The 121,896-nt window shown below is 38.9% G+C and overlaps 2 protein-coding genes and 1 pseudogene across 3 annotated transcripts; 1 reads left to right on the top strand and 2 right to left on the bottom strand.

Annotated features, from left to right (window-relative positions):
- Positions 1–6,995: 6,995 nt before the first annotated feature.
- Positions 6,996–106,328, top strand: WWC2 (WW and C2 domain containing 2; the record flags this gene model as incomplete). The annotated part of the gene is made up of 23 exons (XM_080629873.1): positions 6,996–7,126; positions 42,281–42,390; positions 54,739–54,942; positions 55,927–56,003; positions 60,688–60,767; positions 65,269–65,398; positions 65,826–65,972; positions 66,904–66,977; positions 71,088–71,330; positions 76,773–76,862; positions 78,964–79,577; positions 83,060–83,183; positions 85,720–85,800; positions 85,885–85,971; positions 89,690–89,882; positions 91,552–91,716; positions 92,007–92,125; positions 93,108–93,300; positions 95,250–95,414; positions 97,897–97,989; positions 99,027–99,269; positions 104,185–104,312; positions 106,262–106,328. 23 exons carry the CDS (start codon positions 6,996–6,998, stop codon positions 106,326–106,328), a joined length of 3,558 nt encoding a protein of 1,185 aa, XP_080485999.1.
- A 3,451-nt stretch (positions 106,329–109,779) lies between these two features.
- On the bottom strand, positions 109,780–110,946 carry LOC308229203 (claudin-22 pseudogene; annotated as a pseudogene). The gene is made up of 2 exons: positions 110,892–110,946; positions 109,780–110,407 (listed from the first exon to the last, which is right to left on the bottom strand). The product of its transcript is annotated as a claudin-22 pseudogene (transcript).
- Positions 110,947–111,626: 680 nt separating this feature from the next.
- LOC308227673 (claudin-22-like) lies at positions 111,627–112,280 on the bottom strand (the record flags this gene model as incomplete). The annotated part of the gene is made up of 1 exon (XM_080630453.1): positions 111,627–112,280. One exon carries the CDS (start codon positions 112,278–112,280, stop codon positions 111,627–111,629), a length of 654 nt encoding a protein of 217 aa, XP_080486579.1.
- Positions 112,281–121,896: the final 9,616 nt, after the last annotated feature.

Genomic DNA, 121,896 nt, shown 5'->3' with positions numbered 1-121,896 from the left:
GCCCAGGGAGGTTGTGGAGTCTCCTTCTCTGGAGACATGCAAAACCCGCCTGGACACCTTCCTGTGTAACCTCATCTAGGTGTTCCTGCTCCAGCAGGGGGATTGGACTAGATGATCTTTTGAGGTCCCTTCCAATCTCTAGCATACTGTGATACTGTGATTCCTCTGGTATAAGCACCAACGTATATCCTTTGGCTTTACATTTACACCATTACAGAATAGCTGATTATCAGCAATGATTCTGACATTTCATTGTCTGAGGGTTATGTTTAACACTTAAATTTTGCAGACTTTGCCTAGCTTTGAATTATTTTCTTTGAATTATTGTTCAGTGTCATCTGTTTATGTTGTTACAGGTTGTTTATTAGTGTATCTCAGTTATGAATGGAGAAGTACAGCTAACTACAATTTATACTTTTGTTATGTTTCTCTATCAAGAAATTCAAAGGAGCAAGCTATTGAAATATTGTCATGTGCCTCATATGTGGACACAAGCATTTCATAACATATGCTTGACCATATGGAATTGATAACTTTTATACACATTTTACCTGGGAAGGAGACACTGAATAAAAGGAATTTTTTGTATGAATTATAATCTTTTCCTTGTGATAAGACAGCTTACCCCAAGTATTTCTGAGACCACATCTTGAAATAATAAAAATGATAGAATGCAGTTCAACAGATTCAGCTCAGGAGCTGAAAGCATCCTATGTTCTAAACCCTATCCTTTTTCACGTAGGTATTTTTTACTCCATCAAGTCACTTAATACATTTTTTTTATGTCCACTGCAAAGTGGACATAATAATATCATCCCCTAAAAAGTGCAAACATTGTGATTCTGGGTTTCAGATAACCAGACTAGAACAAAAGTTGCCATAGGATGACTCATACAATTCAGTAACATCTCTAGCATTCTAGAAGTGCTAATCTTGGTATGATGCATCAGCCCCATTTTTGCTATAAAGTTGCATAAATTCAGATGTTATGTTTGCAGCATAGTTTTTAGCCTCGGTTAGCAATAAGACAAGACTGAGGTTCCTTTGTGGTTGGTCAGGATAGATGTCAAAATACTTTGCATTCATGTGAAGAAACTGTACTTTTTTGAGTGGAAGGAAGAAGTGAAAAGTTGGCAAAAGAGAAAAGCAGCCTATTTTACACATATAGTTCGGCAGGTTTGTACTTGTTTTGTGTTTCAAATAAGATTTTTCATTTGTTAGAAGGTTCTCTAAGCCTCTCCCATGAGGCAGAGGATCTTTCTATTTTTTTGTCATGCAGGTGTTAAATACTCAGTCTCAGTCTACTTCATTTACCGCACTGTTTCTGAAAGTATGTGGATGCTACAGAGAAGAATCATACTTCAGGATGTCATTGCCAAAATGCTTGTATTTCATTCCATTGCTCTCCTTGGTTACAACACAGCAGACATACATTAAATGCTTTCTTCTGACTGTGGTGGGAGCACTTACTCCTTGCACCAGTAGAGAGGGACAGTTAAAACCATTAGCTCTATAAACCTGTGCACTTGCATAGCACATAACAAAGAATCTCTAATACTTAAAGAAATTAATTGCTGTTCCCCATAAATGAACTGTTATTGAGAAACTTCTCAATTCTTCCCTCCCTTGCAATGAGCAGAAACCTTCTCTTGCTGGCCTACTTTTGTCTTACTCATGGCCAAAAGAGCCTGTGCTCTTGGGAATCTTTTGGCTGACCAGGCAAGCTTTTGTGGTTCCCCAAAGCCATTAGACAGCAGTGAATAGATATCACAATTCCACAGATATGACGAAACATTGGCAACTTAAATCTATGTGTACAATTACCAGAGATATATTAAAAACAATATAGCAAGACTGCTTCTATGGAAGATGTAACACCAAGAAAACATGCAATTTTAAGACTGCCTCAAGAAATCCCATGGGGATATGCCTCAGAGGCTAATTTGGACCTCATTAATACTAGGGTTTTGGAACCACCAAAATTCTCCATCTTCTTTTCCATTTTTCCACAGAAATACCAGCACTATGAATCAGAGTTAACAGAACTGAATGCTAAGTTAGTTTATTGAGTGGTTTGGGGTGAGTCTGAGAAGATTTTACCATGAAAACATTACTCACATTTCCATAGTTATGTTTGAGGCAAAACTCTTACCACATCATTTCCATTCTACCTACCCTAAACTTTTAATCAGATTAACAATCAGTTAAAACTATTCTGTATGCTTATTTTTAGATTTATAGAATTAGAATTATGTCCGCAACAATTTGAAATGTGTAATTGCTCATTACTTTCTCCTGTACATGCCTAAATGCAAAAATAAGGCCAAAATACTGAAAAAGAGATAGTATATATTCATTTGAAGCAGAACCTGATAAGGTCTTTTCCACTCATACTCTGGGAAGTCTTTGTAGGACATCCTATTTTAGCAGCAAACTGTCCAGTTGAATGCAAGTGGAAAGAGCAGGCTTTGGAGCAACAAGAAAAGCTGAATGAGCATAAACATTATCTGGCTTCATCACTTCTGTAGAACTATATCATAAATTCAACCAGAAACAATACCATTGCAGATCTTCTAGGCTCAGATGTATACATGCATTAGAAGCTGACGTTAGTAGAAGCAGCATTCCTCCTTTTCCATGCATGTACACTGTTACTCTTTACAGAACTTTTAAAATCCTTTTTAAAACTAACAATCTCACCACATAAAGGAGTCCTGGGTTTGGTACCTTTCATTTCTTGGAAAGCATAGCTGTCAGATAAAATTCAGTGTGATTAAATAAATAAATAAAATGCTGAAAATATTGTTTTTAGAGTTCTACAGTAGCTATATGTGAGGGAAGTCAGACTTGTTGCCAGTATTTGGTGGTTTCAGAGCTTAAAAAAACCCCTTCAATGTAATCAATATATATTTTCAAACATTTTTGTCAGGTGTTTTTAGGAATTAATTCTGTCACTGTACTTCGTAACTCATTCTGCACTCAAATTCTGTTTGAAAGCAGTGGAGACTGAACTATGTAGATTTTCAAGGAGACAGCTGTGGCTCTTGATTCAGAGCCATCTGTAGATAGTACAAGTTAGAGCTGTAACAGCTGTAAATTTCTACAGGGACACCACTCTAGTGGATCAAGTTAAGGGAATCTCTTGTTATGGAAGGACAGGGTACAAACATGCCTTTTTTGATCACAAGTTTACTATAAAAGAAGATGAAAGCAGAGAGTATCGGGAGATGAACTAGAGTAAGTACAGACTCTTACGAGTATGGTTCTCATTATGCAACAGGGCACAATCATTTGCCTTTGCAGCCCCTCTTTCTGGATTCAGCCACTTCCACACTTGCATTCTGAATTTTTGCACAGACATTTTTTTCTTCTTCTAGCTGACAGCAGTAATTAGAAGGGACATAAAATAGTCACAATTTTAATTCCCTTTAACTCAATTCTTTAACTATGTATTACTTGCAACATGAACTTCTCCAAACTGGTTAAACATGCATATACAAAGCAAGAGGAACAATTAGCTCCCTTTCATGGAGCATATCTTGTTATTTATCATACTTATTGATAAATACTTAAGTCATGCAACAGCTACATTGTTCCATGCTTTTGGACACCTTCATATGCACCCTTCTGTGTTTTGAATAAAGCATGCTTGCATATTCTGAACTATGCTGTCTTATGTAATTAAGCCAAACAATCCGTGGTATGCTGTCAGCTGACAATGTCAGCACAACATGCTAGGCAGGTTACCAGTTGAGATGTGGGAGGTATACTTGAAAAACTACTTTTAGTTAGAATTTGTAGCATATTTTAAGCTAAAAAGAGTCATCATGAACATCTGTTTTCCTATATTACACATATGAAAACACTTTAAAGGATAATGGAAGAAACTATCTTCTACCAAATAGGCTCTTTTCCAAGTTGCAAAAGAGCAAAAAGTGATAGGATAATTGGATTCTCTTTTATACAACAGCAGTCCTTCAAAAACCTAAATATTCTCATATTCTCACTGGTGATACTAAAGGTCTGTCATTTATTTACACAAATATTACCTACTTTTTGTCTGTCTGACTTTCAGTATTGCCATTTCTAAGCAATCCTAAATTGGCATTCCAGACTGTAGACCCTGACTATAAATACAAACACAGTGAAGCACTTGAACAATGGAAAAGGGAGGGAGAGCCTAATGCTTACCATGCAACAGCTAATATTTAAGTATAAACACATCTGTATATGCACACACAAGCAGATACATAGAAATTAGACAATTATACAATGATCTTAGTATACTTATTTTCAAAATTAAGAACTGCAATTTCCATTTATTTATGCAACTGATAACACTGATGTTTTCTGATGCGTTTTACCTTGGTAAAGATGGTTATAGATCAGATCCACATCCCCATCCATGCGGATCTCATCTGACCAATAATCAAAGATGTGATTCTTTGGTGCCTTGGTGGTGACACAGAACAGGAATTAGGTATCAGCTTCAGGGTAAGCATTGACATAAATGAGTTTTCAGTTTTGTCTTGGTATTACAGATTTTCTAACCTCATGCTTCCTTTTCTGTGGATTATTTATAGAGAATAGGAGTATAGGAGTGCTGCTGTATCACACGCCTGCTTTTTCAGGATGAAAAAGGCTGTATTATTTATAAAAGCTCCTTGTTAATGCCAAAGAGAAGTAACTATATCCTCTACAGGTTTTTTTATCAACTTATATAACAAAATGTCTTACTGATAATGCAAACTGAGCTTTAAAAGGGAAAAGGAAATCCAGTTTATCCTGTCCCACAACTGCCACATGTACTTTTGCACTGTAAGATGTCACCTATAAACCAGTTTATAAAACTCAGAAGACTATTTAAAAGGACAAAAATATAAATGCACAGTGAAAGTGCTTTTATTACACAGATGGAAAGTAAGACTGGACTTTATAAACCAATCACCTCATTGAAACTTAATATTCTCAGTGAAAATAAATGAGTCTCTCACTTTAATAGGTAATGACTCTGTTGCTTTCCCTAAGCAGCTGAACTCTTACAGATACCCAGAAGTTAGGACAATTCAGGTTTTTGTCCACTGTTAACTACTAAAGCCTTACTTCACAAATGTAGTTTCCCTGCACACTCCCTCAAAACAACAGATGTGAAAATAAAATCTTCAAGATTGTCTGGAGCTCAACATACAGGTATTTTGGGGAGGTATATGAGCTATTTGTAGAGACAATGTTACGGAATAACTAAAATGACAAAAATAATAAAGGTCTTAGTTCTACCGGACTGTGAAAATAACTAAATTAAAATCATATCTTGCTGGTAATCTTTTCTATTTAGGAGCAGATCCAACAGAGGAACTTAGACACCTGTAAATTACTTACTACAATGCCTGTCAAATATGTGCAATCCAAAAACTTGTTATGCATTAAACAAGTCTAGTAATAAGTGTAAATTGTCTAAGACGAGTCACTGAGAGATGAATGCTAAAGACAGCTAGAACGGAGTAGATACACAGATTACAATAAATAAATAAATAAATAAATAAATAAGAAAAATAACAACTCTGGGTCCCAGGCTTCCTCTCCCAGGAAGATTTTGTTACTTTAAAGCAGTAACTTTAAGTGAAAAGTAATAATCAGGGACTAAAATTTGGGTTACCTCAGATTCCTAGCTGCTAAAACAAAGTCATATTCCCCCACAGGTGCTCTACTTTTGGTGTCAAATCTTGGAAATCAGATACACATGCAAATTAATAGAACTCCTTAAATTACCTTCTATCAGCTAAACCATGGTAACCAACCTGGAGTAGCTTCTCTTGTAGCAAAGATGAGATAAACGCCCAGTAATTCACACCTCGTTCCTATATCTCATGCGACTTAGCTAACTGCTTTTTAGGCCAGAACAGTTCAGGCCACGAATGGTGTATGCACATTCACCTCTGGTGCGTCTGTTAAAACGTAAATAATTAAATAAAATCAGTAAGTTTTCTTACTTCCAGAGTTTAAAAAAAATTGTCTTTTTATTTACATTTTGAACTCTGGTATCTCAAATGTCAAGGTCCTTTTAGGACCTTTCGAGCCTTACTGGACAGTTGATGAGGATGTGAAGCGAGTTGAGGGGGACCTGAAAGGAAAGGAAAAGGACACTCGACCCCTCCTTGACTGAGGGCAGGCAGACAGTGGCAAACTGCCCTTTCCCAGGGCACCTTCCCCGTGCCCGCAGAGCAGGGACATCCCCGCGCCCAAGCCGCCTGCACCACCTGGTGCGGGTCCAGCAGCAGGTCTGCAGACAAAGGGCCGGGCCGGGGGGCCGGTCGGCAGCGCTCACGCCGGGTCGCCCCTTCCCTCACCTCACCCCAGCCCTTCCGCGCCGCTTTCCCCCCAGGGTGCTTAAGCTGAGGGCGCGGACCGTCGGAGGCTGCCCCCCTCAGGTATTTGCCTCCTATCCCCAAGCCGCACCAGCCCCTGCGCGCCGCGGGCACAGCTTGTTTCGAAGCAGAAGGGCACCCCTCGCCACCTCTCCCCAATTCCCCTGCCCATTGTCTTCCGGTCTCCCCTACGCGCTCGCCCGCGGGACGCTTTTCGTCCCGGATCCACGGCTGGGGCCTGTCCAGCCCAGCGGCGGGCAGCGCCGGCAGGGTTAACCCTGAGGAATGCGGCGGGAGGAATGTGCATGCAGATGAGATGGATGCTAATCTCATGCTAATGAGCGGCGGCCGCAGCTGCCTGGGGCTCAGCCGGGCTCCCCGCGCCCAGACGGCAGCTGTGCTCCGCCGGCAACCCTGACCTGGGCTGCCGCGGAGCGGGCAAGGCGGCAGCCCCGGCATGGTGGACTGAGACCCGGCCGCGGAGGAGGGCTTTCCTGGGCTTCCGCGAGCGGTCCGCTGCGTGCTCCGCAGACTCGGTCCCTTCCCCGTCTACCCGGCTCGGGTGGGGGCTTTTCCCGCTTCCCGTCTTTCTTTCTGTCCCTATGGAGCAGCTACCCCCGCCGCCCGACCATGCCTAGGAAAGCTGGGAATGGGCAGCTCCCCTTACCCGATGGCTGGGAGGAGGCAAGGGATTACGACGGCAAAGTCTTCTACATCGACCACAACACCAAGCAGACCAGCTGGATCGACCCCCGGGACAGGTGGGTGCGCGGGCAGGGAAGTGACGAGGCCCGGAGCGGGCTCAGCGCAGCGCTGCCGGGGCCCTCGCCGCTGAGGCAGCTCCGCCGCGGCGGGACGGGGTGGAGAGTGTGGGGTGCGCCGGAGGGTTCCCCTGTCGGGACGGGGGGGCGAGCAGAAGTCCCTGCGTGCAGCCGTGGCCCCCTTCCCGTCGGCATCGGTACAGCCTGTTAAGACCGCTGAGTGAGTTGTTTGTGGGGGGACGGACGCCTGTAGAGCTCTTCCCGGAGGCGACGGGGGTCGCTGAGTTTGTGGTGTTCCCGACAGGTACTGAAGTTTGCGAGTCCCTCCCAAACCCGAGGCGCTGGCTCTTCGCCACCCCTCTCCCCTGCGCGCCGGGGAGCGGGGCCGCCTCTCTCCTGGCTGGCGGAGCATCCCGGACGCCTGCCCCCCCCCCCGGTGGGGCCCCCCCCCCGGTCCCGAGGCCCGCCTGCGCTGTGGCCGTGCTGTCCCGGCCGTCCGGAGAGGTGTGTGCTGCTGGCGGAGAAGGAGCTGGTGCTGCGGGAGGCCTCGTGTGCTCGCTAGGCCTCAGCAAGCGCAAACCCTCTCAGCACCCCGCCAGCCGCAGCCCGGTGTGTTTGCTGCCCTTTGCAGGTCTGAGCGCTGTAAATCGGCAAGCCTCCTTTGAAAAGTGCTTCGCTGAGGGAGGTGTGGTACCGGCTCAAAGGCTGCTCGCCCGGGAGTCACCAGGGCAGGTCTTACCGCTGGGCAGGGATCCTGGCTATTAGGGTAGGCTTCAGTGGCTGTTTTAAAAGCTGAATGTTAGATGGCAAACATACCTACCGTGAGACGTCTGTTTTGCCCAAAGTGGTCCTGAAAAGTAATTACACCCCAAAACTTTGTGTGTGTTATGGAATGCAGCGTTGCTATTCAAAACAGTGCAGTCTAATTATCAAAAGCTTTTAAAAGGCATTATAAATTTATGGAACAAGCTGCACTGAATTATAAATGAAGGCCTTGGTTTATATTTCTCTGGTGAAATTAGAAAAGGTAGCTGCAATGAAGCTTGCTGGCTGTAAGTGCATAAGGAAAGTTTTGACAATTATCATACACTGTGTTGGGCCTACTTCTTTGTCCTAGTTGCTGTAACAGCAAATTCCAGTAATGACAAACTTAATAGGTAAATTCTTTCATACTTGAAAACATGTTAAACACCTTGTAAATATTAGTGAGGTGGTAAAGTGTACAGGCCACTTACTTCTTATGCCCGGCTTTCTCAAGTGGTTGAGTTTTGTTGGGTTTTTTAACTGTAAACAGTATTTTCTGTGTTTACTGTCTCTAGAAATAGCAGATTTGAAGTTTTGTTTAGTTTTAGACATTTAATGTGTTTGCAAAGCAGAATACAAGATGGCATAATATTCATTATAATATCACCTCAAAATTTCACTAATTTAAGATCTTGTTTCTACACATTTTGTAGTCTTCAAAAAGTTCAACACTATTCACATTTGGTGGTAAAATTTGAGTTTTCACTAATTAACAGAATAGACAGCTGAGTAACACTTGCATGTTTGCCATCCTATGGGATAAATATTGTTTCATTAATATCTTGATTAAAGGTGAAAGAGAAATCAAGCCCCCAAACTTTAAGTAATGTTTAAGAGAACTAAGGAAGTAAAGACCTTTTTCAGAAAGAGTCGTGTTTGAAATAATTGTTAACCTGTGTCAGTCATGCAAAACAAACAGAGGGATTTTGCCCTAGGTGCCTAGTAGAATCCATGCTTTAGTGTACATGGCTCAACTGTGAAGCTGAGTTACCTGCACAGAAGAGAGGCTGACAGGCCCATTTTATGTGCAGCTTACAGTATTTGTATTTACAATATCCATATTTATAGTGTATTTATTTCAGTGATCTGGTTTGGAAAAGTGAGTAAGAAATGCATGAAAGTCCTGGGATGACTTTGCTCTAGATTCCATTGTATCTTCTAGGAATTTAGAGAATGTATGTTCAGAAACCATACAGTATGCAATTAGGGCTTGCTGTCAGGAAAACTGAAAAGTGATTTTCCAAGTTGGTCAATACAATAAAATTTGGGTTCATGAGGTTTTTAAAATTTACTTAAATCATCAAAATGAAGATAATGAATTCTACAGAAATACTGAAAGCACATTCTTTTGCTGGATAATAACTTCAGGACTTTGTTTTTTTCAACTATTTTCATTGATGGATGTCATAAATTTTTCCTAATGTACTTGTGGATTATTAGAGTACATGGGCTTCCAAAATCTGTCATTGGTAAAGCAGGTGTAGAATAGGTAAGTTTGTATGGGCAGTATTCCTTATGCTGTTGTTACGCTGCAAACCCTAGCTGATTATGTACAAATACTGAAGAGTAGTGCTGTGAGACATCAGCCATATGTCTGTGGGTTGCCAGCTGTATTTGAGCACAATTAGGAACTTCTTTGTTACTGGTTTAAAATATTCATGTCTAGAAATAAGCTGGCAGTTGAAAATGCTGTATTTCAAAGCTTCTTGGAAAATTTTGTGGTGCTTTTGTTTGGTTTGGTTGGTTTTTTAAATATAGTGATGCTTTTTCTCTTGCTTTTCTACACTGTTCTCATAGTACATGTATGTGTTACTGCTTATTTGGTGAAGGTCTGTAATATAATGATAGCCTTGGGTACAGCTCTCAAAAAACCTCACATCAGCTTCAAGCCTGGGGCTCAGTTTTCAGATTTACCCACTTCATTTATCTGAGTAATCACATTGACAGTAGAGAATCTCACAGTTGTAAGGGCAAGAGTGACGTGGCTTGTTGTGTTTTAGGAGTGTTGTGGAAGCACAGGAATTTTTAATGTTTTGCACTATTCAATAATGATTTTTCTCTCCTAACACTTAGGGTACTGTGTTGACTTGTTTTGAAGACTGGTGGCACAAAAGAGAGGGTGCTTTAAGATACCAAGTGTGAGAAAGAGAAACATAAAGGCAAGATATGTGGGGGTGGTTGTAGCATTTTCACTTGCTATATATATATATAGGTGTTATTTCTTTGTTTATGACTCCTCCATGATATGGCAAACTGAGAACTTGCTGATCTTGACAGTACTTCTGAAACTGATTTATTGTAAGAAGGGTAATAGCCCAAAATATAAATTGTATCCTGCTACTACTTAACAAAGTTATGGAGAGACTGAAGAGGATGAGCCAGATGAAAAGGTGAGAAAGGGTTAGGGGAATTCATACGTCTTTGAAGTCCCCTTGAAACTCTCTCGAGTTCCTGCAATACTGAGTTACAGTAGGGTGTTGATGTGTTTTGGGTTTTTTTCTTGATAGACATTTAAGAGGGGCTTGGGGTAGAGACAGAAATGTGAAAAGGAAGACTGGTGGTGGTTTTTTTGTTTTGGGGTGTGGTGTTTTTTTTTTTCCAGTTAATTCAACACATTCTAAGTAGGCCTCTGTTCATTTTATTTCTTGGTATGGAGCACCAAGGAGAAATGGAATAGGAGACAGAAACGTCAGTATCCTCAAATCTTCAGCAGCTGGATGACATTTAGGCTTTGACACCAGGAATGCAGGGCTTCTCATATCTTGCTTTCTAAATAGTAAATTGTCCATACTCCAGTGTTAATCACCACTGACTCAAACCAGGTATCTTTTGTTTCTATAGCTTGCCTAAAATGAGTTCCACATCTCAAATTCTGAAGCTGCAAGTGATCTTTAATGTTTCTCAGCACTCCTGTAGGAGTGGTAAGGAGTGAGCTGCTATGAAAACAAAACTATCCTTCTGCCCCTTTTCACTTCTCATGAGGAGAAAAATCTGTTCAAAATATATTCGTACATTTGAAATAGTTTGTAGTATACTTTTACTAGAATGTTTCTAGAGTACTTGCTAACTATATAGCTGAGAAGGTGCTTGAGAAACATCAGATGTGCAGAAACTAGAGAGCTTCACAAGAGGTTGTGAGTCTTCTTTGTGGCAGTGTGGAGAGGGAATGCAGTTTCCATTGCTGTTTTCATTTGTTGGGAGAAGTGAAAACGCTACAATTTTTATCATGGAATTATGTAACATGCAAGATTTCTCTGAATTAGAGTGTTTATTAGGTTTCAGCAATTAAACCTTGCATTGTACTTTTCCCTTAGAAAAGAAGGGCACTTTGTTCCTTCCTTTTTTGCTGGAACTTGCTTTCTCTTGTCCTGTGAACAGCAGAGGCTGTGAAGAGGGAAGATACTGAGGTTGAAGTTACTTGAGCAGGGGGACTTTCATCATGCCTTTTTCCTGGGCATTACGCTAGCTCAGGGGTGCGTGGTAGAACCTCCAGTCACAATGGAGACTCGAACAAACAAGAGGCACATAAGATACTGTTCTGTTAAAAGTTAAAGGTAGTAAATAAGAGGCAAGCAGAAAAGGAAATAGCATGCTGGGAGGTCATCAGAGACTGGAAAACACATTTGGAGCTCTTTCTTTTTTGTTTTTTCTTTTTTTTTTCTTTGTGAAAGTAAGCTGTGTTGTGATAGATGAGTACAATAACTTTTACTATCTGAAGTGTCTGGTGTCTGAGGAAAGTACAGTTCTGTGTGAAAGTGGTGATTGCAGCTAAAATAGGAAAAAATTCTGAAATGTTTAAACTTCTGGTGGGTGGAGGGAACAAAATTCAGGCAAGACATAGGAGTATGGTTAGTCTGTCCTTTGAAGAAGAATGATAATAAATTGAAGTGTTAGTCCTTATATTTTGAAAAGGATGGATCTTAATTTTGTTTTAAGTGCAAATCTTACCATAGTCGATTTAAGGTACAACTAGAGCAACTACCTGATAAATCCCTTCTTTAGGCTGCTGCTTGCTAATAATTAATTTAATGGCAAACCGTCAGTGAAAGGTTCCTTTTCTCATACCTCTCCATACCTCTTCTGTTGTCCCTTGCATCTCCCTTGTTTGCTGATAGCTGAGGAGGGGGTGGGGTTTTTATATTTTTGGTGGCTTGAATCCGCTAACTGATTGCCTCAACATACCTTGTGAAATTCTAACCCTAATAAGGAATAGTCACATAACTATTTTGGAAAATCAGAGGAGGATCACTTGATGACACTCCAAGGTGTGTAACTTTGAATAATCCTGTAGCGAGATAGGACAGTGATTTCCCCCTCCCCCACTCCCTCCAAATATCTTTTTCTGCCTTGTTTCATCCTGTAGTATCATTTGCTGTTTTTTATCCAAATTCCACATGATTTGTTCCTGTCTCCTTGTCTGCTCAGGAATGTGCATATTCCCTGTGAAACTGTCTGGTATCTCATTCTGGCTTCAGTGACAGGTTGGGAACTGCTTTTACTTAATTGATGTATATTTATTCAAAATAAAACCCGTGATGCAAGTGCTGAACTTGCAATGAGAAACTAGCTGTGTCTGAACTTCTGACACCATTTGTTTATCCAGTGTAAAGTAGAATTCTAATATTACAGTGCTAATATAGCTGATAGCATCAGACAGTGTTAAAATACATAGTGATTGTGTAAAATAGATTGATGTTAAAATGCATAGTGATTGTTAAAATACATAGTGATGGGGTTTTTAACCAGTCTGTCATTGGCTTAAGGCTATGTGTTGTTGATTTTAGCATTAGTGAAAATGGCTATGATAACTGAGATAACACTTCTATTCTTTATTTTTCTGGGAGTGATAGGCCTGCACTGTGTCTTTCATCTCAGACCATGTGAAGTTAAGTCAGGAAATGCTAGAGAGGATTTGCTTATGTGTGCAAAGCATGTACAACTGGTTAAAGCCAAGGGCTGTGACCTGGTATGTAAAGTGGGGCGAGTGATCTAGACTGTGGTTTATTCAGGCTTATGTCTGTAGCTCTCGTCTACTGGAGCTACTTTGGTTAAAACCTATCTTGACTTACAAGGTAGTATTATCGTAGTTGTCATGCACAACATAAGCCTTCATAAGAAGTTTTACACATGAAAGAAAATAGACCTTTTCTCAAATGAAGCTAAGCTGTTTGCTAGAAATGTTGTCCTACCATAGTATGGTTAAATAAAGGAATACTTCAGAACTATCTTATATTTTTGGAGAAGGGGAACTTTCTTTACTTTGAAGCAATGGCTATGAACAAAGTTATAATTTTTACAGGTAAGGGTCAATGTATAGATGAAATAGGACAAGCTATTTATAACTTCAGAGATCTGTACAGATTACATTAGTAATTCTTGGTTTTCTCCAGTTAAATAACTGTGTTCATTTCTTCTTAAAATGCTGTGCTTTGAATGTTATTAGTGTTATTAGAATAAGAGAATTTCTCTACTTCCACTTAACTAATATTTGTAACATCTAGAGACAAGTTGAATTTTGTGAAGTAGGTTTTGGTTTGGTTTTCTTGCTGCTTTTTTTCTTTTTAGCCTAGAAAAATGTTACAAGTATTTGAGATTTCACATTTTTATATCACACAGATGACTATAAAGTAGAAGAATGCTCATGGAAGTAATTGAAAAGATTGAAAATGGACAAAGATAACAGTAATATTTCCATGGTGACACCTTTTCAGAAAAGCACAAATAGAAACAATGTGAAGATCCCACAACTGTTATTCTCAGAAGTGTGAATTCAGCACCTATGGCAACTTGCAAGAAAGTGGAAAAGGATTGCAGAGGGATACTGGGTCTTGACTGTCATGGTTCTGTTTACCTGTGCCTCTCTGCCACCAAATAGTAAACTGAACCCAGGAGGTGATTTGGCTAAGTTGTTTTTAGGGTTGTTCTCCATCAGAATCTGCTTGTCTCACTGAATGGATGCTAATGCTGGTGTAAGGCAGGAGGCAAGTCCAGAGGTGAAAGCAAAAGGGAGAGTGATGGTGGAGAAATCAAGATGCAGCTCAATCCTAGCTGCCATGGAACTGTCATGTTAGGTGTTAATTTCTTTTGTTGGCTTTCTCCATTATTTTCTTGTGTGTGTCTTTTTGTTCACCTTTGCATTGCAGTGAACCAGTGGTACAGCTGTTCCAGCCGTCCTGATGCTAAACATGTTTTCTGTCAGCAGGAAACCTTTATGGTGTTACAGACTTTTTACTGACTTTTAAAATGTTTGTTACTGTGAAGCTCTTGTTCCAGAGAAATTTTATCATTGCACAGTTGCAGAATTAGGTCCTGTTTTCCAGTAATGTGCTGCTGTTGACAATATGCTTATGAGTAGCTAATGTCTGCCATCTATGAAAGTAGATCAGAAATCCTTTGACTTCAGTGCAGCTTTTTTCCTTAACTATTAATAAAACACAGTTTAGACTCTGCTGCAAAGTATCTCACCAGAATGATGGTATAATTCAATACTTTGAGTATTTTATTGTGTGAAGCAAGCTGGAACCATTTGTCTTCATGTATTTGAGGGAGTCATCTGTATGGACAAATAGACTTGTCCTTCATTTGAAGGAAGCTGTTAGTAGCTGAAAGAGGGAGTGATACAGTAGTTATATTTTCCCTTTTGTGTTGATTTAGTATTTAGTAGAGTTTTGCTTTGTGGATGTAGGGTTTGGGTCTTTTTAAGTAGCACATTTTGAGTGTTGCTGAATACTACTGCTGTTCACAGTGACTTTATTTGCAAAACCGTTAGTGATGGTGAAGTTCCTACACTATTAAGTCAATCTCTGGCCCTCATTTTTAAAAGATTAATGAAAGGGCTTCTTAGGGGAGAGAGATTGCTTGGTTTCCCCTTCACTCCCCCCCTTGTTTGTACTTCTATTTAAGACTAATTTGTTTGGGGTTTTTGGGGTTTTTTTGTTTTGGTGTTTTTTTTTTTTTTTTGTTGGTTAGGACTTCTGGGATACATACAGTCTGTCAGTGTATGAATATATTCTGTCAACTGAAACAATCATTTGCATCTCATAGAACAAGATCAGATGCTATCCTTTGAACTTGGATACTGTTAGTACTTGAAGAAAAGCAACTTTATCTCATCAACCCTGATACATACTGTATTTGAAGTACTTGTTTGGGTATGTAAAGATGTATTGTTTTAGAACAGCAAACTCAAATTTCTGCATACTCTTGCTTTGTGCTATACAATACCGTGTGTTGAACCAGCTTTGGTATGTTTGTACTTTTTTCTCAGTTCATTAACTCAAACTTCAATCTTTATTTGAAAAACGAAAAAGACAACCACACTGGGATGCCTTCCATAATATCCTGTTTGTTCTGACAGTCAGGCTTTAAGTGTCTAGAAATACCAAACTTTTTTACTTTCAGAGGAAAAGATCTAGAAGAGTCTGTATTTTAACTAAATTGTGCTAGGACACTCTCTGTTGGTGGCTTTCTTATGTTGTTAATGAAGGAACAGTACTTTACAAGCCTGTTGTTTCTTTTTAAAGTACATTTAAGTGCTAAACTGGAGTCTTGTCCAGATAAGCATACCTTACTGCCTACAGATCTGACCTGTGAAGAATTCTTACTTTGATTCAATGCCTGCCCTGTTGCCCTTAAGAGCTTACCTCCCCCATAGAGCTGGGAATGTCTGACAAAGGTGCAGGTATTTTTATCATGAGGCAGATGAATTTTTGATATTCTGCAGATTGTGTATGAGCACATCATGCCATATGGCAGTAAGTATGCCCAACACATGATCTTAGCGTGGCATATGTCTTAGTAACATCTTGTCAAGTAACAGGATTTGACCAAAGCGCAGGTGTCCTCTGTCATATAGCTGCATGGCAGCGTTTTTATTGGGATCACACTGTGGAGAAACAATTCTGGTTGCTTCTGTTTGTCAATCTCTTGGACACTTCTGGTCATTGGAGGATAGGGTGATTTGCTATCTGTTTTTTTTAATACTTCTAGAAGAGAAGGTATGGCCCCCTTCAGCTGAAAAAGTGGGCATTTTAACCTTGCTCATTGTCTGTGATGAATTGCAGAAAACTGTCAGGGAAAGGCATTTATTTGTTCTTGATGAGGAAACAGTAGGGTGGGTTTTTCCTTTGTTTAATACTGTCAATTGTTAAACTGTAGTCTAGTCCAGAAATGCCTGTCTCATGGCCTGATGATCTGATTGAGAAAGAATACTTTTATTCAAAGCCTAGTCCCTTCATTCTTAATTCAGATTTCCTTGATTATGCTAAAAATATTTGTGTAGACTTACAAGTTTCTGCCTCTTCACTGGTGTTAACAAAATGTCTCTATGAAAATTCTTAATTCCTCTTAGAAATAACCCCCCTGCGGAATTTGTTGGTTGATAAACAGTTACTGTGCATCAGAGAAAAAGATGTAATTCAGATTTATGAACTAGATTTTTTAAATGCTGTTATTAGCAAATGATTACAGTCCCACCTTGTGATTCGATTCATGTTCATGAGCCATTCTGGTTATTGTAGGACATCGAGGTGCATGCTGCTGTCCTCATTGTAGCCTGACCAATGCAAAGCCCAACCAGGGGATGCTGGTTGGCTTCCATTCCACAAGGATTCAGTGGAGAGCAGCTCTCATGGAGAAAGCTTTATAGTTCAGGAAGGCTGAAGTAGCTGGGAGCTGGACTAGGCAGGAAACATTTGAATGTTGTTTTTATCTTGCTTTTGGGAGGGCTGTGGGGAAAGTGGGACATGTAATGGACTTTGTGAAATAGTCTGTGGCTACTGTAGCTTATAAAGGTACTTTAATCTATATTTAATCTTTGGTATTTTTGCCTAAAGTGAATGTGATACAAAATTTCCTTGTGAGCTAAGTGACATTTCTGTTCCACATATCATCCAACACTCAAGTGTACTTCTCTAGTCGAATGTGTGTTGTTAATTGGGGTTTGGTTTAAATCTTGAAACGTTTTGGCTGTCTTGAGTTACACTGCGAATACCCATCGTGAGGTATCTTTGTATACATAGTTTCATGGTGCAGCACCAAATAATATAATTTAAATTGCTTATTATTTTTAAAGAGGCACAGAAAGCATCCTGTGAGAAACTCACGAGCTTTCAGAAGTTTGGAAGCTCAGTAGCTTATTTTCTTCAGAAGTGATATCTGGGTAGAAACATACAAACATATTACTTCTTAGTTTCTTAAAACTTCGATGGAATTTAGATTGTGGTTCTGCCATAAGGACTGTATGGGATTTAATTGTGCTTTTTGTGTGTGCTTGACATGGATATATTCCCAGTTGTACCTAAGCCTACTTTCCTTCTGACTCCCATATTCCCAAGACCTATACAATGTATATTCAGTATATTCACATCTTGCCAAAAAAAAATAAAGTTCTTTTCAGCTCATTCTGTCAATGCTGTCTTAACACATTATGCCATCTTGTAATTTGTGATAAATTTTGAAGTATGACCTTGCAATATATAATAATTACCTTTATGTGTAGTTGTACTTTTTCTGAGGCATTGCCTTGATTTTAATCACATTGCCAGTATTCTTGTCTGCAGGATTGGACCTAAATGGTATGTTGCTTTTGTATTGCTTGAGGCTTTTAATGTGAAGTGCAAAGACTTGCACTTATCCCTTCTTTTTAGTATTGGTGGAATTGAACAGTGGTGAGCAATTCTAATTTGGAGTGCTATGGACTTCTCTTGGAGAGATTTGGAAAATAAGCCACAGTATGAGTTTAAGGCACAAAACTCTTCAGTACTAAATTCCAGAGTGAACAGTGACAAACTGCCAGAACCAAAACTGAGATGCCCATGGAGCTGGAGCATAATAGAGAAAACAAGATACTGCTCAAAGTGATGTAATCTCTGAGGATCTGACTTGAATTTCACCCTTCTGAAGTAAATAAGAGTGTTCCCTTTGATTTACTGGATTAGAATGTAGACCTGTAGAGAAGCCCCAGAAATCGAGGTCTTTTCTTCTTCATTTCTGTATCTTAATGTTCCTGGACAGTAGGAGATTTGCCAAAGTTTTTCATATTTCACACATCCTTTTGCAGTTGCTAGCTTTGTTTTGCACAGAAATGACAGGCTGAGGTGCTGCTTTAGTTGAGTTACTGTATGGAAAAGGATCATTTGTAATGGAAATATTAAATATTTAAAATATATTTTGCTGAAGCATTGAATGGTAAATGATTGTATGTAAGAGGAAGCAACTCAAGACAGCAATCTGATAAGAAGTAAAGACCTCTTTTGGTCATGTTGTGAGTATTGCAATGCCTGAAATGAACTGTTAAAACATTTACAATCATTCTGGTGAATAGTAGAATGCTATGGATGTGAATAACCATCTGAGACCTTTACTGAACATTCCTGAAATAGTGTTCAAATGACTAGAGAAATTATGGGATGCAGCAAAGCACACAAACACCATAAGCCTTTTAGTCAGGCTGGCATGGTCAGTGCTTTACTACTGGAGTAAGGCTTTATACACAGGAACTTACACTGTAAACAGATTGTTTAAGTTTCTGAACTTGCATGCTCTTTTCTGGTTTTCCTCTGTTATTTGTAATCCCTAGGCTCTCCTTTTATATCTACTCTTTGAGAGAAGGGCCTTAGTGAAGTAAAGCTTGAGGTTTGCTATGGAGTTGTTAATTGGTTACACTGCTGTTTTAGCTGAATTAATGAGACTGCAGTCTAGTGGGGTTATGGCTTATAGCAAAACAAATTATTAGGGTGATATGGATTAGGCTTTTTGGTTCTTGCTTATTTTCTTGTTTGCTTGTCTGGTTGTTCTGCCTCACTTGCTAGCATGGTGTACAATGATCTAAATGAGCCATGAACTTCCATGCTGTGGCAGGTTGCTGGTGTTTGCAGTCAGGACCTGGCTGTCCCCATTTGCTCAGCATACATGGAAGCAATCAAAACTTTATTTTTCCAGGCAAGATTTTGGCAAGAAAATAAGCTTTGAGGACAAATGTAGGACAGTTAAGGGTTTTATATTTAAAAATCTTTAGAATCTCCGATACTTGATATTTCATGACCTTTTTCTGTCAGCCAGGTTTTGCTAAAAAATTGTACAGTATCTTCTTTCTGGTCATAGGTGTAGTGCCTAATGTGGCTAGTATTTTAAAAATGCATGAAGAGTATAGATTCTCAATTTGGCAGAGGTACTATATAGTTAAACAGCTTCAGCCAGCTGTCTGAAGGTCTTGTGAAACACTCACTGCAGTTGTCTGGTGTTGAGGAGTGACAGTACTTATCAGAGGGCCCTCCTCGTGGGAGTACTGTCATACTTATTGAGGTAGTAGGTTTCTAGCAGATCTTTTGGGAATAAGCTGTCATAAATAGCTATTTTGTAATACATTATTTGAAAGGGTTATTAAAATGGCCAGTATTAGAACTTTATCGGAATGCCATCTTTTTCCTGAAGTGTGGCTAGTACACATCTGTTTAAGATGTGTTGTGATGTTTAAAGATGATGTTGCACTGATGATGAACACAGTTAACATTCAGATATCATGAAAGATTTCTTATAACCTTGATGATGGTGATGTTCTGGTGGGATATTTTGATTACAGCCTTTGGTTGAACTACACAGCTGTTTGTACAACTGAGCCGCGAACCAGAGTGAAAAGGCTTAAAAGAAGCAAGAGTAAAGATGAAAAAAAATCCCGGTAAGGATCATACCAAAATATCAAAAGCTTGTAGTACTGCTGCCTGGGTGAAAAGTGAATGTACCTCTCTTCTTTTAAATTTTATCGTTATTTATTTTGAAAAGATGGATCATCTTTATTAAACTAGCTTTGGTACTGAAGACCTCATCTTGTGAAAGCACAGTCTCTGGGTGGTGTGGAGAGTAAGGATGAATTAGGTACAGAATGCATACTGAATGAAGACTGACTTTGGTCTTCTGTGCAGATGTTGAAGTATATGAAAGTGACAGTAGGCAACTGATTTTTTTTTTTTTTTTTTTTTAAATAGAAACTACAATTTAACATGGAGGTAGAATTTATACTGTTCATTGTGTTGAAGCTGAGGGGCCAATATAAATATACAACCTGTATCCGAAAATGGAATTGCAGTGATTTCCAGAACCAAAAATAAAAAAATGGCGGCATAGACTGGGGATTTGTGGGCAAGCACTAGAGCAGGTTTCCCTGGGTGGTTGTGGGCATGACTTGGAATAACCTGGTTTGATTTCAGAGCTGTCCTGCATTGGGCGGGATGTTGGACTAGACAGCCTGCAGAGGTTCCTTCTCACGTACATTATTATGTGCATCTTATTTATTTAAGGGAAAAAATGTTTTCTGTGGAAGACTGGCCTGCTATTACTAAATGCAAATATTTCAAGATTTTATAGCTGGCCTTTCCTTCATTATTTACCAGGCATATGTGAGTAAATGTGGCTTCATCAGGGTTAAATCACCAAATTAACTAAGCATTATATTTTGGAAAAAGACTAGTTTCAGAGAAGTAATGTGTTGATGTAATCTGTTTAAATATAAGGAAAGAACTCCGTTACTACACCCTGACATGAAGTCCTTAATTCCAAACACCTGTGCCTTTAATGGAAAAATTGGATTATGATCAATTAGCTGCAGGACAAGGAGACTAAAATGTGCTGTATTGGAATAGGAATCATGAGGGTAGTGGGAGGTTACTCATGGTGTTTTGCAGTATATTGATAGTAACTCAGCCACTGTCCAGTCCAGTAGTGTCTATAAAATGATCTAAAGCTAGAAGCATCTAGTGATGATTTTTTTTTTCTGTTCCATCGGATGTGACTTTGGAAGGGACAACATTTAAAGTTTGTTCCAGAAGGCACTTTCAGAGATGGATGATCGAAAACAACTCTCCTGAATGGCACCTTGCTGTACTTCATAACAGCTGTTATTCGCCACTGTGATTGTTTTTTAAATTACTACCTGCGGATGAATACTTGAAAGAATTGGCCTGCTGGCTGCATATTTGGTTTGATTGGGGGCTATCTTGAAGTTGCCTTTAAATTACATGGGGTTCTTGATGATCCTAGCATTTTCTAATCTTCTTTGTACTGCATGGTTTGTTTTGTTTCTTAGTTTCTCGCAATTTTGGGAAGAATAGTAATTCAATCTTTTTTTTTTTTCCTTGTTTAAAAAACAAGTGTGCCATTTCAAGCTAAGATATACAGAGATGCTTCTAAAAATTATGTAGTTGTTTATTTTGTATTATTCTTCCACTAGAAGCTGTAAATTATGTAATGAATAATTATTATACTAATAGTTGTTGATGGACTCAACTGTTTAATTTACAAGAGATACATTTGTTATTAGGAAGGCTCCAAGTGACATCCATAAGAGTGGTGTACAAAAGTAATACAGCTTTAATACTTTATTGAAAATATCAGTATAGTAGTAGTGTGCTCCATGTTTTTCCACAGGTGAGTGTTTCATTGAAATGTCACTAACAAGATGGGCAGAAGAAAAAAGAGAAAATGAATATCATAAGACAAAGTGACAGTTGAAGTTGGTTGAAATATTTGAATAAACAGAAGTTTATTTTATCCAGAAGTTGCAGTGTTGGTAAATTTGTATAAAGTGTTCCATTCTTCTGCTTTGTTGAAAAATTTTTGGCAGAGGCCCTTTTGCGAGTGTAAAAGACCAGGAAGATTTTATTGCTTGTTAGTTGGTGTACTGGTCTGGAATGTGAAAGAATCAGATTCCAGCCCCTTTCCTGGCTCAGAATGACTCGGTGCTATTGAAAAGCTGTCTTCCCTGAGTGAATGAGGCAGAAGAGGTACCTAACATCCCAGGCCTGTTTCCTGAGCTGCTGTAACCCGAGGCAAGAGGAAAATCTAAGTTTCAGTTTTGAAAATGCACATTTTGAAAAATCTATAGGGGGGAAAAAAGCAGACAGATGAATGGAAAGAACCAATGCTGTAGAAATTCCTGTGAAATGTAGTTGTTGTCCTCTAGATAGCCTTGAGAGGTGTGCTGATCCCTAGAAATATTTAACCGATCAAGGACTACCTGTAATCTTCATAAATTCCTCTCAGATTTTTACCTGAGCTGAGGGAACTTCTCAGCCGGGAACTGAGAAGTTCCCAGCTTCGTTTGCCATGTCCTGTGTGCCCTCTGTTCCTAGCATTCGATCTTTTCTCTTTTCATTCAGAAAATAGTTCGAGTGAATAAGCAGAAGATGGAAAGAGTGGGTCTTAGCCTATTCAAGTGTATCACTCCATCTGTATGAATAGCATGGAATAAGTAACAGGTAGGTAAGGGTGATGACAGCAGGAGAATGCAACATTTTTCACTGCCCTAAAGTCCACAATATGTTTTAGCTTGTTGGTAGCTAAACAACACAACTAGTATTGTTAGCAACTGGCAGGAAGAGCGTGACTTGCTCTGTATAGTTTGTGTTCGTTCTGCTTTTGGTCCACAGACATGCTTAGCCAGACCTTTTGGAGATCCCAAAAAGTCTGAGTTCGGAAGGTCCTAAGTGGTGTTTCGGGCTACCTCTGCCTTTGGAAATTGCTTTCCCCCTTCAGGACTTTTTTTTTTTTTTTTTTCCCTGAGGCATATAGCAGCTGGAGGAAGCCAAGACAGAAGGAAACAGATACGAAGGTTAGGGTTGGGGTGTTTCAGTACCTCAGCTAAGGGTTCCTCTGACCCCTATCTTATTCTGCACTAGTGACTGGAAAGCTATACTCTGTTATGCTTTGCTCTTCTGACAAAGAGTTAGCTAAGTCTTTTTGCCTAATGTAAGTATCACAGGAGCATCGCTCCACATGGACTATTTTGCCTGTGTCCCTACTGTCTGAAGCAGTTATCCATACTGCAGCACATTCTTGGTTACAGCCCGTTCACAAGTATTCAGGCCACCAATAAAGGACTTTCGTTATAGCCTAAGCATAGTGAGTGTCAGTACAGTAAAGGCCCTTTGGACATCAATTAAGCTTCCTCGTCAGGTTTGTGAAAGGAAGAGATTTTGTCTTCCTGAAGTCCAGTGAAAGGATCAAAAAAAATACTCTAGCCTGTTTTTTTTTCAGCTGGCACAGTGGATTGCCATGCTCCATCAACCAGACTAATTCTTTGGCTGCCAGTGAGGGTCACCAAGCACTGCTGCTTCCTTGCATATTTCTCAGCAGCTGGCTTTAGAGAGACAACAGGAAGAACAATCCAGGCATGGAAACACAAGAAGATAACAGTGGTAGTTACTTTGCAAACTCTATTAGTCTCTTCCACAAGATGATGCATTTTTTCTGCTGGCTCTGGTCAAATGAAGCCACATGTCATTATCAAAACCTAAATGTGGCAGCATTTGTGGGTTTTTTTTTTCTTTGGTCGTTTATTGTGTTTTGTTTGGGTTTTTTTTTGTTTTGTTTATTGGGATTCTAAAGAAAAGATGTCTGCTGTTACGATTAGATTTCTGAAGGCAGAAATGACTTCTAGACAGAAGTATGTGTTGAAGCAGAAATGCTAATCATAGAATCTTAAAATGGTTTGGGTTGAAAGGGACCTTAAAGTTCATCCAGTTTCAACACCTCTGCCCTGGGCAACTTTCCACTAAACCAGGTTGCTCAAAGCCCCATCCAGCCCTGTCTTGAATGCTGCCAGGGATGGGGGCATTCACAGCTTCTGTGGGAAACCTGTTCCAGTGTCTCAGCACTCTCACAGTGAAGAACTTTTGCTTAAATCTAATCTAAATATACCCTCTTTCAGCTTAAAGCCACTACCTCTTGTCCTGTCACTACATGCCCTTGTAAAATGTCCCTCTTCAGATCTTTAAGGAGCTGGAATATTGAAAGTATTAAAGTAATACTTGAAGTATTGAAAGGCTGCAGTAATGGTTGAAATACTGTAATGTTAAGAAATGTTAAGTACTGTTGCTCCACTGGTACTCAAGGACTGCTCTGATACCATTTGACGGATGTTGCTAGTTCTTTAAAGTTCCCAGGGACCTTGTTACCTGTTTATTGTAAATACAGGTGATAGAAATACAGTTACTTTAGTGCAAAGAAAGCAGTAAGTGAAGGAGAGAAAATGTGATGGGCAAAATTAAAAAGTAAACAGTAAAGAATTTCTCTCACAGTAAAGAATTTCTTCCTTATATCTAACCTGAACTTCCCGTGTTTAAGTTTAAACCCATCACCCCTTGTCCTGTCACTACCGTCCCTGATGAGGAGTCCTTCAGCAGCAGCAATAAAGACAGAACTCGGGCCCTTTCTCCCAGACTTCCAATAAAGAGAAGAGTTTTTCCATTATTTGTTCAGTGTAGAAACTGATGAAACACAGGCATTGGGAGAGGATAAAATTACCATATATTGGAAAAGTCAGTGAAGAGCTATGCAGATCACTTTTAGGAAGAAAAGAAAGTGCTTTATTTTATTGCAAAACCCTACCTGTCTTCCTTAATGTTTTTGCCTGTAAAAATTCAGTACTTCATAACATGGCACAAAAAAAAAAAAAAAATGATATCTGAAAGCATGAAATGATCAGCCCACAAGTGTGTTAAAAATGTTTAGAACTAAATGTAAAAGAATAGATTTTTCATTGAACAAGCACATGGTGCTGATGATTTCTGTTAACTTATACCATTTCAAAGACTTGACAGAAGATCAAATCTCTCTTTTTATGGCTGATTTAAATCAATCATTGTTCTGTCTGGCAAAAATCCAAGCCTATATTTGAAAGCTCTTTTGAGAATTATCCTTCCCCCACCCTAGGTCATATTTGCCAGATCAGGAAATTCCAGCTTCTTCTCTTAAATTTACTATGGAATCCCCAGAGTCTAAAATGCATAAAACAGATTTTTGCTGGGCTGTGAATAATCATGATCCTCTCTTTCTTCCCTAAGCTTTTCACGTAGTTTCTAAAACAGAATTTTAGCCATGTGAAGTGTCTGCAATCAGCCAAAAAAGAATTGCATGGACTGTCATATGCTGAGAAATGTGTCCTCATTAGGTCAAACTCCATGCTCCTATACTTTCTGACTGAATGTTAGCTGTGCTTGCATTTGTATCCATTGCTTTGCTTTATATACTGTAGAACACTGAAGTGCATGCAGTCCAATGGCATTTTCAACATATTAGAAATTTAACTCCTATTTAATTACAGTGGGCCTACTTTTAAGCTTTCCAATACTTCTGGAAATTGTTTTAGATGACCGATGTTTATAGGATGAGAGTCAGAAGCCTAGATTCCAAGTAGATAGGTTTTGTTTTAAAAGCTTGAATGATACATGAAGTAATTTCCCAAAGGAACCTAAGGATATCATGTAGAATTGGAGGAAAAATAGTATCTGAGAGTATTAATATTTATGTTAAAGATTTTTCACGAAAGCAACTGATGTAGATTGATTTATGAGGAATAGTAAGAGACTTCCTTGAAAAGTTTAAAGAGATTACATAAGTAATTGGATAGTAGAGATTTGTATCTGGACTATCTCTTAAGAGCAATCTTCTCTATTCAGTTTAAACGAATAATAAATGGCAAATGGAGATGTAATGCTTATCTTGGCAAGGAATGACTGACTATTTCCACTGTGTGAGCTAATGTTGAGGTTTTTCATTACATAAGCTGTATAAAAATTTTACATATAAGAAAATACTTAGTGATTTTTATGAAGTAATCATTTAAAAATACTGCATCTAAGAAATTCCAGAAGTCTGTGAAATTGCAGCTTTCTAGTCAGCTGAATTTACTGAAACATTGCTTATAGGGCAGCTTGCCTCTTCCAGTACTAAAGAGATATACAGTGTGGGAGATTACTGTTTAATCAATTGTTTATGCTTAGTTGTTATTTTTCTATAGAAGTGCCTCTGCTCAGTATTTGAGGCAGTACTGTAATTTTCACTGTCATTAGCTGTTTTTAAACTCTTTCCTTACTAGAGACTCGTTAAGGAGCTGGTTTTGGCTAAAAATGTCAAAATGGTGATAGCAAAGCCTCTCACAAATGGACACAATATTTTAGGTTTTATTTTGGCAACCATGACAAAAGTTAGGTAATTAAAATATTAATCATATGCAAAGTTTGCTTCTAACTTTGATGAAGGCAATGGCAAGGCTGCCTTTGACTTTGGTGTGGAAGGAAACCTCATGTGGAAGTTTCCTTGGTGCCTTGTCCTGTGAAGTTGTGTATCCTTTGCAGGATTGGGCACTTCACTGATTTACACTGTTCTACTTTGAAACTCAAGTAGCCAGTAGGTATTAAAATAAATGGCAATTTTCCTAATTGCCCAAGCATTTCCATTTCATAATACAACAGGAATTAAACACTGTTCTCTGTAATTTCTTCCCTTTTCTCTGAAATAGGGCTTTGTAACTAGTTGAGGTTCATTGTTAGTCCAAAAAAACCTCAACCTACCAAAATAAGCCTCCTAGCTTTCACCACATAAAACTTGCACAAGATAGTTAAGCACTCTCCAATTGTGCATGCTTAGTCTTACAGCTTAATCATAAGGAGTAGTAGTAGTAATTATGTATATTACAGTACTGCCTACAATTTCCGTCAAGAACCAGGATTTCAGTGTCTGTTAAGAACTCTGTTGTTTCATGAGTAGTTCATACCAATCTGAATTGGGACTGCAAGTGGTTCCATGCTTTCTCTTGCATTGGCTTTTGTACCAGTAGTGAACTGGTTAGGCAGCTAAACTGGTTAAAAAAAAAAAAAAATTAAAGATTTCAGTATCTCCTACTAGTTTATTTCTTTGAACTGACTTGAAGTCATATGATTGCCAGCATAAGTAAATGAGAAGGGGCATGAACATTTAGCATGAAGAAAGAGCAGAACTGTGATAGCCGGGTCTGCTTAAATTATTATGGGACCTCGGTATTTGGTGTGATACAGGCAAGTAAAGAAGATTATTTTTCCATAGTCAAGACATATGATAATGGAGTTCTAAGCTCCAAGAAAGGAAGGCAAGGCAGGGGTGAGTATGCATGTATGTGTATGTGTGCATGTGGCTTGTAAGGGTGGTGATCACAAAGATTTAAAATTATGTGAAAAAAGTATGATCAGCTCTGAGATCAGTTACTCAGGTACGACTTTGCAGGTTAGCTTGTCCCACGTGTGCCTATCCTCATGGTGAAAATGCTTTTTTCTTATATTCAGTCTGAACTTGTTTTAACTTATGCCTGGTTTTTCTCATCCTCCCACCATACCCAACCCTGCAGAGAGCCTGATGCAGTTGTCTTGAAGACTTTCTTGTGTAGGTAAAGGCAGGCTGATGTTGCATCCCTGTGAAGCTGCCTCTTCTCCAGGCTGAACAAACCCCAGTCCCTCAGCCTCTCCTCACAGAGCAAGTGCTCCAGCTCCCAGCCATCCTGGTGGTCTGCCCCTGGTCTTGCTCTAGTTTGTTTTTCTTAGAACAAGAAAAGGCCAGAACTGGATGCAGTATTTGAGATGCAGTCTAACGTGTGCAAAGTAGTGGGGGTAACTGCTTTCCTTGATTTACTGGCCATACTCCTGCCGATAAAGGAGGCTGATCAGGCCCAGGCTGTATCACTGTAAGGGACATTTGCATCTGTTGTTGCTGAATCTCTGAAGGTTCCTCTTGGCCCATTCCTGTAGCCTGAGTCCTTCTGAATGATGGTCATGTTCTTGACAGTGTTGGTTGTTCCCCCTCAGTTTGCTGTCATCTGCAAGTCAGGTAAGAGTGTACTCTGATGCCTTCTCCAAATCATCAATACAGGTGTTAAACAGAACCGGTCCCTTCAATGGTCCACTTCTTGCTGACTTCCAGGTAGAATATAACCTGTTGACCACCAGCCCAAATGAAGGCAAGCCTGAACTGCAGGCTGTTGTTACAAGACTAGGACGGATGAAAAGAATTGGTACCATGTTTTTAGTCAAAAGTGGAGACTATCTATGACTACTTTCTTTCAACTCAAGATGGAACCTGTTGCTGTGAGCTTTGTGGGAGCTGTACTGCTGAAGTAACTTATTATTCTCCTGACTAGGTTAGTTTTCCATTTTTGCTAAAATTCAGTGCTGACAGTATATTATTTGCAATAATTAGGATTAATGTAAATCTAAGAAATGTCAACTTTAAGTAATATTTAAAAAAACCCTAAACAAACCCAAACATCCTTTGTGACTCTAACTCAAGAGAGGAAAAAAAACCAAAAGGGTAGGAAAACCTCTAGTGACTCATTATAAAACGTTAAAATAACTAAATGTTTGTCAAATGAGAATATATTAAAGGGACGTCAAAGATATCTTTGCTTATGAGTTGCAGTAGCTCCATGATGTTCTCTGTAGTGAGGCAGTTTTAAGAATACTTTCTAACAAGAGCCTTGTTTGAAGTGTGTGCACAAGGCCAAAGGCTTTTTTTCTTTTCCTTTTTTCCTCCCACTGGGAAACATTCTCTGCACTTTCATCATTGTAAATGAACACTTAGGATTTGTCTATTGTGTGTTCCTTTCTGTTGCCAAAGAATAAAGATGGTGGCATAGTGCTTAGCTATGCTGCTGGTTTAGTAGCTATCTTGAAAAGTATCACCTCTCTTCTTTCTTTTTGTTTGTTTGTTCATTTTGGTGTTTTTTATTTATTAATGTAAAGGCCATCAGCTTCTAAGTAGCTAGAGTCTTTAAGACAAGATACTGTGTCTGACATGGTTTCTGTCTTCAGAGTTCTGATTTCAAGTCATAACAGCCTTGTGAAAGGAAGGAGTGCCAGATTCATTTTGTCTTTCTGCATGTGGTAGAAGAAAAGTGAATTTAGAATAGAAACTCCAGTAGGAAAATGATTGCATCTGGAATATTATGTTTACTGTTACTGTGGATCTATTCTCCGTAGGTTTTGTCTTTTGTGTGTTCTGTTTTTGAAAGCAGTTACAGTTTTGACTTGATGAAATAGTGTGACAGTGAGGTCCACATGCAGTTGTGTGTGGTAGAGAACTTTTTGAGCATACTCTTCTGCATACGCCTCCTTGTAGTGTGAGAAATAGAGTACGTGCTGCCTGTGCCTTTCCTTGTATGTAATATTTCCACTCTAAGCAACTCCTAACATGGATAATCTTAGTCTGTTCAGTTACATTACATTCTATATGTTGCCTGTTTTTCTCTGTATCTTACTCTATGGTTTTACTTGTGAGATGTTGTGGTGTGGAAGTACAAGGCTATCAGAGCTGAACACAGTATTAAAATGTAATCACACAGTGGCTTTATAGAAATCGTATGGTGATGTTTCCTGGTTTGTTTTAAATTTCTTTCCTTGTAACTTGTAAATAAGCTGCCTGTAATTTTAGCTTCTGCTGAATGGTGACCTTATTCAAAGAGTCATTGACAGTGAGTTTTGAATGACTTCTTCAGTGGTGTTGGCAAAAATACTTAACATCTCTTGCTCCAATTAAAAGCAATTCAGTGGTACAAAACCTTTTCAGAGATTTTTGTGCATAACCTCTTTCCTTTTTTAATTTTGAGTTTCTAAGTGTTAGCTTAAGCAATTGAATTTGAAAATGTGCAAAATAACCTTGTCCTGGTATTCTTATCATCTTTTGCCTTCTCACATATGCTTTCACCTTGAAAGACAGGACTGGTAAAACATTGCAGTTACTTACGGGAGTATTGTGAATACTGTTTTGATGTTTGTACACTTATTTAAAGAAATAATGATGATTTACTCTGCATTATTAGTGACCATGGCTAGGGACTAGGTTTTAATATGTACTACATTCTCTGAAGTAATTCTTTAACCTGGATTAGAATAATATTTTTAGATCAGTTTATTAGCAGATTGCTAATAAACCTGAAAGGAGTGCTTTTCCACATGTGGGAAAGGTAGACAGCTCTACTCTAGTCTGGTAAGTACATCGTTAGCTTTTGCAGTATCTTGCAGAATTCCTCAGCAGTCTTTTCAAATTGCTGCCTTGGAAGTATTTCCCCTGCCCTGAACAGCCGTTTGTGCCAGACATACTCAGTAAAGAGTGATGTGTGATAAACTGTGAATTTGCTGCATTGGGGTGTTTTGTTTTTTTGTTTTCAGGTCTTTTCTGGGAGTGGGTGTGTGGGAAGGAAGTCACAGCAGAACACTTAGGTGTTTCCTGATGGATAATTGTTGTGTGTTTCCTATTCCCCAAAACCTTACTGACACTGGGAAGAAATGTAATCTAAAACTTGAATTAAATTAATATTGTGAATATAGAAATGTAAAAACAGTAGAGGCTCCAAAGGAGCTCTTCATTCATTTTGTTTAATATAATACTATTTTGGGAGTGTCTTGGAATATACAAAGAAAAGCAGTTTAATTTTAATAAAAGCATTGCAAACGAGAGGTTTGCATATTAAAATAATTGGTGGGAGGGATTAAATGTAGGCCAGAACATATGTCTGAAATCCTAGAATTGTAATTTTACAATACCATAATTTTCCAGTACCGTGATACTTCAGCATCTTGCACTTTCAAGTTCAGTGTTAGTTTGAATGAAGCAAACATATTTGCTACAGCCGTATTTGTTATTTCAGTTTTATGCAGTTTTATTAATATGTATGTAACTCACACTGGGGCTTCCAACACTGCTCTCAAGAATGTAAAGATTTTTCTAGGGGCTGTCTTCTATGGAACCATAACTGAAGTGATTTGAGGGAACTTTCTGAACTGTTTGCACCAAGGGTTGTTCAACTTTTTTGTTTCTTAATATAAATATATTTCCCCCTTTTTTTTTAATATTATACTGCTTGCAGATATATAAAATCCGTGGTGTTTGTTCATTTTCCATGTAAAAAATTAGTACATTTAGAAGATTTCTCCTTTAGCATCTGGAAATAGTTTACCGGTGCCCAGAGGTTGGGCAAGTGGTTGTGTAGGATTTGAGCTCTGATCTAACAGTCTTTTTGCAACAGGAGCTGCGGTGTACTGCAGAACACACAATGATTTAATGAAGTATGCATTAAAAATTGTTACCAAACAAGTGGTTAGATGAGAAGCTAGAAATCAGGACATGAAGAACTAAGTATTTAATAATAGTAAGAGTGGGGTGCTGTCTCCCCTTGGGTGCAGTTCCTAGGTCTGTAACTGAATTGCGGTGACCTTGGGCAGTTAACTCGAGTTCACTTTTCCTTGCTTCTGGAATGATTGGTGTACTTGGCTGGAGTGCTTCACAGCACTGAAGTTGAATGTTTGTGAGGTTATTTGAAATGTTCAGAGGGATGGTACTTCTCAAAAGTGCTTGTCACAGATTTAAGTTTCCTGCTACTTAAATTGGTAGCAGGAAATTGGTAACACTCCTGCTGACTTCAGTGGGAGCAGTTAGGCGAGGAGAGTCTTTAAATATCCACTCTGTAAACTCAAAGGTCCCTTGCAAGGCAAGTGTGTGTTTGCAGGAGGAGTGAAGGGGAATTCACAGGAAAAAAAATTCCAAATCATTTTCTGTAGCTGATGAGGTGAGTAGTGGGGTGATTTGCTCTAGCATGTGTATGAAATTACAGAAAGGAGGAATGAGGAAAGGTTAGGGATAGGTCAGATCTTTAATGCTGACATTGACTATCATGATCGTTTTCTGGTTTTGACTGTGTTCTTTCTTTGAAATGCGTTTCTCTTTCCCAGATTTAGTTTTGACTCTACAGAAATGTCCTATATTTAACCCTTCAGTAGTTAACTATCTGCCATGAAGTTTGCTTTTGATACTTTGTGCCTGACAGCTATTTGGACAAATCATCCAAAATAACAGAATAAATGTTTTAATCCTTTATTATAAGTGTATCAGTTTTGATTTATTCTAATAAAGTATCCCGATCTATGGATATTTCCCTCTCATTGTTTGTTGTACCATGCTTCAATTAAAGGTAAGCTTTGGAGACAGATGTTGCTCCTGTTTGCATATTTGCATATGGAACTTATTGCAGTTTGTGACTTTTTTGAGTTTCACAAATCAATGCTTGACTGGGTTGGTTGGTTGGTTTGTGGAGTTTTTCCTTTTTTTTTTTTGCTTTTGTTTTGTTTTGTTTTAACCTCTGTATTTCTAAAGGTACATCTTCCTATTGTAGAGGAATAGTTTGATGTATGATATAAGAAGCAGGGTGGTACAAGACACATAAAGGAAGCATTTCCAGGGCAAGTTTGCCGGTAGAGATTGTAGGATTGGGAACACTTAAAATTACTGGAAAAATATCATGGTGTTTATGGACTTACATTAAAACTAACAGCAGAGTTTCTTAACAGTGTTCTTAATTGATGACAACATGGTTTCCTTCTATCAACAGTGTACAGTTGTGTATATACAAATAACCTATAGCAACACTGCACATAATAGCCTTTTCATAATGTCACTGCATTTGAGCTTTCCGGGGGAAGGCTCAAAGGTCGTATCATTGGTTTATGGCTGTGGAATTATCCCTGTGCTAGGGTATGGTTATCAGACATTCCTCACATTCCAGGTGTCTAATATTATAGTGCTTACAGGCCAGCGCAGGACCAACTGCTGTGTCAAAGAAAAACGCAGGAGAAAACATTCATAGCATTACCCCTTTCCACTCCTCTGTCCCGTCCCCCCCCCCCAACCTTTCAAAATGTCATCTTTGCATTGAATTTGGCAATGTTAAAGGGATAAACAAATTACTTGTAATGATTTTGTTGGGGGAGAAGGGAGGTGCCCTACAAAAGCGAATAGCTGGTATGCTGAGCTGGAAAATACTGGCTTTCCTTTCCTTCAGTACCTTCAATGATAAAATGATGCAACAAAATGTATAGCTGTGTTCAGCGTGGGGTTTTTTCTTTACTGATGGTAATTGTTAAGTGGAAAGCCAAAACAGTTTATCATAATCAAAAGGAAAAGGAAACAAAAAAACCATGCCAGCAGGCAGTTTGACCTGGTCCTGCAACCAGTGGGTGTGGGTCCCTTCCTTCCCAAAAGCATTCCTCCCCTTGTTGGTCTCAGCTATTCAATTTATGTGCCTTTTCAGAAGCACCTGTGAAGGGACAGAGTGAACTGACATTGAGCTAATGCTAACCCTTTTGTGACTGGGAAGAGGCAGTTATGGTCTGCTTCATTGCTGTTATAATGTATTTTTATGGCAGTCATTAACATGCACATAACATCTTATGGTAAGCTGGAATACAGCGTATTCATTTTGCACTCACTTCCCCCTATCTTCTGCCTCCTATACTGAAATATTGTGTGTTGTCTGCTTGCTTCATTCCTTTTGTGTGTGTGCATGTGTGAGAAGGGCATCAGTTCCTCATTTTGTGTTTTTTCTGTGGAGGAAATAGGCAGAATCTTTGGAGGACCTGAAGATTTCTAATTTTCATCCTTTTCTGTATTGCACTAAAGCTGAGAGAGCCTGGGGATGCGTAGGGTTTTTAAGCATTGAAGATAAGTCTTTTGCAATAAAGAAATAATAAGGACAGTAATTTTTGTTAATTCTTTGCAGGTAGTAGATTTTCTATTATAAAGAACATGTTGATATGTATAGTGAATCTTTTCTAGTAAATACATGGCTGAATTGGCTTAAAATTATTATATTCATAATAGATATTGGAAGCTAAGAACTTCAGTCAGATTTCTGTTTGGGTTTTTTTGTTTTACAGGTTTAGTAGGTGATGTATAAATATATTGACTCTAGGATTTTTTGTTATAGTGTGGTTGCAGAAAGGTTATTTGGTTTGTTTTCATCCTTGCCCTGGCAGTTAAATGTTTAACTAAATGAAGAAGAGTAGTCCCTGGAAAACATTTGAGGAATGGAGTACAGTTTGCTGCTGGAGTTAGTGCTTGTCTCCAAAAGCAGTCACCGGTGAGGTATCAGGTTGTTATGTCTAAGGAGTACTTAATGAATGTGATGAACAGTTGTGTCCCATAGTACTGTCTATGAAACTGTGAGTTTGTCTTCAGGAAGGCCTTTTGGCAGTAGAAGTCAGAACTGATAATTGGCCAAAATTGCTATTTCACATGGAAGTTTTAATGCAGCTGTCTTTCTGGAGAGCTAATTGGGAACTTGAAGACTATTCAGCACATTGCCCTTTTCAGCAAAGCATTTCAAAGAAGCCTTGAATACTTTGCCTAAATTACAGAGAAAGCACTTGCTCAGTACTTTTAAAAAGTTTGAAAAACCTCAAGCCCTATGAGGTCAGAAAAAGGTAAATATAACCTTGGTTTCTGCTTAGTCTTCGTGTGCTTCCTGAACACAGTATTGTGTTCTCCTGGGCTGCTGGCTAGCTAGACAGGAGTCTTTTAATGGAAATTGTATTTTACAAGGTCTTAGAGGTTCCCTGAAACGGCATTGGATGTAGCTAGTCCTATCTACATAAGCCCACTGCTCATTTGTAAATGAGAGATACAAGCCATTCAAGGTTTTGTGCCTGTAAAATAGCTGTGACAGCCCATTACCCCCAGTAGTACACATCCAAATAGTGTCCAGCCATTCGGTGTTGGTGTAAGATGACAAACTTTCTTATGTGTATCTTTTAATATAATCCTCTATCTGCATGTGTAGACATTTTTGTTTACCAAAAATGCCCTGTAAAACCCAAGAAGCTTAAAATAATGATAGGATACAAATTGCAGGCTGTTAAGAATGATACTGTACCTGTATGGTTTGGGGGTTTTTTTTTAGAATGCCAGAATCAGTGCCCACATATTTCAAGCTTCTGTTCTTATATTAATTTGACTGGTTTACCCATCTTTGGATTCCCAGGGGCAAAATTACCTGAAATCCAGAAAACAAGTGAAAATTCATTAAATGTATTCAGGAAATACAGATGGAGTTAATAAATCCTTGTCTCCTAAAAGTGTGTAACTCCACTGTGACTTTATTCTCTGCAGTTAGGTTTTGAGGATCCAGTTGTGATGCAAAAAGGTGAAGGCATGATGCTGTCAGTGTAGTGCTGACTGCTGCGTGTAAATGCTACAAGCATTGCTAGGAACTTCTGTAAACCTATACTGTTATGTGCATGCATGTGTAATATAAAACAAGCAGATTAATGATGCACATGGTAGTGGCTGTAGGTGGCATAAAGCAGCAGAATTTAATGTTACTGATAATTTTTCATAATTAAAATAATGGGGTGACATTTAGTTTGAACTACTTTTAGTCATTCTGTATTGGTGTAGAAAAGGTAACGTGCATTTTTGCTTGTCTTTTAAATATAGGCATTTGTTAACATTTGGTTGCACACATCTTGTGAGCAAGGTCAAAAATGCTTAACTGCACCATACTTGTTTATTTTACACCGCTACTCTAAAACAGGGGCTGCCTCCATGTTACTCTTTGATGTGTTACTGATGTCCAGTTACTCTTTCAAAATAATACCTGTAATAAAGCACCAGTATATTTTAATAATACCCTTGTTAAAATAGAGTGTACCTAAGCAATACAAAGGTTGTACATAATGTCTTAGCCTGGTATCTGAACAGGAGGCACTGCTGTGTTAAGAACATGGTGTTTAGAAGCTGAAATCCTGTCAACAGTCTCATGAATGAGCTTTTTCAAGACAGAGAGAGAGAGAGAAGTTGTGCATGGGATTTGCTAGTTTATAGAACTGAATGAACAAAGAATATGGCAAAAGGGTGTTTTAAGGGCATGCAAATCTGCCCCTTTCTACAGATAAATGGCCTGGTTACAGTGTTATTAATAGAAAGCAAATGCATTCTGTTCCAGCTTAAGCCACTGTCATTTGTAGAAGAGAAAATTGTCTTCCCAATGTAATGTAACTCATGCTGTTAGTGGCTACTGACCTCAGCTGTAGGGAGGGTGAGTGCTTCTCTAACTCTGAACTGACATGTGGAACTACAGCTTGGTGTCTTTTGCCATTCTGTATGCACTCTGCTGCCTGGTATAGTATTCATCCCAATAAATTTAGTTACCTTGTATAGGCTAAGGAACCTTGTGTTCAGACTCCTGTAGTCACTAGTAAAAGAGGGAAACGTGTGGTGTGATTCGTCTTCAATCTAAATATTCAGGTGTGCTGAATCAGCCTCTCTAGGGAAACTGAAGGGGTAATTCAGGTTAGATAACTAACTTTTGAAGCTAATGAGATTAATTGCACCCCAGAGTTTTATAGAAGAAATTGATCTTGGGTGCCTGAAGTGATTAAAATCCATGTTTGGGAGGATATTTGGAGTGGGATTAGGAGATGTAATTATAGATCCTCTAGAGTCACAATGCCTATAGTTTTAGAAAGTTGGGTAAGAATCAATTTGATTTTAAGGTCCAAATTGAGTAATAAATTCAGAACTCTCGAGAAGATTTTAGAGCATTTTTCCTGTATTTATACATTCCTTTCTCTGATCAGTTGATTTACGTTTTTACATTTGCTTGTCTTGGGCTACTGGATCAAAATAACAATTAACTACTTTCAGTCATCCTTTTGCAAAATAAGAAATTTGCTGATGATGATCATATGTTCCTATTCTGTGTCATTGTGCTAAGTGAAAGTGTTTGGGAGGAAGTGCTCAGAGGAAGCTTTATGTGCTACTGTTGTATTACTGGCAAGTTATCTGTATGCCCTTCTGTAATGTAGTTAAATATATGTATGTAGTTAAATGAGCCAGATTCCCGGAAAGTGTGCATGTAGCCCCTCCATCATTTGGTTTCTTCTGTTATATTTTAATAGATGCTCATGTCTCTGCACCTAAATAGTAACATTTGTTTTGTCTTCTCAGTTCTTAGAGTGTGGAGGAAAGGTATTTTTTTTTAAGAACAGGTTTTGTCTAGAGAAAGTACTAGCAAGTACTGCATTGTAAGAGAAATAATGTGTAATGTACATTGCTTTATATGAGAATTAATGGGTGTGTAATTTAATCATACAGCACTTCATATAAATGTCACACAAGATCTTGCTACATGGCAAAGAATATGAGGTTATTTTCTGTAGGGGATAATTGGGATTTGGAGAAAGTTTTCAAATGCATGTTGAAGTTGCTATAGAAGTTGAGCATTGACCCTAGTTATAATTGAATTCGAAACTCCATATCTTGACTGTAGGTCAAGCACCACATAGCAAAGGAGGAAATAATTTTGAAAGAGATTAAGACAATCTGGTCTGAATTTTCAGGTATTTATGTACCTTTCATCAACCTTCATTTTCTTCCTTTCTAATTGAGGAAAGGAAGTCTCAGGTTTTTTGTGGAGCTTTTTTTGTCTGTCTCTTCTCCATTCTCCCTGTTCCCCCTCTGCCCCATTTTCTGAGATATGCCTGCTGTAATTTTTTTCTCTTCCTCATACCCTCCACCACGTATATTATAAATCACAATAAATCACTCTTACAAAATCGATGCAAATAGTTATAGCTAAGCAAAACATATCAAGCTGTACTCAAATAGTCATTCAGAATGTGGGTAAAATCAGGTCTAGGAAGTATGCTGAGGAGGTGAGTGATACTGGCATCAGCTGAGTTTAGATGAGAACAGAGACCAAAGTCCAGAGTTTCCTATTGATAAGGTAGGCTTCTAGTCATATTATGAATAGCCTCTGGTTCAGTGTTACAATTGATTTAATCCTGAACAGATTTTGGAGGGAAAAAGGAGTCAGGGAAGGAATGCAGCAGAATGCAGATTTACTCTTGCATAAAACAACATGTTAAAATTGTGTCTGTGTGTATATATATATTCACATACACATTTTTAAGAACATGCATATTGATAATCTCAGATCACAGAAGTATGAAATATCTTGGGCTGTGTCTTGAAAGAAAGATACCCCATTCACTAGTATATGTACTAAATTTCTCATTTTTTGTGGACCTTGACCTTAGGAAGAAATCTTTCTTCTATGTATTTTTGTCATCTAGGAAGTACAAAAGCAAGAAAGTTGTCTAGATGGAACAATATTGCACTGACAATCCATCAGTCTATAGTTACAGTCCATTTTACAGTATCATCAGTCTCTTAACTTCAGATGTATAAAACAGACTTACACGCATGGCTGCAGATGCAATAGCAACTGTTAATGATAACATATGGTTGTAGAATCTGTGTTTTATATTCTGAAAACTTTTAAAGAAAAATATGGATTTGAGGTGGTAATGCAGCTTGTCAATTTGTGAGCTATATTTGTCTCCTGTGTTTCCCAGGGCATCTGTGAAGTGATTGGCAATAACGTAATTATATACTGTTTACATGATGGAAGTACAGAATGCTTCCTGGTTTTCTTGTGAGTAGCCAGTTCTTGTTGCACACATCTGCTTCTTGTTCTCTTGGCCCAGGGAATACACGTACACTTCAATCTGTATACTGAAATTGGAGTGTTGCAGCCATATAGGGTTGAGGAGATAAGAATGTTACATGTGAGCTAAAGGTTAATAAATTAGTCTTGAGTTTGAAAGAGTTTTGTAAGGTAAAAAAAAGAGCTTGAGAATATTGGAGAATAATTGACCTTAATAAACATTAACCCCCTTACCATCATCTTTTGTTAACTAATTGAACTTCATAGTATACTAAGTGTGGACTTAAAGTCATCCTTTTTAGAGTATCAGTATTCTTTTAAGAACATGTAAATTGATAACTACAAACTGAAGAGGTATTACAAACCTTCTCAGAGTATCAGTGCCCTGAGACAGCACTTAATCCTGTTATGATGCAATAAACATAATTTTTCTTGGGTCATGGTTAATGAATGTAATGGCAGTCTGTCTATCATAGGTTATTATGTCACAGACAATGATCTTCACACAGACAAGGTTCCTTCAGTCCTTGCTCCCAGATACTGTTTTCCTTCCAGTGTAACTCTGCTTTCAACTTTTGTCTTGCAAATTTGCTTTTGTGTTTTACTTCATGTTATGTTAATCTTACCCTTTTGCCATACCTATTTTGAAAGTAAATACTGTATGTTGAGACAGGTCTGAGGGCCCTAAGCAATTGGATATTACCTTATGTTGATTGCTTCTCAATTGTAAAAGTCTGTGTTGGGCTCAAAAATCTTGTGCTATTTAAAGAATCTGAAACAAAAAAATAGTCATGGGGATGTAACACTCTTAAGTGATGGTGATCTTGTTATGTAAAAACCTTATCATGTTTTATAAATCTACTTGGGAGCAGATCCCCTGACATAGTTCATATCTTAAGTCTGCAATATTCAAGCATGATCCAACATAGCAGAATTCATAGAATAATTTATCAAGTACTGCCTGTATTTCAGGGCCTCCCTCCTTTTGTTTAAGGTCCAGAGTGGGTCACTGAATTACTTTTCCACAGTTTTTTAGTGTCAATTTAATTTATGGAGTGTGTGGGATGAGAGAGCGGCTGCTATTCATTCTCACAGTGTCTGATTTCTGACAGGCGGTAACACCTGGGCAGAACATCCACATGGCCAGAGTGGCCTCCTGTCGAACCTACAGAATGTGCTGTAATAGTAAGAAGTCAGTATTTGATTAAAAATAAAATTGGTGTGGAGTGCAGATGAAAAGCCAGAGTAGTACTGAGCTTATATCCTTCCTGTAGGGGTGGTTTGAAAATCGCATCTTGTGATTGTTGCTAACTGTGGTGTGTATCTTTGAAAGTATCAAATGCTTATGTAGAATTCTAAATGAGTTTATTAGAGGCCATCTGTCCATGTTTATACAAGTTTGTTATGATCCCTACTCTGCTATATGGTATTTCAAATATTTTTTCTACTTGAATTACAAGACTTGTGTTTTGAGTTAATATTAAAATGTTAAGGCTAAGGATGACATTGAACTTTTATTCAGTTTAAGACATTTCATGAAAATCCGCATTTGTAATTTGATTTGAGGCAGGACTTATTTCACAGCAAGATGTGCCCTTGTTGGCACAGGTTCACATGACTAACCAAACTCGCCAAAGGGCTTTTGCTTTTACATGATTGATGCTTCCTCTGAGCTGTAGTGGCCTGGGAACATTGATATAGGTACCCTGTGTTCAGTCTGCTGCGTGCTGTGGACAGCCTGGCTCAAGTTGCAGTTGCATGCTTTATCCTGGCTTTAAAAGGCTTCTGCTATTTTCCTGAGAACCATCTTTTTCTATGTAGCTAGCACTGTTTGCAAACAAACGAGTAATTTTTGAAGTGATGCTGATAATTATTAGCAGGTAGCATTTAGGCAGGTGTATTTGATATGGCAGCACTAGGCAGCTTGTTAGCCTGCTGAGCTGCATAGCTGCCATCTTGGCCACAGCAGTGCAGTTTCTACTGCCCTGAGAGGAGGAGGAGGGTGAGGAACAGAGTGGCAGGTCTGAGCTGGCGTTTTTGAAGAGCTCCTTCTTGGAGCAGCCTCACTTGGAGCAGTGCTGTGTCTGGATGTAAAAATGTATGTCAGCAGTGGGAGAGGATACAACAGATAGGTTTGGCTTACTACAGACCTTGTCTCTTCCCAGAGATGACTGGGGAGTTTATCCCGCTCAGCTTCAGTGGGATGTTCTTTCCTGCATCAAGATTTCCTTTGGAAAAGGAGCTCTTAGTCTGTGAGATTAACGCTGAGAAGGAGAACAAGTAATACAGAAGCTACATCTTCTCACTCTACTGAGAAAAGTGTCTGTAGTTGGCCATTCTCATGGGGAGTCTCTCTCAGTAAACAACTTTTCTCACACCTTGTTTGTGCTGGTTGTAATCCATATTTTATATCCTAGTGATCCACGTGTAATTCCACATTGGTAATCTCACCTGAATTTTGTAATACTTTTTGGGGTGTTAAGCGATTTTGTATAGCAGTTAGAAGTGGCAATTAATAAGGAAATTTGCTGTATACATGTGAACATGTTCTGGACTTCAAATTAAGCATTAGAAACCTTATTGGGTTTATGTTGTAAACTTTGGGGGAATATGAAGAAGTGGATTCATGCTTACAATTAAAAAAAACCCCACAAACCAAAAAAAAAAAACAAACCAAAAAAAAACCACCAACAAACAAAAAACAAACACCAAAAACCAACCCCACAATTCAAAAGGTTTTGTGATCCTAAGAGCTTGGTTCTTTGTAATTTCTGCAACCTTAATTTGGAGGATAAAGTATTGCCCTGCTTAAAGAACTGGTAGGTCAGATCCATCCATAATAATAATATATTTGTGGGACAATGATCTAAATCAAACCTGTGCTCAAATTTCTGTTTTCTCAGCTGCATAAAGAATTTAACCGGTTTTGTAAAGTGCTTTCCATTTGGCATTTTCTACATTAAAAAAAACCAAAACAAAAACCAACAAACCAGCCCATTTTGTAGAAAGTAAAATGTACTATTCTTTTTCAATCCTCACAAAAATGTTGATAAACCAGTTTTGGTCAGAAACTGAAGAAAAAAATACTGAAATGCAGAAGAATCGCATGTGTATTAGACTGTTAGTGTTTTATTTGAATAGAATTTTAATGGTGAGATGATAAAACAGTCTTAGGTGATAGAAGTTAAGCAGCAGTGAGCAAAGGAGGTGGTGCTCATGTATCCCATAAACTTCTTCTAATAATCTTACCCTGAGGATTTTTTTTTTAAACTCTGGATAAACTTTGGATGTGTACTAATCTTACAGTCACTATGGTGATGACAGAACCTTAAATCTCTTGTTCTACCTATTAAATATATTGTATCAGGCATGGCATTTATCTGAGGAAACTCAGATACTCATTTTTCTTAAAAAAACCAAAAAAACAACCAAAACTCCCCAAAACCAAAAAGATGATGATATAAAGCTTTGCTGAGTCTTAGTTGGAAAAACCTATGTATTATTGTTATAAATCTGTTTCTTGTAACAAATTAGCTGCTTCATTATGAAAATGAAAAACTTTGTCTATCTTCCTAAAAAAGCACCATGTGAATATCCAAGGCCCATTAAATGTTACTTATAAAATGTCTACTCTGTGCACACTACTGCTTATTTTATTCAACTATGTTGATTGATTAAGTGCTACTAACCACATCTTAGGTGGTTGTATTCTTGTTTCTGAGTTTTCTGTCTGTGGTCATTAGAGAAGATGACCTTGAAATCTTGTGCTTTTACCACAGGCTTAAGGTTGTAGGGTCCAGTTCTTCTGGGGACAAATAGGACTGCAGATTTTATTTCTTTGTTTTACAAGCTACTGGTTATTGTTTAATGTGAAAGATGTTGCCATGAATTTCTCGCTTGAGTGCCAGAACTGAAAAATGTTTGCAATAACTTGTATTATGTTCTTGGAGTTAATGAATTCAGAAGGATGGAACAGGGAAAAACAATCCAGAGCCTAAACTTCAGGAGGGTGAAACCAACTTGCTGTCCTTTCTCCTTGCTAGTTTCTACCATCCCTGGCAGTGTTCAAAGCCAGGTTGGACAGAGCCTTGTGCAGCATGGTACAGGATGAGGTGTCCCTGTCCATGGCAGGGGAGTTGGAACTAGATGATCTTAAGGTCCTTTCCAACCCTAACTATTCTATGATTCTATCGTAATACAACTTAATATGAATAATAAACATGTATGAAAGAGAGAAAAGCTATACCATTAACTTGTTTCTTTATTTTTAGGTTGACAAAGCCCTTGTCGTTTGCGGATTGTGTTGGGGATGAACTTCCATGGGGTTGGGAAGCTGCATATGATCCTCAGATTGGTGTATACTATATTGATCACATCAACCGTAAGTATTTTTTGTTTTGCCATATTGATTATATAAGAAGGCACATCTTGATTAGACTTTCTTGAGGAGCTTATGGAGTATGACTGGGAGTAGGGAAAGGATTTCTTGTGAGAGAAGTGTAGTTAAAGTATCAATTTCTGGTTTTCAGTAGACATATTATCCCATTTGTGTGCATGGGTTTGTTGGGGATGGTTGCAGTTGTATTATAGCTGGCTCAAAATTATTTATGGAACTATTCATCTTTTTTTTTCTTCTTTTTCCTGTGGAAGAAGTCCATGTAATGTGTAATAAATAAAAATAGTTAACATCTGTTGGTATCTATAATGTGTAGGATGTTTGGTGGCTATTAAATATTCAGCAATGCACACTGGCAGAGATAGTCTGATATGAGTAACAGAATCTGGCTCCAGTCTAACTACTGAAAGGAACTATTGTAGATAAGATAGTATGGGGTGTTTGTAACTTGTATATGAGTTCTGGCAAATGTATTGTAGTTCTAAGAATGTTATAGAATGCATTTCATGCTATAAATAATGCTGTATTTTTAATGTAGCATTTGAAAAGGGAATGGAAATTCAAAATGTTGGGGAAGATTTGCCCTTTCATATAATGTTATTGGCTTTAAAAGGCTAATAAGAGAATCTGCTGGTACAAAATGACTACATCTGTTCCTACATATATATTTTAATTGAATGGGAATACGTCTAAACCATACAAAACTGTAGCAAAATTTGAAATATAATGCTTGTTAGACTTACTGAAATGAATATATTCCTGAAAGCATTTCTATCTTCTTTTTATGCATGTATTACTCCATATTAATTGATACCTTTTTTTATTTTCACAGAAATTGTCCTTAATATCACAATAAAAGAGATTCTATTTAAGATCAGCACCTGAACATAGGTGCGGGCATTTGCACTAGTAGTGCTATGTACTTACTTAAAAGACAGTAAGGTGTCTATGGCCATTTCAGATGCTTTAGGTTTGCTGAGACAACTGCACAAGGTCATGCATATGTCATGGACAGTAAGAGACCAGTGGCCTTCTGGAACAAAAGCTGTAGACAAGGCTCGTTACCTAATGACATCTCAAATTTATGGGCAAGTGAATCAACCCTGAGATGTCTCAGCTGCTTTTGTAGTCAACAGCAATCAGTCAATACAGTCAGTGTAATGTCGTTGACTGGTTGGGTGTCTGCTTTGAAGATGAGCTTATTTAAACTCTTTTGGTTGGGTTGGGCTGGAACACTCTGATAATGAGAATGGGACATGAGATACCTACTGTGCTTATTGAACACCTGCAGATAGACACTTGCGCTTGAACTGAATCTCACTCAATAACCTCATTTGGGCTTTTGTAGCCCTGCTTTATTGGAGTAGCAATGAGAGTCCTCTGATCTTGCGTGTGGTGTTAAATGTTCCTGAACTTTAAAAAATAGGGACATACTTGATGGAATTCAAAAGGGGAAGTAAGTAAAGGAAACTTGCCTTTAATTTCTGCTTTGGCCAAAACTATTAACCTTAATACTAAAATTTTCAGAGGCAATCCATATTTCTATGTGTTTTGAAAGTGATTTCAGATCACTCACAATTATCACTCAGATAATTGTGCTCTTGCATTTCATGCATGCTCAAAACTTTTAATCTGTTCTAAAATTATCAGTATTGTAGTTTTGTTGCCTTCCCCTTCTCCTTCCCCCCCCCTCAAGAGATCAAATGCTTTGAAGGTGAATTCCTGAATATTATAAAACTGTTCATGGGCTGAAGTTTTACTTTGCACACATGTAAGATGTTGAGGCTTGAACACCATTGTCTTGAAATTCTCTTGTTAATTGTAGATATACTGCAAACACTAATAATAGAGGAGAGTTGTGTATATCCATCTGTACACGTGTCATTCTGTGCCTGGGGCAAATCCGTACAGTTAGCTAGGTTTCTTTATATTATGTTAATGCATACGATGAATGACAAAATGGTATACTTTGGCGTACTTGAAGTGGTTTCTGTCCATTGTTCAGTAGTATATTGGTTCCTGTGGTATTAATGTGTGTTGCTTTGTAGCAATTTCAGTGAAACTTCTTATTTTGTAAAGTGGTTTATTTTAGTTTTGTACACTGTATTTTGCGCAGTGTTTTGCTGAGAGTACTCTTGAGTTGCAGAGAGGTAAACTGCCTCAGAATCTTGCAAGTAGGTCATTTGTTTGATGTGCCAAATGTGGAGATTATAACTTCTACTTCATTTGACTGGGGTACATGTGTTGTTTTGATGCTATTAAAAGTTCTAGTATGGAGGTCACCAATAATTAGGGGGGAAGAAGCAGGTTTTGCACCTGCTTACTGCTTTATTAACAGTGTAATAATTCAGATGTGTCGAATATGCTTTTCCACTTTTTTGGATTTGAACTGTTAAAATACTCCATCAGGACAGTGGCTATGTTAGAACAAGGAAGATTCCTTTACTCTTTCACCTGCCTACATTAATTTTAATTTTGTTAATTCTCTCTTTTACTGGACGAGAAAGCCCAGCGAAATAGAAAAACTGTACCTGCTGATAGGAGGAGGACCAAATAGATGCCTGAAAAACAGGTTGAATAAAGCAGAATTTCGGGACCCATAAATGGCAGCTTGATGGATAGCTCCTTGGGAAAAATCTGCTCCCATGTGCTAGGTAGGGAGAGGTGACAAAAGACATTTCATGTTAACTGCCTTCTGGCAGGACTTATTTTGGCAAAATGCTTGGGGAAGAGCTCATTGATTCTTTTCTCTCGAATCCCATAATTAATTATTCTGAAAAGCTTCTGTATTATCTTTCCTCTTTTTAATTTGTCTTTCTAGTATCATTTCTACTGTGTGAATCTGTACAAAGCTAGATTTGATAAAACTCTGAAGTTTCCGGTTGTCCACAGAACTTTGGAGCCATTGTAGTAAAACTGGCCAATCTTGTTTAGTTTCTTAAACCAACCCAATAAGCTATGAGCAACAGGCTAGACCGTAGCGCAGTAGACCATAAATTCAGAAGGTCTCTCACTCATCGTTGTTCCTTGTTTTCTGTTAAAAACTCAAGGTTGAAATGTTAAGGATTGAATTTCATAGGATCATAGAATAGTTGGTTGGAAAGGACATTAATATCATATAGTTCCAACCCCCTTGCCATGGGCAGGGATGCTTCACACTAGACCGTACTGGCCAAGGCTCTGTCCAGCCAGGCCTTGAACACTGCCAGGGATGGAGCATTTACCACTTCTTTGGGCAACCTGTTTCAGTGCCTCACCATCCTCACAAATTTGCATTAATGGTCAGTATGGGATTCATTCTGCTTCTCTTGAAAGGTGGATATTTCAAGAAAACAGTGCTAGGCTGGACCTTGCAATGTTCTAAAAGTTCTAGCAAATTTCTGTAATGTCGGTTCTTAAAAAAATACTTAAAATATTTTTCTTTAAAAATAAATGAATGAATAAATTCCCCATGTGTGTAATTATCTTAGTCTCCTACCTTCCCTTTTCCCACACAAACCTAAGAAAAGCATGCCTTCCTTAACTGCCAGTGGAAACTCAATTTCTCCTCCACAGAGGGGTAAGAGTTGGCTGTGAGAGTCTGCAGTTGTAAAACACTCCATCAGGCATGAAGAATTTTCTTTTGGTGGCAATATGTTTAAGTGTAATTTTGTTTTATTATAATCACACTTTTTCTATAATTGTATATATTTTAATGAGTGGGGTTTTTTTCAAATACAGCTTGGGGGTTTTTTAGCTTTTACTGATTGCCTCAGAGCTTTTTCATGATACTTTTGGATGATGTAACCCACTTTGAGAAACACTGACTGAGGTCATTACTTCATGAATATATTACCCCAATTAGGAGTTTCAATGTGATGCTTTCAGCTTCAAGGGAGACCAGATTACAAGCCATCTGGCAAGACAAAACATGCATATGATGTGGGTAGCTAATACCGTAAGGACCTAAGTGCTTATGCTGTGGTTCAGGAGCACCCTTAGAGGGGTGACTGAAGGGATATTATTTGGTGGTCAGGGACTGAGGGGGTGCTTTTGTGCAGGATCCTTCTTACTGTGGCTTCGGGGAGCCCAGAGATCACATAGTTTATGCTGTTCACTCTTACTATAGTTACTGAATATATGTACTCCTCTGTTCATCTACTTCAGCTGATTTGCTAACACTTAACTAATTTTGCTAAGTAACATGGTTAGGAACTCAAGGCAATACCAAAAATAACACAAACTATTATTCCACTTCATTTCATATAGCTACAGGCAAAGTCATCACTTTCAAATTTTTCCATTCTTCTGCAGGGTTTTCAACATCAGGTGTTAAGTAGCTGAGATGCAAACATTTATGTTCTTAGAGCTTGGATTTGCAAACACTTTTAAGCTGATATAATCTCTGAAAGAATTGGTCCTGCTCTATTGCTACCTCTGGCCTTTTGTTCTGTCCCTGTAATGTTTTTGCTTATACTGACATGAACATTTGCATGGCCAGACAGTGAATCAGATCAGGGAGCTGATTTGAGTTGAAACCAAGCTGTTAATGGGGGAAAAAAAAAATAATTGTTGCTATTTGTTCTGCCTTCCACTGCCTTATTCAAGCAAGCAAGCAAGGGAAGGTGACCTGGGGATATGAATGAACAGTCAGGTGGGAGAGGCAGGGGACAGCTGCTTTTCATGGTAGCACTAGTTGAAGGTATTTTGAAACGGCACCCTTGAACTTTGGTCTGTTCCATGCCCTGTGCAGGTTTGTCAGGAAGCAGTTTTGACTCTGAGGCTGTGATTTCCAGGTGCCTTCTTGGGTGGTGGTGGCAGGTGAAGCAGCAGTCGTGCTTGTGCTGGTTCCTGTCCCCACATTGTGTCAGCATGATGACATGCAGTAAACACAGACAATGGGGAAGCACTCTGCCTCCTGAGGTGTGTGAGTCGTTCTCTACCTCCTCTTCCTTCCACCAGCTGCTCAGGTTTTCTGATCTGGATCGCTGCATGTGTGTAGATGAACAGCTGTGGGGGTAATGGGAATAAGAAAGGAAAACTCCTACTTCAGCTTTGACAGGATAGTCTGAGGGAGTCTGGGACTGGGACAAGTTCTGTCTTGCCTTCAGCATCGAATCCCTAAATTTTTTTCCTTTACTTCCAGTTCTTATTTTCAGGCTCAGGAATAACAAGGCAAGTGGTGTTTTTTTTCACTGCATTGCACTATTAACCTATAAAACATGTACTCTGCCATTAGTGAAGGTTAGTGGCAAAGGTAACAATTATTTTCCACAACCCATCGCCATCTTCTAAGCAAGTGGTGACATGCAAGCATTTTGGAAATGATTGCGAGACTCTTTATGGTCAGCAAACACACATGGTGAAAACCTAAGTAAGGTAGATTTTTAACTTGAATCTTATTTATAGGCATTCCTCCTCTGCACTCTGGCCATTGGAAAGGATTAGAATAATAGGGTGCATGCTGGCTGCAGAAGGAGGGCTAGAGCAATGAAGGCTCTGGATTAAAGGTGGTTTTTAGCTGCTAACGTATATGTAAAGATCATACTTACATGTTTTTCTTATGTCTTAGTTCTGATAGCCATAGCAGTGGAACTTTACCTACTTACTGGATAATGCAGAGCACAATGCTCAGAGTTTCTACTGCATTTAACTGTGAGATATACAAGCATATGCTACCCAATATCTAGAGGAACCTAATATGCCATAAGGATAACGTGTTCAATTTTAATTTGTAAAAATCGCTGAATAAATATTTGTTGGAAATCTGCTCATGCTTGCATAGTATAGCTGGAAAACATTCTCATTTTCTGTCATTACTCAAATCCAAGCACAGAATTATTTTATGGAAAAGTGAAGAAGGTGTCTGGAAGAGAGGAGTCATTTTTTGTGTGCAAGTTCTGTGTCAGGAAGCAAACTGTAGAGAGCTCAGTTCCAAGCATACTCTGAATAAACTAATTTCCCTCCATGTTTCTCTTCAGAATCCATATTCCATCTTATATGTGGTAGAATGTGATTTTTCTTTGCGTATCCAGCAACGTGTTAGAACATTCTTAAAACACGGTATATGTCATCTTGTTGGGCTGCATGATCTTACTGAAACTGCTGTCTTTGGAATGTGCTATTATTTATTTTTATATACCTGTCGAACAAATTATGTAGTATTTGTTTGTGAATTCTTCCTTAAATTTTGGGGTACAGATTGCTTGTCTGAGTTAAAATTTTAGGGTGGTAGGGTGAGGGAATGAGGAAAAAAACCCCAAAAAACCAAACATTCAGAAAGCCTCTGATATATAAACAATAAAGTACATTCCTTAAGTGAGTCTAGTAACACTTGGGTGTTCTCCCTGAAACTAGTGCTAGTGCATTTGCTCCTTTGTTCATTAAGACTTGCATCTCGGTTGCCTGCAATATTTGTTTTGCCAGTTGAAGTACAATAGAGTAATATTTGCGCTTTTTTTTCCCCTAAGTGTATTTTTGTCTGATTGCAGGAAAAATACTGGAGATTTGAAAGCCAGGTTGTTTATCAAGAAACGTGGGATATACTTGTAGAATAAACATATCCATAGTGGTTACGTAATGTTGTTGATAAAATTCCTTTCACCACCTACCACTAAGCTAACTCATGTTATCCTGTGATGGTTGATCTTAGACACCATTGTTTCTCTTGTGACGTTATATGTCAAAGGGTTGTAGTTGATTTCATTTGTGCCATCTTGAGACGTTTTTGTGTGAGATACCGTTGAAATCTTGGTTATCATTTCAGTGCTGCTGGCCCCAGTTTTGCCTATCTGCAGCCCTTTTCCAGGGGCTTGCCCTCAGCATGCAGTAGGCTGCTTTCTAGTAGGTTGCTCCTGCAACCTACTGTAGAAGAATGTGAATGTAACAGTAGGGTGTGTGGGTTGAGGTGACATGGTGGAAATTATCACTGCCAAAAAGTAGGGCTATTGCAGCTATTACACAGCTCCAGCTGTGGCACACAACTCCCCCTGCTCTTCTCCCTGTAGGTCTTAGGTCTTTGATCCTTGTTTCTAGCCAAGTCAACTGATTTCCCTGGGAATAGCCTGTGTTCCCAAATGGTGATTCTGCCACATTTGCAAACTGAAATAAAATGGGCATGTGTTTAAAGAGATGAGAATTCTCTCTTCAGGTTGAAAACTACAATGTCCTGATTTTGTCTCCTCTTGCTATGTATGTGTCCTTTTTCAAGTAGCAATGTAACATCTCCAGCTTTTTTTTTTGGTAGTGGGGCCCCTTGAGAGTACTTGTTCTCTGTGTTGCCTAAATGCAACTTGTCTGGCTGAAGACAGCATATATGTGGGTTGTTCTAGAGCCAGTCAGTGCTATTATTTTGTTTGGCAAGAGGAGATGTTGGAAAGCTATTGCTTCCACATATTGTTAATCCCATAGTAAAATGTCCAATTCTCTCATGTGCAGCAGTAGGGCGTCAGGGAGCCGTTCCCTTCCCTGTGGGATTTTCTAGTGGGATTTTAATTTCATGTATTTTAGGGAAATACGATCTACTGCTGATAAGGTAATCGTTTCCTTCTGTTCAAGTAGACTGTAAAAATTTGGCAGAGTTTCTTGATAGCAGACAGGAACATAACATCTGAAAATAACTTGTTTGAAAAAAATGGCATGCCTATTGCCTGTATGCTATGTATAATATATATCTTATGTGTAATTACACAGAGTATGCATAACATTGCTGCCCTAGAAGCAAGTTCTAGCCAAAGGAATAAACAAAACTGTCAAAGCATAAACTTAGTCTTGGCATTTCGGTTTTGAATCATTGTTTGGACCAACATTTTTGCTGAGTTGAAGTGCATCAAACCTGGCTGGCAGTGAGCCAGGAAGAGCGCATTTCATGAATAGCAGTATGATTAAAGCCAGCATAGCTTCCTCTTCCACATTACATGGCTGTGAACATTTCAGTGCACAGGAACGTCCTTGGGTGGAGCGTGCCATCCTGCTGTTTGTGCGGTTCCGCTGGGCGAGACTACAAATGTTGTCTGTCTCACAGCATTTCCCCCCAGTGTGGGTAGTCACTCAGATATTTTAAAATAGGAGGAAACAAATGGCTTGTTTATGTTTTTTAATAAATTTATTAACTATGCACTTGCAGTAATTTGTTTAAACTAGTTGGTTTTAAATCAAGATTTCTTAATAGAACTGAGTAATTTTGATTTGCAAGTGGCTTTGCCAAATGATGCTAAAACCTAGTCAAATTAGGAATGTGTAACCTGAATATTAGGTACCCCACCACCCTTCTCATTCTGTTACTATGGAACATTATTTTGCATTGTGATTGGACAGAGAAGTTGATATATAAAGGTTTTTTTGAATCGAAGCAGTGCTCTTGATAAAGCCTGCTATTTAAACTCCTCATGTACAACTCCTGCTGTTTAAAAGTTCATTTTAAGGAGATGCCATCGGTTAATATCCTGGTTTATGTTATGGAAAATGATGGCCAGTACATCATCTTCATTTTCTCTGCAAGAACCAGCTGAACTCTTGAACTTAACTGCCTGGTGATGCAGAAAGTGTTGGAGAGGTTGTGCCCAAGGGGAATGATTGCTCATTCTCCACTGCTGATGACTGAAGTCCAGTTAGTATTTTTTTAGAACAGATACGACTCTGCAGCTCTGTCTGGTGTTCATAACCAGTGCTTACTCCTCACCTGACCAGCTAGCAATCTGGTTTTTGCGTCATTCATTCATGCTGCAGATGAGGTTGTAAGGCATCCTGTTGCAGTCAGCAGTGGAAACATGTCCTAAAAAAGGAATGAGATCTCCCAAGTTTATTTTACATTAGCTGTTGAATAATAAGGGTAGGAAAATGTTTGGATGTTCTTCGTGGTTTAAATTTCACTCTTTTATTTAAGCATTAAGGGTTTCACATCTCATTTTGAAATGTTCAGGAAGCTGTTCCCTCAATGACATGCATGTAACTATTACAATAATATTCTTGTGTACAGAGGTTTGACCTTAATAGCAGGTGCTTGAAGCATTCTCGTCCAAGGAAAAAAAATCCTTATCTCTGTGAGGTTTTGGGAAGAATAAATATTTGGTTTTGAAAGAACTCTGCTTTTTAAAAAATGTATTGGCTCTGGGAAGGTACATGTGCTCAAATGAACATGCTTTTCAAAGTGCAGCAGTACAGTACCAGAAACATTATCCAGTCTGTCTTTGGGTTTTTTTCCTCTGTGGAGTAAACCTATTGATTAAAACTGAGATAACTGAAAAGTATAGATGAACAAGCATATGGTGCTGCTATACAGGCACATATTTATATATATATATATATATATATATATATGAATAACTTGCCAAACAAGTGATATGCTTTTTTGGGATTTTCCACTTCATAATATTTAAGTAGATGTAAAGTAAAAAATACTCTAGAGCCTTTTCTGCTTGGTAAAAGTTGAGTAACAATTCTGGGATAGTCATTCCATTACTGCTTTGCTTTTTCCAGGATTATGTGTTTTCCCAACTGGAATGAAATACTTGCAGACAGAATTGGCTGAGAATAATTTGACCAGTTAATGTTACCTACACAGGCACATACCCAAACCTCAGTATGCTGAAGTTACAGTATGCAATTTTAAAATGCAGGGTCACCTTTAACTTGTTCATGACTATCAATATAAAAGATGTTAGCTCATATAATCATACTATTGTTTTGCACATGCAGCTTGGAGAGGCAAAAAGAAAATGAGTGTATTTGTCAGCAGTACAGAATAATCTGCTCTTGATCAGCTTTGTCCTTCTCTTGCAGTCACAAGGGCAGGGCATCTGTAGGCCACGTTTTAGAACTCTGCAGGCTACGTTTGGTCTTTGGGCTGCATGTTGAGCAATCTTCACTTAAAACCTACAAGGCAATTACTTACAACGTGCTCGAAGATGAGACCTTCCAATCTTGTAAGATTATTTGGTGGCTGCTGGTTACACTCTTAAAACACAATCGCATCATTACATTCTTCTAAAACCCCAACATAACTGCATTTATCCTATTTGATCATTGACCCATGAGAATGCTGCTTCATGGTCTTCATCCTGCTTCACAAAAAAAAGGACAGCTCTTCTAATTTGGTGTAAATAACTGTGAATGTGGAGTGTGTTAAAGCACAACAGCAGTAAGTGGGCACAGATAGGGGCATATGTTGACCTTTTGGGAAGGAAAAGGTATTGATTTGCTTCTTTGTGTGACTGATACCTTTGTGGAAAAGAGCAGCTGGCTATAAACACAATGATATGTATGTGTGTCCATAGCTATAGTTAGTTTTTTTGAGAGAGCATTCCTGTTGGGGTTATTGGAAAACCAACTGTGTATAAAGCATCTCTGCTTTAATCGTTTATGCACCACGCTTGGGTTTATGTGATATATACTCTCTATGCATCCATTGTGCACATCTAAGAAATACCTTTCCTGAGTAGAAATACAAAAGCTTGACATGTTTGTAAGCGGTGAAGGGTGTATGTGTGTGTGTTTGTTTTTAGAAGTATTGGCAGTGCAATAGAAATTGTCAGTTTAGGATTCTACAGGGTTGCTTTTATGGGATGCTTCTTTTTATTTATGTCTTTTGGTTTGTGATATTAACACCAAAAAAGGCTTGAAAAACTGGTAGTCAGTCAGTATGGGAGATTGTTATTAACCAGAATCTGTTCTTATCAGCTTTTGCTGTTACAAAATCTGTTTTCATATACGGAATTGAAAGAGTGCCTTCTCCCCAAGAGTGCACTTCAGCTACAGTTCAGAGCAATCAGATTGGTTTTACCGCAGTTCTTCTTTTTCCTCCAGTCTTCAGCCTGTGTTCCTGTTTTCCCCCCTGCATAGGTCCTCACAGTAAAACAATTCAGAGAACTGAAGTGGCAGAAATCTAACCAGAGAATAAACTTCTCTCCTCCTTTTTGCAGAAAAATTCTGAAGTAAATACTATGCATTTAAATACTTTGGTATTAAATGTTGCTTTTTATCTCTCAGGATTTATAGTAGTAACTTACAAAAAAAATGCAGTGTGGTACATGTTTGCATTTAGCTTTCAATCTTTTCATGGCTATGCCTTATCAGAATGTGTTTGTACTTAGTACAGCTTTAAAGGAAGAGTATTTATTATTTTATTATTTATTTATTAAATATATTATATTAAATATTATAAATTTATTATTAAATTATATAAATTATATAAAAATTATATATTTATATATAATATATACATATACATATATGTATATATGTATATATTATATATATAATAGTATATATATTATATCTAAATATAAATATATATTAAATATTAAATTATTATTTATTATTTTACTATTTGCAGTACAACTGCAAAAAGTGCTCAACTAAGTCAGGAAATATTAATAATAAGGTTGAGCATTCAGTTGTAACTCTTCCTCTTTGCATTGTTTACATTTTAAAAAAAAACCCTATAAATCTTAAAAACCTGCATTTAGATTGATCTCATCACATACTTTCTTAATGTATACTAGTATGATATGTCCGACCCTCTTGTCTGCATTCTGTGCAAATCCATCTTCTGTGTGGCTGCTGGAGTTAAAATGGTTGACCTGAAGCCCTTCATGAATATTAAGGGCCTGTTCCAGCCTCTTCATTTATACCTGGGTAGTTGGCAGGAAGAAGTGGACATCTCAAAGTCAGTTCAGTCCCATGTATCTTGGGCAGCTGTCTTTGATGAAGTGCCCTCTGAGGGTGGCCGTCTGTGTTTATTGACCATAAAAAAGAAAGTTGTATCTGGGATCAGATGCCTAGCAGGGATAAGAATAGAGTTAGGTGAGATGATCTGGAGAGTTAATGATCTGTTAGTTCAGTTAACAGGGGAAAAGATAAAAGTGTTTTTGTAGAGGGAAAGGAGAGAGATAACCACTATAAAACATGAATAACACATGACTGTAAAAATTAATGAAGTGGGGAGGTGGGGGGTGTAAAAAAATGTAATAGCTCAGCTTACTTTTCATTTTTGTTCAGAAATGCATTCCATTTTAAGATGTCATTGAAAGACTTTTTTTGTCCAATTATTTCCAAACACTCTGATGCAAAAAAAAAGAAAATTTTTTTTCTTGAGGTTTAGGATGTTATTCATTCAGGCTTGAAGGTGTGGGAATCATCTACATAAGCATTTACCTGTTGATCCCTTGAATAGTGCTTCTTACACACACTATTGTGGCAAAGAAAAACTTGAAAAAAACTGAGCATTTGCTTAGTAACCAAAGGCAAACTATGGTTTAGATTTCTATAGCTGTGAATTACAGACAAAGAAACAGTTTAGTTGTCAATGGATTTCAGCAGAGGTCTCTTTAAATCCTTTCTTTTTCTCCTATGAAGAAACAACACAAATAGAAGATCCCAGGAAACAATGGAGGCAAGAACAAGAGAGAATGTTAAAAGATTATCTTATGATAGCCCAGGATGCTCTCAGCACTCAGAAAGAACTGTACCAGGTGAAAGAACAGAGACTAGCACTTGCACTGGATGAGTATGTACGGTTGAATGGTGCCTACAAAGAAAAATCAAGCTCTCGTACAAGCTGTAAGTACAGTAGAGAATACAATGTAGCTTCTTTGATCTATGCTTTGCAGGGGATCCTGTTCCTCTTTAGGATGAATTTTCAAGGTTTGCTAGGAACACCTTGTACTCTGACTTTTTTAGAGATAGCATCCCTACTTTTTGTATTATTATTTAATATAAAGGTATTCTGCTGGAGAGAACCCTTTTTCGCTGTGATACAATTGAACTCCTTTGAGCCATGCTTTAGAGCAGTTGGCTCTGAAATCTGTTTTGTCATGCAGTTTGTCAGAACAATATTCTGCCAAATCTAGGTTCAAATCAATAGGACCTCTTGCCTTCCCAGCTGCATACTGAAATGGCCCTACTGCGTGAGAGGTGTTTTCAGTAGGCCAAGAGGGGAATTTGTTGGGTCTTTGTAAGAGCAGCATATAACAATTTTGTAGCCTGTGTGCTGTGATCAGGAGTGAAGTAGAGATATATGTTACAATGGTGGTCAAGGAATTGGCATTGCAGTAGATTGCTGTCAGAGGCTGATGGTCAAACATCTCTCTTAGAAGTTCATAGTGCGATAAAGTAACATGTGCAGCTGTGAAAGAACTGAGTGGCAGACCTCTGAGGCTTCTGAATAAATCTTCTGCTTTCCAGAAATCTCCTTAGAAGAAGGAAGAGGTGATCACAAGATGGATCAGCTAGAAGAATAGGAACAGAAAGCAAAGGGTAGAAAGCCAGGAAGAATAAAGTACTACTTTAGGATCCTGGGATAAGCAAAAGAGGAGAGATACCGAATAGTAGTAGGGGAAGAAGGGGGGAAATTTTGATTATTAATTATTGCCATCCTGCAATGCTGACTACTTTATAAACGATATGTTTTGGTTGGTTTGGTTTTTTTTTAAGTATTACATGTTTTACTGCACTTTTTAGATCAATGTGGATTCCTCAAGAAAGAAACTACTTAATCATTCAAACATCCTTAAATATTTGTCCTTTTTTGTCTTTTAAAAAAAGTGTTCTCAAGCTCCTCATCAAGCACAAAGTATGACCCTGACATTCTGAAGGCTGAAATCTCCACTACAAGATTAAGGGTGAGAATTCATATTCATTTGTATTCTGTGTGCAAAGTTTGCGAGTATAGAACAAGCAAAGCTTGAACTAGCAGACATATCTTATCCACTTGTACTGAAACCTCTTAGTATTCTCATTAAATACCATTCAGAGGTTTTTAATTAACTTTTAAAGCTGTCTGTTACTTTCAGATAACACATTTTGGGGAAACTGGCAGATATTCTAATCAGATGTGGGTTTAAATAAATCTGATAACTATTTTCACTTGTATGCTTTTGTTTTTGAGAGGAAGAGTAAAAGTCTGTGGGTGAAAATAGGAAAGTAGTAGGCCAAGGTGAGCTGCAGCTACATGACTGTTCTTACACAGGTTTTCTTCTGTGAGAAATACACCATTAGCTACATGAACTGCCTCACAAATTTCTGTTGGTTTACAAACCACTTTTCGGTAATGGTGTGAAACTTTGCTCTGTTATGTCAAAATGGAACAGTTCAGAACAAGAATGAAAGTTTGTGTTTGCGTTTTGGAATTACTAACGAACAAATACCCATTATTTGGTCAGCTGTGTTCAGTATGGTCACTACAGACTTCATATAAAGAACTTTCATTCACAGATTAGTCTTTAGTGAATTTATTTTGAATAAGGAGGAAATGGTTTGGAAGACATTTAAAATCTATACAGGGAGTTAATTTATTTAATCTGTGGCATGTAATGCTCTTTGGATAGTCTAGACTTTCTGTAGTTAGTAATGAAAAAAATTAGACCAAACCATACAGGCCAAAAAGACAGCATCTCACAGCATAGTCTTTCGATAAGGGCTGGAATAGACAGACTCTCAGGAGCACAAACGACAGCAGTTACTCAGCTCTTCCATTGCCCCCTCCTGGTTTCTGCAGAGAGCAGCACTCCTAGGAGCCTCCAAGAGTAACATCTTCCTTCACCTAGAGTAAGAGTTATGATTAGGAATCCAAACAATTAATGTTTAAAATGGATTGTGGAATAGCTCATTAACATTTTAAAATCCAGTATAAATCAGGGGTGGAAGTCACTGTAAAACCGGCATCTGGATATTGCCCTCCTGACTGCTTTTACACCTGTTCATCCTTACCAATATCAATTTGTAGTCCCTTATCCTTTAAGGACAAGGGAAATGGTTGGTGAGAGAACTTATTCCAACACTGGAGGAGGTGGGAGGAAAAATTTTGTAATTTTAGTAGGGAGAATCAATAGCAGTTAGAACCCTGTCAGGAATAAGAATGCAAAAACAAGGTGAGAGCTTCTTTCTAAAATGAGTGGAGCAGTAACAGATGTTCCCTTTGGCAAGGAGATCACTAGTATGTTTGGGAAATTTAACAGTGTTGTTAAAGAACAAAACACAGGACAAAATTTAAACGCTGTCACCAAGAAGTCAAAGAAGGGAAAAGTCAGACCTGGTTCTGTGTTCAGTTTTTCTCATTTTTTAGCTCTGATCACTTCCCAGCTCAAGGTGCAGAAACACTGAATCGCCTCTTGGCGGCAGAGTTACAATTTTGTTCACTGAGGAAAGAGGTAGATGTGTTAAAGTAATTCATTTTTGGGGGGTGCTTTCTTCTCTTCGTTATTTCTTGTAGCCAAAGAGCCTAATCCTGCTGGTTCCCAACACCTGATTTATTGGTATCGCAAAGTCCAAGTTGCATGTGTGCCTAAAATAGGTGACCCAAATCTTGTCTGCAGAGTGTAGGAGGGTGCAGTCAAAGAATACCTGTATCAGCATAGAGTGTGTTGTCATCCAAAGCCACTGGATATGACAGTCATTGAGATAAGAAAAAGTGGAGCCCTGTCATGCTAGGGCTGGAAAATGATTTTCATGGAAGTTGGCAAGAGAGGTATGACTATTATAATAGTTTACCCTTATTTGAATGTTTGAGGATGCTTGCTAATATGCCACCTTTTGGCATTTTACAGTATATGCATGCTTGGACTTAATGGGAAACAAAGTTAGTCATTAGTAAGCTGCTAGCCAGCTGGTTAGGATTTACCCATTGTTTAGTGAATTATTAGGTCAGATGTACTAAATCTGTTTCTCACTGGCTGAGGCTTACTGGTATCATCAGGTTAATGGTGGCTGGAGGGGGGAAACTCAGCGTTCAAGCAAGTTCTGAATTGACCTTTGGCCTTTTCCTTGTTAGCTGTGCTTAATATATGCATGTGGAATCTTTTGGATACATGAAATGCCTATTGTGCAATAGGTCATGGAGAAAATATGACAAAAATCAGACAACTGTTAAAATACACAGGAGAAGAAAGATCTTTCTCCCAAGATTAAAACTGAAAGATCTGATCCTGCAATGGACTTTGAGCGGGACCATTTGGGATCTTAGTTAGTAATCAGTAAGATAATTCAAACAACACTAAAGCATATGTGATCACAGTATGTTTTATGTATATGCAGTGAGTAGGGGATGCACCTTTATAAAATAACAAGGGGAGGGGTGGTTGTTGTTCCATTAGTACTCAAGTGCCAGGAATAAAAGGAGGTTAGCACAGGAGCATGCTTAAAGATGCAGTTAGAAGTAGGAAGCGAGAGGCCTGTTAGGCGACTTAAGATTATGTACAGAGGCAGTAGGAAGGGGGTGAATCATAAAACAAGTGAAGAGTTCTGAAAAAGCAGGAACTATATGAAAGATCTGAAGGAGAAGACAAGGAGCAGAAGAGTAGTTTAATGCAAGTATGATGCAGTAAACACAAAGCCTATATTACGATGTAGGTCACGTCCTTCTAGGATAATGTGCCTAACTCACATTTCCTGATAATGAAATGATGATGAATCACAGCAGAGGACACTCAGAAGATGATCCTTGAGGGTTTCTGTAAGGGTTTCCGAGAGATCCAATCCTCTAAGTTGAAATCAAGTATGCCTTCTACTATTACTATAAATTCACATTTCTGATTTTAAAGAAAAACTGTAACCATTCTATGTTTCTCAGAAAAGCTGAGACTTCTTTCAGATTTTACACATTACCTGGAACACAGAGGTGATATCTCTTCATTTTCTATAACCTTGATCAGAACACATGAGAGATTATTCCTGGGGGTTTTGTGCTAGTCGGGGAAGAAACCATTAAGGAGCTCTGGATCTGTATTTATTCTCTGTTTATTCTGCTAAGTATTCAGTACAGTCAAAATAAAAACAGGTTTCTGTCAAGTAAAGCAACTAGTGACGTTAGTTTCTGACAGCCCGAACCTAACCCTTCATTGAGAGAACAGATTTTGCTTTGGAGAAAATGGAGTTTAAAAGCATTTTATTTCTGTCACAAAAAACATTAGCCAGAAGCTACAAACTTGAATGACTATCATTCACAAACCCATACAAAGACTCCACAAATCACTGGTTATTTTAGACATAGAAAGAATTTTGGGTCTTTTGGAAAGCTACAGCAGCTGCTGATGCTTAGTACTTTTACTCACCTGGTACATTGGGAATATTATTATTATTATTATTATTATTATTATTATTATTATTATTATTATTATATTTTCTATTTGATGAACAGCACCAAGCAAGATGTCTGAAGGGATTTGGGTACAAAAAGTCTTGAAGACATGTTTCGAAATTAATTTCAGTTAAATTGGTCAAAACTCCTTTTTAATGGGATGGTTTAATAGAAACCTGTTTTCAGAAGAGTTGAATATCTGAGGACCTATATGAAAATCAGCAAGAATTTCACAGTGGTAGGTGATAGCAGGGGACTTCCAGCAGGCTCTTCCTTTTTTCACCTTACTAAGGGAAAGCTAAAATCCTAACAGTATCTGGCTAGAATGGAGAGTGCGAATCAGCCAGGTATAGATGCACAAAACCTGAAATTTGGGAGTCTGCATTTCAAGAAGGCATTTCTGCCTCTGTAATCCTATGCTGAGGATTAATTTTAATTTGTACTAAAGTACAGTCCTTAGTAGGTGGTCCAGAAACTTTGGCTTAGCATATTTGGGAAGTATGACATGAAATGTTAAATAGAGGATTTTTTTATTTAATCTATATTCATAAATATTTGGTGGTGGTCTCATATCTGCTAACATCTGAAATAGCAGTATGAAGATGAAAAAGCCTATTGAGCATGCAGATTTAGGGAAAGCAGGGGTTCTTATGTCAAAGACATTTTTACTAAGTAGTTTCATATATTTGAAATCCAGATACGTTTAGTGATTGTTGTCTATGTGTGAAATGAATGTGAACTATATATTTAGCGATCCAGTGTTCATAAAGCTTTGTAAAAAAGGATGGCTCGTAAGAGAAAGGAAAAAAAAATAGTCCAAACTTGGTCTTTTACAGTGCAAATGATGCGAGAGGCTCCTGAAATGAAAGGGTGAAAAAAATAAGCAGCCTAAAAATAAACAGGCATGTCCCTGTAGGACAGTTGGAATGCATGCTTAACAAGTGAGAAGTAAATTACTTGTTAAAGTTCTCTCAGGTTTAATAACACAGTGTGGTATTGATACAAATAAGGAATGTGATTTAATCTGCTTGTGTCCCTTTAATACTGAAACATGTTGCCCATAGACATCAGGAAGAGAGCCGATCCTTTTGTTTTTAATATGTGTCAGTAGAGCAATTTACTCTCTCTTTTTTTCTCATCTGATGTAGAGACTACGTTAATTGTTCAAAGCCATGTGTTGTGCTGTTTAACAAGAGGAATTTTCTAATTCTTGCTTTGATTTAACACACAAGGTTAAGAAGCTGAAGAGGGAACTCTCTCAGATGAAGCAGGAGCTGCTGTACAAGGAACAGGGTTTTGAAACACTGCAACAGTGAGTAAAAGAGTTGAAACTGACTTAATTCAGTCGATCAGTTTCTTTCCTTTTTTTTTTTTTTTTTTGGCATGGAATTGAATCCATCTTATGTAAGACAATTACTGGGGAAAAATGAGAATCTAATAACTCGTGTTGTTGCTGTTAGGAAGCAGGCAATCTGTAGAAATGGCAAACCTATTGTGCAAGTGTTAACATGAGAAATCTGTTCCCCCTCCTATTTTTTTTTTTTCTCCATGAAGTAGCTTGTGTTACGAAGAGGCAGAAAGAAAGGCAGTGGGAAAGGGTCCCAGAAAACAATTCAGCTGCTTTGCGTGTCCCATTTAAACATTTTTTTTTTACAAAATTGAAAAAGGTAGTTAGGAAATACAGGTTTTTATTTCCTCCTTCCCAATTTCTGAGCTCAAAAGAGAGTGAGGGGAAGGTGCTGTTCTCGGAGGTATAAAAGATGTGCAGCTGTGCAGGGTTTGAAATGAGTCACAATTTGAGAATTAGAGACCTGACTTTCTTTGTTCCAGTTGCTGGGATGCCTGATGTCCAAAGGGCTGATGCTGAACCGGGTGAGCATTCTGGGTATTTAACTAGTTGGATTATTAAGGGATGAATTTTTTCAGTTTGAGCATTCCCTGCTGCTTCTGACTTACGAAGTTGGGCCCTAAAGTATTAAACATTACTGGAACTGTCACCACAGAGAACTTGCTGCAGAAGAAACCTTACTAACAAGCATGTTTTCTTGACTAATGTGAACAGAAATTTATTAATGCTAGTTATTTTCTGTATTGTGGTATGTACCCATACATTAAGGATACATTTGAACAGTAAAATGCTGAGCTGTGAGCTATTAGTATGCTAGTTCCAATAGCAGAAAGCAATGTTGTAGCATTGAAAGTAATATTGTCTGGATTCACTGACCCTCTTTCTCTGGATCTCCTGTGTATGGCAGTGTGCTGTCAGATAAGTGATAATCTCTATGCTGGAGGTCTTACAGAATATATGGGGAAGATGGACAAAAGGTGGGAGAAGAGAAGTGCATCAATTGCATTTCCATCTTCCAGGTAAATAAAATGCAGAAAAGTGATTTGCAAAGGATGACAGAGCGTCTGTGACTGGGGTTCAGTGCCGAATCCTAAACAGAATATCTTGTGGGCTCTTGCTTGTGTTTTGATAGATCAGCAGGAATTTTTTTTTTTAAGTGTGAGGAAAAATTTCCCGTCCAGGAAATGGTCAGTCATAATTAGGGACCTGCCAAAATGGATGAGAAACGGTTTTCTGGTATGAAGAGTTTGAAAGCAATTGGAAACTGAAAACCCTCAGCACCATAGGAGGATCCCACACAACATCCTTGTCTCTAAATTGGAGAGACATCAATTTGATGGGTGGACCACTCGGTGGATAAAGAACTGGCTGGATGGCCACACACAAAGAGTTGTGGTCAATGGCTCGATGTCCGGCTGGAGACCAGTAACGAGTGGTGTCCCTCAGGGATCGGTGTTGGGACCGGTCTTGTTCAACATCTTTGTCGGTGACATGGACAGTGGGATTGAGTGCGCCCTCAGCAAGTTTGCCGATGACACCAAGCTGTGTGGTTCGGTTGATACGCCAGAGGGAAGGGATGCCATCCAGAGGGACCTCGACACGCTTGTGAGGGGGACTGATGCCAACCTTATGACGTTTAACCATGCCAAGTGCAAGGTCCTCCACCTGGGTTGGAGCAATCCCAGGCACAGCTACAGGTTGGGCAGAGAAGAGATTCAGAGCAGCCCTGCAGAGGACTTGGGGGTGTTGGTCATGAGAAAATGAACATGAGCCGGCTTCAGTGTGCGCTCACAGCCCAGAAAGCCAACCTTATCCTGGGCTGCATCAAGAGGAGCGTGACCAGCAGGTTGAAGGAGGTGATCTTGCCCCTCTACTCTGCTCTCGTGAGACCTCACTTGGAGTATTGTGTGCAGTTCTGGTGTCCTCAACATAAAAAGGACATGGGACTGTTGGAACAAGTCCAGAGGAGGGCCACGAGGATGATCAGGGGACTGGAGCACCTCCCGTATGAAGATAGGCTGAGAAAGTTGGGGCTGTTCAGCCTGGAGAAGAGAAGGCTGCGTGGAGACCTCATAACAGCCTTCCAGTATCTGAAGGGGGCCTATAAGGATGCTGGGGAGGGACTATTCATCAGGGACTGTAGTGATAGAGCAAGGGGTAATGGGTTCAAACTTAAACAGGGGAAGTTTAGATTGGATCTAAGGAAGAAATTCTTTAGTGAGAGGGTGGTGAGGCACTGGAATGGGTTGCCCAGGGAGGTTGTGAATGCTCCATCCCTGGCAGTGCTCAAACCTGGGTTGGACAGAGCCTTGGGTGACATGTTTAGTGTGAGGTGTCCCTGCCCATGGCAGGGGGGTTGGAACGAGATTATCTTAAGGTCCTTTCCAACCCTAACTATTCTATGATTCTGTGATTCTGTGCCAGTCGAGTCTCTATCCTCCTTCATTTTGACTGAAACAAATGTAAGATTTGTTATTTCAATATATAAAGCCTCGTGAGGAGCGTAGGGAGAAAAGGATAGTTGATTGAATCTATTTAACCATAAATCAGATTTCATTTGAAACAAAATTTAGAAGAAAGGCACATTCATTCTAAAGCTTAAGGTAATAAAAACTCATGCTGCTGTCCCAGGATTAAAGGTTAGCCAATCATGCTGGTTTTATTATATTAATTCAACAATGAAGTATTGTTTCAAAGCAGCTTGCTCACAAGCCATTTTGATAGGAATCCAAAGCATGTTTCAGAAACTGTCAACAGCATTCCACAGAAACACAATGGACGTTTTGTTTTTAAAATTCAGTCAGCCACCTTCAAACAGTACTAATCCCATTAATTTAAAACAGGATGATGGAATATCCTATATGTCAGAGATCCTTCTTGTCCATCTTAATTATAAACAGAGTAAAGCAGTTGCAATTTGAATGTGGCACATCATATTACTAGGCAGCATGTGGTGTATTACCTAACTTTTCATTCATGATCCCAATTGTTGGACTACCCTGTATCTATTTGACCTTAGCAACCTGATAAGTTACCAAAAATTGAGTGTTGTCAGGTAGTAAGTGCCTACCTATGAAAGAGTTTGAGGAACTTTCAAGCTGAAACAAATACATCCTTGAATAGGAATTAATACTGTCTCACATAGGTAATTTTCTTAGACAAATGCAGTTCTAGTTTGTACAAAAACTGAAATTTGAAGAAAGGAAAGCAGAGATACTCACAGCCTTAAAGACTGCTTCAGAACCTTTGTATCTTTGTGCACAAAACTGGAAAAAAAATAGAATACAGTTACAGGTGTTTTGTGCAAGTTGATGTTCTTGCAGGGGATGCTCAAGTTCACTTTAGATCATTGAAATGTTTGCTCATTCCTTGCTCACAAGGTTAATGTCTTCCAGCAAAGATGATGGATGGTGATAAAAACAACCAGTTGCATTATAAAAGAACGTATTCTCTACTAAATGCTTGACTTTTGTGAAAATGGGTGTTGGTTTTAATTTTGTGAAGCACAGCTGCAGTCATTTCTGCAATGCTATGAAGTACTCGTTTAAACTAGAGATCGGAGAATGTGTTTACAAACTGTAGTTCTTGAAGTAAATATGGAAATATTAAAATGAAATATCTTTTTATCTCAAAGTTTAGGGGCTTTTTTGTCTTGTTATTTTCAAGTTACAGTTTTTAAAGTCATTGATAGTCCAGGAATTTAATGAATTGCCCAATCTATGACATATGGTGTTAATTATCCAGAGATTTTGTGAATAAAGAGAGCCTGGTGTGACTGGCTGAGTAGAACAGCTGTTCCACACGGTTAATGCCTAGGATTAGGGTGAACGAGAGGGAAGCTGAGACAAGAATGGTGCTGGTTACATTTCTGTTCTGCAAGGCTGCTGAGTGACAGGAAGCTTGCCCGTCTGCCCTGTCATGGTGTGGGTATGGATAAAGGAATACTGCTACTAAAAAATTCTGCTTCTGTAAGGATCACAGTTAATAGTATGAAAAGTGTACCCAAAAGCTATTTCTGTTCTGCAGAGAGTTATGATGGGGATGGGTATTTTGACAGCTTTGTCAGCAATAATGCTATGCTCCTGGTAGCATGTGTAGGAGTTTTCAGTGCTCTGTGCCCCTTATGTCTTTGAGACTAGATCAACTAGAATTGCTTGTTGAGTAAGGCCCCAGTATTTTTGCTGAGGTAGTTTTAAAGCAAGCAGAGGTATTTTTCCCTTGAATATCTGATGTCAGCAAAAGCCGTTCACTGAGCATTGTGTCTATGTTAGATAGCTTGACATTTTTGCCAAGGATTAAGTATTTTAGTGGAGACTTCAATGTCCTTTTTCCTCTTTGCATGTCTGTTACAGGAAATGGTGTCTTTTATCTCCTTCCCTTCTAACTATGCTTCTGCCTGAAGCAGCACAGTAGAGATGTTAGTATTATTTTCTGTACCTGGTATTAATATTCTCTCTTTCCACAGAATTGACCAAAAAATGTCTGGAGGCCAGAGTGGGTATGAACTGTGTGAGGCCAAAGCCATCCTGAGTGAACTGAAGTCCATCAGAAAGGCTATAAGCTCAGGGGAGAGAGAAAAGCAAGATTTAATGAAGGTATTTTGAACGGCTGATGTAAGTTTTGTGTGGATTTGGTTTAACGCAGTTTGCTTTCCTGATGATAAATACTTTGCAATTTATGCTTCTCAAGGGATTCTCAAAATTCTTTGAGCCATACTAGTATTAAAATGAATTTTCAGAGTGAAGCCTGTGATGTTTCTAGTTAAAAAAATCACTCTATATCAGTCAGAGAACAAAAACTGAGACACACAAAACCACGAGTAGTTTTTACGTTGTCACAGGTGTTGGTCTCCCTTAGAGTCACCTACCAACTGCTTGATTAAAAGGATAGTTTAATAGTAAGTAAACCCAGAGTTCTAATATTTTCATCTTCCATGTAAACATCTTTTGAAGGTACACTGGTTTAAACACAATAAAGTGCAAAGGAACTTTAACACCACCTCCTCCTCTGTTTCCTGGACAGAGTCTTGCAAAGCTGAGAGAGAAATTCAGACTTGACCAGACCATTAGGACATCAGAACCAGACTTGAGTTCCAGCTCTGTAAACCCCCAGCGGTGTTTTCCCAGACAAACTCTGGATACAGGGTCTCAGACTGACATTTCTGGTGAGGTGAGCTTTTTTCAATCTTATCAAATGTAAAGAGAAATTGAATCAAAATGCTGCAGTTAATGGAACTGGAATTAAGTGGTTATTTTCTATTGCTGATAGGTGTGTGTGTATATATATATATATACACACACAGAGGTTTGAGAGAATTAATTAGAATCAGTTATCTGATTTTCCTCCCTTTAAATTTTAAATGAAGATGAACCTACATGTTTGGCATGAAGCATTTATGACAATCTGATTTAATCAAATAGTTGCAGTACAGTGAAGATCAGCATAAGCAGATAGCATTTTTTGATTTGTCCATAGGGTACGTTTCACCTGACAGGCTTAATTCAACATGAAGGTGCTTTTAATTTTCAGAAACAAGATCTCAGAATTTAAATGTGTGATTTCATTTCATGCAGCTGAAAAACTGTCAGTGGAACTACTTGTTCAGTAATTCATTAAAAACCTTCTCTGTTTCATTGACTGTATTTTACATATACAGAAATCTGTGCTTTATTTTTGTACCACCTTTGAAGTTCTGTGAGCTAAGTTTATAAGGAAAAGACTGTACAAGGTTTTCCAAACAAAGAGCTAAGCTATGTTTTGTAGCAAATTTCTTGAAGTCTTTGACTGACTGAGTTCTAAAGTAGATCAAAATCTTAGGTGTAAGCACTGTGAGACTTGTTAGAAAATGCTTTTGCTTTACCCCAATGTAATATGGACAATTGGTAATATAGAGTTAAAAATAGATGAACTGGATCAGAAGAAAACAGCACTGTTTTGTACGTCTGAGTAGATTCCTAACTAGGCATTTAACAGCAAGTATGTGGCTGCAGGTGGGTGTGGTTTTAGTCTTTTAAGTCATAATTTTTTTAGCTTGTGCATAGGTGGTGTTGATTCGTTTAACAGTTTTACACATTAATAAGGCTGTTTCTTTTTTCAACAGGTTGGAGCAAGAAGTAGATCAAATTTAGCAGAGAAGGTCAGGCTAAGTCTTCAATATGAAGAGGCAAAAAGAAGGTAATAGGGTTAGCTGCTTTGTTAAGATACAGCCTTGAAGCTGACTATCTCTGCAGCACTAACATTGTGCTCGCAGTGACATCTAGTGGGCTGCTCTCCTGAGGCAAGTGGGCATCACTGCAAAGTGCTTCTTTTCCTTCAGAATGCACAGACTTTCAGGAGCAGTTGGCGCTTTTGAAAAGTAGGTCTACGTTTAATGCTAAGTTGAACGTATTAAGAAAGAAAATAAAGACGGTGACACATTAATATCAGTTCCAGGATTAATGGAATAGAGCGAGGTAGATTACCACTGAAAGGAGTCACTAGGTTATTTATGCCCATTTTATGCTTCTTTGGGATCATCCTTTCAGTTTACTGTGCCACTGAAGGCTCTTCAGTTTTAGAGTTGCTTCAGACTTCCAGTGCAGATTTAATGTGCCTAACTATATCTTTTTTTCCCTAGGACTTTGCATAATTTGCATACTTGTTATCACTATGGAGTTTGTTTTTTTAATGGGTTTAACCTGAGGATTAAAAAAACCCAGGAACTGCTCCACTGATGAATGTGGAATGCCTTTCAAATAAAGTTCTGCAGGGGTTGCTCATGAGAGGAGGGCCATTTTGATGAATTGCCACAGCACTGAAGAATGGGCATCAGAAAGCAGAACATTCAGGATTAGAATGACATGTCTTCTGGTGCACCAGAAGTGCTGCATAATACTTGGAGAAGATTTCCTATTTAAAAAAAAAAAAGTGTGTGTGGAATATCTTTCTCTTAACAATGTATTAATTAATGCTGTATTATTTTTCTAATACTTTTCACAAAATCAGGTGTCAGCTCTTCAGAAACATTACAGTTTTTGTTATGGAGGTTCTAATTTAAAGGGAATAGAAATCTAAAACCTTAAGCCATACCCAAAGTTATTTTTTCACTCTAAAGAACTAAAGAAGGCAATACAGTAAAAACTAGCACTCTTTTTCCAGATGAAAAATGTGCTTAAAATGTCATTTAATCTGCATGGTCAAGTAGAAAACTGGGAAAATAAATTTGCAGTTTATAAGTGCCAAGTAAAGGCATAGTTAGTTTTATGTTTTAAAGGCGGGAGGCTGCACAATCAACCGGTGTTTTTTTGCCTGATTTCAAATATATACCCTCCTCATACTGAGTAGTATCTACCATCCTTGCTAGTAACAACAGTCATTCTTTATATGCTTATTGAGGAATATGATGGAATTATTTAATGAATGCATTGATTGTATCATAGCACTAAGGCTGTTATGTTTATTCAGTATTGAACATGTATGAATTTGGCTCAGAATCATTATGTACATAACTTTAATTGTCAGATAATGATGTGGATAGATGACATTTTTTTTCAGGCGTGATTGATCCAAATCCAGATTATCCTTGGTATCAAGACACAGTCAAAACAGAGAAGTCCCAGCATTGTGTTTTATCTCACTTTTTCAACAAAAAAAACTCCTGGCAGTAAGTCAGTGTACCACTTCTACCTGAAAAATAAAAAGAGAGAGAGAAAAGAAAACCAGTTCAGGATATGAGTACTGCAGCACAAGGTCTCACTACCTCACAAATTAATCATCCAAGAATGTGGGTCAAAATTTCAGTAGTTCATTCATTTACCTTTGCATAACTAAGTATTTGTTCTATATAGCATTAGTGTGTTTCAAGGTTAAATTCTCTTCTTTAAATTGGTATATTTATTCAGTTTTGTCTGAAAACTACCTAGCAATGAATATTCTTTTCAGCTTTAAATAAGAGAAATGTATGTCTTGAAGACACTGTTAAAGTCTTTAAAGTGTTTGCACATACTGGTTTTATCAGTGACTACTGGGTGAACTTAATAAAGTATACATATCCTGAACTAATGAAGTTACATACCAATTTGCACATAAAGTTCAGTATCTAATTAGATCCCCCTGAGGCACTATGGCCATTGTAATCATCACTGTAATTCTTTTCTGAAATATTAAATATGAAAATACTTAGTTGTTTTGTGTTAAAATAACTAAGAGGGGATCATGTAAGTGAACTTCTCTACTTGAAAATAAGATAATTTCATATGTTGCATACGTTATGTTGCTTAGCCAGCAGAATGTCTTGAAGAGGTGGAATGTTGATGTTAACTATACTTAGTTCATTTGCAATTGTTAATCAAAAGGATCCAATACAGTGTGCTTACAGTCCTGTCTTGATGTGATGAATATTTGGGCAATATTCCTTGTTGACCTGTAACGCAAGGACTTCCTTAAGAGTGAGACCAGTTCAATTTTCTTGTCCATCCAGTCTTTTGCCTGTGAGGCAGTTGAAAAGAGTCCATTATGGTCGCAGAGAGTTGTCTATAGCACAGGAGCAAAGGAACTATTTGGATACTACCATTGCATCCCACAGGCCATCTAACAGCTGTCAGTAGCAGGTACTTTCAGAACAAGATTAGCTAGAACCAGTGACCTGGAGATGAAAGTCTGAACGTTTCATTATCCATCTGAAACTACTCAGTTGTTTTCCCTCTGACTACTGCTCTTCTAAGGGACTGTAGAATATATGTGATATATGTGAGAGCTGCAAAATATGTTGAAATGCTTAATTTCATTTCATCCCACCATTTGGTTATGGTAGCAGTGCTAGTATTTCTGTTTATTTTACATTGTTTTTTCTGTGAAAATACCCTGAGTAAAATTTGTTCTTGCAGGGGTTTGGTGGGAAGATGAGTTGTTCAGCTTCTAGTATAAGCAATGGGATAGTTAGATTCATCATTAACTATTCTTAGCTTTGCCCATAAATAAATGCCTTAATGTACTGTAAAATTAAAACTGGAGATGCAAAATAAGCATGATATTGTTAGTTTTCTTAATCACAGAAAACAAACTGGAAAGAAGAAAAACATTTTCCCAGAGATCTGTCAGAACTGCAGAAAGATTATACATACCAAATTATCTCTGTGTGTGTTTAAGAAATGGGTCATTACCTTAAGTAGTGCCTGCTAATATTGAAGTTGCACAGACTTATATCAGTTGTTGAGCTGATGCAGGGTAACTATGGCAGTTACAGATAAAAGTAACAGATCAGTTCCTCTTGCCCTAGGTTGTATGGAAATATCTTTCTGCTTTAACTTCTGCTTTCTCTGCCTTTTTCCAGCCTACAAGAAAGAGATGCAGAAGTCTAGGAGCTGTTATATAGTTCAGAGCTTCCATATCTTCAGCTATGCAGCTGGTTCAGGTGTGGCTAAGGCTGGAAGTGACTGAAAGTTGTTAGTCGTATTAGCTAATGTGGCACGTATAATGGGAATTTTTAGACTTTCCTAGGGGACAGTGAGTCTTTGTTGCAAGACCTGCACTTCTTGAGCTATGTTGCTGAGCCCATAGACAGAATGATTCTGGAGGCTGAACACTGGAAATAACCTGTCTTGGTCAGGACTGAGCTATAGTACAATAATGATATAGGGAGGTTTCTGATTCCATTATAAGCATGTGTTCACAGAACATGTATGGCTAACCAAGTCTTGGATGTCTTAACCCTGATTTAACATCTGCAATGAGAACAGCAGTTGCACAAACTCAAAATTTTGAGTAAATAATCTCCTTTCTTTTTAGGTAGCTGCTGTCCGATTACCTTTTTATTTTAATGACATAGAAGAGCAATGCTTTTGCCTGTTACGTTTTGCATTCATGCATGCTGCTGAAGTGAGTATCTTGGCTATGGTGCACATTCTTTCACCATGGTAGTTGCTGTTTGTGAGGAGCAAGGCAGCCTCCAACAGCAGAGAAGAATTCCATCATATTCCTCAGTAAGTAAAGCAAAGTGCCACTACCATGTTACCAGACAGATCACTTTCAAAGAGAGCTTTTATTTATGTTGTGACTTCTACTCAAACTTGGCATTGGAACGCAGGAGGAGCTCATTTTTAATGCGTATGCATATTGCTGGTGGCCTGGATAGGCACCTTGTTTTTCTGGTGTAGTCTGCATTCTTTGAAGCAAAACTAAATGCATGGGTTTGAGCAGAAAATGTTGTTATATTCTGCCAGCTTTCAAAACACTGTATCACTTCCCTTGTTCCTGGGACTTGTGTGCTGTGCTGTGCTCAGACAAATCTGCTCTGTTTTATTTTAGCATGGCTAACTTGAAGATTGAACTCTCTAAGCTAGATAGTGAAGCTTGGCCTGGGGCACTGGATGTGGAAAAGGAAAAACTGATGTTAATCAATGAAAAAGAAGAGCTTTTGAAGGAACTCCAGTTTATTACACCATGCAAACGTACTCAAGATGAGCTAGAGCAGCTAGAAGCAGAGAGGAAAAGGCTTGAAGAAGAGCTGCTCTCTGTAAAAAGCACACCCAGTCAAGCACTTGCTGAAAGGTAAGGGATTGTTCTTTTCTAATATTAAATGCTGCCTTCTGCAGTCTAACCTTTGTACTCATTGCAGACCCTGAACTATGCCTTGATGGGCAGTTTTCCTTCAGTAACTGTTCTATGTAGATCTTAATTAAATTTGTTATTAGCCCACTGGGCAGAAACACAAAGAAGTCTTCTGTACTGTGAGAGAATGTGAACACCCTGTATGTGCTCTGCAATATCAGTTTCTCTGTGTTTGTTACCACCATGAAAATGTCTGTGACAGATGTTAAATAACTGAGGAATGTCAACATACCAGCAGGAGGGCAATACATCATTCACTTGTTTCTGATAATAGCTGTAAACTATTTGAACTTAGGTTACAAAGATTATCTTGATCGTTGCAACATCTGAAGCATTTCATTGTGAGTTTTATTACATACAAAAATGCAACCAGAGGAGGGGAATGGAGTAGTTCAGAGGAGAAGGATAATTGCTGCAAAACTTCACTAACTTGCTGCTACCTAACTGGTAACTGAAGTGACTCCCACAATAAATTGTTTTAGCCAGATTCAGAGTTCGGGAAAATCAAAGGTGACTGTCACAAATAGACTCTTCATCAGCTGTAAGTGGAAATAAATTTATGGACACCTCTAGCTCACATAAAATGCAATAAATGCAAAATGTCATTGTGTGTATCAGTGTAATATGCTTTATTGAAGTAATACAGTCAGCACTGTAAGCCTTTTATACTTCCCTGTGCTAAGAAACACCTGCTGTTGCTGCAGTTTCACTGAACAATGACATTCCTGTTAGTGGCATTAGATGTTGGGTCCTAAACTGTAGCTGAGTAGTGAGGAAATTTTGGGTTTACAAAGTATGAATGTGTATATTAGATTATGTGATTTTTAGACATATTTGTACACTTCCTAATAGTTCAAACTGCAGTATATAATCCAAGCATGTTTTAGAGGGATTATGCCCTGCTAGAACTATATTTTTACAGGAGACATGTTAGTAGTATCTGAATTACTGTGGAACCGTTGCTTTCTGACTTCCATTAATAAATGGAGAATAAGGGATCAATAATAAAATCACATTCACAAATAAGTAATGCAAATCTAAGATTTTGCTAATATGCCATTGTAAGTAAAAGCTAAGTCTTGACTCGTGCTGTAAATAGGTAGCTGGTTTCTTAGTCTTGTGGTTTGAATTTGCTTGCTTAGTGCCAAAGAAAATCCTGCATCTGACCATTTTCTCATACGTGTCTGATGCCAAACTGTAAGTACCAAGGGCAAGTAAAATTGTCTCTCATTGTGAGGATGAAATGAAACAGCAGGCTTTTTTCCCCATGTATAGTGACACAAGTAGTTGCTAGAGCTTACATTTTTTTCACTCCTATTTTCTTCAAATTTTTCTCCTTTGGATTTTTATTCCTGAAAATGTGGAATTTTTTATTTTTTTTTTTTTTCTGATGTTGCTGTAAGATTTCATGTCATACACTGCCAGTTGAGGTGGCATTTATGGTGGCCTCTGGTTTGCTTTTTTGCTATTCCAGTGAATCTCCAGTGAATTTCTACCTGCAATTGTTTAGGGTATTAAAGCTGTCTCCCTTGATGACTTCAGAGCACATCAAGTCTTTTACACCATGCTGTTTTGAGGATTATTTCTGGCATGTCTGCTATGAACATAAAGAAAACCTTCATTTTGTAGAACTCAGGTGCTGAAACTTTTCCTGAACTGTTAATTGGAGAAAAGGATGCATTTAATTGTATCAGGTCAGCCATCAGCATTTTGTTTCTTGGAGATGAAGGTTCTTCTCTCCATTATCAGTGAAGGAACCATGCCATCTTCAAAGTGCTGCCCTGTTGTTGCATTACTGTTCTCTTTCATGAGGTTTCATGAATGCCTTAGGTTTATCGTGTTCAATATATCCAGTGTTTTCACTGGATAATGAATTTGATAATGAAGCAACAGTGTAAGAAGCTATGGAATGTGTCAGACAGATGTGACAAAGGTTGTCTGGGTTGGGGTTTGTTTCTTTCTATTTTCTTTTTTTCCTACAGGAGGAAGGAACAGAAGACTTGTTCTGACTTAAAACAAAAGCATTAGAGCATTGCCCGGGGTTATTTTGCTGGAATTGCCACTGGTAGATGTACACAGAATCAATTTAGAGAAGGAAGATGTAGATCATAACATACCAGCTTCAGAAAATCAGAGACAGTGCATACTCTGGCTGCTTTAAGAAACCTCCCAGTAACTACATAGGAGTAACTAGATTGTGGAAAGCTTGCTACTTGCTTGCCTCTGGGTTCCGTCATGTCAGGGGATTTCTGTTACTGCTTCAGTCCTTGGCAAAATCTTCTAAGTAATCTCAGGCATTTAAGCAAATGTGTGATATAACTACTTGATTGTGCTGTTTTCTGCAAAACTGGTCCCTGCTCTTATGCCTGTCATAAGCATGTCCACATAAGTTTGCATTGAAAGGTGAAGTATCTGCTCTTCACCTTTTTAGTGTATTTTCTTAAGATTCTGAGTCCCTCTCGGCAATGTTACAATTTAAGATCAAAACTGGAGAAAAATGTCTTGCTCCCACAACGAGCAGTAGGTTAATTTAGATAGGAGGGGTGCAAAGAGGAGAGATTGAGAGAGGCCCATGTCAGAATAGGTAACATGATGGTTATTCAGGTATTTACATGGTTTTGGGGATATTAAATTTCCTGCTTATGCCGTAAAGAAGGAAGTTCATTGTTTGAAAGTTTTGAAGAGTGGTTTTTTGGCTTTGGTTGCTTGAGGGGGTTTTATCCCCCAGTTTTGACTAATGTAGATTAAAAACGAAAAAGTAATTCCTTGAATCTCAATTTGTTGTGAAATACAAAATTATTCGCTGCGTGTCTTGGAACTTCCAGGAGTGATTTCATCATCCAGCTTGTGTTTGTGATGTGTGACTAACACCTTTGCAAAATTTACCTACAGGTATTAATGCTACTACTTTAATTACTAGTAGATCAAACTACATCCAGGAAGGAGTTTTTTCAGGAGCTGAACTATGTGGGATAGAATACATTTTATCACGATTCTCAAGATAATAAAGGGAAATAAACTCTGCTTCTGCTTCAGAGAAAAAGAAAAAACAAATGAACAAACAAGCCCCAAACAAACAAAAAAATCAAACCTTTTAGTTTAATAGTACAAATTCAGTGGAAAAAACTATAGGTTTTGAGGGCTCCAGTCAGAAAAGTTTCTAAGCTTTTAATTTTCTTTCTTGCCTTTATCCATTAGTAGTTGAACACATAAAGCAATTTTCGTTGCCTCTTCCTTGTAGCTAAAAATGATATTTCAGTATTGAAAAGCCACTAAAGAGCTACTGAAGAGCACTCTTGCTTGGGATAAAGCAGGATAGGTTAGACTTTAAAAGAAGACACAAGGCACTGATAAATAGTAAAATGGTAGGAGAGAGTATCCAATAGCATAATTCTTGGTTTGGAAACTCCTATGTATGCCTTCCCAAGCAAAGAATGAAACACCGTGTATGCTTTTAACAGTCCTAGCAGGTACTGGCAGATGAACACATTATTGCAGTGTAAGAGCACATGCAGCGTGGGCAGTGGAGTGGAAGTTCGCACCCTGGCTGACCTCGGGGTAACTTATTCACCTTTGCATAACCCAGATTCGCTGACTGAATAAGCATGGGTGTAAGCAAGTGCTTTTCATGCTTTGCTGAATTGAGGACTTAATGTCTTTTTACTGGTATCTGACACTCAAAGAGAGTGAATTCTGGGAACTCTCGAGTATTTCATTCACTTTGCATAAGAAAGCAATGGTTGATTTTGGGGTTTTGTTCTTTGAAGCGTTCTGTGTATCTGAATTTTAATTTACACATCCTTGAGATGCAGGAAGGCCAAAGGAATGATTTCTAAGAATGGACAGCAACTTGGGTTTTTTTTGAAGAGGGGACACAGTTTCTTGGCTCTCAGATTAGTTGCTTGAGAACTCGTGACATGTATCAGTTGACTGAGCAAGGGCTAGAGGAGAATGTACTAATCCACAACTACAGCAGAGTTTTAGCTGAATCCACTGAGGGAAAGCAATTTATTTGGTGTTGTAAATGGAGTGATAAAAGGGAATTATAAAAAGAAAAAAACACTGTAAAAGTTAGTGAATCCTTTCTGCTAGCAGCCAGCTAAAAGGAATGGGAGATTCCATCATTTGTGGGTTAAGAACTGCCCTGGGTAATGGTCAGTAAATACTGCTTTTTTATAAAGGTGAACCTTGATACTGAGCATCACAATGCTGTGTGCCTCTGAGGTGGTGACAAAGCTGTTGGGGATGTAGAAATCTGTACCAAGTACTCTTATATCATAGAATGAATGATAGAATGGTTTGGGTTGGAAGGGAACTTAAAGATCATTTAGTTCTAACTCCCACCACCATGTCACGGACACCTTCCACTAGACCAAGTTGCTCCGAGCCCCATCCTACTTGGCCTTGAACACTGCCAGGGATGAGCCATCCACAGCCTCTCTGGGCAACCTGCTGCAGTGCCTCACCACACTCACAGTAAAGAATTTCTTTCTGATATCTAATCTAAATCTCTTCTTTTTCAGTTTAAAGCCATTCCCCCTTGTCCTGTCACTACAGGCCCTTGTATAAAGTCCCTCTCCAGATTTCCTGTAGGTACCCTTTAGGTACTGGAAGCTGCTGTAAGGTCTCCCAAGAGCCACCTTTTCTCCAGGCTGAACAAGCCCAACTCTCTCAGCCTGTCTCCAGAGCAGAGGTGCTTCAGACCCTTGATCATCTTCGTGACCTCCTCTGGACTCACTTGAGCAGTTCCACATACCTCGTGTGTTGGAGGCCCCAGAGCTGGATGCAGTACTGCATATGGCGTCTCACCTGGAGATGTGGTCTTATCATCTCAGAACCTTGTACTTGAATGCTGCTTTGATTTACTGTGCTTTGTCTCTATTTGAAGACTCTGAAATCAAATAGAGTGCTTTATTTGTAAATTTCTGCAGTGCTACCTCAAGCTCTTGCATCATCAGGGCTAATACTTTGGGTTTTTTTCTGAAACTGCATGAAGTGAGGAGCCAGCCTACAGCATGGCTTTTAAAACTCTGTTAGTGCAGATCTTATTTTCCTGAAGTTGCAGCTATTTTCCCAGTGCTCATCTGTTACTCTTTTATTGGGTGCGCATTCCCCTTGGTACAGTGTGAATGTACCAACACTCTGCTTGCTTGCACACTCAGCAGGTTCGTTACAGTGCTTAGTATTCTGCAGGTTAAGTCACTCTGCGGGAGTGGTTAGAGTTTTACAGCAGGACTGGGAGATAACACAGTCTCTTGAATTTTAGTAGCTGGCAACCAGATGAAAACATGGGGGATCTTCACTTTGTTTCTGTCTTATCTGTAAAGTATTTTAGCCTCCAGATTATTTTGCAATGCTTACCTGTGCTTATTCTCTTTCCAGATTGAAATTGGAGGAAAGAAGAAAAGAGCTGGTACAGAAACTTGAAGAAACTACAAAGTTAACTACCTATTTGCATTCACAACTTAGGAGGTGAGCCCATACTGCATAATGTTAAACCTGTTTAGAGCAACAATCTAGTGGACCTGGATGCCTCAACTTCATTCCTAGGTTTTTGTCTTAGCTGGAGGCTGAACAAAATTTAGCAAGAAAATGCAAATGTAATAGCTTCAAGCATTTTGCCACCATGCAGACCTTACGTACCTTTATAATTTCAGTAAGCACTCCAGACTGGAGTGAATGGATTTGTTGCACAGCCTCCATAATGAAGCAGGCAGACGTTATTTTGCTTCAGTGTAAATAAATCAGGAATTGTCTAATTGGTTGTATCTTCAAAATTCTGTCATTGAGGAGACCAAATGGTTTCTCAGAGTTCTGTCCAAAATCAATTATTAGAACTGTATCCTTTATTCTGTGTAATAACTGAAGAGACTTCATGAGTACATGTACGCATGTAAATATGTGAATAGTTGATTCTGGTTTTGTTCTTCAACACCGACTTACACTTTCTGTAGGCAGAAATGTATCCTCAGCAGGATTTTTTTTTCCCTGACAGTTATTGATTCAAAATCTGACTTTGGGTTTATGAAATTCATAATGATAACAAAAATGTGATTGGTTACAGCAACTGTGAACTCAAACTCATTGCTCTCATGGGAATCTTTAATGATGTATACAACTAGTCCAAGGGAAGAGTTTCTCTCACTTCTGAACTGTTACCCTGGGCTACCAAACTATGTGCCCATTATATTTATTTAGGAAATCATAGAATCATAGAATAGTTAGGGTTGGAAAGGACCTTAAGATCATCTAGTTCCAACCCCCCTGCCATGGGCAGGGACACCTCACACTAAACCATGTCACCCAAGGCTCTGTCCAACCCAGGTTTGAGCACTGCCAGGGATGGAGCATTCACAACCTCCCTGGGCAACCCATTCCAGTGCCTCACCACCCTCACAGTAAAGAATTTCTTCCTTATATCCAATCTAAACTTCTCCTGTTTAAGTTTGAACCCGTTACCCCTTGTCCTGTCACTACAGTCCCTGATGAAGAGTCCATCCCCAGCATCCTTGTAGGCCCCCTGAATTTTCTTGCACATCCCAGTGGGATACACCAGTCGGACACTGCAGTAATTAATGCATTCTCTTAGTAATCAACATGGGGTGTTAAGAGGAAAAGGTCCTCTCACAATAAGCAGTACCATCCTATTCCTGGGATCTAGGCTGGCTTAGCTGTTTCAAACATCTCAGCCAGAGCCCATAAATTGCATTTTGATTGGTGACTATGGAAAGAGTATTTTAAATTTTTTTTTTTAAGGATTTTGTGCTCCTGTTTGGACTCTGGGGAGTCTCTTTGTGCTGTTTTCTAGCCCACAGGCAAAATATTTAAAGTCGCTATCTCTCTTACTGTTCAGTGAACATCTTTTAAGTGTTTAGAAGGGGCTGCCTTGCATTATTTTTCCTGACATTATTTCCCAGCAGAGTCCTACTGAGCCAATGCAGACACACACAGTTTCTCTGGCCTGGCAAGGCTCCTTATTTTCTGTTATTAACAGGAGAAGACTGCATGTTATGGCCTATGGCCTTTGCCACACTTATGTAGTTGTATTTGCTGTACATGTAGAGTGTGTGTTGTATTATATATGTGAAGCGTATTCCTGTAAGTTGTCTCCTTTTAGCTGCCACCTTTCTCAGGTGCTTGGGCAGAGGGCAGGCTGCATAAATTGCTCTAGAAGTGACAGCACTCCTTTGCTGCCATAACCTCCTTCCTGGGGATCCCTTTCCTGCCACATTGACCCCGTGAGCACCCACACTGGAGTTGAGCAGGTCTTTGAACGAATATAACAGCTGAGAAGGCTGCGGTTACTGCTGGACCAGTTTGTCAAATCTGCAGCCTTCTGCAGAGAAAAAGGGACTTTGGCAACTTGCTGTAAGCTGGACAAATTGCCCTAATAGCATGCAGGTTGGGCACACTGATCTAAGCCAAGTATGGCTGCTTAAAAAACATAATACCCCGAGCAGCATTCAGTTGTAAGCAGTTATACAGCATCTCCAGTCATTGTTACCTCTCGTTGTTCCGTTTTGTGCTGGTTGAGTTAGTAACATCAGTGTCCATGTTTGTGCTTTCTTCACAGCCTCTCAGCTAGTACGTTGTCTGTGTCTTCAGGGAGCAGTTTGGGATCTCTGGCATCCAGCCGGGGATCTCTGAACACGTCAAGCAGAGGGTCACTAAACTCGCTCAGCTCCACAGATCTCTACTATAACCAAGGCGATCAAATAACAGATTTGGACTATCAGTATAAACTTGACTTCATATTGCAAGAAAAAAGCGGTTATATTCCTTTGGGGCCTATCACTACTATTCATGAAAATGAAGTGGTCAGTTCCCATGGGAGACTGGGTTACAGTGACTCTCCTTCTGCTGCAGACCATCCCAAACTGATTGAACCTCCCAAATCTGTGACATCGCTGTCTTCCAGATCCTCACTGTCCTCCCTGTCCCCTCCAGGCTCCCCACTGGTTTTAGAAGCTGCGTTTTCCATGTCAGCTCAAAATAACCCTCTGCATCACCTCACTGCGGACTTTGAAGACTGTGACCTTTCGGGTGATTTTGGAGGCATTAGTCTCTGTGAGAACCAAATATTACTGAACTCTGAAGTCAGATCGGGATCTCAGATTCCTACAGATGATAAAGACCTTAATGAAGGCATTAGGCAGCCTCTGCCTTCTCTACATGAAGGAAGTTCAGGTAATAAAAAAGCTTAATGCCAAACGTATATGTAACATGAAAATTTTGAAACAACAGCTGGTCCTTGAATGGGGAGGTACCTCATGTCTCTGAAGAGTGTCTTTTTAGCACACATTTGCCATGGTGGGCAGTCAGTATTTCTGAGGGACCTTCATAATGTCTAGCTTTGAGTGCAGATTGCTACAGTCAGTCTGATTCCTCTACGTTTTTCAGTAGCTGTCTCAGAAGGAAAGTTCATGTATTGCAGACTTGTCATGAAAAAATAGCAGAAAACCCTGAAGCTGGATCTTGAAGACACAGAGGATGCACGGTGTTCCTAGGTATTGTCAGGACGAATGGGGTTAGAGCAAAAATACCCTCTGCTGGGTTTTGGTAATGTGAAATCAGATGCTTTTTTTCTCACTGAAGAAGTTACAAACTTACATCCTCTGTGAAAAAGATTTCTGGACCGAAGACTTAGAATTTTTATGTGTGTGTATCTAGTTATTTGAACCTGCTGTCACTGAAAGATCTGCAGGTCATTTTTTTTATGAGCTGTGAGCTGAGGAAAAACAAGCGACCACGTGCCCTGTATGGTGAGACTCTTCCCATTTTTAACATGGCTTTCGTAGCTTTTAGCTTTTTATCCATGTGAGTTAGAGCAGAGCTCCTAGGCCTAGTGTAGGCTTCCCCCTGCAGTCTGCATGTAACTTCCAAAAGGATGTCATCTCGTCCTAAAACATGCTTCCCTTTAACCGAGATGGAATGAATGACCCTGTGAGTTACCGAGGTATCCTTAGTAACTAGTTAATTTCGAGATGGCTGTAATGAATCTCACTTCCAGTCTGCAGTACAAGTCGTACAACATATTTAATCATCTATATTTTCAAAGCCTTTGGCAGAGTTAGAACTTCAGAAATCCCAGTTGTCAAGAACTGATGGTTTGTCCTCAGTCTTTGCTGCTTTCTGTTAGGGTTAACAGTATGTGGTGCTTTCTCTGCACGTTTATCGTGTCATTGTCTTTAAGTATGTTGCAAACCATTCCTGCGTGTATGTTATGAAGTGGCTCTGCTTTCCCAAGGAAGAGCTGAGGGAGCCAGATTTCCACTAGTGCTGAGCACTGGCAACCCTGTTTGAAACCTGATCAGCACCTAGCATTCCCAGCTCTATGTTTCTGGGCTGGAGTTGACAGTGAAGAGTCTAAGGAGTTTGGATTTCTTGGAATAAATACAGCCTAGCTCTAGGGAGTGCGTTGTCCAGATTGGTTGCCAAGCTTGAACCCTTGTGCCAGCTTTTAGTAAAAGTATCTGGACATACTGATACAGACATGAATTTTCATGAGAAATATTTATGTATTTGATATATATATATCTGTCATGGAATTGTTGTAACATCTGTTGGCCAATTAGGTTAGCTTACTGCGTTACTGTAGTAATTTCAGTATGGACCAGAGCAATGTGGGACCACCAGAGAAATGTAACAGTATACATAGTACAAGCTGGGTGTCCCCTGTTGTCCCCGCCCCAGCTCAACTGTGCAGAAAGGGAAGAAAGAAATTGACTGATGTCCCAATTGTCTGAACCTGGGAAATGCAAAGTGGGAAAACATGGAAGGGGTGGGGGCGATTTTGTCCTTTGTCTTTTCAGTGTAGTGGCACACACTCGTAACTTTGCTTTAGAGCTATATTATAAAAGATGGGGGGAAAAAAGTAATTTCTCCTACCCGTATTTCAGCAGCATATCCTTTCCAAAAGAACAACAAATTCTGGTCTGTCTTTGCAATCAGCTGCAATTCAGCTAGTTTGAAAACTACATTTAAGATGGCTTGGAATTTGGGATCACATAAGGCTATGAAGAATCAGAATTATTTCTTTTAAATGTATTTCTTTAAATTTTTATTTCAAAGGCATCATGTGGATGTCTAATGCTTTTGAGCTTATTTGAGGACCTGTCATTATGGATAGCAGCAGTGTGTCTTTTAAGTCTATAAGTAGTTATGGTTTTAAAATACAGATTCATCCTGTGATTCATCATACTGATACTTCCTCATATGGGGTTATATATATGACACAATTATCTCTAAATCTGTATTAAGGCTGCCAAAACAAGCACTTACATTTTGAAAAGCCAGATATTAACTAATTATGCTTCAATAGCTCTAGTTTCCACAGTAAAATGGGCCTCATGGTGAGGCTTCAGTACCTTAGACATAGACTAGGGGTTGTTTCAGTGTTTCTGCTCCAGTTTCACTCTTGGAACTGCTGTGATGCCAAATGGGAAGGTGTTAACAAACTCAGCCAGAGGCATAAGATCTGCATGGAAAATTTCAGCCCACACACTTAAGTTTTACAGGACTACAAATCTGAATACTGCTGAACTTTACCCTTGCAGGTAGACAGGCACACCTGAAGGCAGTATAGCTAGCATTTTCATGTAGTAATCTGCATAGGCTCTTCAGGTGCAGTGCTCACCTGCTTCTGTCTCTGAATTTTCTGCACAGGTGAACTCTACAGATATTCACTCCTTTCCACATGCCCCTGCTGTCAGAAACCAAGTTGGAATATCATGTAGTTCTTCCAGTCGGTCTCTGTCATTGTCAAAGTCAATTCAGGCTTCTGTGGTAATTCCTAAGGGTAATCAATAAATCATGTCATCACCTTCACCCCTCACGTGGTGGGGGGAAAGAAAAAGAGCACTTCATCATCAAGGAAAAAGCATTCTCACTGCCATAAATAAAAGCAGAAATGCAGTAATCAATCATCTAATCTGAAGCTGTAAATTTTAAACATCTTAACAAGATGTGAAGTCATGATTCAGGTGGGGATGATAATGCATACCAATATCCTCACCCCTTGGCAGATGAAAGTACTGCATAGGCCTTCGGTTCACTGTGCTGCAGAACGTGGCTTTCCATGAATGCGGCTGCTTCACTGCATGACACCAGCATATGAATGCGAGTTGAAGATTAAAGCTAAGTAGTAGTTGATAGTAAAGAGACTGTAGCATAAAAAGTTTTTGATGATAGTAAACCAGAGGGGATTTTTCATTTCTAGCAGTTGTATCACTGGGGAGAGGGTGTCTCTCTGACTTCTAAATCTTTAATAAACCGTAGGCAAGCACTTTGCCTGTAGCCAAAGTATTAATACAGTGCAGATTGTGAACACAGCAGATGCAGGTTTAAAGATCAAGATAATGAGGGTTAACAATGAAGATAATGAAGGGTAATAACTAGCTCAACAGATATGGATGATGATAGAAGCCTGTATCTCTGGGAAAGAATAATAGCTGTACATTTTCAAGTTCATCAGTTTGGTTATATCCCTAGCCAGAATATCTGGTAAGAGCACTACAGTCTCGGAATGTTTAATGATGTGGAACAAAACTGCTCTGTGATACTCAGTTAAGGGTCACTGCTTTCAACTTCACAACTTTCTAAGCAATGCACTTTGCTCTTTCTGACTATTAATCTCTTGGACTAGTTTTCATTCTTCTTTCTTTCTGCAGGTGTTGACTTACCGAGAAGAACAGCTAGCAACCTGCTCGAGGAGAAAACAGCTTGTGTATCTGCTGCCGTGTCCGATGAGTCTGTAGCTGGAGATAGCGGTGTATATGAGGCTTCTGTAAAACAGTAGGTTTGAGAATAATGCAAGTCTTTCCACCAAAAATTTAAATGCGCCTATAAGCAGTTATATAATACCATAAGTATTTATATAAGTAGGTTATTGGTTGTGTCTTTTTTGTAAATATTTTGTAATTTCATATTGAAAAAAGGGCACATTTTCCAAACTGAGGTTTCATTGAGGGTTTTTAAGCTAATAAACTTGCATTAGAGTGCTTGTAGAACTTTTTTGAGCAGTGTTAATAAGCTACCTTCTGATCTTCAGGCTTTTTTCTTGCTAGAAGTTTTCCTAGGAGAAAAGCTGAATTCAAACAATATAGGTTCTGCCATGTAGCTGCGTTGACTTCACTCAGAGTGATTCTTGTTACTCACTGTTTTGTTTAGATACAACCTTAAGATTGCATAGGATTTTGCTTGAAAAATTTCTTTTTTAAAAAAGAAGATATAAGAAAGATAAAAAAATTATCAGTTGTAGATACAAAAATAATTTGGGTTGAGGTTTAATGTTTATGCTTCACCGTGGTAAACAGGGTATAAGAAATGTATTTGCTGTTGTTGCTTTTTGACAATACATAACTTCTACAGGATTCTTCATACTAGCTTATATAGTATTGTCTGGTTTATAGCAGTGAGAACAATGAACTTTAGACTGCATAAGGGAAGATGTATGAGAGAACTATGAGAGAAACCAGAATCTTTATTTTTCACCTCAACTTCAGCAAGTCCTTGACATTAAGAATGTTTTGTCCTTTTCAAGTTCAGAGAGATGTTTTAGCAGGATGGTTACAAAGACACAGATAATGTCTTCTGTTGCCAGGCTAAATGCTTTTCTATTAGGACAGACAAAGGTGCATTTTGGTATCATAAATGGGTTTTATTGGCCTCTGATAAAATTACTTTTACTTGTCAAATCTTTCACAAATTAAAAGGTAATAAAAATAGATGAGACCAAATAAAAAGCTGAAATACAAAAAGGATTTCTCCTGAGCTATTGCAGTGCCCATTCAATCTCACCTTAGGTCATGAAACCCATATTTCACCCAGAACTCTGAAATCCTAACATTAGTTTTTTCCATCTCTTCATTTAGACCTAATGCAACTTCTTGGGCTGAAATAAGCGCCCATCTATTAAAAACTCAGCCTTCACTTGAAAGAGTGGCTGTGGCTGTGTGTTTTGGTTCAGTAACCAAGTAACCATTGTTGTCTTTCCATTTTGTTTCGATTCTGAGCCACTGTGATCAAAACAGACTGTCTGCTTCAGTTACAGTGGATAGAAATGAACAGACATTGGACCAAAGCTGTGGATGTTCTCTGGAGCAGGTCTTCTTGTCTTGCAAGTCCTCTACAGCTGGAAGTAGTGGGATAGGTGGAAAACAGAACAAATTCCTGTTATCTTTCTGTTGTTGTAGGAAAAGATGAAAGAAGACAGTTGCGTTCCCTAAGCCTGTGTACAAAAGGAAGCTATTGCCATTTGTGCAAGCTAAGATATACAGACTGTAGATATTCCATGATAGCTCCAGGTGTGGATATTCTTAATTATTGCTGAGTAGGAAGCAGTGAAGAGGTAATGAGTGCCTCTGTGTGAGTTGCTTATGTTTAGTAGAAGTGTTTTTGTGAGCACTGTGTATGAAATGACTTATAATTTGTCATTGTGTTCCAGAAGTTGGACTACAGTGATTTCTGCCGTATAGACCAGTCCTTTGTATTAAGTAATTCAAGACAGGGAATGAAATAAACACACTGTATCAAATAAGCCATCAGCCAGGAAATGAATAGTAAAAAGGAAGCCTCTAGATGCAGAGTCTTAAAATAAAGCTGTCATTTCTTGTGGGATGCTTGTGTCATTCTCCACATTTCTTATCTTGACACGTCCTATCTTCATCTTGTTTATTGATCCCAACAGTCTCATTTAAAAAATCAGTGAAACACATTAATACTGCATCCTCAGTCAAACCTCCTAGAGAATGACTGGAATTATTTTGTCACATGGATTCTCTGTAATTCCATTGAATGCTAGAGTTGCCCTTCAGCTGCAAGACTTGTATCCCTTTGGTTCTTTGAATGCTTCTGAAAACAGGCTCAGAGGAAAGGCGCTTCTTGTTTGCACAGAAACCCCTTTATTTTACAGAGTTCCTGTTCCTTGAATGTTCTTCAAAACAGTATTTCAAACTCAGTTCACGTGTGGTCTGATGTTTATTACAGATCTTGATTTCCTATTTTGTATTCAGTAGGGAGATAAAGAAGTACGAAGTGTGAGTAGGAAAATGTCATGAGTTTTTCTCTTGCCTGTTAGTTTGGCCTGCTTCAGTAATCAGCCTAAGGTTTTTCTGATTCATTACTGGAGTTGTCAAAGTGTTCAGGCAGCTGCAGTCCCCTAAGCAGGTATTTCTATTGTGTAGGCTCTGAAATTCTTATTTGGAGTGCATGCTGTGATTAAATCAGCCTATTCAGGAGAATGTGTATGTGTTCTGTGTATGCATACCATAATTACTGCTGAAAGTTAACTATAGTTTTCCTTAATCTGAGTATTTGACTCTTTGCCTAGACCTAATGAAACTGAGGATGTTGTATATAGTGAAGATGATGCAACACCTCTAGAGGCTGCCCATGTACAAATAGGACTCAGGTAAGTGAATAAGCAAAGGGAGTATTTCTGTTTGTACATGAATGCAACTTGTAAACTTCCCTTATGTTGTCCTTTCTTCAACAGATATGACCACAGCAATTCAAGTTTTGTGATAATCATCGTACGGCTCAGAAATCTTCTGTCATTTTCTGTCCCCCTTGGCTCTAAAGTGTAAGTCAAACAATCACTGTGCAGTAGCAATAATGAATTGTACAAATGCTTCAAAGGAGTTGATTGGTTTACTGCTTAACAGCACTAAAATACATATAAAACTTTTTTAACTGTGTTAGTACTGAGCTTTTAAATATTCCAGCAGTGCTGCAGGAAGTAGTTATCAGCAAATTTGCACGTTCCATTAAAGTGAAACAAAAAGGATTTTTTTTTTAGTGAGGCTTCATTTAGTGTTTTAAAACATTTTGTAGCTTTGTGAGTGCCGAACAGCTATTCTGTTGTTACTAAGAATGTTCCTTTGATACTTGGCCGTTCTTTCAGCTCAGAATGTTGTCTTTTTACATTTATGTGGAATTTTGATGTAAAATGATGTTAAAATAGTATGTGTCTTTTAAGTGAGCTTTTAAAGGTAAGGAGTAATTCAATAAATTACAGATGGACAAGCACAGCCACATTGAGATACACCAACCTTCATGACTGGAGCTTGGAGGTCTGTTAAGAGTTAGTTCCTGTGTTGAACTGGAAATACTGTGTTATTCAACTTACGTTGAATAGGAAAGCTCTAGAATAATTGCAGAGGAAATCGTATGTAGGAAATGAAGAAAAATGCCTGCATAAGAAAATGTTACTGCTGAGATTCTAATCCAACACTCTCATCTGTAGAAATAAGTACAGCTTGCCTTGGCTCCTTCGGAACACTTGTACTTCAGTGAGGTTTTTTTACAGAGTGGAAAGCTAGCTTAAACTGTTGAGAAGGTAAATAAAGTTAGAGTGGAACATAATCAATCCTTGCAAAATTAGGTTTTCTTGCTGGTTCCCTTCCTCCTGTCCCACATCATTTTGAATTTGGTTGGTAGATCAAGAGGAAGCCACTGAATATTGAAAGGATGTATAGGCATACAGGCCTGAGTGGCTTGTTGGATTTTCTGTTTGGTTTTATTTGGTCTTAATAACAAGTGGTGTCTATGATCATCCTTCCTTCTCTGACCTCCATCTTTCCCCTGCTCACCTTCCAAGTCCACTAGCATTTAGCAGAAGAATATAGAAAAACTATAGCTGCATCAATTCATTCTTCTGAGATGAAAAGTAGATTATATAGAATATAAAAAGAATGTCAACAAAATATTCAGTAAGATAAAGTTAGGCTGTACTAGGCTTCTTTTTCTGAAGCTGTAATTAGTAGGCAGTTGTCTTCAGTGCAGGAATCCAGACCTTCTCCTGCTAATAAGATTTAATAAAACTGAAGCTGCACAAAACAAATGTCGTGGTTTAAGCCCAGGCCTTACATCAGAACCACACAGTCTCCACACACACCCACAGACACCCCCACCCCCCGGAGGGACGGGGAGGAGAATCAAAAGAATATAACTCCCACGGGTTGAGATAAGAACAGTTTAATAACTAAGGTATAACACAAATCACTGCTGCTACCACCAATAATAATAATGATAAGGGAAATAACAAGGGAAGAGAATACAGTACCACCCAGCCTGACCAAGCAGTGAACCAGCCCTTCCGGGTAACTCACATCCCGGGCATGACGTGCTGTGGTATGGAATACCTCTTTGGCTAGTTTGGGTCAGGTGTCCTGTCCCTGCTTCCTCCCGGCTTCCCCTCCTCCCTGAAGAGCATGAGACTCACAAAGTCCTTGGTCAGACTAAACATTTGAGCAGTAACTAAAAACATCGGTGTTACCAGCGCTGTTTCCAGGCTGAAAGTCAAAAACACAGCACTGCACCAGCTACTAAGAAGGAGAAAAAATGACTGCTACTGCTGAACCCAGGACAACAAGGAGGAAGAAAGGACAGGGTAAGGGAAAGACCTTGCAAATAGCAGTTTTTCTGTCATTTGCCATGGTCTCCAGATATATGTGTGCATATATATATAGATATAGATACATGTGTATAGTACAGATATGTACAATGATAAAAATTGGTCCTGGAAAATGATGCTGTGTTATAACTGCGTTTTCTAGAACATCAAATTGGACAGATTAGTACATTATTGAACCATTACAGACAGAGGAGTAGATTTGATGTGAGGTCTTAACTGATACCTATTTCCACACTGTTTATAAGAGCTGTTCATTTTTGAAGTAGGTAGAGCCTAGACAAATACTCGTTATTACTTGTATCAGGATAATATTTTCCTCAGTTGGGAAGTCATAGGTTTGTCACAATAAAATCTGAGGCATTGGTTGACTCTTCACCTTATTTAATTGAAATGAAAGTAAGCACTCTTGTAAAACAAAGTCAGTGAGCAATTTATCTTTTACTTCTCTGTTTACCCCTCTTGCTGGCCTGGTGCAAATAAGCTGGCTGATAATTGTTAAAAGAGAGCTCTAATGAACCACCTTTTAAACATACTTTTAATATAGTTTATCTTCTGTTCCCACCTCTTTTCTAAATGTTTCCTAATTGCTTAATCTATTAAAATGGCTGTTTTCAGTAGACCATGCAAATTGCTCACCTACATTTATGTGAATACAGCAGCAGCATTATGGGAATTGCATTACACTAACACTTAACTTCAGGATTGGTTTGTCAAAATGTTGAATACCTGCTCTCCAGTCTATACGTGCCAGACAACTTCAGTCATAGCCTTTATCCTAAGAAGCTTGGCATAACTGGGGAGCTCAGGCTATGCGCACGTTCAAAGAACAAACCCAAATTTCTCACAGACCTGATTTCTTTTGGTTTAATTAATGTAAAACTTAAATCTTTAATAACAACAACAATATATGCAAAGTCATTACCAGAAAATACAGTAATAGTACTATAAGTCTGGGGTGAAAAGTTTTTTCCAGAATGATCTTACTTGGCGTGCTTTTCCTTCTTGCTTTTAGCTAGCTTCACTGTTTTCTGTTCTGCAATGAATGTCAATTATTTAAAGCTAGTACCAGAAATGGACTTAATGCATAGGCACAGAAAAGATGTAAAACAATTACTATGCTCATTCATGTGTATGAGGAGCTGTGCAATAGGTAAATAACATGTACAAATTGCATTAAAAATGTCTTTATCAAGCTGCTATTAAAGTGAGACCTGGAGGTTAGCTAGTATTACCTTTACCCACATAACATCCATTCATGTTTGTTACATAAAAAGAATGCAGTCACGTAACAACTTCAAGTTACTCCCTGTGCTTAAACTTAGCCTTGCAAGATGCATTCTTCCATGTCTCACTTAATACATTATGAATTGATCTTAAGCAGCTGTGGCACTAGCTATTTTCTTCCTCATTTTCCTTAGTTTTCTGGTTTCTCTGGAGCTTTTGGTTTGTTTGTTTCTTTAAAAGATTATAAGACATTACTGCTTTTCAGTGCTGCTCACATCAGTCTAAGAGTTTAAGTTTACATCCACCCAAATTTTTCTCATGTTTTTAATTAACATTAAGATCATATTTCCTCCCGTCTGGGACATGATCTTCAGTGTTCACAGTACTGAACCAGAAGATAAATTTGGATAGAGGCAGAAATAGCTGCCTCTCTTGCCTACTACCTTACCAGGCACCGAACGTCCTTTTTGGTAAATGTTTCTGCGAGGGGCAGGAAGAATTTCTCACTCCTCTTTTTCGCCTTTTTCCATTGCACCTCTGATTTGTTGCTGTTTCATTTTCTTGGTATTCAGTCCTTTAGTTGATGGGGTCAACTTCTGTCATGCATTACCAGCAAGTGCTGGTTTATGTACAAGTAAAGACTGAGTTTTGTCTCTGGCAGGTATATTAGGGTAGCAGTGCTTCCATCCTCAACTGATATCAGCTGCCTGTTCCGCACGAAAGTTCATCCTGCCATGGAAACCATTTTACTCAACGAGATATTCAGAGTAGCCATTTCCCAAGTCACACTGCTACAGAAGACGCTGAGAGTAGATGTTTGTGCGGTCAGTCGAAGTCATCGGGAAGAATGCTTGGTATGCAGCTTTATTTCTGCCTTTGTTTCTTTGCATGCATTTGTTTATAGTGTCCCCTCTTATTTTGATGGTTAAGGCTGCAAAAATTTCACAGTACATGGAGATAAACTCTGAAGCAAAATCTGGTTGTTACTATAGTACTTAAAATACTGCCTTTCTCTAAAATTCCTGATACAGAATCCTGGATGGAATATTTTGGAGATATTTTGATAGTTCTAATGCTGCAGGATACAAAGGTGAAATAAAAAAACACCTTAGCCCTTTAATTACAGATTAATACCATCTTAGGTGTTTGTACATAAAATATCTCATAAACTTCATTGCAACATTACTCTAACACTAGAATCTAAAGTAGAAGTTGAAAAAGAGCCACAGTATGTCCAAAAAAGAAAGCAAACCCTCATTATCACAGCTTGTCAGAACAAACTCAAACTACATTTTTGCACATTTTTGTAAATTATATGATGTCCACTTTTTTAGTTTTTATGATGTATAGAAATAATAAAAAGGTGCATGACATTCATAGATCAGCCTGTTAGGAACTGGCACTTCTAAAATACTGTTATTAATTGTGGTCATCAGCTAGTTAGTGATGCTTCATTTACTTTCAGATTGCTTCTGCGTGGTCTGGTACAACTCAGTTGAGTTTTTTACCATGAGCCTGACTTTGTAACACAGTGAGATTTTTAGTTACAACAGCCTGAAGAGATGCAGAGTGTGGTGGGGTACCTCAGCGCTGACTACTCAGAACAGCCTTTCACTTCCAAAAATGTAGAAGTTAACTGAATTCATGGGGAATCTGTTGGCCTTTTTCAGTGTGTAAGAGGTTTTTCCTTTAAGTAAGGGAACGGCAGCAGAACAAATATGCAACAGAATGCAGGATACAGAGGTGAAGGAAAAAACCACCACCAATAACAAAAAACTGTGAAAGACATAAGGGTTAATCACAAGGTCAAATTAAAGAGTTGGGAGTACCACCCGCCCCAGCAGAAAGCCCTGGGCAGCAAGACAAGAGTCTTGGCAAGAGCTGTATATGCAGCCTAGCAGCTCTGAAGATGATTTGCGCTGCCAAGGAACAGAGAATTGTAATCTCCAGGGCACAGCCCAAACACAAGGACTTCATAAGTTTTCCAGAGTGCCAGCTCAGTGGATGTCAGTGCTTGTCCGAATGAAAGGGTTTCTTAATCCCTTTTACTGTCTTTTCATCTGCTTCCTCACTGGTTGGAGCAAACAAGGTCACCCGTTATTGTTTGCTGTATTGATGAATTTTGTGGTAGAACAACTGAAAAATTGACTGAAACTTGCTGCTCTGTGAGTTGATGCTCCGGGTTTCATTGACCGTTTTTCATTATTGAATGCTGTAGAAAGCAGACGTGTGCCTTACAGTGATACAGAGGGGTTTGTGCACAAAGAAGGAGATGTTCTGCACACTGAAATAAAAGATGGCAGAATAGAAGATATGAAGGACCTCTCTGCATACTTCTATTTGTTTATTTTAACTAGAAGTGGACGGAAATAGAAAATTTTACCATTAAAGAGGGAATGAAGATTCATGTCAAATTGGTGCAGCCTATTTTACATGACAAGTACTGCAGAATTTATTTTCAGCTGTTTTGCAGGAAATAAAACAAATGTAAATGATTTTCTTCCACTTTCTTCTTTTGTGCAGGCTGAGACTCTGATCAGTCTGGCAGATTTATCATTTTCTGATGAGACTTGTACTCTGTGGTACAACCTATTGCCGTGCAAGCAAATTCCTGGTAAAAAACCCGGGGAACAAAATGAAGACTCCATGTTTCTGTTAAGCAAGCAGTCATTGGACTCATTGGACTTGGTGAGCACTGTGTTGGGAAAGGGAGATGTGACATTAAAACGGGACAGGAGCATATTTGATTGCTTTATCATTTTACAAACAGTCTATTTTTGATTGAGATTTAGTCAATATAAAAACAACCAGTTTACATGCTGCATGCTGACACTTCAGTACCCACATGCTTGTGATCCAAGTCATGTGTTTGCTGGTGTCAGGGAGCAGCAGAGTAATGCAGCTCTTGCAAGGATTGTCAGGTTTTTTACTTATGTATCACATAATTCTGGTTTCATCTTCTCATTCTTTGTGAGCAGGATGCTGTGTCAGCTCTGCTGGAGAGGACATCTGCTGAGCTGGAAGCAGTAGAACAAGAGCTGGCTGAAGATGATGATGAGGAGGAGGAACAGGAGCAAAGGGGCTCTGAAGAAGATTGGTAAAGCCACCTTTCCTCCCTCACTGTTCATGCCTGAATGATTTCACACATTCCTCCTATTCTTAGACAAATGAAAGGGCTGTACTTTTGCAGGAGATCGTAGACTTATAGAATGGTTTGGGTTGGAAGGGACCTTTAAAGATTGTCTAGTACAACCCCCTGCCATGGGCAGGGACACCTTCCACTAGACCAGGTTGCTCAAAGCCCCATGCAACCTGGCCTTGAACACTGCCAGGGATGGGGCAGCCACAGCTTCTCTGGGCAACCTGTGCCAGTGCCTCACCACCAGTCTTGTTCTGTTGTGTGGCCAATTCATTCACCTTCTTTCAGGTTTACTGTATCTTGGCTGCTCTGATAACTCCTAGTGCTGGTGCTCCTCCATTCCACGTACCATCTTCCTGTGAAGCCACCCAGGGAGTCTAAGCCACTATAATGTCTTATATCAAATACTAGTTTCATCAATGTTAATAAGCAACTAAGATTTGAAACAAGAGCTGCTATCTAACAGAGTCAATGTGTATGTGCTTCCACTGATGGTCTTGTTTTTGAAGACCATGTGAGCTTTCCACAGAAACAGATTTCTTTTGAAATTGCTGTGTTGAGTTCCTGTGCAATTTCTTAGCTGCAGTGTAGAAATAAACATGCTTTATTACAGGGGAAAGAGAGACTTGCACATTTGTTTTATGAATTTATTGCAACCAGAGTCCTTCAGAGGTATCAACATAACAGCCATTGAATGTCATGCAGTGTTGTCGTAATGATCTCGAAGGTGAACTGTAGTAGAGCTTGCTGGGGTTTACTGGAGCATATAATGAAATGTGCCTTTAGATGAACTTAATGGAAGCATTTGGGTGATACTTTTGTTTTCCCTGTCAGGAAAATATGTACATTATATGTGGGTGAAGGCCAAGGCCTTCTCATTTATTTCTCTGGTTGGCTTTTTCACTTTGAGAGTAAGCCTGGGCTATTTCTGTCCATACAGGTTAGAAATGCTTGCAGAAGCCTCTCGTGAAATCATGGATGAAGAGGAAGATGGCATTAAGCTGGCAGTAGAAGGCAGCTGTTCTGATGGCATGGGGTTACTCACTGATGCACCAGAAACAAATGAAGACAAGGACAGAGAGAACAGTGATGAGGCCCATGAAAGCCAGCAAGCCGCTGCAACACTAACACTGGTGAATATCTTAAAATACGCATTCCTACGATAGCTTGCTGTGTCTGGAGATCTATTTCTGAGCAGTTAATGTAGAAGTCTGCTGCATCTGAGCATTTACAATTCGATGCGGCCTTTGCTGTAGCACTTGGTCAGTATATACTTCGAATGAAATCAGTGTGGTCACATTTGTCTGAGCTATGAAGGAGGACATTTAACGGACATGTTAGGCAGGACATCAAAGCCAATTAGCTAAAAATGTGTATGTTTTTTGTTGCATAGGGAGAATATTCCAAATACACATGTAGTTCAGTAGCTGCAACTTGTGCATATTTAAGCTATTTCTGCACATCTGTTTCATTGTTTCCTTTTTTTCTTTTCTGATTCATTTGATAAATGGGGAAAAGGCAGAGCAGGGGTCAGGATCTCTAAGCCAGTGAGGATGATGGGATTCCCTGATTTCTTCCCTTTATTTTAGGATGTGAAATACAAAAACTGGCTTAGCAGACAAGAGGAAGAAAGATTAATGAACAGAAAATTCCAAAATGTGTATACTATTGAACTACCCACATGCTGTATATAACAAGAACATGCAATGAGACGTTGTTAACTGTTCACTTTAAATTATATTCCACCTTTCTGAAAATACTTCTAGTAAATTTTTAGTAAACATATCCCTAGCATGGTGGCTCATACTCTAGAAATAAAAATTTTAGAACAACTTTCTGCATCTTAATGGTTGCATATGTTAAACCCACAGGTTCTGTAAAATAGCAAAGGTAAAAAGGTAAAGAATGATATCTCATTCCTTCAGGTTTGTGACAATACATAAGTTCAGCACCTCAATGGACTTGCTGGAAATGATAATTAACTTCCAGTTAATGTGTCAAGATGCCAAATGAGCTACGGCCATGCTACAAAGGGACTGACAGTCTGCTGCGTAGCAAGCAAATACAGATCAAAGCCCTGAATCGGCAAGGGGTAGACATCAAGGACAACATCTGAAGGTTAGGCACGCACACAAGTGTATTGCTAAGCCCGGGCTGGACAAACCCAGACAGTGAGTGAAAGGCATAGCAGACCTCATTGTAAAGCCAGCCACAGCACAGGTTTTCATGTGCCAGATCCTCTCAGGATTGCACTTGTGTTATTTGGGTCATTGTATTTATCACCTGCGCATTGAAAACCATGACCCTCATTAAATTACCCAAGCTGAAGAAAATGCCCCAGCACACATCAGTGACAGCCAATGTGCCAGCTGCTCCAGTGCTTGTTCTGTCTTGGCTGTCAAGAGGAATGCCGCTTGTAAGTAAGCACAGGCTGTGCTACCTGCAGAGATGTGGCCACCTGAGGCTCTCTGTGGCATGTTTTGCAGGCAGCAGGCCATTCTGGGGAACAGCAGCTAGCAGCGTCTTTTCCCTGGGTTCACAGGGCTGGCACAGGTCTGCAGATCACAGTAAAGCAGCCCTGCTGCTGGGGCTTGGGGACATAGGACAGTACGTCTGAAAGAAGCTAGGCAATGTAACTTTACCAGCTGCCCGTTTCAGTGTGCAGAGGCACTGTCTCCGGCATGGCAGAACCTTGCTGTTCTGCAAATGCAGAACAAAATAAATACATAAAAATAATAAGAAGAAGAACAATAATGATGATGTCTGCAGATGGTGAAGCACAACACGTGTTGCACCATGGTTGCATCAGACCGTCCACGGGGCAGCACAGGCCTTTCTGCAAAAGCTTTCGTTTTACTGAATACAAAGAGCACCTTCCAACACTCTCTCCACACACTGTTAAGTTTGGGAATATTGTGTTTCTTAGCATAGCTTCTCTGTATGTGCAAGATACTTTTTCTGATGGCCTTTTTCCATCCACTGCAAGGTAAAAAGGACGCTTGTAAAATCCAAAGGCAAAAAAACTATGTGGTGGCATGTGTCTGTATATAGTAGTTCTTATAAACTAAATTTCTTTTCATAGGTTGATAAAGAGACTAACACTGAGGAATCTGTTAACGAGAACACAACAGTCCGACCCAAGGACAGAGCCAGCTGGAGCTCAAGACAGCATCCCTTTGTCAGGAACAGCATGATAGTGCGCTCACAAACCTTCTCTCCAGGCGAGCGGAACCAATACATCTGTAGGGTAAGAGGAAAAACACTTGGGATGAGGAGCTATTAACTGAAGAGTCATTTAACTTCTTGGGAATGATGCATTAATGACAGTGAGTCATGTACCAATTTTCCCTGCAAGAGGCAAAGCCTGTGCTTTCTCTAGATTCTTTCTTTCCCTAACTGACCTGATGCATACTAGAATTGACTTTCATCAGTTGCATACTCTTGCAAAACAACTTTACTAGGGCAAAACCACATTTATTGGAGAGAAGTAACACAGATGCCTGTGCTGGCTATCTGCAAAAACTGTATTTCCCTGTGCGTCAGCAGCTACAGCTCTCTCACAGCAAAATAATTTGTTAAAACACAGAATAGAGTTCGCTGTAAACTGCCGATGCATTACCATATTTTAATAACCATTTAAGGGTAACAGTGTGGAAAGAGCTCTGTCATCAATTTAAATCTCACTTTGTATCTCAACTGGTTTTAAACCTGGGCAGCCTAAATCCTGCTCTAATTACATCTTTGAAAGATGTGTGAGCGCTGCCTAGGGGCGAGTTTTAAATGTGGCTTCGGCAGCAAAGTTTTCCAGTCTCTGGATCTGTGGTAGTGTGGAAAAAGATTAAATTGTCAGCCTTGTTGCTGCTAAACTAACTGTGAAAATCATGTGTTTAAAGATTTAAGCATGGATTCCCAGCTCTATAGATTTTAATTACAGACACCCTAGAAAAGGCAGTTTAATTTGATCTATAGTTTCTGCAGGTTACTTACACAAGTATAACTATTTGAAAATACTTACACTTTAATTCTTTTCCAGCTCAGTTAGAGGTGGTTGCCTTAATCATTTGGGAATATTAAAGTTGATTGCTTCTCTGTGATTCATATTGGCCTAAAAAGTAGAGTAAAATCTATGGTCAGTATTTACACACTTACATAACTATTCCATATACCCTCCAGAATGAAGCACTGCAGATTGTTTAGTAACAGTCTTTACATAATTTGGGTAGGTTACTGGCTGAATTCAGAACATAGGCTTCATCTTCATCTCCATACACTGGAAATTGGTTGTACTGGCAAAAAATTACAGCCTTACCTTGCTGCCTATGGAGGTCTTTGACAGGAAGTAACACTAGTTGTTCTGATAGTATAAGCTCTGGACATTTTTGCATTTAGCAAAGTACTGGGGTTTTGTAGCTTTGAACATTGCTGCCAGAAGCCGGAGTCTGAAAAACTTACCTTAGTAAAACATTCTCTTCTCATTGTGTACAGTATTGCCTGGAAGCAAAGCACTCTAGGGAAAGTACATGTTTACAGAGATAAATCTTTTGCGGTTTCAGAAATACTTGTAGTCCACTGTTGGGGCTCAAGAGTGGCACTGTAGCTGCACCCGAGTCCGCAGAGAGGGCTGATTAGCATGGGTTTTCCTAGTTCTAGTCCCCAGCTTGCACCACAGGCACATCCAGCCTTGCTTGGTGGTGCTGTCCTACATGAAAGTGCCTCTTGGATACGCTCTGGCTACCTGCCGGCTGCTCTCTTCAGAAGATGTTGCCTAGGTATAAGAAAGCACCTACTATCATGTGATGTTACAGAAAACTCAAAGATTTTTGAGCCCTGAAGGACAGACCCAAAGTCTGTTGGTGCCTTTGAAAATCACCCTTTAGAAGTACTTAAAGACTATCAGTGATGACAGCACCTGTGCATATCCAGGGGTAAGCTCCCAGTAGTGGCTCCATGGTGAAAAGACAGATTTGTCTCTTGAGAAGTGTATTCGTATTGCCAGAGGTTGTATTTCTCACCCCCAACTCCCAGTCAAGTCCAGTGTAAGCATGTTTAGGGCTCTGGCTTTGGTTATTGAAGCGTTACCAGAATGATTCCTTTTATCTGTCCAGTTCTGAAGAGGTGAAATAAATACCTTGCAGGTAGATGCTTCTGTTTTCTGTGAAGGTTACCAGTGTGCATTTTGATGCATCTAATGGTCAGTCTGCATTGATATATGTGGAACTAATGCCATAGTGAAGAAGCTACTGCTGAGCTGTGGTGCATATTTTTGAGAAGCAGAAAGTGCTTCTGAAGGAAGCTGTAGGCACCCATAAACTTGATACAAATAATAATAATAATAATAATACTACAAAAATACAGTTGTTTGGACAGATGCATGTCCACAGTAATTTACCTTCACTGTGGTAGATTTGTTAAAAGACTGCCCCAGGTAAATGAAATCCGTAGCGTATATAATCTGCATCCAGACAGTGAGTTGACAGTACTTAATAACCATAGTTGTCTTCCTTGCATTCCTAAAGAGTCTGCTTACTCTTCATCCAGTAAGATCACTGGTTGTCTTGGTTTAGGAATAGAATTTTAAAGGAGATGCTTATTCTAGTTGAAAAATTTTTACTTTATACTAAGAATGATCTACATGTATATCAGCACTAAGTTTTTCTGATGGTCTATATCCATACAGCTGTATATGTATGTGAATGTGCTTTATATCTCTGTTATGTACATTTTCACAGCTGAATCGAAGTGACAGTGACAGCTCAACACTAGCCAAAAAGTCTCTCTTTGTGAGAAATGCCACAGAACGGCGGAGCCTAAGAGTTAAGCGGGTACGTGCTACGTTACCTGGACATGGTTTAAAACAAAGTATGGGGAGAGAAGGAATAACGCATGGCTTGAAATAAAGCATATTGTTTATTTCGGCAAAAGCGATGCAAGTACTTACTATACGTGGTCATGTAGTTCCTGGTTGAAATCTCACCACAGTTGTTTCAGTGCTTATGTCTTCCCCCATGAACCAAGCTGATGTTCTAGCTGTGACTGAAGTGGTGCTCAGCATCATGGCATATACTTGTTGCTGTCAGAGGGATGTGGTTTAAGGAACCCAACTACTCCAAAGTGACCCATGGTGGTTTGTGCTACCAAAACTCAACACCAGCAAAATGTACCTTGAGCAAATTTTGGTCAAAATTTCAAGGATTCAGGTGCCCTTTTAAAGAGGATTTACTCTTCTCCAAGACTGAGTACCAAAATGATTGAAGAACAAGAGAGCAAGGTTGTATTTCTCTTGCATGGAGTTCATTCTTGCATAAGTTAGGAGCTCTATTTTAATCTTGATTGTAACTTTAAAAACACTTCAGAGAAGGGTTTTACCAGGTAGCAGGATTACATTTGGCATAAAGAAAGAACTACTGAATAGTCTGGGATGGCTTCTCGTGCGAAAAGTCACTGTTGAAAGATAGTAAGTAATGTGAAATATGCTAAAGAAATGTATTTTTACAACGTTTGTAACAGTATGTGTTTGCTTAGGCACTGAAAAAGCAAATGTTTATAAAAATAAATACAGAGGTTGAAATCTCTTGGGAAGTCTGCATAGTGCTGTCCTGGGGAGCAGAATGGGTTTTTTGGTTTTAACTTGTAAAATACATCATTGTACATCTGGTTGGAGGAACTTTTGCATTCATTTTTAGCTAGTGCCTGAAGAAAAATTGCAGAATAAATGAATTTTTGGACTTGGATCTCATCATAGCAGCTTTCTGCTAAAGAAAAACAGAAATATTTGAGCTTTTCTGACTGTATCATGTCAAAGCCTACATCAGCCTCTCTAGATAATAACTTTTATTGTTCTGTCTCCCAGCTGATTCAGCCTGTTTGCCAACCAATCATGCGAAGAGCTATGCAAGAGTGCCCTGTACGCACTTCCCTTGACTTGGAGCTGGACCTCCAGGCATCACGCACGAGACAGAATCGACTGAATGATGAGCTTCAGGCCTTGCGGGATCTTAAACAAAAGCTTGAGGAAATGAAAGGCAGAGGACAGACAGATCTTCCCCTGTGTGTGCTAGAGGATGAACGATTCCAGAAACTCTTGAAACAGGCTGAAAACCAGGTATGAGCAGCATACAGATACTGTGTGAGTGAATGCACATAGGCCCCTGCCTTTTCTATAAATTTGTTAAAGAATTTGGCTTATAGTGTTAAAGATCTTTTTAAAGAAGCTCACAATTGACTAAATACACTTCTGAATTGCATAGTGTAAACTATTTCTTTATTGGTTAATACTGCAATATTTGAACCTAGAGTCTGATGTACTTGTTTTTTAGTACTCTGTAAATACTTTGGCAATGCAGAGTAGAAACCCTATTATTTGGAATAATAGCAGTGGTGTAGTAAACCAGCATTTACTTAAAAGTTAATTTCAAATTCTCATGTGCCAGTCGTACTTCTGCAGACACACATATGGTTTTTGTCCTTCAGAATCAGGTGATTTGCAGCCTGTACAGAAATTGAGAGAGGCAGTGACTATTAGTTATAGTGGTAGGGATATGTGGGAAAGGCAGTTCTTCCACTGTGGCTTATTTCCTTATGCAGGACATACTTGTTCTAGTTTTGGCAGAGGAAAGCCAAATTCTATCCTCTATGTGATGGTCTCTAAAACAATACAAGTATATATGCGCTTTCTCTAAACTGTGTAAGGTCATTGGATACCCTTATGGATAAAAGACAATAAACAAGATAGAACAAGTGAGAGGCAACAGTGACAAGCTGGAACATGGAAAATTCTGACAAGATGTATTAAAAAGTGGGAAGGTTGTTTGTTGGTTTAAAATTGCGAAGGTGATCACACACTGGAATATGGGCCTAGTGAGGTTGTTAGGAGAGGAAAGAAAGGTTGGACAAAACAAAGCATTGTTTTGTGATGTAAATATGTGTTATGCCTGTAACTTAAACGTTGTTCAGTTCTGGATAATAAGTTCAAACTGGATAATAAGGCTGCAGGGGGTTGACAAGGATGGTCAGAGGAGGAAACAGCTTCTCTGTTAGGAGTGGCTAAGTAGCTACAACTGAAGTCTATAAAATAATGCATGAGGTGAAGGAAAGCACTTAATCATTGTCCTTTATAATACAGGAAGTAGGGAATTGAAGAGGTTGCAGGTTAAAGGAAAGCAACCATAGCACAACATTTAGAAACTATAAAAATGTTTTCCATGGAACATTGAGTGCTGCAAGTTTGTAGAGGTTTGAAAAGCAGTTTGATAAATTTATGGAGGAAAAATCCATCAGAGATCATTAACCATAATGATATCACCTACTTCAAGAAGTCTGACTGTCTGATAGCCTAGGAAACAGAACTTTTTCCCAATATGTGCTCCCAGCTCTATGCTTACGCCCTATTCTGTTCTCTCTGTCTTCTTATCTCTCTTTCCTTGGTATCTGCTGTTGGCTATAGCTAGTGGAGTTCTAAAATGGCTGTAAAGTACTAGCAGAGTTTAGGTTGAGCATTAAGAGAGAAACCTGTGGGCAAAATGGGATAAGACAGTGCAATGTTTAAACATCACACAATATTAATCTAGGTTTTGACAGTGTGAATTCATTATATTAATTTGATCTTTCTAAGTTGCAGCCCATAAAAATAGTAGTAGCTTTATATGAAAGGATAGCTAAATTTTAGAAATTCATAGTTCATATCTAATGCTGGGTGCAGGATAGAAATGGTAATTTCTAATTGCTTATTTAAAACTGTTCCCAGTCTAAAGCTATTCCCGCTAGAACAGAGTATGCCTCTGCAACATTTAATATTATAAATCCTTTGGATTTGTGCTTTCTTATTTCAGCTGGCTCTTTCAAGGCAGCAGATAGGTTTCTCATATTTTATACCTCTGGTGTCAGTGACCACCACCATGACACACACTGCGATAAGAAATAAGGGTAATAATGTACATTGCTGAAATATATGCAGGCTGCAGCATAGCGTTCAAGTCCTTCTTAGAAGTCAGAACAAGGATCACAGCCACTCCACCGCTTTGAAGAGCACTTGCAAAGTTTCTGGAAATATTTCTACCATTAAAATTGTTGCAGCTTTCCCCTGTGGAGCAAAACAACCCTGAGAATACTGTACTCTGCTGTCAGTTTCCTCTTGGGTTAGTGAAACACAGCAGCCTAGAGAACATTGTCATAGATTATTTTTTAGATCCTGCAGGTATTATAATGGTGCAGACTAATGCAGCAGCTGGAAGTGCCAGAGAAATTGAGTCTCGAGTGAAAAATGAAACCGCAGATGTAGGGGACGTTGAAAATCAGTGGCTGCCTGCTAGCATGTAGTTACTCTGCTTGAAGCCAAATACACAGACTCCATACCTTCCTACCACACCTTCCTAAGTACAAGTATGTAAAGCTCACCAGTACCTGCAGATCAGAAAACAGTAGGTAATTCTATGCACCAGAAGCATTTTCTCTTGTTTAGATTGCATTTTTGTGAGAAATCACACAGTATTTCAAAGTTTGAGGCTTAAATCCTCGTACAAGTAAGTTTTCAGACACCTAGTGTCCTGTGAAGGACTTCCTCTTTGTGTATGCCCAAAATGGATTCCTGTAACTATCTGTAAATGTCTTCATTTCTTTTCAGTACATCTTCTATGTAGAGGTGGTCTGCAATTAAGTCATTAATACCACAGATATGTCCCTGTTCCATTGTTTTGGTGTTCAGCACAGTTAGCAGTTTTTCTTTAAATTCACTTTCTTTCTTCTATACAAAAACCATTGAAGAACAAGACAGGAATTAGCATTTCACTTTATTTCACCTAAGTAATTGTGATAGTGGTTCTTCTTTGTTATCGCGCTCTTAGGAATCTCTGCATCTGCACTTAGCTTATCTGGCACTTATTTTTGGCCATATTTTTTACATTATTAAATGTATGGCCAATATTTTGGCCAATATTTTGGCCATATTTTTTACATTATTAAATATATGGCCAATGTATTAGTTTGCTTTTCTGTATTTTATATAGATGGAGGATTCATTGTCTTTATAAGTCACCCAAGAAAGACAGTGTAAATGTAAAATTGGTCATGTGCATACCTTCATATATGCATACTCTTGGAGACATTGGCCTGAAATCAAAGTTTCTCTGAGAGCATCCTGAAAAAAAAGGGATTAAAAAACCCCCCATGGGTTACAGAGTATAAAAACAAGAGAAGTCATCTGTGCTGTTAACCTGAAGTGCAGTAGGCACAAGATTCTCGTGCATAGTTACGGAAAATATAAAAGATTTTGAAATATTGTATGTTTAGTGCTTTGATGATAAATATTAACTAGGGGAGCTGATAAAACATATGGCCACTGACATATGTAAAATTAAGACAGTAACAGTTGTCACTGCAAATTTATGTTCGCTAACAAGGGAAATGATATTTATAGGTTAACTTCATTTTAAAATCATACGTATTTTGGAGTCAGGGGCTGAAAAAGTTAACAGCAGTACTGGAGTCTGAGTGAGTTTTTGAAAGGGTGGTGCTCTTTCATGTAAAACCCTTTCATATAGAACATGAGTGTGTTTCAACAGACAGAGGATACCACTGTCCTGCTGTGAATGGATTTCTATAGCTGCCCAGTATGGAACTGATAGTACGGACTAACTTTTTTGAATTAGTTGGTTTTGTTGTTTGGGAGTCTACTAGGTTGAATTCAGAACTAGAGACATGAACTCCTGAGTTACAAACCAACTTTGAAGATCACTGGTTTTGGCTTGGGTGTGTGTTTTAATTTGAGGTAACAGAGCAGCATTTTCAAGTCTTGAGTGCCTGAAGTTAAGTATAAAAAATTAACCTCTAAAGAACTTTTAAAATTGTTTAGAACATGAACTGCTTCTGTTAAACTCTGATGGCTGGCAAAATTCAAAATACAGCACATGACTTCAGGGACTGTCAGACAGATGTCTAGAAATGAAGCTAAGTGCGCACACAAGGTGGCATTGCCCATGCCATGCACCCTACACACCATGGGGGTGACATTGCAGGTGTTCTGGGGCTCACCTGCTATGAACAGTGACCATTTGTCTAAGAAATCCAGGTGACTGTCCACCTGAAAAGACCTGTTCTTCAAATTATTGGGCATTCAGAAACACTTGACAAAGTCTTTTAACAAACAAAACACAGCTCTTGATAACAGTGTGCTGCCAAAACGGTGGATGGTACAGCTGCGATTGTCCTGTTGATGCAGCAGTGCTTGGCAGAGATGTGTAATAGCACCAGCCATACTGAGGTGCAGAAATACTGTGACTTACTGGCAGCAAGGTAGCTGCTCAACAATGCTCATGTCAAGAAAGATCCTTTATCTGTTGTCATCAGTGGTGTTCAGTTCACTTGCCTTGGCTTTTACAACCTCTCCAGTGCAAACGGAAGAAGTGTCCCATACAAAAGTGTTGTGTCATGAATAAAAGCACAAAAGTTTATGAATATTAACTTCACTAGCAAGGTCAGTAAAACTTTAAAGTTCATTTTGAGAGCACACCTTCTCTGGTCTTTGTCTGTAATTTTAGAGTAGGTATAGGCAACTTTCCTAAGAGCTTTCATTAGGAAATAAAAGTACATTTCATGGGAAAAGAATGACTGTATCCCAGTTATAAAGATACTTGGATAGACAACATCTGTTCATACAAATTTAGGTATTGTCTAACTGTGGCCCTAAGACAAATCTCATCAAAATCTACAATACCCTAGTAGCCACCTGTGATGATGTGGGATTTGCTCTATTTATTTGAATTTTTCTCTCTTTTTTTTTTTTTTTTTAAGGAAAAGCTCTGTTAGTTTGTGCCCATGACTTACTTTGTGATGTCAGTCTGTCTTTCTGACCCTTTGCATAGAGATTTTCATAGAATCATTTAGGTTGGAAAAGACCTTTAATATCAAATCCACATGTAAACCTAACCCTGCCAAGTGTTTTGCTTGATGAAGAATAATTTGTCATTTCCTTGAAATGAGTAGTTGTTCGTTATTAGCAAAATAGTTATTTTTCCTGTTTACAGGCTGAACAGTCGAAAGAAGAACAGAAACAAGGTTTAAGTGCTGAGAAATTGATGAGGAAAGCCTCTAAGGATGTATGCCGGTTACGGGAGCAGAGCCAGAAAGTGCCACTGCAGGTGCAGTCATTCAGGTAGGGCCTGTTCTGCTTTTCACTCTCTTTTTAATGTAGTGAAGTAACACAAATTATTTCTAAGCTTAAAGAGACATGCCTTGTAATGTTAGTCAAAAATCTACACACCTTCGAATTGCAAGAAACATCGTATGTTTTTAACATAGCTCTGAGTTGGAGTTTCAGAGGAGTGGGCCTTGGTAACTTACTCGTGGCAGCAGTGGCAGTATTTAGCTGAGCTGTGGTGGTGAGGAAATGGAGTGAAAAGTTTCAGACCTCTGTGGGCAAGCACATGTGTGACCATTGCCACAGCTCACCTCACCCACAGCAGATTCACAGTGGGCTTGAAGTCATGGGATCTTTCCCGGTGATGCCTGAAGCAAATCACCCTGCAGGGAGAAGTAGAACAGTATACATCTTATGATTAACCACTACTTGTGCCTTGCTCAAGATTTAGTATTCAAGAAAGATCTTGAGTCCCTTCTCCTTTGTGTTTCTCTCCTCCTTTTGGTTGTGGGAACAGCAACCAATTACGTGAAGCAATATCAAGTTTTCTTGCTTAGTATAAGCCACAATGAACACTCTCTATCTCAAACCTTAATTCTAACTTGTCTGAATTCCCAAAGGGCTGCCCAGTAAGTGGCAGGCTGCCAGCCCAGAGGCCACACTTCCCTATAAAAATTTGAAAAATCCAATGCTTACTGTTCGACACAGGAACAAGTATGGAATTTACTCTGTTTGTCACTAACTGATGTTCTTAAAGCTTGGCTTCTGGGTCCTGTATAGGGAACTTAAGTCAGCTACTAATAACTGCGAGGATTTTTGTTTTCCTTTTTAACCCAGTCTGTCATGAGCAGCTTGAGAAACCCATAAGCAGATAGGGGCCTGTGAGGCCTTTATTTCAAACCACAATTGTAAATGATGCAGAATCAAAGCAAGAAAGGAAAGGGGTTTCTTAGCAAAGCAGCATTACAGCTGAGCTATTTATCCTCAGTATGAAATCCAGGACATCTTCAAACAGTTTTCAGTTTCAGTTTAAGTGTTGACAAAGAGTTTCGGTCAGTGCTGGTCATTTAACAGTCATCACAAACAGACTGCTGCCCAAGTTTACAGGAATGTGTAATAGAGCTCAAGACGTCATTCCCCTGCAAGAGAGGTATCATAAGACACTATTCTCCTTTATCTTTTGATAACCACACAACTAGGTGAGGAGTCCAGTTTACGTAGTTGATTATGCTCTGAGCTCCCATTTTTGATAGGAATTTAAGCATCACCAGTGGAAAGCATGGTTTAGTGTGCTGGGCAAGTAGCTATCTCCTAGGGCTGAATTGTACAGGCTCCACTAGTTGGATTTCTTACACTGCTGTGGCCTCACAGCATAATCATGCAGAGGCTTTTTTGAAGCTCTCGAGAAGAATCACTCTTCTGATGTTTAACTTTTAAGCCCCAAGTACTTATCATCTGTTTTGTAGGCTGCTGGCAGACAGGCTTTTGTAAACCTGTTATGCCTCAGTAATCTCTTGGTTCATAGGAGACAGAAATAATAACAGCACAGGGAAGCAACTAGAGAAGGGGTTGACAATTCTGCTTCTGAGTATTGCCCAGACCCACTTATTTTATTATTCCCCTTCCCCCCCCTTTTCCCAAGTCAGGGTAAAATGTTTTATTTTGCCTTTCTGTCCACCCACTGTAATATCATCATTGGAAATCAGTGACTAGATCAGTATTTGAGCCTGATCACTGCAGTTACTAATGAAATATTGCTTTTTACATAAATCTGCCTAAGAAGGGAATTATGTCAGAATGCCACATTTGCTGTAAAAAAATTCACTGTGTATTTTCCTCACTGTATATTTTCCAAACCTGTATTTTAAAGAATGATGCTATAGCATTAGCAACTCTACAGCAGATGACATTGGAGTCATGCCATAAATAGTAAAATAATAACTTGTTTTCCTTTCTAATTTCAGGGAGAAGATAGCATACTTCACAAGAGCAAAGATCAGTATACCAGCTCTTCCAGCTGATGATGTATAATTATGCATTTTCATTGAAGTGTTTTTCCACTTGCTCATCTCTTTTCAGATGAACTTAGTAGTTCCAGTGACCTGCTTTGAAAGATCTTCTATTTAACATTCACTATTGATACATTTATATGTAAGATACAGTGAATTGATTTTTTGTATGCTTAAAAAATGGCAACCCCTCCTCCCCCTCCCCCCCCCCCGAACAACTGGAAAAACCAAAGTAGATTAATTTTGGTATACTGATGCTGATTTTGTACAGTTTGTATGTATTGCATGTGTTTCTATTTTGTAAAGATGGAACAAAGGAACAAAGGCAGTACTAAGCATGTGTCCTGTTGAACTGCACTGTGTTGAGAAATATTACGTTCAACAGAAGATTGTTTATCTTTTCACTATTTTCATGTGAGCAGACTGTGAAGATGGCTGATTTGCCATGCAATATTTTTGTACAAGAGTGTGACTTTTATAGTTCAAAGTTAACCACAAGTGTAAGCTCCTTTCAGAAACATCAAGGCTGCCTCACAACAGCTGCTAATTAATTTCATCACTTGCATTGGAATTTTGTTTCTGAAAACAGTTTTTTGTGTTTTAATGTTTTGTAGGAAAAGACAAATTTCAGTTTAGTTTTGTGAATGTACAGTACGTTAAGCTGCACTAAAAGGTTTCTTGCATCTGCGGGAGAGTGAGAAAGGCAAGGCAGACAAGTAACCCTAAAAACTTATTATGAGACTACCAAAAGGGGCAGCTGCTTTCTGAACTGGAAGCTAAATCAAATTCACTATACCAACATTGGAATTAGAATAGTCATATTCACTGCACACTTAAAAATGTATCTTAATCTTTTGTCCTAGAGGCTTTCTTATTGCCAACTAGGAATACCCAAAAGTGTTAGGTTTACAAATATGAAGATGTTTCATTAAAGTATCTGTACCAGGAGAAAAAACTGTCACGTACTAACTCAGACATCAGACCTCTTGTTGGTAAGGTGAACCCTTCCTGAGAAGGAAGAGCTCCTCACTAGAAGGTCTTCACATGTTTTGGTACAATAAATAACATTTTATAGATACACATTGACCCTGGATGCAGTTGAGGGTGCACAGATTTAATAAACAGATGTTGCAAGTTCATCTTACATGAAGCAGCCTGCTAGGAAGAAGCATCGACTTGGATGCATTCTGTTAGAAGCACAGAACATTATATGTAGGCATTCAAAAAGCCCTGTCTTGGTAAAGCAGTTGGGGTCTTATTTTCTGTGGGTACTGTGTTGAGGGGGTGGACACTGCAGAAAAAAAGAGTTCATTTTCTACTTAAACTGTTGCACTGGGATGTGTTGAATTCACTGGCTAAAGTCTTCTTCCCCAACAAGCCACGGACTTCATCTTTCAAAAAGTCTGTAATTACTTGGTAAGAAAATGGAAGCAAATACAACCACAACATGGTAGCAGCTGCCTTAAATTCAAAGTGACGATTCTTTGACAAGAGGTCTGTGCAACACCCAAGGGTTTTCTTATGCACAAATAACATCAGATCCCTTAAATGTACAGCCAAACATGCCATTTTGGGCAAGAGGACTGACTGAACATCCTTTATGAATGCCCCATTTGGTTTTTGTTTCTTGGGTTTGAGATAACATTAATGTTTGAAAGGTCAATTTAAAAAAAAAAACAAATCTGGAATTATTTAATGTAGAGGTGAAATGAAGGTTGCCAGTTTCAACTTCTCCATTTGATTATATGAGTTGTTTGTAGAATGATGTTTAGATGTGTACTTTATGATTTTTCTTTTATTTATTTACAGCCTTATTTATGTTCTGTTTAATATAGTTCAGTTCTGGCCATAAAAATGTTTGACATTAAGGATATTGTAAAAAATATTTAGAGCTGTCAGAGCTGTCTTGAGCTGCCACATGAGCTGTTTCTCCTCCCATGTTGGAATAATAGGCAAAAAAAAGTATTATCATCTGATTTGTAAGCATGAAGCGAGGTCAAAATTTAAGGAATGCTGGCTTTAGCTTGCAAAACTCATTTTAAAATGAGAGACTTCTACGTATTCATGCTCCTTGTTTTCCAGATTGGTAAAGTTGAACATATTTATAGGCAGCTTTTAACATTTCTGGAGTTTTGGGGTTTTTTTTTTAACTAATTCGGATTATTCACACTTGAAACACTCAATAGAATAAGCTAAAATAATCCATACAGGTAAAGCTCCATCAGTTTAAAATTACAAATATTACTCTTGAAGTGGAATTTATTCTGCACAGCAGGGTATAACGAATGTAATTAGTTCTGTTTCCAGGTACCAATGTCACTACGGTTGCATATATCAAAATCTAAATATCACTGGTACAAGAATATTTAGCCAAATAAGCAAAGTTTAGCAGAAAATGTAATAGAACACAAATCAGATAATCGTTTTGGGGTTTTTTACTATTGCTATGTTTATACTGTATTAAATATCAAATGCTCAGGACTGAACTAAGTATTTAATCAGGTTATATTCTGAATGTGTTTCTGTTCTAATTTTGTCTGTAAGAGTATGCAAGTACATCACATAGATTAACTTGTCTCTGCACTTTCCCTGTGTTTCAGTGATTGGCAAATACATTTTTTTTTTTTTTTAACAAAGTTCTATTGCAGACCACCGTTTTATTTAATTCTTTTATTGCTGTTCTGTGTCTCTCTCTGCTTTTTGCACAAACAGATGGCTGCTGCAGCTTTGGCAATGTAAAAATCACTGCAATTTATAGAAAGTTGACATCAATCAATGCCGAGTCTTAGGATAAGTTAAACTGATTCATATGTTTGAAGCTCTCTTTACATTCATTAAGTAAAAACTGCAGTAGCAATGGACAAAGTCAACTCTCTACTGGACATCTCCGTATTATTATTGGGGAATACCAGATTTCCTTGGGGAGAGATTGTGCATGGATACATTCAGTCGTTCTCTCTCTCTAGAGAATAGTATATTACATGACATTTATGCCTGAGAATTATGCCTTAGTTTATTGTGACTGATACGGGTCCAGGGAACTTCATCCAAGGTTGTCCTGTATCAGGGTTTTTGTCATGCATGTTGAACTGACACTACATACTTTCAGGACTTAAACTACTATTATGTTTTGTACAAAATACATTGTTTAAAGTGGCCCCAGTAGGAATTCTGCTGTTTAAAATACAGTCAAGTCTCCATGCATGCCTAGAGTTTAAGAATTTTATACTTATTTATCCTAAAACACCAAGCAAACAAGCAAAACCCCTACAAAACCAAAACGTGCAATTGATCAAATTTTGGGGAAACAGAATGGTGATTTACATCTCCATAGCTCATAAGTTAGTGTAATTAAAATTGAAGGTAAGTAGTGATTAAAGGAACTACTTGGGAAGTAACAAACCCTCCCCTCAGTCTCCTAAACAGTAACTTTTTCTTGCTGTAATGCAAGAGTAAAATCTGAAAACCTGGTATTAACCCTTTTTAAAGAGTTCCAATTTCCAGATGTTGAGTGTTTTTCTGCGAGTGTTTTCCGTATCTGCCATGGCATCCTGCTCTGGTGATTTGTGGTCAGATGAGCAGCAGATTGTGAAGAGGAGATCCCCCTAGATTTATAACAAAAATACACCAAACTAATCACAGACTAGTACATCCCTTATTTCCCTTTGGGCACAACCTCTGGGATGTCTTCATCCCAAAAATTCCTGGATTATGGTACAGGCAACCCAAGAAACAGACGAAGGCCAAAACTCCAGACACCCACAGAAATATTCCTTTAAGTAGTAACAGCTGTTTCTTTAGCTTCATCTCTGTCCCCTCCATCTTTAGGCAGTACAGACGAAGACTATAGATCACAAGGCTCAGAAAGTCCTAGTCCATATGATGCTAAAATCCTGGAAAACTGTAATTCTAGAGGCAAAACTAGGAAATAATTAAAATCTTCACACTGTGTTCCTCCTATGGCTTGGACTGTACAGGTTTGCCATAGTCCCATGGTCCAAAGCTCCAGTACTTTTAAGTCTAAGTTGTGATTTTTCCAGTCTGCTAAATAGTTACAGGTACCAAGTAAAATCCATCCTAGTACAGACAACTGGCTGTAGCCTGCAGACCAAGTTCAATTTTAGCAGCCACAGAAGTGCTGCACCATTTGCTTTTGCAGACACTCAGTTCTTTGTCATCCTGAACATAAGCAAAAGTTAATGCTTTAGAAAGCATGGAATACTACTCCCCCTCCTGCTTCGTGTTGCCTGGTTCCATTTGCAGTGTTTGGGGGCCAGGGATATAGTGTGGTAAACCAGTAGCTGAAGGGTGCAGCCACAGCTGGGCTTTCCTAGGGTTTCTTATTTTGTTTTGGTTTTTAGGTAAAGCATATATTTTTCTTTCCATCAACCTGCTAAATCATTAACAGCAGTTCTGCTAGATCTGGCATCTCACAGGTCATTTTTAGATGAAGTTTTAATACCATATTGATGCAGATGAAGTTATCTGCTTTTGAGCCATCTAAGTATCAGTTGTTTAAATTCAAAGGTTTCAGAACAACATGTTGCTGTAAATGAATGGAGTTTAAGGAGTTTTGACAGGATACCTGATGCTTTAATACCTGTACCAGAAGTTAACATAAGGATTTTATAGAGCAGCATTTCTCAACCTATTTTGGGAGCCTAAAGTATGCAGGTGCCAGAAACACTCAGAATAACTTGCATGGGCAGCTTAATGTGCTAGACAGGGGAAACACAACTTGCTGGGTATGAAGCACCCACGCTCTAACACCCCATGCACAAAAAGACATCTGCAAAGCTCACTAGAATTTCAGAAACCTCCAGTTTTCTGAGCACAACAATTTCCAAGTACACAGAAAGATAATCTGATGCAATGCATGTATTTAGACTTTAGGATGTGAAACTCAAGTTTGTACAGCACTGCATTAGGCAAGTGGAAAATGCAACAAGGAGTCAAGTATTGAGGCTCTTTTAATCAGTTACATATGAAAAGGAAGCACATTTTGGTTAAAAGCCAAGCTGTAAGGGAACATGCATATTCATTTTCAGGATTTTACAGTGCAGTTGAGAAAGCAAAAGCACCTTTTCTGCGCAGTCTATGAAAACTTCAGCATTCAGCTGTGAAACAAAGTTTTAAACAGTTCTGTGTGTGAGAAAACACACCACCTTCCAATACCAGTTAAGGAGAAAGCAGACGTAAGTTTAGGAAATCAGCCAGGTAACAAAGAGTCCTTTGAATTTCTACTGGAACAAGCATCTGGCTTGCACTGGGGTTTGAAAAAGATAGGGCAGTCTTTCTGTTCTGCATAAAACCTTCCATTTTAAGGCCTAGTTTCAGTTTCCAAGTGTTGACACTGATCTTGCTGTTCTGCTACTGCGTAATGGACCGAAGATGGATGGACTTCAGTTGAACAGATTGTGCAATTAAGTAGGGATCCTCCTAAGATAAGACAAAACCCAGCAAGCCAGCCAACAAATAACGCTTCCCCAAAATCCCACCTGGGAACAATATCTGGTATATTCTCATCCCAAAATTCCCGGACTGTGGAATGGGCAACCCAAGAAACCGGGACAATAGATGTAATCCCCGATATCCAGAAGAGCATTCCTCCAAACAGCAACAGCCGTTTCTTTTGTCTCTGTTGCCTTTCGCCAATTTTCAAACAGTCCAACCCAAATCCCGAGAGCAAGAGGCCAAAAAGCCCTGATCCATTGGAAAAAACCATCAAAATCCTAGAAATCCGGAGCTCTGGAGGCAAAGCTAGGAAAGAATCGAAGTCCTTGCACTGCATTCCCCCTTCTTCCTGGACAACACAAGCTTGCCAGAGTCCCATGGTCCAGATCTCCAGTTCATTCAGGTCCAAGTTAAGATTTTTCCACTGGGGTAAATAGGTGGTGAGACAGGACAGGACCCATCCCAACAGAGAGACCAGTATGCCACTTAATTGCATCATTGGTTGGTAAAGCAAGGCCATTATGAGAGCAGAGTCCTAAAAGCTTGAGGAGGAAGGTCTCCCCAGCAGTCCTGTAACAACCGCTACCTTGCGTGATGGTGGAAGCTATGATTATTTTAGTTCTCTGCTGCTCAAAATATAAGTGCTTGCTATTAACCCTTTGTGAGCTCTGAAACACTTTTTTGTTCTTCACGAATATAAAGTTTCACATAAAGGAGGAAGGACTTCACTAAACCATGAGTTAGTCTTTCCGATAAGGATTTGATCTGGTACCTTCCAATTTGCTGGGTAAAATTATATCCCAATGCCTGATGATTACAAGCCTGAGGATGAACAAAGAGGGCTCTATGACCCCTCACCCTAAAACACAACAGAAATCTTTGTGCTTCAATACGGATTAATTAGATTTTAAGTGGTGATAAAAAGGCTGCTCTGTGTGCAACAGGACTTCATTGTAATAGCTAAATTTGAGATTTCAGGGATGTAAATCAAGGCCTTGTAAAGAAAGGTAGACTGTTTGCCTATAATCTTTATTCTTAGACTTCCTCAACATACATAATGGCTTATCTTCCACTGCCCTGTTTTATGTCCCAGCACTGTAAAAGACGCTTTGTAAGAGATCCTTATGTTTCACATTTTCTACATTCACTTCTTTTAAAATGGGCTTTGTTTTGACTGACTCTTACGAGGAAAAGGAGAAGGGTATGGTGAAAGTACCGTAAAAAACTGAAATCCTAGACATCCCTCCACCATAATGAACCCAGACAGATCATCAGCCAGTATAAACTTTACTTGCCCCAGGACTTCAACAACACCATGGTAGCAGCTTACACCAGCTCAGAGTGTCCCCTTTCCTAGAGACTACGTCCCAGATGGCAGAGAGTGTATACACTAAGTTTCTAACAACATTTGGCACTCCGTGCTCCCAAGGCCAGGAATGCCTAGTACCTTTTTGATCAAAGCAAGATACCATTATGCCACTACCCCATTAGGAAACCCTGCTTTTTAACTGCTCTCATATCGGCTACACTTGTTCTTGTCTACAGGGTCAGCAAGGAGAACCTTTGCCTGCTGTTCCCCACTCAGATGTAACAGCATGGCCTGTATGAGAGAGAGCTGAGTAGTATGAAGACACGCACATGTGTACGACCCAGAAATGTTTTTCAGTCTTTCTTGACTTTATTTCCTAGATGAGATAATATCTTCTCAAAATGGGTTATCAGGTGATGGAAAAAACATAGCACTACTTTTGAAAGTTGCCAAAATCCCGAGGGGTACCAACAAGAAATTTCACTGTGAGAAGATCTCTTCTTCCTCATTTCTCTGCTGAGTCTTAACTTCTAACCCTTGTGGTTTTCCTGTCACAAGCTTTGATGAGCCAACACAAGGAAAGATGATCTGTTTCCCTTCTGCTTGTGTACCAACCCAATCCAGCAGTTTACACCAGGTCAAAAAATTACCATACACAAGAGCAGGAATCACTAAGAATATTGCTGACAAAACCAGGAACAAATTGATGCAAACAAGGCTCTAACTTCAACCATCCACTAGGCAAAAGAAGAGGAAAAAAACCCTTGCATTCATTCAAAGTCCAGATTGTATTTTCAGATTTGGCAGTGTCACTTCCCTCCTCTTTCTCTGTTCAGAGCAAGAATGGTAGTTCTGGAAACCATCACCACATTCAATGAGAGACTCAATAATGGCATTTGAATGTTTTTTCAAATAAACAACTAAACTTCAGAAGTGCTTCTGCTCATTCAGAGGATACATGCTTATTTGACTTTAAAATCATGGCTATGCCACACTTCGACTGGAAGCACATTGCACTTCTGTCTGTGAACGTTTAACATTTTCTTCTTGTGCTCTCACACTGTATGGCATTAAGAGCAAAGATCAGGCATGTGAAGTTCATTCATTTTGCTAATATTAACCGTAACTGGAGCAGTATGCCAGCCTTTCAATTTTAGCAAGCAGAAGCATTCAGACTACTGCATCGGTATCACCTGCCAATTACGTTCTGCAACTTACTATTAATCGTGCCCTAAGTTTGAGCAAACAAAGCAGCTTCCTTAAACTATCCTGTGCAAGATTATAAAAGAATTCTTGTTCCCCCAGGGAGGTGGGGAAAGTAAGACTTGCCTGGTCGCAAGGATAGGAGCAAGTTCTGAACTGCCTTTTCCTGGAACTTACTGATCTTGTGAAAATCTCAGCAAGCCCATAAACAAAACCAGATCTTCTATCTGAAGTGACATATGTAAATTGTTGGGTCAGTAACTGCCTCAGTCCTATCTTCTTGCACACCTTCCCCCCACTGTTCGTTCTTTCTTTTTCTCTCATCTAAAAATGTCTCATTCCCAGAATAATTTTATTGTGGTAGACTTGTGCCTACACGGAAGGTAACGCGTCGGAGTTACTGCAAAGCTCAAGGGCTAAAATTGGGCTCCCATCACTTTCTGCCTTACTGCTCGGGGTAATTTGAAACACAAACCCAGGGTGCACTGTTACACTATGATAGCAAAAAACATTTGCTGACATCTGAAATAGTGCCCTTCCGTGAATGCTAGGATGCTGCTAGAGCAAAGAATTCGCCAAATAGACAATTGAATGCTTTGTTGAGAAGTTACAGAAGGGGACAGCCCAGCAGAGACAAAGCAAATCATCACTAAGGCCATATCACCTCTTCTGATCCACCCTCCCTGACACACGCAGAGACTACATCCCAGCCATGCAGCCACTACCGATGGGTTTACACTGCTGGGGCACCAGTGCCAGCATGCAGAGGGCAAGGCAAAGCTGAGCTGAGGGCAGCAGTACAAGGTGAGGACTCAGTGAGCACTCGGCAGCACTCGGGCCACCTCAGCACCTTCAGAAGAGCCAAGAAGGGGCTACAGAATCTTCTCACATGGGAAAAAGGCACTGTTCCTCTGAATAGGGCCTCCCTCCTCAAATGGGCATATTCAGTAGTGCAAGGACTCCCCAACCCTGCATTCCTTCCCTCTACAAACACTGGATGTAATTCATTAAGCAACTTTAATAAGAGCACATTATGTATGCAAAAGAAATGTACTTCTGGGAGCAAAAGACCTTGCTAACAGTTTCACTTCCATCAGATTAATCAAAAGCTGGAAATAAGACATCATGTAGGATTAATGGCAGTTGGAAAGATGTAGAAGGGAAAGGCACTGAAAGAGTCAAGCACAGCAAAATGAAACTGCCTATTTCTGCTTTAGGGTTTCATTCAAAAGACTGAAATGGGAGAGGGAACATTTGCCAACTGGAAGAATAAAGAGTGCTTTAAGGCTCAGTACTTCAACCTTTGCAGAAACTTTTCCATCACCATCCCAATCTAGACTTCAAAGTGAGGGTTGACTGGGTTAGAAAATTAGCCTTATTCTTCAGGGAACTATTTTTGATGTACTATCAATACAGGAGAATACTGTAAGTATGAAAACTCTTGTCACTTGAACAGTGATTGCAATGCGATTTCCTTGAATGATGGAAGGCTAAGACATTAATTCCTGAGCTGTGAAATATGTAGGCTTCTTTATCATTTTCCATCCCTTTTTATGAGATTCTGGTTTAATAGAGTGTTACACATATATATTACTATAATGCTTTTCATTTAACACCTGCAAACAATTATTATAATAAGATTTCTCTCATTCCTTAAGATGTGTTTCTTATTATCAGTAATCTTATGAGAAATTATTCGTAGTACCCAGCAGAACCTGCATGGAGAATTGTTATTGCATGACAACAGGGATTACAAAAATAATACGGACTTGTTAACCATAAATTAGAAGACTGCGCATACTTTTTGATATCAAGCTAGGCAGATTGGGAAATGAGCAGTGAGGATTTATGGCAAGTGAAAGAAGCATGGGGCACCTGTGGCATTCTGCTTATCTGCCATAATTGAGATTTGGGGGGAAGTGAGAAAAAGAAACTGAACAGATTTATGGTAGTCATTTGAAATATGATTGTTGTTCAGATGCTAGTGGGTTAAACTGTTTTAGTGGTTTACCTTTTAAGGTGCAGGAAGCCAGGAGATGTAGAAAGGGAAGATCTTTCCTAGCAACTGTTCTCCCTAATGTTACAGATCTTTTTGGCTACAGAAAAACAAAATAAAACTTTTCCGCTGCTTTTCCTCCCTCCCAGCATTTAAATAATTTAAATATCCCCCCCACAACTGAAACCTAAGCAAGCTTATAGCTTAAATAGCTCATGAGGTCCTGTCAGTAACAAATTAAACCCTTAACATTTGTCCAGGCAAGTTAAAACTTAGATACATACTCAGTGTCATCCTCCATCATATTAATCCTCACCCCTTCTCTTTACTCCCTCTCACCTTCCTTACTCTACATCAAAAATCTGAAAGGCCTCAATCTACTGAGGTTCTCTCAGGGGGTCAGTGAGGAGGAAGTCAAGTAGAGCTGCCTACGGCTGCCCCTGAGGAAGGGATGAGTGCAGGGAGGGAAGGAGGAACAGCAATTTCCTCCCTTCACTTTTCCTTGGCCCTCCCATCAACTGTGGCCACACAGCAGCATCTGATTAATTCTGCATCAGTAGATTGAAATAGTGCCTGTTCATATTCAGAGAAAAATAATTGTTGAAGACTTCTAATACCGTGTCTCTGCAATAGTTATGTGATAGTTATTTCTGTTTTAACTAATTGATGATGACTGCATATTGGAAAGATACTTAGTATCTTCTGCAAAGTATCATGTGCTTTCTAAACACACTTACATGGAGGTGAGGGTTACCTCTGTTTCGTGGATTCAAATTTGAAAAGAGAATGCTCTATCCTAAATGAAAGACAGTGAAGAACCTTAGGTTCTGAGTGCAAGAAAACAATTGTGAAGATTATTACAAGTGGTACTTTCTGATATAAAGATAACCAGTGTTCACTTGAGCAGACATCTGGCAAAGTGACTATTCTGTAGTATACTCAAGTCTTCATATTATTTTGTACAAAATCACAGGTAGACAAAAGGTACTAACACTATAAGTTACAGGGCAATGCAGATATTGGCATTACTGAGCTTGGAATACATTTGAAAAGCTATATTCACTAAAACAAGAACAGCAGTACAAGGCCAGGCTAAGCCAGAAGTTTATCTAACCCAGCAGGAAAAGACTATAACAACATAATAAGGATAGACTGATATTCTCTCCATCTTATAGTGTAAAGATCTGTGAGCCTACACATCGTGTTTAGTAGCCTTTGATGGACCCTTCCCCTAGGAATTTGCCCCCAGAGCACATAGTTGCTGCATCCAGAGCACCTTACAACAGTAACTTCCACAGTTTAATTTTGCTTTGCATCATTTTACTCCCTGTAATTATAAATTTAGTGCTGGATTGTTTTGCCTACTAGTCCCTAGTTCTTATGTAATGTTCACTATCCTTCTGTTGTGGTTTAACACCGGACTAAGCACCACCCAGCTACTCATTCATGCCCCCCGTGTCAAGATGGGGGGCAGAATCAGAAGAGTAAAAGTGGGAAAATGTGGGTTGAGATAAAACAGCTTAAAAGGTAAAGCAAAAGCAAAACAGGGAATTCATTCACTGCTTCCCATTGGCAGGCAGGTGTTAAGCCATCTCCAGGAAAGCAGGGCTCCATCACATGTAATGGTTACTAGGGAATGCAGATGCCATAACATCACATGTCCTCCCTTCCTCCTCCTTCCCCCAGCTTTATATGCTGAGCATGATGCCGTATGGTATGGGATATTTCTGTGGTCAGCTGGGGGCAGCTCTCCCAGCTGTGTCCCCTCCCAGCTTCTTGTGCTTCCCCAGCCTCCTCACTGGTGGGGTGGTGTGAGGAGCAGAAAAGGCCTTGACTGCGTGTAAGCACTGCTCAGCAATAATTAAAACATCTCTATGTTATCAACACTATTTCCAGCACAAATCCAAAACATAGCCCCATAGTAGCTACTATGAAGAAAATTAACTCTACCCCAGCCAAAACAAGCACACTATCTCAAAACTATTCTTTTTGGTATATACCTCTTTAATATCCTTATGCAGAGGTCTTACCCATGCTAAAAGATCCTAGCTTATTATATACTCAATTATCTCTAAACAGATGAAAGAGTAGTGAGCTGTCTTGCAGTGATCCTACCTTCCCACTGTCAGAGTTCAATACAGTGTGCATGTTATCATTCCATAAGGGAATCAATGTGGGATTAAAAACCTCTCTGCTTTCACACTACCACCATCATGACTGTCTTAGCTATGTTCCTGTTCACCATACACTTTAGGACAAAACCAAAAAGGAACTGATTAAAAACTTCCCCTAAGTTGGAAATACTGCGAACAGCACCATCTTGTTGGTATATTGGTATGCGGATATCTCCATTTGGCTATTTCGGGAAAACAAGAACTCTAGCCCAAGAAGTAAAACGGAAAAAAGGGAACTAACAGCAGTCTGCTTGAAGTCGAGTATCTTCCGCTGTAAGGTATGATCTACAAATGGGTATTTTTTTTAATAGGAAGGATACACTCCCAAGTGGATGTACAAATGACTTTCCTGTAATATTCTGCCAGACGCACAGATGGCATGAGATTAGGAAAGTGCTCCTCACCCCAAGTACATGATGATTTTCATAAAGTATAGTTTCCATGGTTGGGAGTAATGCATCTGTATTCATGTGAAAACCCTTTATGATACATCAAATTACTATGCTTTCTCTTTACCTAATTATCACTTCTCTGCAGGACAACAATCACAGAATTTGCTGCTGTTGTGGTAAAAGGAAAAAGAAGGCATTATATCCCTCAAGGAGTGTAAGTGAACTTCTCTGACCCACATGTCCAGTTGCACAAAACACAACCCACAGGAACACCACTGACGGCAGGGTGCAGAAATATTTTTAACCTTGGAAATTTCCCTACAGAGGTGGAATAAACTGACATATAGTTTCCATATAAATTGAAAGAAACATTAAAAGTCTTTTTTCCCCCATCTTTTTCTTATAAGACAAAACAAAGCAAACCCAGACTAACAGGCTGTTACTTAGCTTTCTTTAAAAATCTCTGCTATCAGAAAAAAAATACAGCATTCCTAAGCAACCTGTTCTAATGAAGCTCTGGAATACAGATCACATTTCCTAAGGCTATGTACTTGTTCTCCACTTTTGTCCTCCCTTCTTAAGCAATAGCATCTAGTGGTTAATGTCACAGAGACGGGCATTGTCTGCTCTCTTACAAACAAGATTGTTGCAATCCCTAAAGGAAGTAGCTTTTCATTGCTGTTGCTGATGCCATCCCGTTTATGATTTGCTATAATTTTGAATTCTGGTATGTTCACATTCCTTGCAGCACGCACACACACTTTCTGTCTTCTGATGATGTTGAGAGGACAAGGACTTTTCCCAGCTCCTAGCACATGTGTGGAAGATGGGGGCTCACAAGCATTCCTCTTCCTCTACTCCCTGCTAGAGATGATGGAGAACATGCAGGTATCCCTCCGCACAGCCCTGACCGAGAAGCCTTTGTCTCTTGCCTCTGCAAGAGGTTTGCTTTCAGTAATGTCTGATCACAGAGCTCTCTGCTGTACTCTTATTACACCTCCATACATGCAAGAGAGAGGCAGCCTTTTTCACGTTTCCGAATCAAAATCAAACCACATTCAAGTTGTACAAAGCTGGAAGTGGAGTGTCTTGAGGAAAGGGAAAGGATATAGCTTGAGAACATCTTGTTAAAGACGTGGAGCTCAGTTCCCAAATACCATGCCCACACGAAGCATAGTGTGTATCTGAAGAAAAGGTGAGTCAGTATCAAGCTTTGGCACTTTATCCCTCTTAACTACAGAACAGTTACATCTCTTCGATTATTTTCTAAGGCACAGAAAACATTAGAGTGCTCAAATCATCTCACAGCTACCACAGAGGATATTTACCTTTCTTCCTGTCAGACGGTGTTCCATAAAACATGGCAAATACACTGGCTTCTCAGACTTGTATAGCAAAACACAGTTCTATCTCCAGTTGATCTGCAAAGCCAGCAATACTCATGGGGCTGAGGAGACCAGCTAGGATGAATCCAGCCAGAGGAGGGAACAGCTTTTATCAGCATACAGCAATAGTGCTGCGTCACAGCCCTGAACTCTCAACACAACAGCATCTTCTGCCCCACTGTTGACCACAATGTTATGGGTTTTGTGCAAGATTAGAACAAGTGGTCCAAGTAAAAGTTTGGGAGCTCTCATGGTGAAAAGATAACAAAACTCCTGGCTCCTTTGTCTTTTGTGTGATTTAGCTTTCTGTACCAGAGAACAGCAGGAGTGAAAATACACTGTTGGAGCCCAAAAAGTGACCTGAACAACAAATAACAGATAAGATCTTGGAGCGTGATGGAAGGAAGATACTCAAGTTTCAGTAGAAGGATCTACAGTGTCTAGTACTGCAGCACAGCCTGAGACTACCAAATCCCAAATGCCAGGTGGAATAGGAATTAAGGGTAGAAATTAATGACTTTAGCAAACAGGAGCTACAGATACGCAATTTTTGAGTTTCCAACAGCTCAGGGAAGAAGCTGACAGCTGCCCGAGATCTGCCTACTAACATTTCAGCATAAAGGCCAGAAAGATTTACAATCAGCTGGGCAAGCTGGAACAAGAAGCTTGCTTTCAGCGTGCCTCACAGAAATACTGCAAACTAAAGCATGAAAAAGATCTTTGAAATGCTACATGTTAAGTGTTAGACAATTAATATAGAAAACTTGAGACTCTGCACTGCCATGAGCATCTGATATAGATAAAACCTAATTTAAAATTACCTATCTAGGGCCCTGAAGGCAAAAATTAAAATAATTTAGATCATAAAGCAAAGAAACACCATTGTTAGTATTTATTATGAGAAGCAGTCAAGGAGCTGGACTGTCGCAAGATTCCTCAGGCAGTTCATATCTAAATATATCTTTAACTGTCTCTGACTACTTTGTTTTTAAATGAGTGGGGCTGGGGAAGTTATTTATGAGTGCTCAAACTGACAGCCTCAAGCAATAAGAGAATTACTCTGTTGCCCAGAAACACACACAGATCATGCCAAATCCCAGAAAGTCCATTAAGAGCACAGACTCCAGCCACACACCAAAGCACTGCTCAGCCAGTATCCTGTTTGTGTCAGGGACTGGTAGGAGACACTAGGGAAGAGCAGAGGAACAGGACAAACACCTCTTCCAGCTTCCACTTGAAGGCAGGCCAGGGACTTCCTATCTCTACAGTTGGTATCTTTGCATTCAGTAGACCTAGCCTTCTTTCATCATTTTGTCCAAGCACTTACTGAAATCATGTTCAGGCCAAGCCTGCCAAACCTCTTGCCAGTGGAACAGTGTTAGCTTGTGGTGTAAGTCAGTCCTAAATAAGCACCTAAATAAGTTTTTTTGCTTGTATAGCTTATTCCCTTTTGCGGAAGCAAAATACAGTTGACAAGACATAATAGAAGGGTTTTCTAGTTCAGATATTCTAGCAAGCCTATTCTAGCCTTTAGAAAAATAGCTAGATGACAGTGATACATATTTAGTAGTGCCCACAGAAATTAAACATTTAAATATAAACAAGTGTATTCCTTTTGGTATTTCATTTAATATATAAATGCCAAGCTGTTCCAAATTTCATTTTCTGTGAATCAGA

This window comes from Psittacula echo (assembly GCF_963264785.1).
Source record: "Psittacula echo genome assembly, chromosome: 1".
NCBI lineage: Eukaryota > Metazoa > Chordata > Aves > Psittaciformes > Psittacidae > Psittacula > Psittacula echo.
This window is presented reverse-complemented; position numbering and strand designations above follow the sequence as displayed.